The sequence below is a fragment of the Cnephaeus nilssonii genome, assembly GCF_951640355.1.
Source record: "Cnephaeus nilssonii genome assembly, chromosome: 21".
Classification (NCBI taxonomy): domain Eukaryota; kingdom Metazoa; phylum Chordata; class Mammalia; order Chiroptera; family Vespertilionidae; genus Cnephaeus; species Cnephaeus nilssonii.
The window spans coordinates 18859053-18993694 of record NC_137092.1 but is presented as its reverse complement, the minus strand read 5'-3'; the positions used below and the strand labels follow the sequence as shown (position 1 = coordinate 18993694).

General features: G+C 42.2%; 3 protein-coding genes across 4 annotated transcripts; 1 reads left to right on the top strand and 2 right to left on the bottom strand.

Annotated features, from left to right (window-relative positions):
- Nucleotides 1–2235: 2235 nt before the first annotated feature.
- TEX50 (testis expressed 50) lies at nucleotides 2236–9348 on the bottom strand (the record flags this gene model as incomplete). 2 transcript variants are annotated; one of them, XM_079761649.1, is made up of 2 exons in its annotated part: nucleotides 2236–2707; nucleotides 3625–3948. In XM_079761649.1, the coding sequence occupies 2 exons, from the start codon at nucleotides 3946–3948 to the stop codon at nucleotides 2450–2452; spliced, it is 582 nt and encodes a 193-aa protein (XP_079617775.1). In that variant the 3' UTR covers nucleotides 2236–2449. The 2 variants fall into 2 exon arrangements, 1 of the variants encoding a protein (XP_079617775.1); XR_013812975.1 differs by lacking the exon at nucleotides 3625–3948 and adding an exon at nucleotides 9103–9348 and having other exon boundaries at nucleotides 2572–2707.
- Nucleotides 9349–13389: 4041 nt separating this feature from the next.
- On the top strand, nucleotides 13390–64343 carry SLC9C2 (solute carrier family 9 member C2 (putative); the record flags this gene model as incomplete). The annotated part of the gene is made up of 25 exons (XM_079762049.1): nucleotides 13390–13453; nucleotides 19293–19393; nucleotides 20545–20673; nucleotides 24928–25093; nucleotides 26863–26979; nucleotides 28378–28539; nucleotides 31223–31322; nucleotides 33290–33433; nucleotides 35220–35388; nucleotides 37055–37136; nucleotides 38556–38722; nucleotides 39225–39335; nucleotides 42293–42390; nucleotides 43465–43584; nucleotides 45802–46000; nucleotides 46690–46878; nucleotides 47650–47799; nucleotides 48895–48946; nucleotides 51281–51429; nucleotides 53435–53560; nucleotides 56044–56142; nucleotides 58846–59013; nucleotides 60020–60151; nucleotides 62034–62219; nucleotides 63606–64343. The coding sequence occupies 25 exons, from the start codon at nucleotides 13390–13392 to the stop codon at nucleotides 63738–63740; spliced, it is 3315 nt and encodes a 1104-aa protein (XP_079618175.1). The 3' UTR covers nucleotides 63741–64343.
- A 6968-nt stretch (nucleotides 64344–71311) lies between these two features.
- PRDX6 (peroxiredoxin 6) lies at nucleotides 71312–79385 on the bottom strand. Its single transcript, XM_079761333.1, has 5 exons — nucleotides 79209–79385; nucleotides 74594–74750; nucleotides 73477–73623; nucleotides 72504–72650; nucleotides 71312–71583 (listed from the first exon to the last, which is right to left on the bottom strand). The coding sequence occupies exons 1-5, from the start codon at nucleotides 79301–79303 to the stop codon at nucleotides 71455–71457; spliced, it is 675 nt and encodes a 224-aa protein (XP_079617459.1). The 5' UTR covers nucleotides 79304–79385; the 3' UTR covers nucleotides 71312–71454.
- Between the last annotated feature and the right edge of the window lie 55257 nt (nucleotides 79386–134642).

The following is a 134642-nucleotide window of genomic DNA, read 5'->3' as shown; positions in this document are numbered from 1 at the left end:
CCATCAAAGGTCAAAAAGCCATACTAATATTTTGTATATGTCATTTCCACAGCCCTGTAGAATATGGCTTAGAGATTTGAATGCATACAAACATTGGTTGAACAATTAGTAAATATGAAGTTCATGGCATTCATTTTATGTAGTAATTTGCACTCATGTTTTTAGCAAGCATTTAATAAATGCTCACTGAGTATTGTTGTAGGTACAATTGGTTGTTCCTGCCCTCTGGACATCTGTTAGGTGGGGGATGATAAACGGTAGGTACGTATCAGTAATAATATCAGAGAGACTATGATGAAGGGTTAAAATCAGCAGAACAGATCATCATACATGCTTTGAAGTGGACGGAGGTCGTGAAGTCAGAGCATGTTGGAGTTGAGCTGGGCCTTGAAGAATGGGTGGGATTTGAAAATACAATAGAAGGAAATGGGCGTGAGCTAACTCTAAGAGCTGGGAGTGAAAGTAAGGGGCATGTTTGAAGGACAGTGACAAGATTGCTTTACTGGAACACAAGTCCTAGTTTGCACAGGTAAGCTGCAGAGTAATAAAAGCATAAGTACATGGGCTCTTGCCTCAGATTGCTTGAGTTTACGTAGGGGTTATCTCCACTTGAAACCTATGTGACCTTGGACAACCTCCCCCCCCAAAAAAAAACCCCACAACACCCCACCCATTTCTGAAGTATGACCCATAGTACTTAAGAAACACAATCCAGGGACAAATTTTGCTGTTACTTTTCTGAAAAGAAACAGTTTGAGGCATATGGGTGTGGAGTTTTATTGTTTTCCTCTCCCTAATATCCATCTGTTTTGTTTGGGTCCTTACATTCTCAGGGGAATGAGACCTAACATTTTCTAGTGATGAAGATGAAAGGTGCTAATACTATCAACTATTATTCTGTTTCCAGACCAGAGATAGAATTGTAAGGATTGGAGCTTCAAGTGCACGTAGCTCTGGAATGTCAGAAACACAAACTATTCAACATTTCACGTTTGTTTAATTCAGACTTCCCAAGTGTATAAGTCACTTCCATTCCCTGTTCTAGTGATTAGAGTAGGAGGCATCTGGAGAGGTTTAAGGGGTTGAGGATTCCCTACCCCAAAGAGTCCTGTCCATACTTCTGAAAATTCCACTGTTAGAAAGAAATTTCTTTGGATTTTCAAGGTTTGGACACTTTTTAAGTGTTCAAGAGTCCTCCATTAAAAGAAAAATACATCAGCATTCTCTGAGCGGCAATTAGTTGATAGTTCAAAATGCCAAAGGGATGGAACAAACATCTGTGGAAATGTGGGTAGAGTTGTGCTAAGGAAGCATGGAAGGAAGGAGGAAAGTCTGGAAAGTGGAACCATAAATAAACTTGAAAAAATAGTTTTATTGATTTCAGAGAAGAAGGGAGAGGGAGAGAAGATAGAAACATCATTGATTGGCTGCCTCCTGTACGCCCCCTACTGGGGATTGAGCCTGCAACCTGAGCATGTGCCCTTGACTGGAATTGAACCCAGGACTCTTCAGTCCCGAGGCCAACGCTCTATCCACTGAGCCAAATCAGCTAGGGCCAAGGATTGTTTTTTAAATGTTATTGTAGACAGTATTACAGATGCCCCTCCCTCCTTAAGCTCTCTCTACCCAGCCTTAGATCTTGCATACATTTCTGGGAATTTTCATGTTTTTAATCAAACTTTCTGTCCTAGTCTCAGATCAGTGTCCCAGTATTTGTTGGAAGATATGGTAACCATATTGTTAAAAAATTGAGATAGCTGAGCAACAAAACTCAGAAATGTTAAAAAAAATGTTGGCCCTGACCGGTTTGGCTCAGTGGCTGGAGCGTTGGCCTGCGGACTCAAGGGTCCCGGGTTCGATTCTGGTCAAGGGCATGTGCTTTGGTTGCGGGCACATACCCAGTGGGGAGTGTGCGGGAGGCGGCTGATCAATGTTTCTAACTCTCTATCCCTCTCCCTTCCTCTCTGTAAAAAATCAATTAAAAAAATGTTGATACTCAATTCATCATTTATTATACTAAAAATGGAAACAATAATATTAAAAAATTAATCTGTTACTTGATACTTCCATACTATTCTAGCAAAGGGCATCTGAGATGAGAAATTAAGTCTTCTTGTGGCCATAACATTTGCTCAGGAAAGCAAGGAAAGTCACAAATATTATTTAAATCAGAGATTTATTAAAACACTAAAGATTCTAATTTACAGATCGATTAATGATTTGTAATGTGATGCATTAAAAGAACAAAATACTTAAATCTGAATAGTGGCTGTGGCCCGTCTTTTCCCCAGTACTTTAGTAAGTACAGATGCCTTTTCAGCTGAATAGAAATATCGTCAACCTGGGCTTCTTTGCAAAGTTTCAGTAAAGAATGTGGCAAAAAATAAAAATAAAAAAAAAATTAGAAAGGCTCACAGAGAACCATTTTGAACCTTACACGAGTTCTCTCCTAGGCGCTTTGTGTGGTCTCCATTTTGGACGGATCTTCATGCACGTGTTTTTGGTGTCCTCTGGTTCCTCCTCGGTTCTTATACTTGAGCTTTCCGTGCTTGAATTTCTTAGACGAAGGACGCTGGGCCTTCCGGTCCAGGTACTCGCTCATCATGGACGTCGTGGCCAACAGTTTGAAGAGTAGTTGGTCTATGTCATTGATGGACTGGCTTTCTGGTTCATTACCAACTGTATCTATGGAGGCTTGTTTTTTCAGCTAATGGGGGGGGGGGGGGCGGGAAAAGCAAATGAAATTATAGGTTGTGTTCTTACTGTAGTTCAAATGAAATGTTCTGGATAGCTATGCTGAAACACCACACATCACTTATTTATATGAAAGAAAGGTCATTACAGAAAACAGGTCCGAGGGCGGGAGAAATGCTCTTTTGTGTATCCCCTGTGAAAGATGATCATGATCATGATCATCAACAACAAACATTTAAAAGGTGCGTTTTATGGTTAGAGCACTCTGCTGGGAGAAGTTATGTGAATATTAGCAAAATATTTCCCTTCACTAAACAGCTTCAAAGTATAAGGCAGTAACATCAGGGTCATTTCATGGCAGTATGTTTATTGTAAAAGTCAATGAGCTTTTAAGATTGCCTCAAAATATGGTGTCATTGGCAAAGTGGGAAATTCAAGAGTGCCATTTCCCAGAAAGTTATCCAAACATTAGACATTAGTTTACAGTCCATTTAAAAAATACATGCCAACTTTTACATACGTAGCCTTCTTAGATAGATCTGGAAGGAATCTAACAGATATCTTATTCCACATCCTTCATTTTATTGGTGAGGCAGCTGAGAAGGATCAAATGACTTACCTCTGGGCCCAGACAGGTAACTTCATGTCCTGTACATTCTACTCATTTTAGCTCATTACTTTCTTGATGCATTTTGTAACTTGAAAGGGAGGGATTGTACTAGGTTATTTGAAGGACCTTCTAATTTAATACTGATTTGTTGAGCACCTACTATATGCCAGACACTGTGCTAGATGCTGGGGGTGAATGGCGGGGACTGTGGCAGATTGCAAAGAGGAAAAAGACATCGTACTTTCCTTCAAAGAAGCTGGTAATCTTGTCTTTTAAACTCTGATATCCTATGACTATTACTATTTGCATCACTAACTTACTTCTTTCTTGTGTCTCTTCCACTTCATCCACAGGTAATGCACAGATAAAGCAAGCAGGATTAGAGAGATAGCTTGTCCTAAAACACACACGAGATATACAAGACTCGCAATTACATCCATATTAATAAAATTGCACCATAGTTTGTCCATAGGGTAAGGCAGACAGTGAGATGGAGAAGGCTCAACTTTCAGATAAAGCATTTCTTCAGGAAATATCTCCCATCCAACCTTAGCCCAGATAGTTCCATCACAAATGCAGGAGTTTTCCTCCAATAAGCCGGCAAACAACAGAAGAAACATCAGGGGTAGTCCTTGAATGGACATCTTTCTCAATTGGGACATAAAAAAAAAATCTATGGCCAAAACTCTGGTCAGAGACAGAGCAGGAATGCCCTGAGTACTAGTTAAAAGAACACTGAAGGTTGTCTTGCTACTTGGCACAATAAACACTGCTGATCATTGTGACATCATCAGTCAGAGTGATTCATGGACAGAGTCAGTGACATCATAACCACATCGGAACTAAAAGGTGTTACTTAGCCAGTCACCCGGGGATACTTTTTCTTGCTTTATACTAGAATTATTTGAGCTACTTCAATTTTATGAAAAATGAAGACTTTACTAATGTCTTGCTAGTTAATTAATTAAAACTATAATCATATTAATGGAGTTTCATGGAAACAATTTACCTATATCCCTTCCAACCCTTCTCAAGTATGGCTGTTTTATATCTACTTTAAAAATATCTGTAGCTATGCCATTTTACACAACTTACAATCGCTTCTGTTTTTCACTCTTAAATATTCTTCCTTTCAAATGGTTAAGCAAAAAAAGTACCTCCCCTTTTTAACCTATGCCCCTTTGGTAGCAATGTAGTACTATTAAGTAGTGGGTGAGGGGTAGAAAATTTGGCATGGTATGTGAAAAAAAGATGAGATGGTGAGGGGGCATGGCATTTGCTAAAAAGACGAGACAGAGACCCTGCCCTTAAGGATCTTACAATCTAGAGGTAGAAGCAAAGAATAAGTTAATAAAAATTCCGAGATACTGTAGACTAAAATGAGAGCTAAATCAAATTATAATCATGTAACAGCTAATAGCACAATGAGTTTTACTTGAGACAATTAGGAGTTTCACTGACGTGTATTTAAGTCAGATTTGAAGAGTGAGTAGGATTTTGGTAGGTGGACAAGGCATCTTAGATTGAGAAAACATAATAAGCAAGAAATTCTGTGTAAACATTCATGACATATTTATTGAGCACCTCCTATGTGCTAAATACTGTTCTAGGAACTCAGAATGTATATAGAAGAAGGCACAAAACAAAATCTTTATGTTCACAGAGTTTCCTTTCTAGTGGGGAGACATAGAAAATATATCTATGGCGTGCTATGGAGAACAACAAAGTAGAGCTGTAAGTGGTTATGGCATGGCCAGTGAGTGGAGGAATGTGTGAGTGTGTGTTACTTTATCGAGGGCAATCAGGAAAGGCCTGTCCGATAAGATGATGCTTGAGCAGAGACCCGAGGAACTGAAGGAGTGAGTCGTGTTGACATCTGGGGACAGCGGGAACAGGAAGTAAATAATGGACAGACTCTCTGGGTGAATAAAGCGGGAAAGATAGCTTGTAGCTAGATAGACCTGGGAAGGCCCCGTGTTTTCTTCAGTAGCCAATAGGGAGTCATTTACAGAGTTTGAGGAGGAGCACGACACAGTAAACTTATTGAGTGCTTCACTGTATACCAAGCACTGTGCCAAGGTATTTGTATGCAGTATACTACATTTTGTCTAATCATTACAACTCCGCGAGGACTGTACTATATCACTTACATTTTATGGATGAGAAAACTGAGGTTAGAGGGGTTAAGGAATTGCTGTGATCTGAATGTTTGAGTCCCTAGAATTTCACAAGTTGAAATCCTAATGCCCAAATAATATTAGAAAGTGGAGTCTTGAGGCGGGGGGGGGAAGGGGGAAGAGTGGCGGGAATAAGGACATGTGGGTGGAGCCCCCATGAATGGGATTAGTGTTCTTTTAAAAGAGTCTCCACAGAGCTCCCTAGCCCCTTCCACCTGGTGAGGATGCATTAAGAAGGCCTTGGGGCTGTGAAGGAAGAGGGCTCTTACCTGACTGCAACCATTTTGCTGCCTGATCTTGGACTTCCCAGCCACCAGAACGGTGAGCAGTAAATTTCTGTTGCTTATAAGCTACCCAGTCTGTGGTGTTTTGCTGTGGCAGCCTGAGTGGACTAAGACAAGGCATGGTAGCATTAAGAGGATGCTTTCAATAAGCTCCTTTCTCTACCAAGACACCCAAAATAAATATGTTCTCTCAATAAAATCAGCGTGCTTCTTATACAAACGCAGTTTCATGATAAATCCCTTAGTTCCCTCTTTCAACTAGTCCCTTCCCTAAACTCCACCCTATATTGAAATTGTGAGAACACCACTGACTCCAGGTCTCCCAACTAGTGGAGCCAAAACGTAAACCTTGGTTTCCAGTTTAGGGAATTAGTTCTGTTTGCAACATAAATGATGGGTTTGAAGCTGTGAAGGGCCAGAAGCAAGAAAACCAGTCAGCTTGTCCATATACATTAATACTATTCCATGTGTGGGTCAGAATTGGACTCTGGAAGGTACTTTTATTATGTTTACTTTACACATAGGCAAATGAGGCTGAGAGAGATTGTTAGGTGCTATAGATGACCCAATTGAGCTTTATAGTGATTTCATCAAGCCTCTCAACAATTCCTATTTGGAATTACATATACAAGATTGTGTATACTGATTGTGGTAGGCTGGATAATGGCCCCCAGTTATCCAGGTCCTAATGTTACATGTCAAAAGGAACTTTGCAGATATAATTAACTTAAGGATCTTAACATTGGGGGAGTATCCAGTTGGGCCCTAAATATAATCACAAGTGTTTTTCGAAGAGGAAAGAAGAGGAGTCTTTGCTACGGAAGAAGAGAAGGAGTGTGGTGCTGCAAGCAGAGGGTGGGATGCTACTCTCTGAAGCTGACCTAGAAGCTGAAAAAGATAAGGAACAGGTTTCCCCCTTAGAGCCTCCAGAAGGAATCAGCCTTGCCTTCAGCCCAGGGAAACTGAGTTTGGACTTCTGGCCTCCACAGCTGTGAAAGAATAAACCAGAGTTGTATTAAGCCATCAGGTTGGTGGTAATTTGTTACAGTAGCTGTAGGAAACTGATACAGAAGTTGGTGCCTGGAAATGAGGTGCAGCTATAAGAAGTGCCTAAATGGGTGGAAGTGGCTTTGACATTGGGTAATGCGTAGATGGAAGAATTCTGAGATGCGTGGTGAAAAAAGCCTTGAGTAGACTGTTGGTAGAAGTATGGACGTTAAAGAAGGTGAGGGCTCAGAAGGAAATGAGCAAACTGGAGGAGAGGTGATCTTGTAGCATAGTGGCAGAAAGCTTAGCCGAATTATAAGTCAATGTGGGCATTTCGCTGAAGGGATTTCGAAGCCAAGTGCTGAAGACATGACCTGAATTCTTTCTGTTGCTTCTAGCAAAATGTGAGAGGAGTCAGATAAATTGAGGGAAGAACCTGCTATGCAAAAGGAAAACAGGACTTGATGTTTTGGGAACTTCTCAGCCTATCGGGATCGCAAAACTGCTAACACGAGGAGAATCACTGTCAGGAAGGTATGCTCTGGAGAGAAAGCCAGGGGTATGGCCACCCCGTGTTTTGCTGGTGCCGAAGAGCTCAGGCATGCTGCTTGAGGGTCCCCGCAGCCATCTCTGCAGAAGTCAGGCCAGAAAGGGGATTGTCCAGGAGGACCCGTGGAGGAGCCCCTTGTCCAATGGAATGAATCTGTGACATGCAGGGAGACTCAAGGTTTTTGTGGATGTTATACTAGCAGACACACTGCCAGTTTGGACAAAGGGATGAAGAAAGAACAAAATGAAAAAAAAAAAAAAAAAAAAGGCTGCCAGACTCCCCAAAGTCTACACGCAGGAACTGACCGATGAAACTATTCAGCTGCAAAATGTGCTACGGGTCATGAAGAGGGAAGGATGGCTCTGCTGGAGCTGCAGGCCGGGAGGGAGCCTTGCTCCGCACAGGGTTATTCCCAGGCCTTGATGCCTAACAGTTTGCTACGTGGGATTTTGAAATTACTTGGGACGAGTGACTCCTTTATTCCTTCTATTTTCTCCCGTTTCCAATGGCAGTGTCTACAACTGTTACTCGGTGCCTGTCCCACCCTGTATTTTGGGAGTCGAGAACTTGCTTTCTAGTTTCGCGGGTCTACAGATGGAGAGGAATTCTACCCCAGGGAGGAAGGGACATACTGAAGTGTCACCCATGTCGTCTAGATTATTTAGATCAGTGGTCAGCAAACTCATTAGTCAACAGAGCCAAATATCAACAGTACAGCGATTGAAATTTCTTTTGAGAGCCAAATTTTTTAAACTTAAACTTCTTCTAATGCCACTTCTTCAAAATAGACTCGCCCAGGCCGTGGTATTTTGTGGAAGAGCCACACTCAAGGGGCCAAAGAGCCGCATGTGGCTCTCGAGCCGCAGTTTGCCGACCACGGATTTAGATGATGAGATTTGAGACTTGTGAGCTGATGATATTTTCAATGAACATTAGGAAATAAATCGATGCTGTAATGGGTTGAGACTTTTGGATGCTGGGATGGGGTAAATGTAATTTGAATGTGGGATAGCTGTGAATTTTGGAAGGCCAGAGGGCCCCAAATGCTGTGCTGGTTGAGTTGTTATCTTTCTTGAAATTCAATGAAAACAAACACAAAAAAATCCCCTCCACACAGTCCCTTTCAAGCTCTGGCTATGTAATAGTCCATTACAAACAGATGAGCATATTTTTTGGTCTTTGTCTTATTTTTGTACACCTTACTGTCTATTCTTTCAGCTGCAAGGCTGGCTCTGAAAAGATATATTACAAAGGTCTCTACAACGGTTACAGAATCAGAGAAGGGACCAGGGAGACTCTTCAAAGAAGACAAGGTACTACGTTGTGATCATTGCTTGTTCTGAAGTCTTTTGAGATTTTCGCCTTATATCTTTAATTTTACACTAAAGCTCTAGAGGTAGGTGGCGGTCCTTACTGCTCTCTTCTCCTTCCATTTTCCTTCCCTCCTCCCCTTCTTTCCCTTCTTCCTTCAAGACTGATAAGAGACGGACTAATAAAAAGTAATGAAAGGCAGTGCCCTCGGCAGCCCCAGATCTGTCTCTTGCTTCAACAGTATTTGGACGGGACAGCCCCAAAGGTGCCCCTTCTTCCAGCCTCCGACCACCGTCCAGCATCTTATCCAGTCGCCACCTTCAGCACCACCTCCGGGACCAGCCAACACACCGGCTTCTTTTCTACCTTAACCCCTTATCGCCGAACAACCACGAGCTCCCAAATTCATCAGAATTACCCCACCGAAGTGGAGGCTGCCGTCAACCGTCAACCGCCTGGCCCCCTGCCTCTGCGGGCGCCCACACCTACCTCTCGCTGGGCTTCTATTTCCACCGAAGATGCGGCTCTCTAGGGCGTGGGCCAGTTCCTCTGTGAGTTGGTGGAGAAGAGGCGCGAGGGCTCCGAGTGTCTCTTAAAGACGCAAAACCAGTGCAGCGGCCACATTCTCTTCCAGGACAAGCTGAAGCCTCCCCAGGATGAGTGGGCAGAACTCAGGACGCCATGGAAACCACCCTGGCCTTGGAGAAGAACCGGACCCAGGTCCTTTTAGAGCTGCGTGCTCTGGGTTCTACCCGCAGGCCCTCAGCTCCGAGACTTCCTGCAGAACCACTTCCTGCAGAACCACTTCCTGCAGAACCACTTCCTGGAGGAGCAGATGACACTCATTAAGAGGATGGGCAACACCCGACTAACATCCACAAACTGCCAGCCCCCAGGCTGGGCTGGGCGAGTATCTCTTCGAAAGGCTCCCCCTCAAGCACGACTAGGAGCCTTTGGAGCCCAGAGGCCTTTGAGGGGCCCCTCTGCATCCCCTGGTGTCTGCCTCGTGCCTGAGCCTCTCCCCGAAACTACTAGCCATTCTTTTAACCACCCTGAAGCCCTCTCTCATGCATTGGACCAAATGAAACAATAAAGCTTTTTGCAGCAAAAAAAATATATAAAAAAATAATGACATCATATTAAAGAGTGACATAGAGATGTACTAAGTAAGTACCTCACCCAACAACATGAATGAATCTTAGAATTGTGTTGAGTGAAAAAAAGTCATCAAAGACTACATAGATTTTATAAAGCTCAAAAGCAAGCAATATCAAACTATATTGTTAGGGATGCCAACAGATGGGGTAAAACTATTTTAAAAGGAAAGCAAAGGTATAAGCCTCTTGGAGGTGGGCAGGGGATGGGGTCGGGAGGGCACAGAAGCAGGGTTAATAGTCCTGGAGGTGTCTGTCTGCATCTTCTACTGTTTGGAGAGGACCACTGATATTCATTATTTTGCTTCAAAACAGACCTGCATCATGTATTTGTGTATCTGAACATATCCACTACATACTTTTATTAATGTATCACAGTTTACATAATCGTATAAAAGATGCACAGCTATAAGGATAGCTTGCTATATTTGCTGCATACTGAGTACTGCATGTGGACTAGTGTACTGCGCTGGATGAGCGCGCGCGCGCGCACACACACACACACACACACACACACACACACACACGATATACTCAGGGTGTCAGGAATGTGTTTTGGTGTTTCCTGCATTTCTCTGCAGGATGTTCTGTGAATTTTCTTGTGACTTTCTGATGAAAAGAATTAGATATTGCTAAAGCATAGAGGTCACCAAGTCTGGGAACGTGCTAAGTTACACATTTCGCTCGTGGTTTGTAAAGCACTTTACAAGATCTCTTATGAAACCAACAAAACATAGGCAAAATGAAGCTCCCAGGCTAGAGTCATGAAGTAGCCACCACCTTTTTAGTACTCAGTGGCCATATATGTTACACATGTGGCTGTATTGGGCAATGCAGGCACAGATCATCATAGAAAGTTCTGGTAGGCAGTGCTGGTGTAGAGAGATACAGAGTTTTGTTTTTCAATAAATAAGTCAATTTTCTGGGTCTGTCTCTAGAATAACATCCTCATTGCGTGCCGTATAAGGAGTGAGTGGTTGGAAACCCATTTGGAAGCTTCGATCAATGAGATTTTTGAGCAGAAACAACAGTTGGAAGATATTGTGACTCCTATCTTCACAAAAATGGCTACCCCACGTAAGTTTGGGATAAAAAGTGTTTTGAATGTCAGAAATATGGTGACAGAAGGAGACTTGACTTTGGGTCAACAAATACAACATACAGATGATGTATTACAGAATTGTACACTTGAAGCCTATGCAGTTTTATTAACGAATGTCACCCCAATAAATTTAATAAAAATTTAAAAACTGTCTTCATTTGTGTTTTATATTGCAAACTGATTAAAAGGACCTTTAAAAATCTGCTTCCTTTCAGGTCAAGTGAGAAGTGCCAAATCTGTAGCCTAAGCCTTGGTCAGAAAAGAAGCCAAAACCATACCTTCTACTGAGCAGATATTTTATAAAAAGCCACATTTTCTTCGAGTATTTCTATTCATGACAACTGAAGCTGAGAAAACTGATGTGGGGTTTTATTAAAATGTTTAAGTATGAAATGGGATCAGCCCTGTTCTGTTTCACCCTCGTCAGCGTGCTCACGTCCGAACTCTGACCTTGACTGCTCCCCTGGGTGCAAGCCCCTGTGAGCTCCACCTGCTCCTTCCAGAGCGCGCTTGGGTGTGAATCACTCACACAAACCATATGGAGGCTTTAAAAGCTGGTTAGAGAACCTAATAACCTTCTGTATAATGGAGGCAGGAAGTTTCCGTTCAATTCAAGAATTCCTTTAAGAGAAGACATAGTGTCTATTTCCAGAGGCAAATTTTTTCTCCCTCTCTCCAAAGAAAAGCTATGGGATGTCATTCTGGAGCAAGGCAGTATTAAGAGGAGTTTGGATCAGGATCCTCAGCTCATACAACTATTACTTTTTATGTTCAAATTAAGATTTACCTGTAAGGTGGGGTATAGTCTCTTAGTACACCTTCTTATTTGTCTTTAGCCCCGTTCTGTCTTTGAATTAATAAACACAAATCTCTTTACTTTTATATTTAAATGTCTTCTATTCTGTAGGGTTGGTAATGCAGCTATTATACCTGGACTCCATGTCAATTTTCCTTCTGTTTTGTTTTATATTTTCTAGGTTTTAAATATCATAGTTGGTTTCATATTAGTGATTTGGAATATTTGGATTTTTTTTCTAGTTTATCCGAAAGCCCCTGATCTACTACTCTATGACTTTCTGGAAAAGTTTTACGGAAAGAAAATATTTTTTAAAAACCACATTTATTTGTTTTTTCTTATGACTTTCTCTTCTTTGTCTCACCCTGAAAGCTAGTTTATATTATAGAGGCGAAGGAAAAGAAATAAGCAATTCCATCGCAGCTGTGGTTTTGAGGTAACACTATTTTAAACTTATCTGTCAAATGGTAAAGTTTTGAGATATTTTTTTATATATGAGCAATTCTGTTGTCTTAAGCAAAAGGACAGGCAGTACCCCTCTCTCCTGTCTTCAGTAGATGCCGCGGGCGTTTGGGGAGGAGTACAGAGAAGGAGCTCTGTGTTTGCTCTGTTCTCCACCTGTGTGTTGTGAGAAGCACTGCAATAATTTGGGACAAGGCCTGGTGCCGTGTTTGTTGTCGCTACTCTAATTCTCCGTTTTCTGAGCCTTGCTCTTGAGTATGATGTTGCTCTCCAGGCCTGTGGTCTCCGTGACGAGGAAGGACTCCCGAGCCTCACTGCAGAGCATCCGCGGTGAGACCGAGGCACTTCTGGAGACCCCAGCATAAAATTCGCCTCCCTCTCCTTTATTCAACTTTTAGTCATTATCCTCAGATATTGTGTAGCTTTCGATCTATTTGCTAATGCTGACTTCCTGAAACTCTTTGTATTGGCACCTTTTGCCCTTATGGTTTCTTTACATCAAGCATGTCAAACTCAAAGACTGACACGGGCCCAATAAACAAGGCTTAAGTTTATGTGGGCCGCAAAAAAACCCCAAAAGCTTCAATTTTCATAGAAATGTAGGTTTGCCCTAGCCGGCTTGTCTCAGTGGATAAAGTGTCAGCCTGCGGACTGAAGGGTCCCAGTTTCAATTCCGGCCAAGGGCACGTGCCTGGGTTGCGGGCTCGATCCCCAGTAGGGAGCATGCAGGAGGCAGCTGATCAATGATTCTCTCTCATCATTGATGTTTCTATCGCTCTCTCCTTCTCCCTTCCTCTCTGAAATCAATAAAGAAATATATTTTTTTTAAAAAGAAAAAGCTTTAAAAAAAAAGAAATGTAGGTTTATTTCAATAGAGACATGCTGAATACAAAGGGCTGAAATAAATGAGTAATTGTTAACATAAAATAGAACATTTTAATAAAAATTAATATTTTTTTCTTGAACATTAACTTATCAGACACTGAATAACTGCACAATTAATAAGCGTAACGCAAATAAACCTATTTTTCTTGTTCTCCGAAATCGAAACATTTCCTGTTGCGCACACCAAACAAGTCAGTCCAAAACTAATGACGTGCCAACCGGCTGCTAAAATATTCGCTGCTGGTATTAGTGGAGAGGCGCATAAGGGAAATGAATGCAACACGATTATAGTAATCAGTCATTAGCGAACATTGTAGTTATTAATAATCTATAATAATAAAAGCATAATATGCTAATTAGACTGGATGTCCTCCCGGATGTCCTTCCAGATGACCTTCCAGAAGGATGAAGCCAGTGCTGCCAGGGAAGCCCGGGTCCCAGGTGCTGGAGGGAAGCCGCTGCCGGCAGTTGGGGGAAGGAAGGCCTATTCTTGCCCGAATTTCGTGCATCAGGCCTCTAGTTATGTATAACAGGATATTGTAAAGATTAAGTTACAACATTTTTATTGAAACATTTCTTACATACTGTTATATTGGCTGGGCTGCAAAAATATTCGCGGTGGGCTGCATGAGACCCGTGGGCCGCGAGTTTGACATGCTTGCTGTACATTCTTACAAACTTTTCCCCTCTTTCACCAGCTGCTGTGTTTGTGTTTCCCCCACATTCATATGTTGAAATGTAATGCCAATACGATAGGTTAGGAGGGGGGGCCTTTGGGAGGTGGTGAGGTCATGCGGGCAGAGCCCTCACGAATGGGATTAGGTCGCCCCGGTACCGTGTGAGGTTATGGCCATCTGGGAAGCAGGCTCTCGCCCGACACCGGATCTGGTGGCACCACGATCTTGGACTTCCCAGCCTCCAGAACAGAAAGAAAGAAATGTTTTTTTTTTGCTTATAAGTTACCTGGTTTATAGTTTTTTGGTTACAGCAGCCCAAGCAGACTAAGACACCACCTCCTCTTTTCCATCTTGCCTCCAGCTTGACTTCTCCAAAGTCAATCCTGTCTTATAATTTTACATGTCAATTATACCTCAACTACTGGAAGCAAGAAAGTCAATCCTTACCCCTGGTAGAGCACTCTGTAACCCTCCACCCATGACCTTCTGTATCCCTAACGTTAGGAAGAAGGAATCCCGAGTGCTTTGGGGGCAACCATAATGCTAATAGCGTCATCCTGTGTTCTATGTAACCTTTCACATGTTTGTCTCCCCTTGTGAATCGTGCGCTTTTTGTGGGTAGGGGCTTGGTCCTGTTTCTCTTCGTACCTAAAGAGCCAATAAGATAGTAAATAAGAGTTGAATGAATTCTCGTTGGGTGCTACCTGATTCATAGAACTCACTGGTCTTCATTTATCAATAGAGCTTGGTCACCTTTATAAAAATGAGCCCTGAATCCCACTCTCCATACTGTGCTGTGCCAGTGCCCCGTCCCACTCCCATCCCTCCAGCAGACAAGCTGCACACACCCAGCATCAGGACAGCATATCTAGTTTCGTCTGGGACATTCACCTTGGATGCCACGTGACTGCTTAAGCATGTGAACACGGGAGGGTTTGATTAGGTGTGACACAGGAATGAGAGAGTAGGATTTCATTATGACAAAGTAACTTCCTTGAAAGCAAACTACAAATTGATTAATGTTCATTGGATTAAATTTATACTGAATTTGTTTTTCGTGATTAGAGTTGAGGCAAAAATTATAAGTAAGGCATCACAGAACGTGGGGTGCATTTCTTCTCCGATGAAAGCAGGTGAGATTGTTTCTTCAAATTAAGGACCAAAAGCCGATGAAAAATAGGAGTCAATGAGGAAAATCGGAGTGAGAAACTCCCGTTGAAAAGAAGGAGTGATAGAAAAATAGAAAAGGATGAATGAAAAAGTCAGAGGGGAGACAAGGCAGTGTTGAAAAGAGTTTGGGTTGAAGAAAGAAAAACAGTGTATAAATTTTTAAAAATTTAGGAGGAGGTTCTGTCTACATGGTCAATGACCAGGTCAGCTATTATGTCAGGCAAGGAAAATCAGTTAAGACAGTTGTTGGTACAGACACAGCTTGAGCAGTAAGCAATACAAGCTTCCCTGGAATTGGATCACTTAGCTGCTTCTGGATTGGGGGTGGGGATGGTGTATGTAGCCAATCAGAATGAAAGTGAGTTGGCAAGAAACCAATAGGAATTGGGCATGGAAATGGCTTTCAGGGTGATAACAGTTGGCAGTACTGACCCTGGCAAACAGACGCAGAGCTGAGTGAGCATTGTTCTTGGTGGTTTTTGACAGCCTTCATCTGGATTTCAGTTCAGAACCGCTGAGCCTTGGAAGAAGATACCACTGGTCTTGGTAGTTTTGGAGAACTTGATTTGAGAGTGATGCTGGAGACACAGGATGTGAAGATGCCAAGGACCTAAAGACAGGTGAAGTGATTTGAAGACGTAACATTTTAACTATCATTTCTGGCCCACCCTCTGCTTCCAACTGGCATCACTGTGCTCTACCAGGGGTAAGGATTGACTCTCTTGCTTCCAGTAGTTGAGGTATAATTGACATGTAAAATTATAAGACAGGATTGACTTTGGAGAAGTCAAGCTGGAGACAAGATGGAAAAGAGGAGGTGGTGTCTTAGTCTGCTTGGGCTGCTGTAACAAAAAAACTATAAACAGCTCTAAACATTATTGGGGATACTTCTTCAGGAACCTCTAGGAATTTTCAGGTTAAGACCAGCCACAAGGAAAAATAAAAGAGATTGAGTCCTTCTCAGGACCGCCATACAGGCTATGTGCCCACACAAGGGAACCAGCACACGGGGGTGTGGAGGCTGAAACCCAGGCTGTTGTTCACATGCCAAGCCATGTGCCCTGTGGTCAGGAGAGGGGACCTTTTCTAATTCACTCACAGATACCACATACTTTAGTTTTTTCTTTTTTTTTTTTTCGGGCTATTCATAGACCTCACCATCCCCACCTAACTGGTGTAACTCAACTTTGACCTTGTTTCCCGTTTGCCATTTTGGTTTGGGAGGGTCCTGGAGAGGAAAGGGGGCCATGGGGCTGCAGGAGGAGAAGGGAATTCCAGAATGATTTCTCAGAGCTCAGTTCATCACATGTTCAGGGAGAGCCTATTGTGTGCCATGCGCTGTCCACAGCCTTCAGAAAAATTAATATCCAGCCCAAGCCCTTGTGAAACTCGCTGTCCAGAGGGAAAGGCAAACAATTACCATATCAAACAGTGGGAAGTGCAGAAATCCACACAAGCCCTCCCCGAGGGGCATGTAGCATCTGAGAAGCACTAATACTGCTGTCTGTTTCCTGCACAAAGTCCCGGAGCACAAACTGCAACAGGAGGTCTGAGCGAGTGCCCCGTGGTGAGCAATGAGCTGGGATCTGAGTGAGGTCCAATCCTTGGTGGAAAGAAAGGATGTGTGTGCGTGGGCTCCTGGCGAGTCTCACTTCCTCCTTTTTGCATATTACCACAGGTTGGTCTGTAGTCGTGCAAGTATCAGTAATAACTCACCTATGAATTTCTCAAGGAAGGACTGAAAACGCAGTGGCAAAAATGAATACTACCTTCTGGGGGACAAGAAGTGGTAACACGGCAGATTTGCTCTGTGGAAGGTCGGCTGACTACACTTTCGTGCATGGGTATTTTACAATGCTTGTATGTTTCATTACTGTTCTGGGAGGTAGGTAACGGCTTTTATTTTTTATTTTTTTAAACATATCTCTTTATTGATTTCAGAGAGGAAGGGAGAGGGAGAGAGAGAGAAACATCAATGATAAGAGAGAATCATTGATCTGCTGCCTCCTGGAGGCCCCCTACTGGGGATCGAGTCTGCAACCTGGGCATGTGCCCCTGACTAGAATCAAACCTGGGACCTTTCAGTTCACAGGCCGACGCTCTATCCACCAAGCCAAGCCAGCTAGGGCTACATGGTGGCTTTTAAATCTCATCTTTCCTCTGCCCTTTCAGCCTTTGTCAGTGCAGAAAGCAAGCACAACTACATCAAAAGAAGGGTCGCATGCACTCATAAGATGTGAGTGAATGCTGTCCCTCTAGCTCCCTTTAATTATAAGTAGCATCTACACTGTGTTTCTTTAGTCAGTGACATTGGCTGAGCACAGTAGTGGGGTAGGCATAGGAGAATAAGACAGCCCTTAACCTTCAGGAGCTCTCTCCTGGGGGCAGTGGGCAAGCAGATCATTATGATGCCGTGTGGTTAGTGTAATAAAAGGCATGGCCGGCCATCTCTATGCAGGAGGCCTTACACTGCCTGCCTACACCTGACCAAAATAGTTGGGATGAGGGGAGGGAAATTGGGGCAAATAGAACCTAGACATTCAGTTCACAGTTTGCATAGATGGAGTGGGAAGATGAACCACCCATCCCAACCCCTGCTGAGGAATTAGGAGAGGCCTCCCGAGGAAGGGCCTCTGAAACAGCGATGAGGAGTTCAGCATGTATGGTGAACGATATTCATGCACATAAAACAGCATTCAAAAACGCAGGTGCTTGGCTCCACCATTCAATGCTAGTGAGTAGAGAAGTGTCCAGTTCCCTTTAAAAATGTTTATTTGGGGAAAATGCCAGCCACTTTAAAATCCTTTCTGGATGGATGGAACTAAGAGAGCATTATGCTAAGTGAAATAAGCCAGTCGGAGAAAGATAAATATCACATGATCTCACTCATTTGTGGAATGTAATGGACAACATAAACTGATGGAACAAAAATAGAACCAGAGACATAGAAGCATTGAACAGACTGTACAACCCATGAGGGAAGGCGGGGGGGATGGGAGAGGAGGTTTGAGGGGGTAAGAGATCAACCAAAGGACTTGTATGCATGCATATAAGCAAAACCCAGACAATAGGGGGTGGGGGGGGGGTGAGGGCTTGTGCTTGGGGGAGGGGGTGGCAGGGGAGAGGTCAATGGGGGGAAAAAGGAGATTCATGTAATACTTTAACCAATAAAGAAGTTTAAAAAATCTTTTCTGGAACTAGGAAGACTATAAAGAAGCAAACAATGAAGCAAACACACCTAAAAAACTTCCATTTTACTCATTGTATTAGGTCTTTAAGATACTCACTAATGACCCGGTTCCCTGTTGCTACCAGGAGGTCTGGTGACCATGAACTTCATTAGTTCTAGATCTTTGATGAATCCAAAAGAGATAAGTGCTCCAGCAGTAAAGGGCATTGCAGAAATAGTTCGAGGAACATACCTTTGTCTGGTCTCACAAATAAGAAGTAGCCAATACATATTTACTGATTTGGCTAGACCTGCAGTTGGATGTCAATAAATGCAGGATCTGTGATGCCAATGAATGTTGCCTGGGGCACACATTAATGGGATTATAGTCTATATATTACTTCTGGAGGCAGTGAACCTTAGAGCAAAGTTTCAAGGCACGAAAATGCACATAGACAGAGTTAACAAGTATCTTTTGTTACTTACCCGGTGAAGGCAGTTTTCACTGTGGTTAGAACTCAGTTTAAAAGTACTTCTGGCTTTTAGGAAAATTATAGCATCTATGCGGCTTTAGCTCAGGATGAGTAATTATTAATATATAGTGTACTGTGTAGCTATGGAGTTTGACTTTCCATAATTTCTCATCAGTAGATCCATAGGTAAGTGACACTGGGTGGGCAAACGGGAGGTTTTTGGCACTTCAGTATTTTCCAAATTCACCTGTAAGAGATACCTCATTATGTGTATCTTATATTTAAGAGGCAGCATTTGTAATGAAATGACATTCAGCCGAAACCAGTTTGGCTCAATGGATAGAGCATCTGCCTTTGGACTGAAGGGTCCCAAGTTCGATTCCGGTCAAGGGCACGTACATTGGTTGAGGGCACATCCCCAGTAAGGGGCGTGCAGGAGGCAGCTGATCGATGTTTCTCTCTCATCGATGTTTCTAACTCTGTCTCTCTCCCTTCCTCTCTGTAAAAAATCAATAAAATATATCAAAAAGAAAGAAAGAAAAGAAAGAAAAGAAAGAAGGAAAGAAGGAAAGAAAGAAAGAAAGAAAGAAAGAAAGAAAGAAAGAAAGAAAGAAAGAAAGAAAGAAAGAAATGACATTCAGAGGAAGTTTTTTCCCCCCCTGTTAACTTATTTATTCATAATTATATGACACTCAGAGTAACTTTAAACTTAAATAACTAGAGCGAGGGGTTATGAAACCATTTTGAAACTATACATGATGTCTAAATAACACATACATTTATTTCTTTAGGATTTCTGAAGTCCTTTATAAAGAATTCTGAAGTCATTGTCTTGGCAGTTCTCTCTCTAGCAGGATTTGTGATAGGACACCTGGCCTACAGTTTTATTCAGGTGATGTATGTACCAAAAGCTAGAGAGTAAATAAAAGAACAAGGACACAAAACAAGGTCCACTCCCACTCATCCTGAACATATGGAATTTTTTTTTTTATGTGAACAAGCTGCTGAAAAACAATCATCTGGTAGTAACGTTTTTGAAAATGAAAAACCATTCGGTAAAGGAGACATAAATTAGAGATGCTTAAGAAAAAGCACCGATTTGTAAGTGTGGACAATGTGATTGCATTCTTGCGTTTTTCATTGTCTTCCTTTGGAGCCCTGCCCTGGTTTCCTGCCCCTGGACATAGATTGGCTTCTTCCGGGCTGTTGTCTTCAACACCTGTGGAGACGCTGGTTATAAAAAGCAGCTTCATAGTAAAATAGAAATATACACTGAGTGGCCAGATTATTATGATCTCTGAACACATAATAATTTGGCCACTCAGTGTGTGTGTGTGTGTGTGTGTGTGTGTGTGTGTTGTGTGTGTGTGTGTATTTTTTTTTAGAGGCCCGGTGCATGAATTCGTGCATGGGTGGAGTGATGTATGTACCAGCCAGCCTGGCCAGGGGGAGGGGACATGGGTGATTGGCCGGCAGGCAGGCAGCTGGTCGAACTCCTGGTTGAGGGGACAGTTTGCATATTAGCCTTTTATTATATAGGCTATACACTGAGTGGCCAGATTATTATGCGTTCAGAGATCATAATAATCTGGCCATTCAGTGTATATAACACACATCGTATATAATATAAATACACTAAAAGATTTTTAAATCCTAAGCAAATGTCTGTGCAAGGGTTTTTCCCCCCTCTTAATGCAAATTAGAATAAATATCTAATAAAAAATACTTATCTGTAAACCACCTAAAATCATCTCAGAGATCTCCAATGGTAGGGGTTTCACTTTTGAAAACACTGTTTGCTTACACAAGCAATATGCATGCAGCCCAAGCCCACACAATTCTCTGCTGAATAGGCTAACACATATAACTCAACGGGACAGTTAGATCAAGAAATCTCCCTTGGGCCCCCAGGACTGGCCTTGCAGATAATCCCTCAGAAATTGCAAATTGGATTATTCTAAAATGTTGATTGACAGACCTTCAACCCAATTTCTAATACTTCAAAATGGCAGCAAACTAATTTGTTTGCTTTTGTTGATTTAGGTGCACCAAATTATCTATACTCTTCTAAGAACTCCAAGTTTTTCACTTTATTGTTATGTTTCACCTTTAATTATATTTATGGCTGCCTTGGATGTGGACTTTTATATCCTCAAGAATGTGCTTTGGCAGGTAAGAACACATTTTTAAAAGAAATTATGGTTGTACACATAAGGAACTGTTGGACATTGAAATTGGGTCTCTAAAGAACTGTTGGCCCAGAAAAAAAAACTCACTACACACTGATTCATTTGCCTGTCACCATAACCATTATTGCTTGTCTCATTTTCGGTTCTTATAAGTGTATTTCTAATAGCACATGATCTCACTCATCTAGGGGAAATAATGAACAACATAGACTGATGAACAAGAACAGACCCAGAAACAAGGAGGCATGGATCAGACTGTCGGGCCTCAGGGGGAGGGTAGGGAAGGGTGGGGGTAAAGGGGGAGACCAACCAAAGGACTTGCGTGCAGGCATATGAGCCTAACCAGCGGTTAAGGACAACAGGGGGGTGGGGGCATGTGTGGGGAGGGGTGTGGGATGGGAATGGGGGGATGAGGACAAATATGTGATACCTTCATCAATAAAGAAATAAACCCCCCCCCCAAAAAAAAAATAAAAATAAAAATAAAAAAAAATAAAAGAAATTATGGTTGCCCAGCCAGCGTGGCTCAGTGGTTGAGCGTTGACCTATGAACCAGGAGGTCACGGTTCAATTCCCCGTCAAGTCACATGCCCGGGTTGTGGACTCCATCCCATGTGGGGCGTGTAGGAGGCAGCCAATCAGTGATTCTCTCTCATAATTGATGTTTTTATCTCTCTCCCCCTCTCCCTTCCTCTCTGAAATCAATAAAAATATATTTTAAAAAATAAAAATAAAATAAAATTATGGTTAATTCTTATTCATGTTGACAGAGAATATGATTGTCTGTAAAGAAAGGTACTAAGTCACAAATCCCACACTTTCAGTTGTCGTGCCTTCCTCATTCTGCAGAATCAGTAATCAGAGAGAGTTAAGGGGAGGGAGAAGGGATGACTATTTGCCGAGTGACCACTGTGATTGAGGAAATACCATCTCTCTTTGACGTATAAACAGACTGCGGTTCAGAGGTCACAAACCAGGCTGATAAATGGCAGAACCTGGATTCTAATTTCACAGCTGACTTAATCTCAACTGTATCTGTAGATACAGCTTTTGTTGCTAAGATTGTTTTTGGTGGTTTTTTTTTGTGCCTTCTCTTTTTTCTTAACCATACTTGCCAGACTAATTTAGTTTTCCTTTCAAAGAACATTTTATTTTCTTTGGTTTGGTTTTGATCCCCTCCCCTAACATCTTGAGTTAGATATTAGTTGTTTGATTTTTAGCTTACTTATTTTTTGTACTTTGTACATTTAAGGTTTTAAATTTTCCTGTAACTACTCTTTTAGTGTAATCCTACATGATTTGATTATTAGTGTTTTTATTATCATACAAATCCTACCTAAGTTTTATTATACTTTTTCCTTAACCTGTTAATCATTTTGAAATTACTTAAAAATTTCCAAATATGGCTTTTTATTATTATTTCTTTCCCCACAGTACAACCAGAGAATGTGCTTTGTATATCAACTCTTGTGATTTGTGGAGATTTGCTTTGCGGCCTAGTACGTGATCAGTTTTCCAAATGTTCTGTGTTTGTTTTCCAAAAATGTATATTCTCTAATTGTTGAGTACAGGGCCTGAATTTTTTCAGTAGATTGTTTTCTTACTTATGAAGTTTGGTATGGTAATAGAATATCACTCAGCAACAACAAACAACAACAACTGACAGGAACAACATGGAAAAATTTCAAATGCTAGAGAAAGAAACCCAGACTCAAAGGCCACATGTTGTACAATTCCATTCATACGCCTTCCTTCTAGTAACGGCAAAACTGTAAGTGTGGAGGCCGAAACTGGTTTGGCTCAGTGGATAGAGCGTCAGCCTGTGGACTGAAGGGTCCCAGGTTCGATTCTGGTCAAGGGCATGTACCTTGGTTGTGGGCACATCCCCAGTGGGGGGTGTGCAAGAGGCAGCTGATTGATGTTTCTCTCTCATCGATGTTTCTAACACTCTATCCCTCTCCCTTCCTCTCTGTAAAAAATCAATAAAAAATATATATTTTTTTAAAAAATAAAAATAACAATAAATAAAAAAACTATAGGTGTGGAGAACAGATCATTGGTTTCCAGGGACTGGGAATGAGGGAAGAAATTGACTACAAAGCAGCATAGGACGTGGATCTGGTTTATTTTTAAAAAGATTTTTAAAAATTGATTGTAGAGAGAGGAAGAGGGAGAGAGAGAGAAACATTAATCGGTTGCCTCTTGCACATGCTTCGACTGGGGACCAAACCTGCAACCTAGGTATGTGCCTTGACCAGGAACTGAACCCGCCACCTTTTCAAGGTGCACAGGACGATGCTCCAACCAATTGTGCCACCTGGCCAGGGCTCTGCTTTGTTTTTAACTGAGGTCATGGCTAAATGACTGTATGCATTTGTCAAAACTCATGTAACAGTACTCCCAAAAGAATGAATTTTACTGTTTTTGAATTAAGGATAAAATTTTAAAAATCAAAGGAAACAGATTTGGCTTTATTTCTCCCATATAGTTTTGGACTCTGTAGTTAGCATGCTTTCCCTTTGCTTTTTCTCACGCTTTCTTCTCTTCTCAATCAAGTTGATTCACTTTTCTTTATATATTTTTTGTCTCTTCTATTTCCATTCTACTTCTATCTCTGAGGCAGCCATTGCCGATTGCCTATTTGATATGCATTATCCCTTTCCCCTCACTAACAGGAACTTACTATTGTTTGTTTGGTCTGGTGTTGGAAGCTGCCCATTGCCTTCACTAGCAGAGAGGTGTGGACAAGGAAGTCCGAAAGGCTGGTCAACCTTGAGGCTTGGCAAGGGTCAGAGCCATACACCCACTGTCTGGTTGAGACAAAGGTAGCTGAAGCAACTTCCACCTTTTAGTCTTATGTAAATCCTTAGGATAAGATAGTTTGCCTGTTACTGGAAATTGCCTGCCTAAGGGCTATGGGTGGATCCCAAACCTGAATAAAAGGGATCGAAAGGCAGGAGCAAAGCAGAGTCCTCTCTTGGGCTTCCGCCTGGCCCCCAGTTCCCAAGTTAGTATTTTCTTGTCTAGTCTCTTTCATTTGCGTGTGGCCTCCTCCAGAGCCCAAACCCTGAACCTGAACTCTGAACCACGCAGGATGTGGGGGGTACACCAGCAGTATGGTAGTGGGCCCACTGTAAAATACCACGTTATCTAACATCTCTGATATATGTGGTAGCCTTAGAAAAGTCTGGCCATTGAAATGTACTATACAGAAGTTTGCTAAATAAGGTTTCTTTAGAATGCCCTTAATCAGGGCCCCAGTCAGCTGGCATGTACTTTTGCCCTTTGCTGTCCTTCTCTTTCTACCTGGAGCCCAGCAGATGGCGACACTGAGGAAACCAGGAAATGTTTTACAAAGCCACGGGAAAAGTTTGCATTCTATTTTAAGATCATCATTTTGATCTTGAGAACTCTTGAGCTGGAAGAACAACAAGAAATCTTGGGGAATCGGTCTTTTAACAATAAGATAGAATCTCACTTGTTTGGAAGGGATGGTTTCTTTGTGGGAGGTAAACTAGAATACCTTTTGAAGTAATCTTCCAGAGGAATTGTATAAAATACTAGTGGCCTGGTGCACAAATTCGTGAATGAATGGGATCCCTTGGCCTGGCTGGCGATCAGGACCAATTGGGGCTGTCTTGCCCTGTCCCAACTAATGAAGGCTGGCCAGCCGGGGAGGGACTGCAGGAGGGCTCCAGGGTGTGTCTGGCCCTCTTGTCCAGTCCCAATTGGCCGGACCCCAGCAGCAAACTAACCTACCCATCAGAGCATCTGCCCCTGATGGTCAGTGCACGTCAGAGCAACTGGTTGAGCAGTCCACTGAATGGTCAACTGATCAGTCGGACACTTAGCACTTTTCTTATATAGGATGTAACCAGCCCTAGCCAGTTTGCTCAATGGTTAGAGTGTTGGCCCGTGGACTGAGGGGCTGGGCGTTTGATTCCAGTCAAAGGCATGTGCCCTGGTTGCAGGTTCGATCCCCGGCCCCGGTCAGGGTGTGTGCAGGAGGTAGCTGGTAGATATGTCTCTCTCATGTCAATGTCTCTCTTTCTCTCTCTCTCTGTCTCTCCTGCTCCCTTCCACTCTCTCTAGAAATCAATGGAAAAAATATCATCTGGTGAGAATTAACAATAACAACAAAAAATATGTAACCAAGATCTGATTCTTATGTAAGAACATGAAGTCATGCCATTTTTAGATGTTGAAACTAATACTGTGTAATGAATTGGTTCCACAGGTCTTATTAACTGGATTCATTAGCTTCTCTACGGCATTCGTCATAGTTGGATACGTGGTTATAAAATTCAGTAAGGCTGAGTGGGATCTGCAATGCTGCCTGCTCTTCAGCATGACCCTTGGCATCATAGATCCTATTCACTCAGTGAATACACTGAAAACAATCGGTATGTCGGATGTGTTACTCTCTGATATCTTGAAGATATGATGACAAATTATCTGCTTCTGATTATATTTTTCTTGACAAATTGTGCACCCAGCGGAGTAGATGTTTGTGCTGCTATTCTTGGAGATGGGGCCTTGATTGACTTGAAGGGCACAATGCAAATAAGGCCACTCAGGATCCGGGTTAAATAACACCAATTCTAATCTCAAAGGATTTTTTTTTTTTCAAAAAGAAGGTGATAAAAATTAGCATTCTTATTCCATTCCACTGAATTCTAAGCTATAGAGACTGTGCTTTACTCCAATGAAACGTTTTCAAGGCCTCACTACCTCTTGTTGGAACTCCATTTTGGATGAGCTAGCCTTGGGCAGGTGGTTGTGGTTGATTTAAAGGAAATGGGATAAGAGTATAGTCTGGTAACTATGTTATTCAATACAAGCATCCCATCTTATCTTATTTGGTAAAAGATGATTTCACGCTGAAATATCCTCCTTTTGTCACATTTTATTAACTCAGCAATACAAACATGAAGTGGTTAGATGCTATGTTTCTGGTTTTGGACTCAGAAATATGTCCCTAACCAATTTTCAGGTACTGGTTCTATTTTGTGGAAATATATTGCCTTAAGATTGGAGTGGGAGGCCTCCAAGCTTTCTAGCAAGTGATATTCCCATTTTTACACCCATTTATCCCTACAGTTGGGAAAACATAGGAGGTTTTAAGACACTTGTGATGGTAATAATCTAAATTCTCAAAGAATCTGGTCCTGTCCTCTTTTCTTTCTCTTTATTTTCTAAGTACAACTTTTTTCTATCTTTCCTTCATCTGTCCTTCTCTTTTAGTCGTTGGTATTTCCCCCTTGTTTTACTCACCTCCTTCTCTTCCTGCTCCCTTTTATGTAGTCTCTTTACTCTAAGTGGCTATAATAAACTATATACTCTAATTAGTTAATGCAGCTTCCATATTAGGAAATGTTTTCAGCAAAGGAGTAGAACAGAAGGCCTTCTATTTCTTGAAAAGAAAACTAGCAAAGGTATTTGGCTCTTAGTTGGTATTTTCTTTGTGTCAAAAATGCTCAGGTGGTACATGGGTTCTGGATCCAAGAACCTTTTTCCCTAGTAAGACAAATTTGCCTATTCTGGCCATTTCATATAAATCAAACCATACAATGTGTGATTTTTGTGTCTGGCTTCTTTCCCTTAATGTAATGTTTGTAAGGTTCATCCATAACTGTAACATGTATCAGTCAGAACTTCATTCCTTTTGGTGGCTGAATGATATTCCATTGTAGGGAGAGACCACAGATGTTTATCCACTCATCAGCTGATGGACTGTGGGTTGTTTCACCTTTTTTATTATTATGAGTAATGCTGCTGTGAACATTCATGTACAGATTTTTGTGTGGACACATGCTTTCAAGTCTCTTCGATGCACGCCTAAGAGTGTAATAGCTGGGTTGCATTTTATACTTATTTCTAAGACGTGATTCTTTTGAGTCTAATTATTCATGTTTAGAAGTGTCTTGTCTCAGTCTGAAGCTCAAACCTGGCTTGAGTCCATGGACACTTCAAGGAGCGCCATGGCTGTGTCCCTTTGCCATTAGAGATAGAGAAGGCACAGTGGAGGAATTAAAACCTGGTGACTGCGACCGTCTTACAGACCTATCCCAGGCATGGCTGCCTTCTTTTGTTTCTAGCATATTCTTTCTCTTCTGTCTTTTTGTTTCCTGTGCAAGAGCATCATTTTCATGTACCATATTTCCTTTTCCAGGCATTTCCAAAATGTATACTGATATCATCCGAGGAGAATCCATGATCATCTGTGGCGTCACAAGCATTTTTTTTGGAATTCTTCGGAACAACTTAGTTCACACGTTCGTGTTTAGGGGTAGGAACATTTTTTTTTTTTTGTCTGTATATTTTCTTAAAATTGTGCTTACCGGGTGCATTTCAGTTCATACTGAAATTAAAACACATTTGAGATGTCTTTACCTCTTTTTCTTTTTCTTTTTTTAAATATGTTTTATTGATTTTTTTTATAGAGAGGAAGGGAGAGGGATAGAGAGTTAGAAACATCGATCAGCTGCCTCCTGCACACCCCCTACTGGGGATGTGCCTGCAACCAAGGTACATGCCCTTGGCCAGAATCAAACCTGGGACCCTTGAGTCCACAGGCCGACGCTCTATCCACTGAGCCAAACCAGTTAGGGCTTTACCTCTTTTTCTATACTTACTCTTGGACCAATTAAAACAGCATATCAGGCAACAAGAAAATAACTACAGGCCATCTAGGTCTTTTCTTGGACACTAAGGGGGAAAGAATGTTAAATTCTTTCATCTCCCTCAATATGCATGTGCACATGTACGTGTGTGGGTGCACACCCACACACAAACACACACATTTTCCCAACTGGCTCAGATTTCCTTCTTTCCTGGATCAACCTGGATCCCAGAAGCTGGATGTGAAGACCTGGCGTGGTGCTGGTGAAAGCAGAATGGCTCAGGGCGGTACTGGAGTGTCAGGTCCTTAAAGTGCTAATAGTCAGATTCGTGTGATTCACGTTCACTGGGCTGTGGAACACATGGTCTCGCTATGTTTCCAGATATGGTAACAGCAGAGTAGAAAGGGAAAACAATCACAGTATGAAGAAGCAAAAGGCATCCATCCTCCTGAAATGTGGGAAGAGAGAAGGCTGGGAGGAGAAAGAAATGTTGGGGTTACAGAGATGTTTGTAGTGCTTCTTGACAGGTATTTAGGATGGGGCAATCTTTGTTATGTAGAACTGCCCATGGCATTGCCTGAAACCTGCTCACTAATTGTCACTACAGCCCCCAGTTATTGGGACTTTAGAAAATTTCCCTCTCTAGTTCTCAAATGCCACCCGGGCTGGGGGCAGGGGCCACAAAGGGACTGCAGGTTGGTGAGGATCCTGGACAAGGTTTGCTTGGCCCTGACGTAGTTTGTAAAATATTTGAATTTGGATGGATAGTCAGGTATCTTTTGGATGGACATTCACTTTCCAGCTTGTCACGGGCTTTTCACAGAATTCTCCCAGACCGGCTCCTGGGGGCTGTCCTTGGATGAACAAACCTCAGGCTGCAGAGGGTGAGGGAAATCTCCAAAGAGTCTCTCTTGTCAGCCTTTCATGGGAAACTCCCATCTGCTGAAGATCAAGGCCTCCACTCAAAAAATGAGCAAACCAAAGTGGGTAGACCCAAATACCATCAACAAAAGAAACAAAAGTTATAGTTCAACTATTTTTTTTTCTTCTCAATTTCTTTTTAGAGTTCCATGTACTCCTGGACTTTGTCATTCACATTTTGGGGAGCATAATAGTTGGATATTGGAGTGCAAGAATCATTCAATTCATACTGACCGACCTATTTAGCAACACGCTGACTAGCATCATTCTTTGCATTTCAATGGTGTACATGACTTTCTACATTGGTAAGGCAGAACCAAAGACAAAAAGTGCTGTCCTCAGTGTGAACTTCTCTATTTTCCCTTGACCTTGAATCCAGTTGCCTTTACCCAGCCGCTTCCCTTCTGTTATGGCCCTTCTGTGCATCTTGTCATCTTATCTTCCTGCCACCTCCAGCTCTTCCCTGGTCTCTCTTAATATCCCCTTAATTTCAACTCCACGTCCCTTCCCTCCACATTCTCTGTGTAGTGACTCTCTTATTCTTTCTGAGCTCCACCGTTGGACCTTACACCTAGTCATCGGCAGGCCCTGCAGTAGAATCAGCTCTGCGTGATTCCTGCTCTGACCCTCAGCAACCCACCTCTCAAAGGAGGAGATGGGGGAGATGCTCAAGTCTTTAATTCAACAAGCACCAGACCGAGGGGACTGTAGAAACGGCAGCCCTCGCCTGAAGCGAGAGGGCAGGAAAGGAGGAGGAGGAATCAGGCACGTGCGTGTCTGACAGGGAAGCAGGAGAGGGGAGTAATTGCATGGGCACGCCTCCCACCATCACCTGTCAGTCTAGTCCTGTGAGAGTGGGAGAGTTTATACTGGCCTCACTCAGGCCACCAGTCCCGGAGAGCCATAGCAACTATGGTGACACAGGCAAATTCGGCTGCCCTCACACACTTCACACAGTGGGACAGATTCTATGCACAAAAGGCCTCGGTATTAAGAGGATAATTAGTATTGTGTTACCTAAACATGACTTCCTCTACACAGAACAAGTGCCCCTGGGTGTTGCTCACTGTCCTGAATCAGTCAGTAAAACTTAGAGAAAACATTAATTGAAGGGTCATTTCCTTCAACTTTCTTCATATTTTCCCTCCCCTGTGAATCTTTTATGGATGCCTTAAATGTCTGAAGAAAGTGTTTTTAATTTAATATATCCAGTGTTTCCACTAGACCAGGAGTTGAGGTGGAGGCTGTCTCTCATTCCTCTTTATTCATTCTCTTTTCTATGTTCCCCCAGCCAAGCCCCGTGCTTGCCATATGTCCATTAGTAATTTAACACATGTTGGTTGAATACACAAATGCTAGTCTGTGAAGAGCTTTGGAGTTAGGCAGATTGGCGTTCGAATCCCAGCTTCACGATTTATTAGCTCGTGACTTTGGTATTTTTCTTAACCTCTCTAAACTTGAGTTAATACCCTCATCTATAAAAGTGATACAGTCACACTACCTTTATAGGCGTATTGCAGGCAGGAATGCGATCATGTGTGCCATGTGGCTCGCTCATGCTGGTGTGTTGGAGATAGCTCTGGCCTGTTTGAGAGCTGAGTGCTGCACCTCAGCCTTTAAAATATATTTAATAAATGTACATACACATATTAATGTAGGCATTCATGCCATGTATATTCCTATAGCAATGGGATTATACTAAATACGATGACATCAGTTTTAAGATAAAGTTGTTCAGGGGTTCCCTCATTGCAGATGTTGTCTCTAAGCAGTGACTGTTACTGAAAAAGACTATGTTGAGTTTCAAAATCTAGAAATACTAATTATAGGAAATTGGAAATAAGAATTTGAGAGACATTTTTCCCTATCATCACAGTTCCCAGCACAACTGGTTTTACTGCTGTTGTTACTTATATTAAATTCCGTTAAAAAGTATGTAAAAAGAAATCCAAAGCAGATTTAAGGGATGAGATAAACCAAAGGAAAAATAAAATCCTGTTCAAATTAGTAAATGGTGTTGATTTACTAAGTAGTACAGCCAGACTGTAAAAACAGATAGCATAATAACAATAATGATGATCGTTGATTCATTCTCTTAAAAGTGCGCCGAGCACTTTTCACATTAGCTAACTTAATTCTCACGGCAGGTCTATGGGGTACGGTTCTCTTACAGATGCAGGATGGAGAAAGTGGGGCGGTCACCTTCCCAGAGCAACCAGCTCTGCCCTGCTCCAAAGCGCTTCCTTTTCTTCCTTTCTGTCTGATGTCTCTAAGGTTCCAGTTGAAGGCTCTGCAGCCTAGAACTGCTATCATTTATGGTATTCAAACGGCCTTCGTAGTTGCTTTTCTTCTCTAGACTATACTTACACAACTGTTTACAGAGCCCAAGGAATGGCAGTTACAGGGGAGTCTGTATCATGCAAAAGAACAGCAGGCTTCAGGACCTGTAGTCACTTGGACCACAACCCCTAGGCCACCCCTGAGGTGCTGGGCAAGCTGTTCCGTTTCTATTAGCCATATCCTCAACGACCATCTACAGCAGGGGTGGGCACTACAGCTCGTAGACCAAATATTCCTCTTTTTGCACAGCCCATGAGTCAAGAATAGTTTTTACATTTTACAATGGTTTAAAAAAACTCCAAAGAAAAACATATTGTGGCATGCAAATATTATTTGAAATTCAAGTTCCTGTGTCATTATTTATTGGACACTCACTCGTTTACAAGTTCCCTGTGGCAGTTTATGTACTACAACAGCTGAGTTGAGTAGTTTCAACAGGGACCACGTGACCCGCCAAGACTGCTTATCATCTGGTCCTTTACAGAAGGGATTTGCGGACCCTTGAGCTACAGGATTAGGCCAATCCCTTGAAGCAACTTTCCAAGAACTAGTACTCTTACGTTCCCCACCAATCCTTTACTCGAGATAACGTACCTCAGTGTGCAGATCTGAATGCAACTAATTTTATTCATTTTTTTTTCTCCCTAGTGGAATTTTTAAAATTGTCAGGTATGGTCGCCTTAATCACTGTAGGACTGAATTTAGATTCCTTAAGCTTTAAACCGAGGATGGAGTTAATAATAACTAAGTAAGTCTCCTATTGTATGCTTGGTATACATCTCATAGAAATTTAGAGCTTAAGTGGTCCTGCACTTCCTGGATACTAGTAAAACTCCCTTTTCATAACTTTTTTTTTCTGCTTTTTCATTAAAAAAAAAAAATCCTCACCAGAGGATATGTTCGCGTGATTTTTAGAAAGAGATGAAGAGAGAGCGAGAGAGAGAGAGAAAGAGAGAGAGAGAGAGAGAAACATTGATGTGAGAGAGAAACATCTATCGGTTGTCTCCCCTATGTGCCCCAACTGGTGATTGAACCCACATCCCGGGCATGTGCCCTGATCCAGAATCGAACCGTGACCTCCTGATTCATAGGTTGATGCTCAACCACTAAGCCATGCCAGATGGGCAAGATTTATTTCTTTAATGTAAAGACTATCCATTGTTCTGAAATTATAGCCTTCCTACTTTTTTTTGTATTTAAAATGTTCTTTTATGAAAGTCCTGTGATAAAAGATTGTACTTTTTTAATAGCTCTAGTTGGCAAACATTTTTAAATTGGCTTTTAAAGTCCAGAAGTTTGGGAATAACTAATTCATAAAACATATACTTTTTGTCTGAATTTGGACAGTTTCTGAGTTCAGTTGTGCTGTCTGTCGGCATCATTATAAATTATTCTTTTTATTTAATTGTTTATTCTTTTACCTATTCAACCAATCATCGTTTAATGTCTGCTATGAGCTGAACGTTGTATCTTAGGTTTGGGCTATGAAAATAAGTCCCTCTCAGAAGACACTCATTGGTAAGTGGTGGGTGTGTTGATGTAAGAAACTAATAAGTGAAAATAATTAGATGTTTATTGGGATCCTACTATATATAAGGTATATATATTTTAAGGTCCTGTAGAGACATTTTAAAAAGTATTCTACACAGTTATTCCTTCATTTCTAAATTTTCAGAAAATTAAGCATTGGGATTTGCAGTCCCACTCATACCCTTCCTTTCTAGTTCTTTTAAAAAATATACATTTTTTTATTTCAGAGAGGAAGGAAGAGGGAGAGCGATAGAAACATCAATGCTGAGAGAGACACATTGTGATTGGTTGCCTTCTGCATGCACCCCAACCAGGGCCGGTATCAAGCCTGCAACCTCGGTACTTAGATAGGTCTCACCCAGTCAGCTGAAGGGGAAAGTCCCAACAGAGGGTCCAAGAGGAGATGAGATTTGAGATCTGCCTGTAGAGGTCAGACCTGGCCCTGACCCCAGGCGTGTCACCACAGGGACACAGCCCAGTCCCAGGCCCTAACTTCTGTGCTCTGGTCTACTCAGTAAGAGTCTTTGAAGGTGGGTGGGGCCCGCATGTAAATTTTTGGGAAGCAATCTGGGTGATCCTTAATGCTCTTCTCTGCTTACAAATGGTGTAGGTAATGGGCACTGCCTGGAGGGATTCAGAGGAGGATCACCTCCAGAGACAGTGCTTGGCATGGTTTTGTGAAGAACACAGAAGTAGAGTTAGCCGTGCAGGATGTTAGGAATTCAGTAGGAGCAGACAGGAGAGACTCCTTGCAGATCGAAAAGGAAGAAGTTATGCACTGGGCATCGAGGTGGGTCCAGTCAGCTTTCACAAAGTCAAGGTGACCCAGGTGTAGCTGTGGCAGGCCCACAGTTGATATGCTGCCAGCTGATCTCAGCAAAACTGCCACATCACTAACCTGAGGGTGCAGGGTAGGGGGTAGGTATCCTTATTTTCCTGCCTTGCTTTTATTATTTTGCCGAGAGGCCCACAGCCGTTGGTGTGATGAGGGCCATGGGGAATATGGAACTGGGTGTATTCTAGTTCCCACAGAATACTTTGGAATGCTGATTGTGACAGTGAGCGAGGCAAGGACCTCTTCTAAGGCAAGCGTGGCAGATACATGATACATGCTTCTTTGTGAAAAGGAAACTATTAAAAAAAACCCACATTACTTAAACATGATTTCCTTTCCATTCATCCTAGGTTCTTAGTAATGTTTTCATCTGTGTTCCAACAATTAATATACACGTTCTTTGGCATTTTAATTGGATGTGGAGAAAACAACTATTTTAAATTTCACACACTAGCTTTCATGTTGGTCTTGTATGTAACAGTGAATTTTGTAAGGTAAGAATTATATTTTAAAGTTCACTTCCTGGTCTTGGGTTCCCAAGCTCATAATTACAGTTGGGAAGCAGTGGGTTCCGGCACAAAAAAGCTCTGGCTGTGCAGTCAGGGAGCCTATATTGTTGTCAAGGTCCTGGCCAGAGCTGGCTGTGCCATGAGGGGTGTGGGTGTCTATTTACTGGTCAAGATTCCACCTGTAATATGAGAAGGGGCAGGGCAGAACAGCAGCATCCACATAACCCAGGAGCTTGAAAGAAATGCAAATGGATGGGCCCATCCCAATTTATTGAGTTGAACTTCTGAAGATGAGATTCAGGAAACTGTTTCAACATGCTTGTTCAAGTTTGAGCATCACTGGACCAGATTAATGGCTCCTAACATTTTTGTTGACTTTCACCATCACCAATTATCATCCTAGCTATGATAAAGCCATTTATTAAGCAGTTACCAGGTACATTAGGACACTCATTTGAATACAATCCAATGAGGTACGTGTTATTTCATCATTTTACAGATGACACAGAGAGGTTAAAAACTTGCTTAGCGTCACCCAACTTGTAAAGGCAGAGTTGGGATTTAAACTTGACCCCCAACAAGCATGATTTTTCTAGACTGCCATGGCCTACTCGTGGTAGTCCTGTCTACCATAAGAATTTATGACAGTGTCTTTGAAACAGCGTTATTTCCATTCAGGATAGGCCTGGCCAAGGGTACTCACTTTACAGGATGTTCTTTTGGAATGTGGCTTCTTCATGCCACTCAGATAGTCACTGTCACTCAGAAGGTAGTGGATACAGCTCACCTTTCTCTCCACCACAGGAGCTCAAGTGCAAGTTGAGAGTGGTCAGAGAGTTGAGGAAAGACACATGGCTTTTTGCACACTGTTTGTCTCAGCTACATACCCGTGATCTCATTTCGTCTTCCTTACACTAGGAGATAGGAATTATTATCTCTATTTTATAGATGAAGACACTGGCTAAAGAAAGGCAAAGTACCTTGCCCAAGGTCGATGGTTAGTGAGTATCAGAGATACCATGGGAACTTAACGGTTCTACCTTGGAAGAAAGCCTTTAATGGAGAGAGTCATCGGAAGGGGGCCTCAGTATATGGGTGGGCTTTCCATAAGAGACTTGTTGAGAAGCACATTTCAGAGAGAATGAGTCAAACTAAGGCCAAGACATAATAATCATTGCTAACGCACTGAGCGCTGGCCACATTCAAGACATCATTCTAAGCGCTATGAATGCTGTCTGTCTCATTTAATTGATCCTTCATAACAATCCTTTGAGGCAACTACAATTATCATCACCATCATCTCCATTTTACAGAAGGAGAAACTGAGGCCCAGAGTGGTTAACAACACGCTGAAGTTTGTGTAGTTAGTGAAAGAAGCCTAAGTTCGAGCCCAGGTAGACCTACTCCAGAGCCTTTGCTATGCTGCCTCTCGGTGTCTGTTACCAGGACATAGCACACGTTGTTCTATCTAGTCTGGACTCACTGGGATTTTAGAGAAAGATTATTTAGTAAGACTGGGAAGAATTACCTTGCAGCCCTAACCGGTTTGGCTCAGTGGATAGAGCGTCGACTTGCGGACTGAAGGGTCCCAGGTTTGATTCCGGTCAAGGACATGTACCTTGGTTGCGGGCACATCCCCAGTAGGGCGTGTGCAGGAGGCAGCTGATCGATGTTTCTCTCTCATCGATGTTTCTAACTCTCTATCCCTCTCCCTTCCTCTCTGTAAAAAATAAAATATATATATTTTTAAAAATGTGTTTTCTCTCCCCAGATTGTTTACTATTGTGTTAGTGAGCCCTATTCTGATGCGTGCAAGTTATGAATATAATTGGAGATGGGGAGTTGTGATAGCATGGTCTGGTATCAAAGGTGTTTTTAACTTGCTCTTGGCTCCTGATATTTATAATCTGGCTGAACACAAAGCGGAGTCACCAGAATTGGTAAGAAAACCATGTCTCACGATTATGCATATTTATTCATTTTGTAGCACTTGTCATTGTACCCAATAACACAGTTGACCCTCTTAAAAATGAGATTTAAAAAATGCATTATTTTAAGTAGAAAGGAACCTGCAGAGGAAGCTTGACTGATGTTGGCAATGTGAAAGGGACGAACAGTCAAATACAGATTATGGGCATGGGAGACAGATGGACTCGGGATCGAATCCTGGCCCGCCATTCACAGACTGAGTGACCTGGGGCAAGTTCCCTAAACTCGTGGAGCCTCCATTTCCAGTTGAGGATGTTTAGTAAAAGCTCAATAAATGTTAATGGGCCTATAAATGCTATTGTTTAATAGCTGTCAGAAAGCATAAAAAAATACCCTGTCTAGAGCAGTCCAATCCCTATAGCCATTAGAGCAAAACCTGAAATGTTACTTAAATATATACTAGGAGAAGGAAGATTTTAAAAAGTTTGAATTAAGAATCTAATTACATTTATGTCTTTATGGCTGATTTTTAAAAGTTAATTTCTTAAAAAATTTTTGGCTGAAGAGCACATTATGTGTATTGGCAAACAAAACTTGGTTTCCTTTTCACTCTCTCTCAAAGCCCGTCCCCGAGGGGCTGGCCAATGGGCAACCTGGTGGTGGCAGCATCTGTGCGGAGATCCAAAGATCCTAGTGCATCTGCTGACCACGTAAGGGCACCTCGTCATTTGTGACAGTACTGAGGTTCGCACTGCAGATCTGCGGGAACGGTCTGGGAATTAATTTGGAGTTCAAACTAGCCTGTGGTTTTGCCAAGACTTTGATCCCTTCCACCATCCAAAGGAAAAGTATAATAACCAATACCTGAAATCCTTCAGTTTTCTTTTGTGCAAAAAATTGGCCTCAGAGCAAGTCAATGACATGTTAACTCACATTTGATTATCATTTCACAGTGTTTCCCAAATCTGTCTGATGTTAAGAATCCCTTTTGCAGCCCCCCCCACCTCTCCCCAGACCTACAGAATAGAGTCTGCATGGAAGAAGGGGAGTTGGTGTCTATAACCAGCATGCCAGGCGCTCTGTTGTTACCAGTCAAGCTTGGGAAATGCTCCCTGAAGGACATATTGCTATTAACTCCATTTTTCAGTGAAGGACACTGAGGCTCAGAGTGCTTAACTGGCCCCAAAGTACATGGGGGGAAATAGCAGAGCCAAGAACTCCAAATGTGGTTGTGTTTCTGCTCCGGAATGGCCCCTCTCCACACCCTGGCACAGCTCCTGCGTCCTGCAGAGCCTCCGGTCCAGTTGCAGGAAATGCTGGTGGTAGGCACACTTCCCTGTCCCGCCTGTGGTCCCCACTGCCTGCTGTTGCTGGGGTCTCTCCCCCACCCCTTCTGTGCTGGTTTCGTGGCTGCTGCCTCCCAGGGTTCTTCTCTCTCCCAGAAACTACGAAATCTTTGTTTTCTCCTTCAGATTGAAAACTGATTTCTGCCCTAGTATATTGTACTCATGCAGTGCTCACAAAAGAACCTTTGGCCTCAATTTACTTATCAGAGGCAGGGTTAAAAAATGTGGATTAAGACAGAATTTTGTTGGTGGTTAACTGAACAATGTTTCCCTTTGAAGAACTTATTAATGTTTTGGCTCTAACTATTTGTGTGTTTTGTTTGTTTTTTAGTTTATATTTTATGTACAAGTACTATCATTAATGACTATGGGAATAAATTCATACATGATGATTCATTTAGCCAGGACATTAGGTAACGTATATCTATATTTCATTAACTAATTGGGGGAAATAATGTAAACAGATTATTGTTGGGGGTTGTAGGGACAGGTTTTTGTTGTTGTTGTTAATCCTTACCCGAGGATATTTTTCCACTGAGTTTTTAGAGAGAGTGGAAGGGAGGGGGAGAGAGAGAGAGAAATATCGATGTGAGTGGTTGCCTCCTGCATGTGCCCCCACCAGGGCCAGGAATTGAGCCTGCAACTGAGGTACCTGCCCTTGACTGGAGGAATCGAACCCAGGATGCTTTAGTCTGTGGGCCCGATGTTCTATCCACTGAGTCAAACTGGCTAGGGCTTATAATACCAATTTCCCTTGATAAACCAAGTTAGTAAGCATATGGTTTCTTAGAAAGCATGGAACCAGTGATAGAGATCATCTTCAACATGTTCATTCATTCAAACGTATTGCTCCCCCGTATACTCATGTTTCCCCAGAGCAACTTTCCCAGATGGGGCTGTGGCGCCATCACATGGGTAGGATGTAATTAGGCACATGAATAAATTCTTCCAGTGTGGTCTCAGCCAGAGGTATTTTAAATCCAAAGCTTCTAACTATAGTCAAACGCATCTTTGTTGGGACCATAGGGGACCACAGAGAACCGACAAGGATATGCCTCCAGACCTTTTTGAATCCCCAGAATTTCAAACACTACCGTTGAACACAGTGCCCATAGAGAAGGCATCAAGTTAAACAGAAACATTGTGAAACCACTTATGAGGCATTTCATGTGCAATCAGGAAGAAAGAATTGTTTTACTGAGATGGACCTTCGAGCAAGAGCAAGTAGGCTCAGCTCACTAATTACATTCATGGTTTTGGTAAGTGAGCCTCGTACCTATAACTTTACATTCATACCTCAAGCAAATACAAGCTGCTACAAGTTTTGGACATGTAGATTTGCTGGCCAAGGAAACAGAGATGTTAAATTTGAGAGAGGTCTATTGCAGTGGCCTTTAAACTTTATTACGTAGAGGAATCAGTGGGAAAACTTGTTAAAATGCAAATTCCCAGGCCAGCCTGCTTCTGCTGGCGCAGAAGGGAGCCCAGGAACTTGCAGTTGAAGCAGCCCTTCTCCCTACAGAAGACACGCGGAGTTCTCCACGCCTGGAGAAATACCCAGCGGTGCCTTGAAACAGCGAGTCAGGTCTATAGCTAGAGGGAAGGAAAGGAAACTAATAAAACATTCTTTTGCATTTGAGTCAGATAAAGGTAAGCTATACAGCTAAAAGGAAACAAATAGTTGGGTGATTTTCTGGAAAGTTCTGGACAAAATGTTGTCTTTGCCCGAAGCTATGCAGGCGATGCCAAGCTTTCACTACATCGCGCAATGTTCTTGCTTCCCCTCGCAGTCGTCAGTGCATTCTATAGAGCTCTTGCTTTCTCTGTTACAGGTTTGTGTGTTATTTCTCTTCCAAGACAGATGGCCATGCAAAATGCCATTAACCACATCCAGGAGATAATACAGAACACAATAACTTTATTTAAAACGGAGAAAATTTTGACAAATGTTAATTGGACCTTAGTAGAAGAAAAAACGAAGATTAAATACAGAATTTCTGTGAGTTGATGCCTGGCTTCTTTCCCTTCCCGGGTCTGCCTCTCTTGCTTTAGTTTATTATGAAAAACTTAATTCTGCTAATAAAATGTCAGAAAACTTGGGAGGGGGTATGTTTGCTAGCTTTGCTATCTTGGTGAAAAGACTTCTTTGAATTTTGTCTTGGTGATCTAACCCATTTGGCAAATATGGGAGAATTAGTGTTTTCACCAATTGGCTGATTGAATAATCATAAATGGACTTTCAAGCTGATGCTTCCAACCAGTTCAGGAACTGAGAGATCTCTCTCCAGATTAGTATTATAAAAAGCAAAAGAGCAGTCAAGCATAGACCATTTGGGGGAAGAATTTCACTTCTAAATCTCCCCAAATAAATAGTTACTTTGCCACAATATGTAGGAGGTTATCCACATGTACATGGTCCTTCATTTGAGCAATTCCGAATGAGTATTGAAATCTCTGAGTGACTAATCATTTTCACTTATTTTAACTTAATCTATACACAGTCTAATGCTGTTCAGTTTCACCACATTTCAACTGGTGTCAAAGAGCAGGAGTCCCCTACTGATGAAGTTTTAATAGAAGAAGCCAGATTGCATGTAGCCATCATACAAATGGTTAGTATTGTTCACATAATCTGCTTTTAAGTTTGTTTTTATTCTTGCAATGCTTTTAATTTTTACTTATGGTTTACAGGTGACTAGAAAAACATTTTTTCTCATCATTTGATAGTCTATTGGTTGTTAAATTTATGCTTTATTTATGAAAGTTAAAAATAAAAATTAAAAATCTCTTTAGGCTTTAAAGTTCAAGTAACAAATCTCATTCTGTTTTTAAGTCTAGTGGATTTTTATAGTTCACTTTTTGGGGGTCTGAATGATGCGTGATTTCATTTACATATTTAGTAAAGTAAATATCCTCAAATATTTGAGTTCCTTTTATAGAAAATTCTCTCAAGTAATCATTTAATTCTTATAAATCTAATAAGTTAAAATAAATCTAGTGAATAAAAAATTCTCTTAAAATATTTCTAACTTAATATTTAAATGTTCTACTATAAACATAGGAAGATTAGTAGGTAAAATCAAGTTAAATCAACTTACCAAATTGCACATTTTAAATTGGGGCTACATTCTAAATAAGACAAATGTTACTCAATACTACAAGTATTTAAAATACTCATTATTTACAGAGTCTTTTTTTACTTTTATTTTAAAACGTATTATTATGAAAAATTTCTAACATATACAAAAGTAGGTATGATAGTGTCATGAACCTCCATGTACCCATCTTTAGAAACCCATCCACACAGGACCAACCCTACCCCATTCCCACCTTCATTCACTCCCCCACCTTCCATAGTATTTTGATATCATATCATTTCATCTGTAAATATTTTAGTATGTATCTCTAAATTTTAAAATCTTTTTAAAAAGTATAGTAAAAAATAATATATTGACCTAAAATTAGTAATATCTTAATAGCATCAAATATCAAGTCAATGATCAAATTTCCAATTGTCTGATAAATGTGACCAATGTGTATTTTTAGTTTATATTTTTAAATTGGATTCCAATAAAGTTCACACATTGCAAGTAATGGATATGTCCTTCTCAGAGTTGGGAAGTCTCTTATCCAGTGACTTCCCCCCATTGAATTTGGGCTGCTCTTGTCACTTGTTTCGATTAATAAAATGCGGGAAAAATGATTTGGGGAATGTTCTAAAGCCTAGGCCTTGGGAATATTTGCAGCTTCTACAATGAATACATTATGAACAATGAGTAGAAGCAATGGGTACATTTATAAGGCAAGAGTACATGATCAGCATATGAGGAAGTTTAGTGAGGAAGGAAGTAGTCCCAGGAGGTAACTTTAACCTCCAAGTTTAATATATCCATGGCAACTAAAAGGTAGGACTTCTCTCTTGACATTTTTTGGGGGTGAGGAGTGACATAAGAATACAGTCTAGTATATCTATTTTTTAGGTAAGCCTCAGGGTAGTCACACAGAAAAAAATGTAGAGTACGTAAAGGGAAAGGAATGGAAAAAACCACTACAAAAATCAATAACAAAGGGAGACAGCTTGAGAAGACAAAAGGGCTGGGCAGGAGGCTCAGTTGGTTGGAGTGTCCTCCGTAAACCGAAAGGGTTGCAGATTTGATTCCCGGGTGGGGCACATCCTACATTGCAGGTTCAATTCCTGGTCAGAGCACATACAGGAGGCAGCCAATGGATGCTTTTCTCTCTCTCCCTAAAGTTAATAAACATGCCCTCGGTAAGGATTAAGAAAAAGAAAAAAAGAGAAGATACATTTTATAATTATCTATCAATAATAACTTTACATGTAAAAGACAGAGTGGCTGAATGGATTTAAAAACAAAACAAAAAATAAGATCCAACTATGTGCTGCTTTTAAGAGACTCTTTAAGCTTTAAATGCACACATAGGCTGAAAGTGAAGGATTGGAAAAAGATAATTCATGTAATGGTAACCAAAAGGGAGCAGGAGAGGCTATACGTACATCAGACTTTAAGTCAAAATTGGTCACAAGAGAAAAAGAAGGTCACTACCATGGGAAGATATTGGTCAAAGTGGAAACTTCTCATTATAAAATGAGTAAGTTCTGGGGAGCCTAATGTACAGTATAGTGACTACAGTTAAAAAATACTGCATCATAGCCCTAGCCGGTTTGGCTCAATGGATAGAGCGTCAGTCTGCGGACTGAAAGGTCCCAGGTTTGATTCCGGCCAAGGGCACATGCCTGGGTTGCGGGCTTGATCCCCAGTAGGGGGCATGCAAGAGGCAGCCAATCAATGATTCTCTCTCATCATTGATGTTGGGGCTTGATCCCCAGTAGGGGGCATGCAAGAGGCAGCCAATCAATGATTCTCTCTCATCATTGATGTTTCTATCCCTCTCTCCCTCTCCCTTCCTCTCTAAAAAATCAATAAAATATATTTTAAAAAAAATACTGCATCATATACTTGAAAGGTGCCAAGAGAGTGGACCTTAAATATTCTCACCACACACAAAAAGTTGTGATTAAGTAAGGTGATAAATGTGTTCTAATCTTATTGTGGTAATTACCTTGTAATATATATGTGTTTCAAATCATCATGTACATTTAAAACTTACATAATAGTATATGTCAATTATATCTCAATAAGCCTGGGGGAAAAAAGTTTTTAAAAAAGGACTGTTTACTTTTATCTATTGGTAGTTCTTTGTGGGGTAGTTACCCTTGTATCATCTATGCTGCTGTAGAAAGATGATGCTACTAATCCTGTTTGTATTACTAAAGTAAACTCTTCGAATAGTACAAATTTTGAGTTTCCTGAAGCTAGGAACCTTTGTATCTTTTAAAACATCCCAAACAGTACTTTGCAAAAACGGAATATTTAGTAAATACTTAAACTGAATAAAAAGTATTTCCTGCTATAGCATTTTTTGGTAAAAGAATACTTTCATTGTAATGAGTTCAATAATAATAGTGAGGGCTATATAAAGATTAAGCAGAATTCACTGCACTTATGTTTTGATCCTTTGTAATTTTTATTTAAAATTGTATGTTTAGAGTAGCTTTGAAAAACAATGTCAGGATGGAATCCTTGATACAGAGGCAGCCCGAATATTAATTGGTGCAACCAAAAGCTATTGTCCCATCCAAGGAAAGTAAGTATAGTATTTACTTAATTGATATTTCTAAAATTGAATGGATTTGTGATAAGGAATGAATGAACTGAGAGTTAAATGTCCTGATTGATCAATCTAATTATCTCATCCATCTACCTGTCCATCCATCCATCCATCCATCCATCCATCCATCAATGTGTCTATTTCCTATTTGAGTTGTTTACAGTTCCCTCTCTGAAGATTGGTGACATTAGGAGATTTGGAAGGAAGATCTGACTACAATGTAATTAAATAACAGACTAGGAGAGTCATGAAAGAGCACCCAGATAGTTTCAATTACTATTATAATTATTTTGTCTTTATATCAAATTCACTAAATTGCTGGCTAGGAGAGGTAGGGAAGCCTGGAGCCTGCTATTAGACACTCCAGGAGGTGGAGCAGACTCTGGAGGAATTGACCCAGCTGATAGATGCAATTAAACCTGGTGGGAAAGGCTCAGAATCTCAGAGCTACATTGATCCTGGTCACAGTACTGGCAAACAGGAGCTAATGGATGGTTCAAGACATAGCTGCAGGGCAACAATGATAGGGTATTCCATCTGGGTGACAGCTGACAGTCTAGCAGCCTGGAAATCTATCTGGGAGATCTGGAATCAGTTCCTAGATAAAGTTTGGGAAAGCTAGGGCCTGCAGGACCTGGAGAGGTTTGGGCTAGCAAGGCATGACAAAGGGAAGCTTGATTCCGAACCCCAAAGAATTGGTCTGGAGAAGTCTTAATTATGTTGTACTCAGGTCAGGAATGGTTCCAGGAACAGACACAGAGGGAGTCTGATGCTAAGTATGTTCCTGTCCCATGACCATGACCATGAGTGGTCGGTGGTTGATACAGAGGCTCGGCCCTCAGCATGCTTAATAAACCCACATTACATGGAGTATAACTTTTCCTTTTAGATTACCCCAAGGCAGTGGTCAGCAAACTCATTAGTCAACAGAGCGGCAAACCGCGGCTCGTGAGCTGCATGTGGCTCTCGAGCCGCAGTTTGCCTACCACTGCCCCAAGGACAGCTAGTGCTTACTCTTTCTTTTAACATATGCATATGTTTCTCTCTTAGATTCATGAGTATTTATGATGTTTCAACTTATGTAAAAGCTAGAAGTTGGCTTATAAAGTTTAAAAAAATTTTAACTATCTTGGAATATCATAAAGATACGACACTTTTTATTCCATATGGGTAAGTATTGTGAACCGTTCATAGCAATATACTTGACAATCTGACCTTTTTACATCATCAGAATACATTACTTTGGTTTTTCTTATTTAAAAAACACACTGACATTATGGTCAACTGCTACTGGCTGAGTGGCGACCGAGCAGAGTGCTTGCTTGCCTTTCGCCATTGTGTTTCAGCAGATCCTGACTTCTCCAGGAGAGAGGGGCAGGAAGAAGCAGAGGGTCAGGTTTGGCTTCTTCTAGTTTTATCTGCCATGTCTTAGAGTCATACTTCATACCGAGTTTGCTCACATATTCTTCTGGTATTTTCCTGGGCTTAACACCAAGCTGGGGTGAGAAATACCAGACATGTGGACTAAAGCTCTCTACTTAATTTCATCTGTGCCGTAGGGTGGCTCTCTTGATGTCTGTAATTAGGAAAAACACCACGTGGCACTAATCATCCTATAACCAACTTTCCAAAGTATCACAAGATACAGATTTTACTTAACTTGGGTAGACTCTTACATAAGCTGTGAACTGGTAGATTTGTCAGAGCAGGAAGACAAGGTTTTTCTACTAATAGACAATGTCAAAACAAGAAGATACTGGGAACACTGACACTACTAAATTTTGTTTGTTTGTTAATCTCACCTGAGGATATGTTTTTCTCATTGATTTTTTTAGAGAGAGTAGAAGTGGCGGGGGGGGGGGGGGGGAGAGACACGAGAGGAGGGGAGACTGGTTGCCTCCCAAAAGCTGGAAACAAACCTGCAACCCAGGCATGTGCCCTTGACGGGGAATTGAACCTGCGACCCTGCAGTGCACAGGCCGACGCTCTACCACTGAACCACACCGGCCTGGGTGGTGACACTACGAAATTTAAGTGGATAACATACCTTTCATAACAAATTTGGACAATGTTTTTCATTTATTAAGTTTAAAGAGAAATACAAAAAATTAAACCCTAACGTCTTGACACATACACAGTTAACCTCTTTTTGTTAGGCTCCACTTTAGATGGACTGAAAAAATTTTTTTTAAATACGTAATGTTAATTATTGAATAGAATATGTTTTCCTGTTCTTAATTTAATTTTTTAAAATATATTTTATTGATTTTTTACAGAGAGGAAGGGAGAGGGATAGAGAGTTAGAAACATCGATGAGAGAGAAACATCGATCAGCTGCCTCCTGCACACCCCCTACTGGGGATGTGCCCGCAACCAAGGTACATGCCCCTGACCGGAATCGAACCTGGGACCCTTCAGTCCGCAGGCCGACGCTCTATCCACTGAGCCAAAGCGGCTTCAGCTTAATTTAATTTTTATATTTTTCTATATATATACTAGAGACCTGGTGCACGAAATTTGGGCACTTGGGGTGAGGGTGGGGGTTCCCCTCAACCCAGCCTGCACCCTCTCCCAGTCCAGGAGCCCTCAGGGGATGTCCCTTAGGAGCGGACCTAAGCTGTCAGTCAGACATCCTTAGCACTGCCATGGAGGTGGGAGAGGCTCCCGCCACGGCCGCTGTGCTCGCCAGCCATGAGCCCAGCTTCTGGCTGAGCGGCGCTCCCCCTGTGAGAGCGCACTGACCACCAGGGGGCAACTCCTGCGTTGAGCCTCTGGAGGTCAGTGCACATCATAGTGACTGGTTGTTCTGTAGTTGGGTCGATTTGCATATTAGCCTTTTATTATATAGAATATTTATTGATTTCAGAGAGGGAGGGAGAGGGAGAGAGAGATAAAAACATTAACGATGAGAGAGAATCATTGATCGGCTGCCTCCTGCAAACCCCACACTGGGGATTGAGCCTGCAATCTGGGCATGTGCCCTGATAGGGAATCAAACCGTGACCTCCTGGTTCATAGGCCAATGCTCAACCACTGAGTCACCTCAACTGGACCCTGTCCTTAATTTTAAACAATGCTACTTTCTTCTCTAATTTTGTTTCTTGTTTTCAATGTATAAATCTTTGCACTGTTTCCTATGTACATTCACCTTGATTTTAAAAAATACTTTCTATGACTGAGATAGATTAACAAGAGCTAAAGTTTTATTTCTCCACTATGATTTTTATATATAGAAAGTATGTTTTAGATTTTTGCTTATCTATTATTTTATGTTGCTTATACTTTCTTCAAACTACTGTTCATGATTTGTTTAAATAAATGTTGAACTTTACATCTTGTTATACTTTGAAAGTGATCTAACATTTTACTTGATCTCTCTTTTTTCAGGAATAATAAATTTCTGTTATTTATATATCACATTGTATTTTCAGAAGAATTTGACTATGCAGGACATATTATATCATTAATGTACATTTATCCTATGATAATTCATTTATGTTCAGTGGCAAGAAAGTTAAATGAGACGTCTCTGATGTTAGTAAACTACTATTTTGTATTTTTATATGTATTACAGTCAGCATTGAAGGTAATGCTTTAAATAGAAATATATCCTATAAAAAGAACAATTCAGATATTGTGAATTTACTTTTGAAATAACTTGATACTAGAAGCCACTTGCTCGTATAGTTGATAGAATCCTAGAATTTTAGTAATCTTTTGTAATTTTCTGGGTTTAATAATGAAATCAGTATAATAGCCACAGTTTTGGATAGCAAATATGGCAACTGTCATAAAGTGAACAGACTCTCAAAGGTCAAGTGCCAAGAATTGAAAGTTCAGACAGGATGTTTCCCTCAATTTTTCTCTGTAATGATGCAAAAAATAAATGAGTAAATACAAACAAACTGGTTTGCTAGGTCCTCATCAGGAGAACTATGTTTTACTTCAAAAGATAAGATTGTTTTCATACTTTAATCAAAAGTATCACTATTGGTAATATCGATGAATCTGTTTATTGATATTTTTCATGGTTTGTTCTGGGCACTTCAGATTAATTAGAGAATTATATAGTTTGAATTAAATTATGATTTTTTATGTTGAAAATTAAAAATAATTTTTTTGGAATTCAAAGTGAATAACTTAAAACCCAACTTGGGGAATATAACTCATTTGTTGAGAATGTAACTGTTAATTTTTAAGACTCCCTCCTACCCCCACATACATCATTGTATAGGTACTATGAAATGACATATGTTCTATTTGTTTTCTAAACAGATAATAATTTTGAAAAGGAAGTATTTTCGTCAACATTGGAATACTCTGGAATTTTGTATCTTGCTAATCGGAATTACTGATATGTTTTGTGTATACTTTGTCAAATTGAGATCGGACAACTTGGTTCTTATTCAGTTTACAATAATATTAGGGTATATAAGAATAATTAGATTTATTCCTCTGATCAAGGTAAAACTTCACATTTTAAAATATTGGGTCTTTTTTTCCTACACTTTTTGCTAAATGTGTTCAGAAACCTCGCTGATATATATATATATATATATATATATATATATATATATATATATATATATATATATATATATTTTTTTTTTTTTTTAATTGATTTCAGAGAGGAAGTGAGAGGGAGAGATAGAAACATCAATGATAAGAGAGAATCATTGCACACCCCCTACTGGGGATTGAGCCCCAAACCCAGGCATGTGTCTTCACTGGGAATCAAGCCGTGACCTCCTGGTTCATAGGGCGATACTCAACCACTGAGTAACACCGGCCGGGCAGAAACCTCCCTGTTTTGAAATAAATGAGGGAAGGAGCTGTCTCTTCCCCTGGAACACTCTATGGGTATCAGATTGGTTCACAGTTTCACCTCCTTCAAGTCATTGCTCAAATCTCTCCTTCTTACACAGAAGGTCTTCCCTGGCCACCAACATAAAATGGCAACGTGCCCCACCCCCTCCTTGTACTCACAGCCTCCCACCCCATCTTCCTGATCCCTCTCTACCTGCTTAAGTTTATTTTTCCCTCACAGCATTATCACCTTTTCCTGTATGTTCAATGTACTCTCGGCTAGGTAGCAGTCTTTGTTTTTGTCATTGATATAACCTTACAATTCTTGAATGAAGCCTAGCATATGCACATAGTAAGTACTGAATAAAGATTTGTGGAGCATGCTTTTCCTTGTCACGTTTTCAGGTCTCCCCCCCTCCATTATTGCAGATATTAATCCCACCGCTGATCAACATCGCGGATGTGCAGATCAAGAGGCGCCTCAGCTTGATGTACAGTATCACCAAAGGCTATGTCAAAAGTCAAGAGGATGCCAAATTTTTGATAAAACAGATTTCTGGCCGAGAATCAATATATCAGGTAAGAGACTAGCACTGGTCCTATGAAAAAAAAACACACGCCAAAAACCAAACAACGAAACCTAACTGCTTATGTGTTCAAGAAACCAGGCAGTGGCCACTCACCGTTAGAGAAGTCACACTGTGTCCAGGCTTTCACGATCATATTCTCTTTGTAGGCAGAATTGGTTCCGACACGCTCTTCGTCAGGGTCGTTCTGCAGCCATCTTACAGTTGGCTGTGGGCCCTGTTTGGTGTGAAGGGGGCTGGACCACAGTATATGGCTGCCCAGTAGTTTGACATCTTCCCAATATTGATTCAATGTTATCAGGAGAGGAGAAAAACCTAATAAAAATTGTACACCTTACTCTTATATTCAAAATGAGGGATTTATTACATGTGTTTTTCTAAAACCAACACAATAACAGCATATTCTCATGATTGACACTGATTAAACTCGAGATAACCAACAGCTGTGCTCCGTAACTAGCACCATGCCAGCATTGCGTGGGTGCAGAATTTCAGTCACCTGTGCCTGGCAGTCTGAGGAAACTTCAGTTGTTAGGTCACAGGGGTTTGGGTGTAGCCAAGTGCAAGCTCCAGAAAGACACAAAGCCAGGGAGTAGTCCCATGAAGAGTGCTGGCTGGGACATTTGACAAACACCTATTGTATGACTGAACAGAGATCGGTGACCCCAGAGTGGAGCTACGTCAGGAATTATCAGTAGGAAGCATGAACTAATTGACAGCATATTCTTCTCATTATTGACAGCATATTCTTCTCTATTTTGTGCTCCCAATAGACTGGCTCCCCAAATAACTGCTCAGTTGACTCTCCCCTAGTGAGGGTCTATCTCAGAATTCTCCTGGGTGCGTGTGCGGTGCACAATAGTCTTTGCTGAGAAATACTAGTTAGGCAAGCACAACATTCATTGTAACATGAGCGTGAGCGAGGGGAAGGCAGCAGAATCGCACAGAGGGCAGAATTGAGCCAAATATCTCCCCCAAATCATAAACCGAATGAGATTTTGACTACTGTACTTCCCCCCTCAGATTTTAAAGTTAGAAATGCACTTGGTATAATAAGAAATTAATGTTTTTTCCTAACTTCTTACAGAAATTATATGAAATTTTAGAAACGAACAAACGAGATGCTGTCAAAGAACTAGGTAGGTCGTTGGAGTATCTGATTTATTGTGTGTTATGTGCCATTGAGTTGGCTTCAACTCCTGGTGACCCTACAAATGAGTGATGTCCATAATGTCCCATCCTCAACAGCCCTGCTTATCTCCTGTAGATTCATGCCTATGGTTTCTTTTATGGAGTCAATCTACCTCGTATTTGGTCTTCCTCCTTTCCTGCTGCCTTCTGTTTTTCCCAGCATTACTGTCTTTCCCAAAGAACCCTGCCTTCTCATGATGTGCCCGAAGTAGGACAGCTTCAGTTTTGTTATTTTTGCCTCCAGCGATGTTTCAGGCTTAATTTGCTCTAGGACCCACCATCCCATAATTTAACCAAATGAAGACAAATTCATGCTTTCATTCAATTCTGCAATCACCCATTTACTTATCCAACAACACTTACTGAACACATGTAATGGGCCAGGTATGCAAGCAGTGCAGATATGCATGTATGAGTTGATAACTGCAGAAAGTTAGAGGAGTTCTATTATTTGCTGTGGGAGCCTAGAGGAAAGAATCAGATTAAGGATCAGATTCCTTAAGGTTGTAAGAAAAGGGCATTTGAAAATTACCTTTGTTCGACAGAGGGTGTTTTCCTTAGTTTTACTTTGTTTGCAAGGCTACTCAGGAGTGTGAGACCGCCCGGGGTGCCACTTCTTGAGCATCTGTGGTCACGCTGCTTGAATGGAAGCACACGGCGAGGATTCTATACAAAGCTTCCTGGGTCTGCTTTCCTCCTGAGAGGGCTGTGGACCAGGCTTCCGGTGTGTGAAAAGTAGAGAGCTGGTAGCCTGGAAAATTGTAGGCCCCTAATACATGGAAGTTATTATAAAAGAAATCAAGTAAAACCACTTTGCATTTATAATCACAGTGTAAGATGCCATGTGGACTTATAAGGATCAGACTTTCCAAATCAAAATAGAAAGAACATGGTCTAATGACTGAAATTTGAACTTCGGAGACAATAGGTCAGAATATTTGGGCACTGTCTCAGCAAATCCATGGCCCATTGTTGCCATTTACATGTAGATAGATTTTTACTTCTGTGCTTTGAAAGATTAGGGACCTAGGAGCTGCTGTCTTACATTATGTTTTAGGTTAGTACGGAATATTACAAAGTTTCCTTGATTCAGTCCTATAAAAGGGAGTGCCTGTTCCCATATGATTACTGCAATGGATTGTTGAATACTAATTATGCCAGGAACTGTGTTCACAGCTTTATATACATTATCTCATTTGACGCTTATAATTATTCTATGAGGCAAATACTATTGTCATCTTCATGGATAGCTGTTGAAACTGAGGCTTAGAAAAGTTAACTTGCCTGGTAAGTGGTGAGCTAGACCTCAGGCCCAGGTGTGTCTGACACCAGAACCTGCTCTTGATCATCGTATCCTTCATTTAACTGCTCTTCTCATTTTAGTTAGAAAAATGACTCGAGTACCTCCCAGGTGTCAGGCATTGCACTGGATCTTAGGATTACAAAGATGGAGCAGATACAGTTTTAACCTTGACTCCCAGTCCCGTCCATACTTCCTCATGTTCATGAAAGAAGAAGAAAAAAAAAGGGATTTGATCTCAGAAAGACTCACCAGCCAAAGTCCAGGGGCTCTTTGATCTCAAGTCATTTATTCAGCTAGCCAACAAATGTGTAATTTATATAAAATTATCCATGAGACAGGTGAAAATAATAATACTGCAATGGAACGAGTTTCATAATGGACCAGGTAGGAGTGCCATGGGGATAGGCAGCGTGAGTGACTTTTCTCCTCGCCAGTGGGGGAAGCCGTTTTCAGTTTTCTCACCCATAAAATGGAGATGAAAATAACTCTGGTTCTACCAGCATCACCAGTTCTGTCTGAGACAGGAACAAAAAGGCTATTGTGTAAATACGTTGGAAATCACAAACTATTTTACAAATACTAGAGGACCATTGCACGAAGATTCCTGCAATAGGCCTTCCTTCCCCTGGCTGCCGGCACCAGTTTTCCTCTGGCACCCGGGACCCACGCCTTTGCTCTGGCCGCCACCTTCAGTCTTCACTCCAGCCGGAGCGCCACTCCTGTAGCTCCCTCCGCCCCCCATCCTCCCCCTCATAGCAGGCGTCTCGTCCCGCTCGGCTGCTCCGGGCCTGCATGCATGCTATCCAGAGGCCTGGAGCGCCTGGGGGGTGGGGTCGCCTCCATCTTTGTTGGGTTAATTTGCATACTCCTGATTGCCGTCGCAAAGTGACGGTCAATTTGCATATTTCTCTTTTATTAGTATATATTAGTCCTTGCAGTTATTGCATTGTTTGCTTACTGAGAGGTTTATTCGCATCAGGACTCATAGAGCATGAGGGTCGTGATGTGGTCATCGCTTTGAAGACCAGGCAGGCAATCCGGACCGTGATTGCCAAATCTCTGAAACACCTCACCTTCCTTTGCTCCAGAGGCATTATCGATAAGCACGAGGGCATCGAGATGAATAAGGTAACAAAGTAATTTTTATGTTGCTTGATTCAATTAGCCTGACACCTCTGTAACTTCATTTACTTATTTGTTTGTTTGTTTGTTTGTTTTCAATCCTCACCCAAGGATATTTTTCTATTGATTTTTTAGAGAGAGTGGAAGGGCTACTTTAGAGTATTCTTCAAATTACACCTCTACACGCATTGGGTTTTATATTTTTTTCATTTATCACTTTGAAGGCTATATAGGATTCAATTGAATGCTTGATACCCATAGATAAATGCTAACCCTTATGAGGAGACAGACTTATTTTTTCCTGTCAATTTATTTAGAAAGGTAATGGGTAGACAATCATTCCATAGTTACTAACTGAATGCCTGCTAATTGTCAAATTGTCAGCCAAAGAGATATAATTTTCAATCCTAGGTCATAAGGAGGTAGGTCAGTCTATTCAATTTAATTAAGTAAATATATATTGGATACTTACTATGTGTTATGGACTCTTGAGGAGATGGGGATAATTAATGGATACAACACTGTCTCCTAAGGTCCATGGGCTCTTCCACATTCTTTCACTTAGTCACTTGTTCATCCAATCAACAAAAGTGACATAATATGGAGGGCGAAACACGTAAGTACAAATACTACGACTACAATGCAATGAGTTCCATAAGGGAGACCTGTAGATGCCTTGAGAATAAGACAGATAAATGGTTATCTCTTATCTGGTGGGGGAAGCCAGAGAGGGCTTCTCAGGGTCCACAAAACTGGAGTGATATCCTCTCAAATTAGAAGGGTTTAGAGAAGCAAATCATACACATGAAAATAATGGAGAGAACATGGCATTAAGTCATACAGTAATCAACCCTGAAGTTTAGATAATTTAAGATTAAGGCAGGGTAGAATATAAGTGTTAACTGGATTACAAGAATGATAAATTGAATATGAGATAATATGTCAGTGAAAATAATAATGAGGGGAGAATAGGGACAAAAAGTTAGAGGACAATTTAAATATGGCGAGAAAAGCTCTGAGTCAAAAATCAAGGTTAAATTTACATAACAGTTGTTTGTTTAGATTTCCTCAGTTTTAACCTAATGTATCTTTTCTTTTCTTTTTTTTAAAATTTCTTTATTGATTAAGGTGTCACATATTTGTCCTCATCCCCCCATTCCCATCCCCCACCCCTCCCCACAGATGCCCCCACCCCCCTGTTGTCCTTAACCATTGGTTAGGCTTGTATGCATGCACACAAGTCCTTTGGTTGATCTCTCCCCCATACCCCTACCCCCACCCTCCCCTACCCTCCCTCTGAGGCCTGACAGTCCGATCGATGCCTCCTTGTTTCTGGGTCTGTTCTTGTTCATCAGTCTATATTGTTCATCATTTCCCCTAGATGAGTGAGATTATGTGTTACTAGAAATATACTTATAAGAACTGAATGTAAGACGAGCAATAATAGTTATGCTGACAGGCAAATGAATCAGTCTGTAGTAAGTTTCTTTCTGGACCAACAGTTCTTTTGAGACCCAATTTCAATGTCCACAGTTCCTTATGTGTACATGTCGGCACTGACTTTTCAGCTCTGGATGGTGGACAAATGGTGGTAATGCAGGTCCAACTCCCTCTGGTTTGGTCTCGCCTGGACCCAGGGGCGCGGCTTCACCTGGACCCAGGTGCGCGCGGCCTCACCCGGTCCCAGGATCCAGCCTCACCCGGATCCAGGGGCACACAGCCTCACCCGGACTCAGGGGCGCGCGGCCTCACCCGGACCCGGGACCCAGCCTCACCTGGATCCAGGGGCACATGGCCTCACCCGGACCCGGGATTCAGCTATACCTGGACCCAGAGGCGCATGGCCTCTCCCAGACTCAGGGGCGCGGCCTCACCCGGACCCGGGACCCAGCCTCACCCGGATCCAGGGGCGCACGGCCTCACCTGGGCCCGGGATCCAGCTTCACCTGGACCTAATGTATCTTTTCTGTTATAGGATCTGATCACCCTTGTTCTGTTTGTTTGTTTTTAGGTACTTCTTTCAAAAATAAAAGCACTGAATAACTTTCCAATGGCAATCCCGCCCCCTACTCCTGACAAATACCTTCATAATATTGTTTGGCTGGAAAATAAAGATGTTCTCATTGAGTTCTTCAAGGTAAAGATTCTGTCTTCTATTCTGGCTCAGGTTTGATAATTATTTTTAGTTTTTCCCACTCCCTAATATAAGATTAACAACTACAAAATTTAAAGCAAGACTCCTGTAATGGCCAATAAAGGGTAAGTCAAATGGAGGCCCAGCAAATCCTAGAAGAGTAATTTCATTTTAAGCATAAAAAGCAATGATTGTTTTCTCACAATGGATTATCTGCTCAGGATGAGCTCTGTTACCTGATTGTTACCAATCCCATCTTATTTTACGTTGTAGAGTCTGGACTTCCAGATGACCACTCTGGAAAAGACTTTTTAGAGCAAGGTCCTCAAATTTAAATGACTATACAGGTCAGGAAGATAATATAAAAATAAAACTAGCCCAGCCAGTATGGCTCAGTGGTTGAGTGTTGACCTATGAACGGTCACGGTTCAATTCCCAGTCAGGGCATATGTCCATCCCCAGTAGGGGGCATGCAGGAGGCAGCTGATCAATGATTCTCTCTCATCCTTGATATTTCTATCTCTCTCTCCTCCCTTCCTCTCTGAAATAATTAAAAATTAAAAAAGAAAGAAAGAAAGAAAACCAGCTGGGCGTAGTGTAATAGGGAATAGTGAGGACTGTGGTATATTCCAGAGTTCGTGTGTTGTCTAAAGTCAACTGAATGTTGCTATAGGAATTGGGGCTCTTCCAACTAATATTTATCAAATATCCTCTATGTGCCAGAATAAATTCTAGGTTTGGGGATATGGCAGTGAACAAAATAAATGAAGTCCCTGCTTTTATGGAACCTTCGTTTTTCAAAAATCCAATTTTAAGATAAAGTTAGAATTTGGTTCTTTATAGATAATAATTTTCACAAGTATAATTATAACTGATATCCAACAGTGAATGGGGGAGCAATGGGGAAAACGGTGAGAAGAAAATTCCATAAATTAATGATTCACAGACACTGAGGTGAATCTATGAGCAGGACACAATCTTCCTCTCCCCCAGCCTAGGCAAAGCTGTTGGGCTTTCTCTATCCCCTTCAGATACCTCTCACTCTTTAATAGGTCCTTTTCCTTAGTGTGCTGGCTCTTGATAGCCACTTAAATCTGATTTCAACAGGATAAAAATGGTAATGAGTTGGGAGCACAGGGGTGTTATTCTCATTAAAAACAGCCCAGGGATTGTGTGGATGACTGACAACCACAGAGAAAACAAACACAAACACCCCTTAATGAAGACTCTAAATTCAATCTTGGTCTCCATCACAGTCCCGATAGTTAATTTTCACCACTCCTCCCTTCTTTCATCCTCCAGCAGGTGTGGTTTACTAAAAGCCCATACTCTATAAAGGTAATCCAGAAGACAGTGGTAGAAAAACAAGGTCTGAATAATCCATACTCTGGGTAATTGGCTTTAGGTGAACTTAAAAAAAAAATCGTTAAGTCATCCATGCTTATTTTCAGATAATCCAGAAGTAAACTGAAAAGAGAGGACTGTTCACTCTTCCATCCCACACTTAGTGATAACCACTATGAATGACTTGGAAATATTTTCTCACACATCTTTGTAAAATGCAAATCTGTCACCATAATTCTCCTGTTACAAACCCTTCAGTGGTTTCCCCCTGATTTTGGAAAAAAACAGACTCTTTAATGGGCCTTCCAGATCCTGCAAGACCTGGCTCTGGCCCAGCTCCCAGTCCTGCCTCCCCCAGGCTGCATCATGATTTTCCATGGGCCCTGCACTCCTTTGCCTCAGTGGGTCTCTTCCTCCATAAAAAAGTTACAAAAATTATACTTTCTGACTATATTCAGATGAAGATGACTGTATTAGTACTAACTAGTACTAACTGTTTTAGTATTAAAACATTCTCTTCTACCTAAAAGTTCTTTCATTCCTTCTGATTTTAAAAGAAACTAAAATATTGCTGAGTCCCTAAAATGATTGTGAACCCTAGTCTCTGTGCCTCTTGAGGCCTAATGGATACTGAGTCTAGGTGTCCACCGCGCCCTGCCTGAGACATTCCGTTTGCTTCTGGTCTCTGCGTATACTGAACCCTCTGCCCGAATGGTCTTCGGCTCGCCGAATCTTGGCCCTGTGTAACTCTTCCATCAGGTCTCAGCTTAGCTGTTCTTTCCTCTGTAAAGTCTTCCCTGGACACTCAAAGACACAGTCCTGTGGCCTTTCTGGATTTTTTCAGGATGTCCTGTCTCTGTCTTCTTATCACACTTTATTGTAAACGTCTACCCAACCTCGAATTTATTGGGTGTTAATATCAGTCACTGTGCTGATTATTAATCACAAAGTCTATGATTTGCTTGCTTCTCTTTTTCTAAAGGTTAATGAATGTCAGCACATTATAATTCATTAACAAACCAAATAATACAGTTAGTGGTTTTATGCTACTTGAAAGCCATTTTTGCTTTAAAATATTTCTACTTAGGAAAGTAGACTGTGAAGCTTTTGTGTTGACTTTTTCTTTTCTTTTTTTACTTCAGGAACGAGCCAAACTTGCCTATTTTGACTATGGAGATGTCATTTGTAAAGAAGGTGAAATGCCACAAGGAATCTATCTAATTATTTCAGGAATGGCAATTGTAAGGGACTACTTCTTTTTTTTATTTAAAATGTATTTGAAATAATGTAATTATAGCATATGGAGAAATTTAGGAATCAAGAAAGTTTCAAAATTTTAACATAATCTCTTTTCCAAATGAAACCATTTCTCCCAGTGTGAGTACCACAACTGAGAGATGATACTAATGCCTAACATCTGAAAGGTGCTTCTCATTTTACAAATTGTTTTCATAGCCGTTACTTATTCATCACAACAATCCTGGGAGGAAGCAGTCTTTTCCATGATGTTCGATTAAGGAACCCAGTACTCGGAGTGGTTGAGTTACTCACCTAAAGAAAATGAGAGTCAGGATTAAGGAAATGGACCACAATGTCACATCCCCTCAGAGGTCAAATAGGACGAGAATAGAAAATAAAATTTTTCATCTGGCCAATAGGAGGCTTTGGTGACCAAAGAAAAAGAAAGATGTCAGTGGAGTGATGGGGATAGGAATGCTTTAGAATCCAAATACTACTACCTGAATGCATGGGTGAGCCCTAGCTCCTGACCCCAACAATTCCCAGATCCTAGATGACAGTCACATCTCTTTGAATGACTCTACTTCCTTTTCTACTTTTGTGGGCTTATGTGATTACTAGAGGCCCGGTGCACGAAATTCGTGCATGGAGGGGGGTTGTCTCTCAGCCCAGCCTGTACCCTCTCCAATATGGGATCCCTCTCACAATCCAGGACTGCTGGCTCCCAACTGCTTGCCTGCCTGCCTTCCTGATTGCCCCTAACCGCTTCTGCCTGCCAGCCTGATCACCCCCTAACCACTCTGCTGCCAGCCTGTTTGCCCCCAACTTCCCTCCTCTGCCGGCCTGGTCACCCCTAACTGCCCTCTCCTGCAGGGTTGATCACCTCCAACTGCCCTCCCTTGCAGGCTTGGTCCCTCTCAACTGCCCTCCCTTGCAGGCAGGGTGCCTCCCAACTGCCCTCTCCTGCTGGCCATCTTGTGGTGGCCATCTTGTGTCCACATGGGGGCAGGATCTTTGACCACATGGGGGCAGCTATATTGTGTGTTGCAGTGATGATCAATCTGCATGTTACTCTTTTATTAGATAGGATAGAGGCCTGGTACAGGGGTGGGGGCCGGCTGGTTTGCCCTGAAGGGTGTCCTGGATCAGGTGGGGGTTCCCTTGGGGTGTGGGGTGGCCTGAGCGAGGGGCCTGTGGTGGTTTGCAGACCGGCCACGCCCCCTGGCAACCCAAGCAGAGGCCCTGGTATCTGGAATTTATTTTCCTTCTACAATTGAAACTTTGTAGCCTGGAGCGGAGCCAAGCCTGGGGCTCCCTCTGAGGCCGGCAGCCATTTGTGTTGGGGTTATAATTGAAACTTTGTTGCCTTAAGCGGGTGGGCCCGGCCAGGGTGTGCGGAAAGCTTTGCTTCCCCTGTTGCCGGCGGCAACCCTGGCCTGCTCTCTCAAGCTCCATCCTGCTGCCATTTGTTTGAATTTGTTTACCTTCTATAATTGAAACTTTGTAGCTTGAGTGGAGGCTTAGGCCTGGCAAGGGCAGGCGGAAAGCTTGGCTTCCTCTGTTACCTAGGAAACCTTGCTCTCTGTGGCTGTAGCCATCTTGGTTTGGGTTAATTTGCATACTCGCTCTGATTGGATGGTGGGCGTGGTTTGTGGGTGTGTCGGAGGTATGGTCAATTTGCATATTTGTCTATTATTAGATAGGATAGGATGCTGGGCTCACCAGGACAATCCAAAATCATCTCTATGATCAGGTGGTTAGTCATCTTAACTCCATTTCCAAAATCCCTTCACAGCGATACCTAGATTCAAGTATAATTGGCTTTTCAGAATTCTGCCTGCCACAGATGCTATCTTCTTTTCTTGGTTTGCAAAGAGCAGGGACATTCCTCATTGCTCAAATGGCCTTTGAACTGCACTCAAAATTAAGTTTAAAAAATGTCCAAGTCCTTTGGAAGCATGAATGCCTCCAAAGTCTGAATGGGGATCACGAGGAGAGGGTACAGTTGTCACAGCAACCTCTTTAGTGACCCTTGGTTTCCTATTTTCTGTGTCCGGAACAATAACCTTTGTCTTTGATATTTACAGCTAAACTTTCTGGGAAATTCTGTAAACCTTCTGGTTGATTCCTGCAGCTTCCTCCCGAAGTCTGATGCCTTTCTTCTTCCCCCATTCGTGGCTACCAGTTCTTTTTGTGGGGGGAACTCAACCATCTTGTGTTCACCCTAAAAACGTCTTCTTCTGCTGTTTCCTGGTAGCTATTCTTAAGCACCTTAAAGGGAGGCAGGCTTTTACTGAACTTGTGGCTTGGTTCGGAGGTGAATTAATTCAGATGTCCGATTTATGCATTTATGGAATCAAAAGATGTGCTTGTTTGGGTTTTTTTCACTTGAGGCACTGGCTTATTCCAATAAGAATATCTAATGGACTCAGAGGGAATGACATTAGTTGCAGATGGCAATAACTACTTCGTGTAAGATCTTACATAAGGAAGGTTTATAAGGAGAAAGTTGTAAAGCTAAAGATTGGAAACAATCCATGCCTCAGAGAGTTGAAATGTGAAAGAAACCGTGATTTTTGTGAAGCCCAATTCACACCTGAGAGGATTCATGTAAAGCACCTTTACCTTCCATCGTAATGAATGCAAGAAAGTGGGAACCCCTATGGTCTGGCCAAGGGTTTCTAACTTGAGATCTCCCTTTGCAGCTGCATAGTTCACCTCCTACCTTTGGAATCGACAGTGACCATAGGATTAATAGAGGGTCCCAAACCCTATTTACAGAGTACTGTACTTGTGGGGACATAATTGGAGAGTTGAGCTGTCTGCTTAAGCGTGAAATTGAATATACCGCCATCTGTGAAACTATTTTACAGGTAAGGCCCTGGTTCTGTCTACATTGTGGGTTATTCATGAATTCTTTCTCAAGTAAATGACGAATGCCAGCGTGTTTGCTTCCTTGGCATTCTGATATATTATTTAGTTCCTCAACCAGCAACTGGGAAGGCACATTTACCATCTGAACTCCTGGCTGCGGCATCTGGAGCGCGGTATTTTTAACCTCTGTGAGTCTTTGTGTCCTCGTTCATTAAAAGAGAGAATATCTAACTTTTGATATTACGAAGATTGGGAAAACACCTATGTGAAGTGCCTGGCATGTATAGGCCATCATACGAAAGCAATGTTTTCAAAGAATGCTTGTTCTGACTCTCCCTTTCTTTCATTTTTCACTTGCTATGTAGGAAGTTATCTATTCAACAAATAAGTAGCCTGGGATTCTACTAGCTGCGGGGGGTGGCGGGGGGAGGGCAAATAGAAGAGAGCCAAAGTTTCTGCTTACACAGAATTCTCAAGCTTTTGGGACTCTTCGATGCAACCGAGAGGGACCAGTCTCAGGGGTGTGTGGCACAGAGGGAGCGTTGCTGTATCAGTTTCATACCATTTCATTTCTGGAAGGGGATAGGAGGCATGAATTTAGTCACAAAGCTGAATTGAACTCATTGAAGTTCATGTAGCATGAATTCTGGAAGCGTAGTCTTCCTTATGCAGGTAAGCATTTCGCCTCTGGAAACAAAGATTGTACATGAGCCCACTTTATCTACTGTGGCAATAAAAATAGGTAACTTATGTGGCTTAGTTCCTGAATCCTGGGCTCATAAGCCATATCCTTATCTTAGCTATTGACTGGTATGGATTTTCCTGGCCTACTAGTAGGTCTATAGCTTTAATTGGACTGTAAATTGTACTGCCTTATACATAAAGAACCACCTCTCCGACAATACAGTGCTTTTAAATGGCAGAGTTTGATGAAAGTGACAGGCATATTGTTTTCTGATGGTCTTGTACATATTGAGCTTGCTGCATGACACCTTGTCATTTCAGGCCTGCTTTATCTCCCTGGAGGATTTATATGAGGGCTTTGATGTCTTCTGGCCATCCCTGGAATACAAAATATGGTTAAAGCTTGCTCTCAGCACTGCCTATCAGTATTTTGAATCAGCTCTTGTCGATGAGGTAAGTGACACGATTAAAACATAAGTGAACTTGCATTTACTGTATTTTTTACAAAATGTGCTTCATATTTTTGTGACAAAGGCAGAAAGGGCAATTGTCTCTGATCTTCTAAAGAAAAATCTCTTCTGGAGATTCCGGAATTTATTTATTTTAATTAAATGTACTGGGGTGACATTCATTAATAAAATTTTGTAAGTTTCAAGAGTACAAGTTTAGATTCCAGAATTTTAACAATTCTCAGGTTGCAAAAGTCCAGATATTTGTTAATTTTCTTGTTTTTGGTGCCTCAGCGATTAAGGGTTTAAGTGTTTGTCTCCTTCTGATAGTTCATTATTGGTGTATAAAAATGCCATCGATTTCTGGATATTGATTTTGTATCCTGTTACTTTGCTGAATTCATTTATTAGATCTAGTAGTTTTTGGGTGGAGTCTTTAATGTTTTCTATGTACAATATCATGTCATCTGTGAATAATGAATTTTACTTCTTCTTTCCAATTTGGATGCCTTTGATTTGTCTGATCACTGTGACTAGAACTTCCAGAACTGTGTTGAATAAGAGTGGTGAAAGTGGACATCCCTGTCTAGTTCCTGATATTCAGGGAAATGCTTTTAGTTTTTGTCCATTGAGTATGATGTTGGCAGAAGTTTTTTCATTTATGGCCTTTAGTATGTTGAGGTATGATCCCTCTACTCTCACTTTTCTGAGAGTTTTAATCATCAATCAGTGCTGGATTTTATTGTGTTGTTAAAAGAGCCTGGAAGTCTTGGCTCCTCTTGCATTTTTGGAAGTTTAAGGATATGTGTCCTTTGAATATTTGGCAAAATTTGCCTGTGAATCTATCTGGTCTAAGACTTTTGTTTGCTGGAAGTCTTTTTATTACTGCTTCGATTTCATTGTTTTTGGTCTATTCAGGTTTTCTGTTTCTTCCTGATTCAGTTTTGCAAGATTGTATGTTTCTAGAAATGTGTCCATTTCACCCAGGTTGTCCAATTTGTTGGCCTATAATTATTCACAATATTTCCTTGCAATCCTTTGTATTTATGTGATGTCAGTTGTTACTTATCCTTCTTCATTTCTGAATTTATTTGGGTCTTCTTTGTTTCTGGATGAGTCTGGTAAAAGGTTCATTAATCTTGTTTATTTTTTCAAAGAGCCATTCTTGGTTTCATTGATCTTTTATATTGTTTTTTAGTTTCTATGACATTTATTTCTGCTTTGATATCGTTATTATTTCATTCCTTCTATTTACTCTGGGCTTTTTCCTGTTGTGCTGTTTCTAGTTCTTTTAGTTGTAGGGTTATTGTTTTTTTTTTTTGAGATTTTTCTTGTTTCTTGAAGTAGACCTGTAATGCTATAATTTTGGGTTGCTGTTTGTTCATTTTCATTTGTTTCCAGGTAGTTTTTGCTTTCTTCCTGATCTCATTGGTAACACATTCATTGTTTAATAGCATGCTATTTAGCTTCCATGTTTGAATGTTTTTGAGATTTCTTTTTATTGTGGTTGATTTTTAGTTTCATGCCATTGTGATCTGAGAAGATGCTTGGTATGATTTCAATCTTGAACTTGTTAAGACTTATTTTGTGTCCTAATATGTGATCTAGCTTTTAGAATATCCCATGTGCACTTGAGAAGAATGTATATCCTGCAGCTTTGGGATGAAATATTCTATAAATATCAAATACATCTGATCTACTGTGTTGTTTAAGACTGCGGTCTCCTTTTTGATTTTTTGTGTGGAAGATCTATCCATTGATGACAGTGGGGTGTTAAAGTCCCATATTATGACTGTATTGCTGTTGAATTTTCTTTCTTTTTGATACGTTGTGTCATTGTGTATGACCTTGGGTATGACTTATAGAAAATTGTAATTTTATTGTAGGACATAACGTTCGAGAGGTGTGTGGCATTCAATGTGGCATATGTGGAGACTTTATCAAGCTGTAATGAGATGACTATTGACTGGGCGACCATGAAGTTGGTGATTGTCGTTTATGGCAGTGTGATTGATACAAAGACAGAGGCACCATACCTTGCACCTTGCATCTTATCTAAAACCTGTGAGCAGGTAAGGAGGATCATTTCTAGAGTCATTTACATTACACAATGCTGCATAAGTGGCTTTAATACTCAACTGACCACCTTAAAAATAAATTTAACCTGGAAAGATTCTGCAGGTCTCACCTGCCCTTAACAAAATAGTCAAAACATACCCAGGATTTCTGTGTACTGCATGCAGGTTGTGCCCTGCACAAGGGTGTGATTGAGGGGCAGGTAAGAGCTGGGGTCAGCCTACTCTCTGCTCACCATGCTGTTTGCCCTGGTGTGGGACTGTACCTCCCCAGAGAAAGGAATAGGGTGGGGCAGGGTTTCAGGGAAACACCAGGGCTGAGCAAACAGAAATGGCTGCCAGTCATCCCTGCAACCAGGGAGGTCCCAGCACAGGAACAATGACCCCTGCAAGCACCTGTCTGGAAGAAAGCCGCCCCCGAGTTCCTGCCCCAATGCCAGACAGTCCAGTTTCTCCTAGTATGTGTCTGGGTCCCCCAGAGCCTCACCCAGCACTGGAGCTCAGAGGAAGTGGGAGCTTTTAAGTTAAGTTCATGGTGCTGGCCTTTTAAGAGGAGCAGCTGGGTCTCCAGCAGCCTCTGTGTCACTGAGCCCCAATCCCCACTGGATTCTACAACCCATAGTTCTTACTGTTCATAGGACTTCTTTCCCCAGCTCTGGGACCCTGGGCTGGACATCTGGTGTGGAGCTGGGACCCCTTGCTCCTCATGGGCGGCCTCCACAGAGGCTATCTCCCTCCCAATTAAAAAAGTGGCATGTGGGTGCTGGACCTGCCTGTTCCAGGCCTCTGCACCTCCTACCAGTCTCAGTGTGCTTTCTTCTCTAGTTGTAGGCCTTCCATTCAGCCAGCTTTCCGGCAGTTCTGGATGATGGTTGTTCTGTATTTTAGTTGTAATTTTGATGTGGTTGTGGGAGGCAGCGAGTATAGGCATTTGCCTATGCCGCCATCTTGGTTCTCCCTAGAAATGATAGTTGTTACTTTTCCACTACTTGCATTCTGGGAGGGCATATTTTGTGGGCAAAAACTAAGACCATCCTGCCACGTGGGAAGGCTGGGTCCTGAGCCCTTGAATTTCAAAGGGGGAGTAAAAGTAACTCAGTGGATTATGGATTTTCTGTTTTAAGCTGAGTATTTCCAGTCCAGTTACAAGTAACGTGCAGAAAATTCCTTTTGGATGTCTATAAATATGCAAAAAATAATTTGCTGGTACAAGGCTTTTTGAAGCAACATTAAAGAGGATTTAAAATGAGAAAGATAGAGTGTAGGTTGGAGGCCCTGTTCTAGGTTTTGGCTTATTTCTAATATTCTTGGGAAAGTTTAGGAAGCAGCCAGCTTAGAAATCAAAGAATGCTCCTTTGACTAATTTGCACTTTTCTCTTTTAGGTTCAGGGAACTTCAGATTTAAGCAAGCTACTGATTATCCAAGCAACTGAGCCTGACAAAATTTCCAGTGATGCCAAGGTCACAGGTAAGGGGTATGCCTTTAGTGGTAGGACAACCATTGGGAAGGAATTTTGATAAAACCAATTGAATTGGAAGGAAATGATTTGAGGGTATTGTGTGGGATTATCATCAACGCCCATTCTTGGGCCCACCCTGACAGCCACATTGCTTCTGGGAGGGCACGTATCAGAGACTTCTAGATGCTGAAATCAGGTGGCTCCTTCTGCTCTATGACCTTCCCTTCAAACCCTTGCTAGGTGTGGGGAGCAGCTTTTATGTTTTACCCTCTGCCCTGGGAAGCTGGAGCCACACAGCACCGTTGGGCAAGAGTGGGCATGGGGAGGGTTTCAGACACTCAGTGGGCCCTGGTGTGGCGAGCTGGTTTCCTCCCAACAATCTAAAGGAATCTGGAACCCTATCCATCCCCATTGAGAATTCCAAACCATGGTCACTGCCACAACTCAGATGACTTGCTTTGAGGTGTACTTTGGTAGTCACTAAGTAACCATAGTCACTAAATGTATACTAGCACCCAATTTTATGTATCCTGGTGCTAAGCCGTAAACAAAGACTAGATAGGAAGGCCTTGCTCTAGAGAAAATACATTCAAGGTATTTCATTCAATGCTCAGCAACCCCCCTTACAGAGCCCCATAATCATTCTCCCAGCTGCCCCAGCTTGAAAAGAGTCCTCCTTAATTTACTCCTCTACTTAGCACCATTTCCAGTGTTCACAATTCATGTGACCTGCTAACTTAGACATGATGCAATTGTTAATGAATTGTTAATTGGGGGGTGGGTGGTATATATGACTTCAAATTGTGTGCCTAAAGTGACATTTTATTAGTTTATATCTCATTATTTTTAATTTGCAAAATTCTTATAAAATGCAACCCCAATGTGTGCTGGTCACTGTGCCAGGCGCTAGTCGGTGTGTGGGCCAAACAAGGCGTCTACCCCTGTGGGGAGGGGAGACAGACATTCAATATGTAATTTCACTTTTCCTCTAGAAGCAAGTTCAACTCAGACATTCTTAGGGTTCACCTTCTATGCCCTGTTCTGGGGTTTTATGCAGCATCTGATTTTGGGAGCTCCCTCTGCTCCTGGGCCTCCTGCCCGTGCTGGCTAACACCGAGATGACCATTACTGCACCCTTCAGTCTCTTTAGCTCAGCTGCTCCACATTACTCGTGGGACACAGCAGTGTGTGGCAAGCCTCAGGACACCCTGAGGGCTGTTGAGTCAGAGATCCGACGTGGAAGTAGGTCCCTATCCTTCCGTGGCCTGCAGGCCTCTCTCCTTCCTTGAATGATTCCAGAGATACTGAGGGAAATATATCACTCTGTATTCCCCAATGAGTTTGGGACAGAAGTCACATATGCTAGGCCCGTGGACTGATGCAGCCAGTACACTGGATTTGACCCGCACACGTTTTCTTTTACAATTTTAAAATTAGTTGCCAAGTATAAAAATCCAGGAATTTCACATTAAAAAAAAATTCAGATTTTGAGCTTCTCTTGAAAATATCAGAACACCTCCCAACACTCAGTCCTCATTCCTGTATGTGGCAACAATGAGATAGAGCTGAGTACCAGCTGGCTCCCATTGGGGAAGCAGGTGTTGTCCACACCGCTCCCTCTTGTCTTATATCCAGCCCACTTTAATCACATGTATGACCTGCCTGCTATCATTTGAGTTTCTCAGTCCCCTATTGGACTTTTGGGAGCCTATTAACAAATCTCCCCATGGGAAGAAAGTTAAGGGCCCATTTAAAAGGGAAGGGAAAGGGAGACCTACAGGGAGAAAGCAAATAGATATTTTAAAATATTCTTCTGCTACTTTGATTCTTAAACTCCTACTAATTTTTTTTTGATGCATGTGTTTGAATAGGCCTAGTCAACACTGGTCCTCAAGTGACCAGCAGAGATCAGACTTGGAAGAGAAAAGATGAGGTAATAAACTTGGTACTTGAATCAGACTTTTCTTAGTGTGAATATGAAACTACACAGCTGAAATACACTGTGAAGTCAAATAGCAAAATATAGGTGGTGAAAAGAGACTTAGTGGAAACTCACTGAATTGGAAAATACAGGATCAAACTCACCTGAGTTACTTAATAATTAAAATTATAGAATATTTTTAGAAGATGCCATTTTGCCCCATCTCCCTCCTTTCCCACTTCCCAACCTCCACCCCTTCCCCCTGATGTTTAGTTCAAAAGTAGGCGTCTCTGGGATTAGGGGTGGGAAGGGTCATTAACATCTAAGTATTGATGCTTCTCCCTTTGGAGTTTGCCTTTCCCATGGCTGTGTGGGTGCTGTGCGGGGGACACATGGGGCCACAGGCTGATCATGGGTACCTTCCTAGAGTGTCAATTTTATTGATCTTTTAAATGAAAAAGTTAACTCATTTCACTGTTAGGTTATTTAAAACATTTTTATATGAAAACAAACATATTCTAGAGTAGGATGACCAATTTGCATGAATTTTTAAGATAAAACAAGAAACCCCAAAACATTTTATTATAGAGTCACTTATGTTTGGCCCCAGTATCTTTTCCTACTTTCCTCAGCAATCAGGGCTAATTTAGAAAAGTTCAAGATGTGCTAGAAGTCTTGCCTAGAGTTGGAGAAGGAGAGGGCACGTATCAGAGACTTCTAGTTGGGGAGGGAGAGGGCACGTATCAGAGACTTCTAGGGCTGCTCACATTGGGCCAGGACAGACAGAGGCCAGTCTGGTGGGGAGGAGGGTAGCCACATTACTCAAGGGGTCTCTGTTAGGCACCTAACGAAGCTCATTTGGGCAAGAGCCCACTGTTGAGTGGAGTGGAAGGCTGCTCTGACAAAATAGGGCGCTCGGCCAATGCAGAAATCAGCCAGGTAGCAGTAATGGTGTCAAGGATGGTGCCAAATAAACATACCCTTAAATACGGTGAACTGTGTAAGTGCAGCTTCAAGCCCACCGTATCCCAACCGGACAGCTACCCTAAGGCCCTTCTAATAGAAGTTCTGGTCCTGCCATTGTCATTTCTGACAACTCAGGTGGTTTGTAGTGTGTTTGTTTGGGGACAGAAAGTTGCATTGACAAAAATTATGGTTAATAGTCCTTTTAAACAAAGCAACGTAGTTCTTTTTAGGCAGTCAATCTAGCGTCATCCTCTCCTCTTTCTTATAGAAACGCTATTTCACAAAAGGGAAACCTATCTGGGAGTCAAGTAATTGGGTTCCTCATTTGTCACTGTTTTGATTATTTTAAAAAATTCTCATTCCGATTTAGGAAAGAAGTTTCCTGTTACCCTATAATCAGTTGCAAAGTTAATTGGAATTCAATGCTCCTAATATTTCTCTTTTCCTTAAGAGATAGACTACTCTAATTGAATTAATGTAGTCTCTCTTTATAAGCTGACCTTGGATGGTATAAAGATGTACGTGTATTTACTGACAATGTATCACTCAAAGTCCTTGAAGGGAAGGTTCCAGATAATAAAATGGAAACTTTTCCTAAGTTTTCTGGTTGTGCTTTTAAGTTGATTAGTTTTTTCCTGAAATGCACACAGCCTAATGTTTTACTTTTGACTTTCTTTTATAGTTGGACACTGGATCTCATTATAGAAAAGGACACTAATGGCACTAACACGATATGAGAAGTGAGGTTTCAGACTGAGCCAATATCCTGGCTCAGGTGCTGAAGGATCATCTGATGAGAAGTTTACTAAGAAGTTGCTGAAACAATTCACTGCTGCATTTATTTTCTAAGCGATTGATGGGCTGTTGCAAAAGCACCAGTTTTAAGTAGTTGCATTATACCTGAGCGGCTCAAAAATTTTTCAGTAGTTGCATTATACCTGAGCGGCTCAAAAATTTTTTAAGTAGTTGCATTATACCTGAGCGGCTCAAAAATTGTCTCAAGACTCATGGCCCACAAACAGAAACCTGCTCCAGCTGAGAGCAAGTTACAGTGTTTGCAAGTTATTACAAGTATTGTACAATATATTACTGTCTGAAGCACAGAATCTAAACTCTGATTTGTGATATTGCTATAAGTAGTGCTCCCCTAACATTTTCCAAAGTTATTGTCCCCTCCCCAATTTAGTAACTCTTGAAAAATGGGTCTATGTTCCATAATCTTAGTTATGAAAGCAAAATTGAGAAGTTAACAATCTTACCTTGCATAGTACTGTTTGATGCTATTTTCATTTTATTTTTAAAAGTCAAATAAAGTTGATTTTCATGATGTATTTATAAGATTCCATTGTCCTTTTCATTTCAACAAAACTTTGAAAGAATGCAAGAATCTCGACTCTAGGGAAAAATCACAATAGAAGGAAACACAAGAGAAAAAGTCAAGCATAACTATTTATGAAGAACCTTCTGGATACCGAGCATGTATGGCAGTATTTCCGAGTGGCCGTGGAACACTCGTGTCAGCAAATATCAGTGTAGCCGCACATTATAGAAACCCACGTGGCTTCATTTTTCTGATGTAACCAGATACCTGGAAACAGGAAGAACAGGGCTGGTGCTGCGACTTGAGGAATAAGCACGGACCCAGGCTCCTTGTAGCCTTCTCCTCCATCCTTGGCCAGTAACTTTGATTCTCAGATGGCAAATCATGGGTAACTCCAGGCCTCCGGTTGGCGTCAGTCGGACAAGGAGCTTTCTCTGTAGGAGGCCTTGCCTTTTAGTCAGGAAGGGACTCCACTGAGGGAAGCACGGTCACATGCCCACACCTATTCTCTTAAGTGAACTTGAACTGGCACCTCACCTCGCCAGCCCTAACACAACCTAGTGTTTATAGCAAAGAATGGGAAATGGATATTGGGTGCCGTGTCTGCTGTCCTCGGCATCAGTCACCTGGGTTGTTACAAATGAAGAACTTCTGGTCACCTATAGAATCAGTGTCGGGGTGGGCCCTGGATTTTAACATGTTCCTCATGTGACTTAATGCATTCTGAAGCCTGAGATCTGCAGTGCAGGGAATAAACTAGCAGAAAACAAATGCCTGCCCTTCAGCTCACTTAGGAGGCACCTCACCATGCACACCCATTAGGCTTAAACACTACAGAAATATTTATGGAAGTCCAGAGGTAGCATGGTTTGTGGGCAGTAGACTCGGTGATGATCAGACTTTTTCTTTCTCTTCACTCTATTGACCTTTTGTCTTATTCCATGGCTGGTTCCCCCTCCCAGCAGCAACCCAGGCTTCAATGTTTTCTTTTTCATATTCAATACGAGACCAAAAAGAATGGCTTCCAATAGTGAGAAAGAATTCTTCTAGAAATTCTAATGATCCTGTATTTGTCTCCTCCCCAAGAACTGAGTCACATGCCCATTTTTGGACAATCACTGACAAGAAGGTGGTAATGACCTTTTACCAGTCCATACACCATTTAAGCTAGAATCAGTTATATTCCCTCAATTTGCATTGCCCCAAAGGGGCATGGTCTAATGGAGTAAATCACTAATGCCAGTTCACTGCACCCAAATTGGTATCTTGAGCTGGCCATTTAGGCACAGCCACTCTGGCTCCTTAACCCTTCACTGAGCTTCTCAATGCAAATTCCTACCCTTAGGGTGGAGGTTGGAGGTGAAATCAGATTTGTGGCAAGACCACACAGGAGCCACACGTTGATCATTTTACTAATCTTAGATTAGTCTGTGCTTATTCTTTGAAGTCGTATAGACTTTCAAATTCCTTATGCTTCATAGCCACCATGGTCATACATTCACTTTCAATTAAGAAATCTTTGGATGCATAATGCAATTTATTCTGTTCTTCTAATGAAAATTGAGGGCAACAATTCTTTATAGGGGAACTCTACTCTTCATGCCTAAAAGTGTTAAAAATATGCTTAGGATCACTTCTACCTAGAAATGCATATTTATTATGTAATATTTAGTTGGAAAGGAACTTGTTCCATTTCATGGCTTCATGGTTGCTTAGTGGTAGAGCCAGAACTAAATTTGACAGCACATGAGCCCCTTTCCTTTAAGCTTTTAAAGTGTTTTTATACTGATGTCATCATTACGGGTAGAGTAGATGTACCAGATAGTATTAGTTCTTTGAAGGCAAAATATATCGTGACTTGGAGAAGAGATGAGAACAGGATGTCAACCCTCGTAGGTCTCCTTCAGACCAGCATGCCTCAGGATACTGTGAAAACCTGGAATTTTTCGCCGAAACCGGTTTGGCTCAGTGGATAGAGCGTCGGCCTGCGGACTCAAGGGTCCCAGGTTCGATTCCCGTCAAGGGCATGTACCTTGGTTGCGGGCACATCCCCAGTAGGGAGTGTGCAAGAGGCAGCTGATCGATGTTTCTCTCTCATCGATGTTTCCAACTCTCTATCCCTCTCTCTTCCTCTCTGTAAAAATCAATAAAATATATTAAAAAAAAAACAACCTGGAATTTTTACCTTCATTCTCAACCTTCTTAGTGTCACCCACCTTCTAAAGGAAACTAAAAGGCCTAACGACTTCTCTGACACATGGCACCAGGGATCATATTTTACTCAGTAAAAATATAGAGGGCTACATGCAAGAGACTGTACCAGGTGTGATACTTCTTTCCAAACTGAGGCCTTATTAGCACAGCATAAGTCCAAGAGACCGTGAGTTCAGAGTAATTAGTATACTTTCCAGAAAAGCATACCTATGTGCACCATTATCCTCAAGATTCAAATTCTTAAGCTCAGCAATCCCATTAAGGCATTAGGTGAGCGTGTTACATCAGGGGTCACAAACTCAAGGGACTATAGGACCCAGGCAGGTACCACGAAGGAGCAAAGTGGGCCAGGCGCACCTCCATGTTCATTAGAAATTTTATATATCTGTCTCTGGAGAGAAGCATCAATGCCAATCCCAGTGAGGAAACATCTGCCCTCAGGACACGGGTCTAACAGAGTATTTTAAAACGTGACAACAGAATTCTCTGATCTAGTTTTAACAACGGATTTATTTGCTAGATCCCCAAAAAGCAAAATTCAGAAAGTACCGACCCACCCCCAGCAAGAATAGTCCTATAAACAATTTCAGTCATCCTCTCCCGCCTCCCCAAGGCCAGCCCTTTGTCATCACGGCGGAGCACTGACACGGAAATACCTGCTGTGAAAGGCAGGTGGCACTGTTGTCTGCTCACACTCTGCTACAGCTTCAGCAGGTAAGTGGAGCCTTTTCTCCCTCTTTTGATAGAAATGTATTGAAAATTTTTCTTAGTAAAATATTTAAAGATCCCTCTCCCCGCTCATCACACTTCAGTTCTCTCCTGTAAAAGTACAGAATTGAAGTCTTTTCCCTTAGTTGTGATCAAAACACTGAGTATTGAAGAATATCCGGTTACTTTAACTGCTAGGGTTATATACTTACAGATTGACAGAGGAAACTGAACCTCAAGTTCTGCTGCTCCCCAAAATGTGTAATGGAAGAGAGGATTTGATTAGAACAGCTAAAAAACCTGATGGTCATTCCAGGCTGGAGCAAAGCAGCTTTTCAACCATCAGTGGATCCTACGTTGTTGATTACAAACCTGCAGAGATCCAATATGATTTGAGTCTCAAATACAGACTATATTTCAGAGAGCCAGGAGAGAGGGCCGAGACACGGGAACAGAACAGAATGCTGGTGAAGGCACGAAGCAAAGAATCCCACGGGTGTTTAGTGCCATTTTCATTTAATAAGCCAGTAGTACAGCAACCTAGAGACCGTGGCTATGATCATAGTGGGATGTGTCTATGGAATCCCTGCAGGACACGTGACTGGCAGCTGGCACCTGCTGGCTCACTGTGCAGGGTGAGACCTACGGCTGGGGCGTGTAGCGCAGGTATTTCTTGCCAGATGGGAGCTCTTTGGTGAAGACTCCTTTAGGGAAGAGTTTCTTGGCTTCCTCTTCAGGGATTGTTGGGAGGACCATCACACTATCTCCAACCTGTGGACAGACATTGAGAATGGTGAAATCCAATGGCAAAGCCTGGAGGCAGGAATGAACTTTAGAGTCCCCAGGCTCTCTGACTTCCCTCTGGTCCTCTAACATGCCACGCTCACCCTCAGGTAAAACTTCCTGCACTAGGCCTCCCCGACAGCCAGGCAGAAAGCCAGCCTTCCCACCTCTGAACTCCCCTTTTCCCCTCCTCTCTCCATTACTAGTATTCTGCGTACCTAACATACTATTAACTAGTTTATTGTCTGTCTCTACCACTGGAATGTGAGTCTAAGAGGTCTGGAACTTTATTGTTCACGGCTATATCTGGGCTCAATAAATGTATGTTCAGTGAATGAACACAGCATTTTAATTGATATACTTATCAGAAAAACAAAAACTGGTACTCAGGTTAGCATATTTAAAAAAATGTAGCGACATTAAAATATTCTTGTGATATTAACCATGTCTTACATATTGCAGAAATCCTAGAGATTATAAGCTTAAAAACAAGTATCAGAATTCTACACAGATTTAATGAAGCTTAAGAGAAGAAAATACTTCAGGACAGTAAGACACCAAAAAGTTTTACAGCCAGGACTTAAGTGGCCAAAGTTTTATTGTAAATATTTTGCCATCAGGGAAGGATTAAAGTTAAAAAAAAAATCCTTTTATTAGGAAGGGAATCATTCTGACCAATTAATTTGTACATATAAGCTAAAAGCTAGAAAGCAATATAGGGAGTTTGTGTTTTATATAAAAGTTTAAATTAATTAAAGACCTTAAATAGCAAATCTAAAACTCAGCCATGAGGAAAAATCCTCCCAGTGGACTTGTGTGCTGGAAACAGAGAGCCCGAGGGTGGCCATTGGACATTAGCCACGCAGGCCTTTCAGGCGCGCGGGGGACCTGCCCTTTAGCATCTTTACCTTCCAATCAACCGGGGTGGCGACCCTCTTTTCTGCTGTCAGCTGGAGAGAGATAACTACTCTGAGAATCTCGTCAAAGTTCCTGCCGGTGGTCGCGGGGTAGAGGAGGGACAGCTTCAGTTTCTTATCAGGGCCAAAAACAAACACCTGTAAACACACAGACACGTAAATAGGACGAGTTCTTTGATATGAAAGCCTCTTGGAATGCTTGCCCGTCATTACAAATGTTCAAGGGTACAAACACAAAACGAACAAAAAAATTCCCCAGTATCTAACATGGCACACCAAACTTCACTGGGGGGCAGGAACCCAGACACTTTTCTTCTCCATGTCATTTCCCTTTTTATAAAAAAATTTTTAAAAAACTTTTCGATTACAGTGACCCAGAGTATTGTATTAGCTTCAGGTATACTAGTACATCAGTGCTCATATTATTTTTCTGCACTTAAAAGGAGATTATATTTGGTTCTGGCTATCCCAGTAAGAAAAACTGATATGCAAACTGAATCCAGGAAAGGGCTCCGGAAGGTACTATGTTAAGCAGGGATGATTATCACAAAAATAATACTAATGGGAGTGGATACTGGCCCTCACGTAGTTGTACTTTTTGCAGATGAGGGACTAAGTTTGTTCTCAGGTCAGCACTAACCAGAATTCAAAACCAGAGCTGCCCGAGGAAGAAGGACATGATCCATCCCATTAAAGAGGGGTTGTCAGGAGAGAGATAGGAAAGATTACTCAGTTCTAGAAGTAGGTTTCCAAAAGCTATGAATTATTCAGTTTAAAATTTTAGCTGAAAATTCAGCATGAGCATTACACATAATCAGTGAGATTGCTACCAGCAGTTATTTCCTTGAGGAAATATGTAGATATTAACATATATTCGCCTGTTTCCTCTAGGTGCTCCAAGCATTTACATGGACATACAGCCTGGCCAGTCATGAGGACTCCAGAATGGACTTCGGTAACTCACCACACGCGCCGTCACAGGCATGCCCTTCTCGTCCTTCTCTGCTGGGTCCAGCATGCCCAACAGGATGGCGAGGTCCCGATTCCGGTCATCGATGATGGGAAAAGGTAACTTTTCTGTGGGCTCCTCACAGTTGTAAGCATTAATATCCTAAAATGCAGATGAAAGAGGAAAGAGAAATCTAAACCAGGCACATCCTCTGAATTCAATCTGTTAATAGCCATACCGTAATCATAGCAATTTCTCTAAGCAATTTTAATAAGTAAATGAATGAATGCACACACCCCATCCCAATTATTCATTGACAGGAAGAGCAATAGGGTACTATATTTAGGTTATAAGCATAGACCCCTTTCTTTCTTCTTCTTTTTAAATCCTCACCAGAGGATATGTTTATTGATTTTAGAGAGAGAGAGGAGGCGGGGGGAGTCGGGGGGAGAGAAACTCTTCTGTGAGAAACATCAATCGTTTACTTTCTGCATAAGCCCTGACTGGGTATTGAACCTGCAATCTAGGTATGTGCCCTGACCAGGAATCAAATTCGCAACCTTTCAGTATATGGGATGACGCCCAATCAAATGAGCCACTAGGCCACGGCTAAGCATAGACCCTTTTCATGCCCAAGTCTGTTAAAATGCAGCTTGTTTTCACTGCTTTAAGAAAGCAGCAGCAACCTCTTTAAAAGCCGAATAGTATAGTATCAGATATCAATCCAAGGTACCTCTGGGCTAGTATCCATTTATATGTAAAAACCATCAGAAATAATGGGTTCCTTAAGTCCATCACATCTGGAAACAATGCCACATGCAAAGATAATTTTATAGATCTGACCCCTGCCTCAAAAACACCCTGACTTAGACATTAAGCTACTGGAAGAGAGATATTAAAAAAAAAAATACACAAAACTCAAAGGAAATTAAGAATGGAGAGTTGAACATAGACTTCAAGGACAAGTCAAAGGTAAATCACTAGAGTGAAATCTACATAGAAAACAAAGCATTTCAAGTCTGAATTAAAGGAAGGATGTACTTGCCTCTTCTCTTTCACCCGCTCCAGTAAAACTTCATTTATTTCTACTCTACAATTTATAACCTCAAAGCACATGCCGTAGAAATGTTACCTTGCTCCAGGCAAGATGGTCTTCAACACTGTCTATTGAAAGGGCAATCAGCTTAACGTTCCTCTTGGCAAATTCTGGTGCCAGCTTTGCAGCTCTGCCAAGCTCTGTGGTACACACAGGGGTAAAGTCCCGAGGGTGGGAGAAGAGAATGCCCCATCTGCAATGGAGGCAAAGAAGGTCACAACTGAACGACAAGGTTATCACCAACAGCATGCAGAATGGGAAGTCACAAATGGGATAAAAAAATGATGTTCTTTTAAAAAATGAATGCTTATGAAGACAATTACTTTTAAACTTTTGTGTTGGGGAATGCTTTTTGATCTCCTTACCTCCAGCAAAACCAATGTTTAAAGCCCAGTTCAATCAAAGATATGACAATCAAGATGACAAATACTTTAAAAGACTAATTTAAGGGTGCTGCCTCTTTTGAGCCACCCTGACTCCTTTTCAACTAATAAAATCTGTGCTACTCAAACCAACTAGCTTATTAAAATAACTTATTTTCTTCTTGCCCTCTTCTTTATTTTTTTCCTAGCTACACAGACCAACATTCAGGTCCAATAATGGGTGTCCCCAAAGTCTCTGACTCCAAACAAATGGCTGACTGCAAGAATAAACAGATTATGTAATCTAAAATAGAGAGGCTGGTATCCTCTATTTATATGTAAAATTAAAGTTGACACGTGGCTTCTTTGAAGTGAATGGCTATAAAACCTTTTATAAGACAGCTTTACAGGACACCCAATATTTGCACCTTGACAAAACAGCACTCTCAGAGTTTTACCTATCCCTCTCTCTCTCTTTAGCTGTCACAGCTTTAAAAAAAACCACGTTATTGTTGAAAGTATTACATAAGTCCCCTTTCCCCCCCATTGACCCCTTCTAATCCTCCCCCAGGCCTTCTCCACCCTATTGCCTGTGTCCATGGGTTATGCGTATATGCCTACAAGTTCTTTGGTTAATCTCTTCCTACCCCACCCGTCTTCCCTCTGAGACTCGACAGTCTGTTCCAAGCTTCTATGTCTCTGGATCTATTTCATTCATTAGATTCCACATATGAAGTGAGATGACATGATACTTTCTCTGACTGGCTTATTTCGCTTAGCATGATACTCTCCAGGTCCCTCCATGCTGTCTCAAAGAGAGTTTTATCTATCTCTTCATTTGTGGTTTCTTTTTCTTCTTGCTTCAGACCAAGTAGGTAGAAACCTGATAAGCTACAATGTAGATTCTAAAACTACAGATTTTTAGGTAAATACTACCCAAATCATCATTGCCTGCAGTTAAACTTGTAGAGATTTTAAGCACGCTTTAAGCTGAGCCACCAAGAACCTTTGGAGTCTCAGTTCTTCTCCTTGGTGACCATGGAAACTACTCTCTACTGAAAAGGGAAATTTAACTCTTGGTTTTCCACACTCCCAGGGGCTTACAACATTGATGCAGGACCCTAACCTAGATGACCAGACCTAGCTGAGATGCCAGGCTGAGCTCACCAAGTTTGCCAAGTTCCCCGAAGCACAAAGAACAAAGCAGAAATGAGGGTACCCCCTTCCACTCACATCTGTCACTCAACTCCAAGGCTTCAGGGAAGGAAAAGACCTTCTTACAAAAAGGATGGAGGGTGCTATGGAAAGTCTGGGAAGAAAGAGGTAATATCTTCAATACTGTGTGGTAGGTCTACTTTTTTTAAAGGGCAACAAGGGTGACATATTATCTTTTTGTAATAATAATGTAGCTCTGAGTAAAATGTAGGCCTTAGATTCTATGGGAAAGGATCTGTTTAGGGCTCAGACGAGACTTTTGAGAAGAAATGTTGACGGGGTGATTAATTGGGCAAGTAAGGCATTTTCCTTCCATTTCCAGTCAAGAGACCATTTCTCTGAATCACTTCACACCCTCTCCTTCCGGAGAAGCCAAGCTCCAGTTTACCACTCAGCTAGGAATAGCAATAAACTCGGGCATGTCTCACTGTGGCCTGTCTTCCTCTGAGCCTCCCCACTGCTGCTCCTGAGAGTAAGTTAATTACATGGTCCCATTTCCTTCCTTCCTTCCTCATTTTCAAAAGACAATAGGTTTCCTCCTTTAAGGGAACAGTCCGGCCTCACTAACCCCCCAGAAACTCCAGGAAAACACACGTTTTTGTTTAGTGAAAATGTTCTGTAAAGCTGCTGCTTACACCACATTCATAAAGAAACAGTGATTAAGACTCAATAAACTCACCAAACAGTCCCCAAACCTCTTAGTTGTATCTCATTGTCTGGGGGAGTGGATAAGGGGGTAGAGTAGGTGCCTATGAAATTTATGGTTATTTTAATTTTTTTCTCCGACTTAAAATACCCAAATCAAAAATTGGCAGTCTGAATTGAGATCGCATACAGAATGGAGTTTGGAAAATATTGTATTAGGCAAAAGTCCATGTACTATAATGACATAAAGAGCTCAAATGTCATTTGGGGGTGGGGCCAACTTGTGCAGCCTTTTATTTTTAAGAAATATATTTTCTTGATTTTTTTTTTTTTTTTTTTACAGAGAGGAAGGGAGAGGTAGAATTAGAAACATCGATGAGAGAGAAACATCAATCAGCTGCCTCCTGCACAGCCCCTACTGGGAATGTGCCCGCAACCAAGGTACATGCCCTTGACCAGAATCGAACCCGGGACCCTTGAGTCCGCAGGCAGACGCTCTATCCACTGAGCCAAATCGGGTAGGGCTTGTGCAGCCTTTTAAATAAATAATTTTTATTGATTTTAGAGAGAGAGGAAGATGGAGAGAGACATCAATGTGAGAAATACTGATCAGTTGCCTTCAGAATGCACCCTGACCTCAAATCTGCAACCCAGGTATGTACCATGACTGGGAATCGAACCAGCAATCTTTCAGTGCATGGGATGATGCTCAACCAAATGAGCCATACTGGCCAGGGCTTGTATAGTCTTTTATAGATGTGGGTATTTTTCTCATCTTTCCACTGGTGGTTCCCAGAGATGGTACCGTTTTTAATCAAATCAACAGAGATCTAGAAGCCAATAAACTATGGCGACGACAACAACAACAAAAAACCAAGAAAGTGGAGTTAGCTGAGATAGTGACAGCATTTATAATTATTGCTATAGTAATTATACTTTGTTAACATTTATCTTTAATTCACACAGCCTAGGAGTTCTGGTAAGATTCCTATGTTGTGTGGGGGTGAGGACTGAGAGTGGAAATGGGAAGGAACATACTCTGAAAAATACCATGGGGTTTTGGAGAAATAGTAATACCTCGATTCCGAGTATAGACTGGACTCGGTCTGTGTTTCTGAAGCCCTTTCCTGCCTTCAGGGCCTGAATGTTCCAAGTCTCATCATTTTCTAGTTGAGCCCTCTCTTTCACAAACGTTAGCTATTCCCTTGATGGGAGGCGGGAAATGGACTTTAAAGAGTTGTAAGGGGTTGGGTAGGGCTAAGGTATAGAATCTCTCCCAGGTTCTCTGAACACCCCTGTCCAATCGTTGGTTAATCTCATAAACTTCCTTCTCTCTCTCTCTATATACCGCATATAAAAGGATTCAAACCCAGGGAGGAAGTGTTCCGCCTCAGAAGACCACAGGGCTCCTGAACTCCAGAACCAGAATGTAACTAGACATGTCTGGGATGTTTCTGATTGAAACTGAGCAACTTAAAGTCTGCAGATTCAGGAGCTATAAAACCAGGGTGACAGCAATTTACTCCTAGTCACAATGGTATGATTGCCAGGCCAGATAACAGGTCACCAATTTTTATCGCACCAGCCAGGCCACGTGCTGCTGGAAGCAAGGCAGGGGGGGAGGGGCACACCACTGGGAAACAAAGGGTGGTCTCGGGGAGCAGAGGTACACGTGTCCTGGCAAGAACAGGTCACTGCAACCGGACAGCCTCAGAAAGCCCTTCCCTCAGTGCTGCAAGTTCTGGAACGAAGGGCACACCTATGCACAGAATGTTCTTGGTTCCTCCCAAAGTTCTTATCAAATCTTCTCCTGGCCACTAAAGGAGGCTGTGGCCAAAAAGTCTTCCGGCCACTTAACAGGCAGTTGGTGGCTTTAAACTTTACATTTTGCGCCGAGAAGCCTGCAAATCCCAGGCAGCAAGCAGAGCCCTCCTGCCAGCAGCAGAGTCCCGGGACTCTGGCCTTAGACACCCACCGTCCCCCGGGAGCAAGTTCCAGAACAGAGGGAGGGAGGGGGCCCGAGTCCGGGCAGGAGTCCCAGGAGGTGACCGCCGAGGCCGCCGGCTTCTGTCCCCACCGGGCCCGGCTGGACGTGCTACTTGCACAATTTACAAACCGAGTTAAACAGCAACAAACCCTGCTCCGCACGGCGCTCCGGGTCCCGGGACCTGCGGAAACCCAGTTTCTTTCCCCTCCCCCTCCCCCGCCTGGAGCCAGCCTGGCCACGCGGGGGCGGGACGCGGGAGGGAACCCAGGGGCCGCCGCGGGGCAGGGGACGCACAGTGAGAGGCACGTGCAGGAACCGGTGCGGGGAGGTGGCGGCGGGCAGGCGCCGAGCGGCCGGAGGACGAAGGGAGAAGGCGCAGGGGAGACACCCTCAGATGGGAGCGTAGCCCGAGGCCAGGGCAGGGCGCCGGGTGGCCACTTACGAGTCTCCCAGATAGTCGTGGAAACGGATGCGGCCGACGGTCGTATTGGCCTCGAAATTGGGAGCCTCGTCCCCGAGAAGGAGACCTCCGGGCATGGCGGCAGCGGTGACGGAGGATGAGAAGGCGCAGCAGCGACACAGATCCGCCGGCGGGTTCGGGAGGAGGTGCTACTGCGGAATGATCTGGGCCCGGAGGGGCGGGGCCTGGTCGTTGGCGGGGTGGGCGGGGCCTCAGTCGGCGGGGGCGGGGCCAGGCCAAGGCCAGCCAGTGGGCGCTAGTGTGCTCGTCCCTTTAGGTGAGGTCGCCCCAGGCAGGCTCGGGGGTGCGCTCAGCATTTGACCCTGCAGTGTGTGTGCGCTTTGGAGGTGAAAAGGCGCAGCACAGTAGGAATGGGCCCCCAACCCGGGGAATCCCACAGCCGCCCCAGGACCCCGGAGCCGCAGAATCCGCGCAGACCCTCCTGCCCACCCACCACGGGCGACCTTGCACTCCCGGCTCTAACAGTGTGAGTGTCTGGCATTGGGCTGCTTCAGCCCGCCTAGCCATCATGAATAGTGTCATATCGGAGGATGTGGCAAGATCCAGATGTGTGGAGGACCTTACGCCAGAGGAAGTGGCTTTCTTATTGCAGCAGAAATTCTCGCACCAATGTTAGTCAGTGCTTGGGGGAATGTGACTAAAGTTTTCATTTGTATTCCACTCCCCGTTCCCAGAGCTCATTATGAACTATAAAATAATACAATTATTCTGAAATCTAAATGTAAATTTTAAAACATACTTATTGTGATCCTCGGTCCAAGCACGACTTAGACAAGATGACTGTTCTCTTGGAGCTTTCATTCTAGTGGGGGAGACATAATTAAATAAAAATATATTAGGTAGCAGACATCCTATTCAGAGGAATAAAATAAGGTGTGCTAGTGGTGACTGGTGCTGCTTTGGATTGGATAGTCTGATCTGGGAAACCTCCAGGATCATGTAGGTGAACTACTTAGCACATAGGAAGTGGTCTGGAAATGATAGCTATTATCTGGATGATGATAATTTATACAATAACTCTTGCTTTGCCAGCTATAGGCTAGGCACTGTGCCAGGCCTGGTGTTGCAATGGAAATACAACCCCTGCTCTTACAGGGAAGGGGCATGCATACAATAATGATAAAAATGCAGAATAACTGCTGATAGGGGGAGGGCGCCACATGGTCTGAGTTCAGAACTGAGGAAAATTCTCAGGCTTAAGGAAGGTACATGGCAGTGTTAGGAGAAGTGACTCACTGATTTCAGTTTTCAGCACAGTGATGTTTTCATGTGTGTGGGTGCATACTAATCAGTTCTCCTCTGAGCAAGGACTTGCAGTAAGATTCTTGCTAAAATTTCTAACCACTCAAGAAAACTGTAACGCCACTATAACTTAATCTCTAAATTAATTTGACTCCAATCTTTGGTTCTAAAAACTCCATGTCTTAGCTCCTTTTGTAGGGGAGAAAGAGAAGAAAGGGAGAGTAATTTGACCTTGAGGCACTATTAGTAGCACTGTGGAGCCAGACTAGAAGACAAAGCTATTACCACAAATATGGAGAATGAATACAGGAACAGGTTACTGTCTCTGTAAAGGGTATAATTATGGAACCGACTGTTGTAAATTGAGCAAGTACAGTAAAATAAGAAAGAGCCTGTTAGAATTTACAGTGCCAGGGACTGCACCCCGCAATCCTCTTGCTGCTTGCAAAACGTGTCTACTTTAATCTTTGAAACGTTTTCAATTCTTTTGAACTAGCCGTCAATATTTTTAAAAAAACATGATTTTTCACAAAAATCTGGATATCTGTCTCCTAAAATGTCAGAAGTTCTAGCCACGCTGGGCCCATGTTCCATTTGGCAAATGCTGGCTGGGGAGTAGCCACCTTGGAATTGTCTGTCCTTGTTTGTTCAGAAAGTTCTCCAACATCTACTGACATTGTCTATTGTCATTTTAGCACCGCTCTCACACTGCTACTTTTATTAGAGGGGAATTAGGAGGAAAATGAATCCTACCCTAATATATCCCTATCTCTGTCAACACTGTGAAGATGAAAGGTTGCCTGAGAGCCATGTGTTTCCAGGAGGAACAAGATAGAGCATATTTCTTCATAAAAGACAAGTGATCCTGTGTACTTAATATGCAAACAGAGTTGGAAGAAACCATCTGTACTTCTTGGCCCCTGTAGGTAGTTGGGTCTAACCTCTGCACTCCACCGAAGGTGGGTGCTCTGTGCACAGAACCCCATTTCTAGAGGGGAAAAGATAAGCTGCTCTCCCAAGAGCTTGCAGGAAGTGCCATGGGAAAGGAGGAAAGGAGAAGGGCGGAGGGAGGGACCAGAATGTGGAAAAGGGAAAGCTGGGCTGAGGAAAATATTTACTTTGCAGAGTGGGTGGAGGCTCTGGGACCAGAAAAAAAAAGTTTCCATGCCGCTGACCTTAGAACCACCTCCTGGGTGACAGAAGGAAGGAGTGCAGGACCTTCAGAGGGACATGACTCCTGGCTGACTGAGTCTCTTCTGTCCTTACTGCTTTGGACAGATGAAAGGAAAAGGTGAAAGGATGGGCAGTGGCCATTTGGGAACTCCTAAAGGTTTGGCCCTACTTTAGTGATAAGCATTTGTGACCTGTTAGAGTGGGCATGGGGCTAGATTGCACAAAGGACCAGAGAAGCATTTGGCTACCTTCCTGCAGCCACCATAGCAGTTTCCTGTCTGCCTGCAGCTGCGAATAAAAGAGCAATGTGTCCCTGGTTAGAATTGTAGCTAGGCAAACATTCTTATGCATGTGGGAGGAGATAAATGAAAGCTGAAATTAATCTTAGGGAGGTGGGGTTGTTTTAAAACCAATTCTTATAAGCTTTCTTGTTAAATTTGATGGTCTTTTCAGAAAAAAAAATAGGAGGAGGGCTGGAACATATACTGATCAAGGCAGTGCCATCTACCTGCTATGTGAGAAGGGCTGACCATCTCCCCACTGCTCTTCTTTATTGTGTTTAATGAATATGGTCTCTCGTCCCTCCTGTATCTGCTGTGGGACATCCACAACCTGGAGAGAAATCAGAATAGAAAATGGGGGAGCAAAAATGAAAAGACAACAGTTGTTAAAATGTTAGATGATTAACTCACAGAGGGGCTTTGAGTAGCAAATTCCAACACTTCTTGCCCCAATTTCAGCACCCTGCAAATTTACTGTGTACCCTGAAAGTTACTGTTTAGTAAGTTTCACAAATAATGACTTTTGGGGAAGAGAGCAGAAAGTTTTTCATAAATGGTTATAGGATTAGATTTAAAAACATGATATAATAATTGGATAGCTAGACACCAAAAGCCAACCTGGAATGAATGGTTTGAAAGATGGCAAGTTAGGTTAACCAATTCTCTCACCTGCTTTTAGTTAAGCCTAAGAGGCCCCATCCTATCAAGAAAAGAATTTATTATGTGTACAGAGTGAGCGGTGAATATACATTTCTGAAGCTTCATATCTATTTATACAGAGACTGCCAGAGAGATGAAAAAGGGGAACGGGAAAGAGGGAGAGAAAGCAAAGAAGTCACAGGAACTGGGAAAGGGAAGAAAAAAGAAACATGAGAAAGGGAAGTGTTTTTGAGAGGAACCAATTTGCATGCCCACCTGGCCCAGGCTCCCTCCCTCCTTTCCCCCAAGAAAAGCTGAGCAAATGGCCCTGCCACTTGCTGGCCTTTGGAGATTGCACAGGACTGGAGACTGGCACCGCAGCAATGAACCTACAGATTGGCTAACAGCCTGTGATGGGGCCTGGCACAAAGTGCTTTATTATTGGGTCCTCTCTTGGTGACTGGAAGGCAAGACAATGGATTCAGTCAGTGGTTCACAGTAGGGGTAGAATCTGAAAGATGGTCAGGTTAGGTAAGCAGAAGCCAGGAGAGTGGAGTGGCAGGGACTGTAGAAGCAAAGGAGCCTGATGCTGAAGGGTGCAAGATAACCCAACAAGTCCTTAATGCTAAGTAACCTGTGAGCTTCCAAACTCAAACTCTTTGAGACCCAGTGCCAGGGGAGAACTAAAGGTGAGTGGTGGGAGAAGTCCTCCCCATGTACAGGAAATTAAGCTATGCATTTTATGAAAATAGAAAGATAATGGAAATAATAATATTAGTCTATTTGTTATTATCACAAAGATCACTAAGCAAAATTAGTGATGAAATACTCCCCCCAGAAAAATCTTTATGTTGATCTAAATTCTGAACCATTGCTGCAGTTACTGTTGAGTTTTAATGACATGCACATATGCTCCAGATGAGCACATTTTAATTATTCTTTAGTTTTAAAAAAGTATTCTACATAGAAGTTGATTTGGAGAATTCTCCACTTATTCTCTATATATGCAGAGCTCATTTATATTGGGAGTGAATTGGAAGAAATTCCAAATCACTTTGGTTGTGGTTCAAGTTGTCTTCTAGAGCGCTTTCTGTCTCCAACTCTTGAGGAATAATCCAGGCATTTAAACAGTAGATTCAAAGTAAATAACAATAGCTCAGTGATTATAAAGTTAAAGTAACAGAACTTAAGTTATTTTATTGTGAGTGACCACTTGGAATTTTTGTGTTTAAAATTTAAAACATGTTCACACTTAATACTATAAAACATTACTAAAGACGCAAAGTAATGGAAAGATATCCCATGTTCATGGATTGGAAGACTTATTAGTAAGATGTCAGTACTACCCAAAGTAATCTACAGATTCAATGCAATCCCTATCAACATTCCAATTATTATTTTTTTACTGAAATAGAAAAATCCATCTTAAAATCCATTTGGAATGTCAAAGGACCCTTAACAGGCAAAATAATCTTGAAAAGAAGAAGAGCAAAGTTAGAAGTCGTATATTTTTCTGATTTCAAAACATATTACAAAGCTTCAGCTATTAAAATGGTGTGCCACTGGCATAGAGATAGACATATAGACCAATGGAACAAAATAGGCCAGAAATAAACCCTTCTGAATATGGTCAAATAATCTTTGACAAGGGTGCCAAGGCCACACAAGGAGAAGAAAACTGTTGTGTGTTACCGAATCAATAGGAACTGAATGTTGTAGATAAAAAATGGCAGAGCAGTAGAAAGAAACAAGAGGATGCCAGACTCATCCTGGAATAACTAGGGTTAGAAGAGTCCGGCGGGTTGTAACAGTGTCAGATATTTGCATGTACAGCATGTTGTTGATTAGAAAAGAAGCTCTTTGTTCTGAAATGTCTTCATCAGCGAAAGTCCAGGAGATGAGCTCAGAGGGGACACAGTGAACTCAAGTCTCCTCCTCCGCATGGACAGGGTCTCAGGGCTGGTCTGCAGAACTCAAATTCACCTTCTGTACCAGCTTCTCCTGGCTGTATGTCTACACGCTCTCCTCTGACCCCAAGTTCCTAGTCCGTCAGCTCAGTGTGTTCTGATGGTGGGAGCAGTCTCAAATTGTTTTATAGGTGCAAGTGTTTGACTCTATTAGGGCAGGAATTGTGTTTTACATCTTCCTCATGACCCCATTTATTTGTTAAATAGTAGGTACACAAACATACATGCTAAATGGAAATAGTGCAAAGAGCTGTGAACTTGAAGGCAGATGACCTGAACTTGAATCTGGTTTCATACTTGTAAGCCCCATGAGTTTGGGAAAAATGATGACTTTTCAGCTTTCTCATCTGTACAGAGAATAGTGATCTCTGCTCTGCCCACTTCACTGGGTTTAATGGAAAATGTGAATCTCCTTTTGTGAGCTGAAATTTACTGTAGAGATGTAACACCCATCCTTCAGGTCTTTATTCAGCTGGGATAAAGGAACTGATGGGCGGAGGGAACTGATATGTGAGAAGACCCTGGAGGCTAAGCAAGTCTTCTAAGCAAGGAACTAGAAGGTGACAAAGAACTGGAAGGTGGCAGATGAGCCTGGAGACTGGGAAGAGAGGAAGAGAATGGCCCAGGATGATTGGGGAGGGTGGGCTAGGGGCAGTCACGAGTGAGTGTGTTTTTCTATTTTTAATCCTTACCGAGGATATTTTTCCATTGATTTTTTTATAGAGAGTGGAAGGGAGGGGGAAAGCCAGAGAAAGAGAGAGAGAAACATCAATGTGAGACACATCGATTGGTTGCCTCCCACACGCCCCCACATGAGCCCTGACCAGGACCAGGGATCGAGCCTTGACTGGAATTGAACCCGGGACCCTTCAGTCCTTGGGCTGACACTCTATCCACTGAGACAAACCAGCTAGGGCATGAGTGAGTGTGTTTTAAAATCACCTCACTGTCTGAGGCCAGGATAGTCTCTCTGTCTCCATGTCAAGCTGAAAACATTGCCTTTGGTGCTCACACTTACATACCCACCAAATCTGGGATATATCCTTATCTCTCCCCTCTACCTGACCACTTCATCCCACACCTAGACCTGGTCCTGGGTTTTTGTCAAGAATTCTGGACCAAAACATGAATCCACAACCAAATCTCAGTCCTGAGCCTTGGACTGAATGACCTCAGCATCCTGGAAACGGGAAATGGTGCCTTTAGTTTGATAAAGGACTTTTGAACTCTGGGAAGGTGCACACGTAAGTATAATGATGGTGAAGTAAATAAAACCCATGGTATAATACTTTTGTACAAAATCAGGAATAACTTGGTAATCTCTGTGGTCCTGTTTTGTTGATTATTTAAGATGCTTAAAAAGTTTTTCATTATTATCAGATGTATTTCATATTGGCTTCAAAGTGTTTTATATTAGACTTATTAACTAGAAATATATAAAAAAACTCCCTCCCTTGTCCAGTCCTAACACTGTCCCTGGGTGGAAGCGTAGTCCATGCTGGTGAATACCCTCTGGCCTGTGGCTTATGTTGGACCATTATGGACTGCATGAGCCTGGTGCAGTGGAAAGTTGAAACAAAAATGTAACAGGGGCCCGGCTGGTGTAGCTCACCTATGAACCAGAAGGTCACAGTTCAATTCCCGGTCAGGGCACATGCCTGGGTTGCAAGCTCCATCCACAGTAGGGGGCGTGCAGGAGGCAGCCAATCAATGATCCTCTCTCATCATTGATATTTCTATCTCTCGCTTCTTCTCCCTTCTCTGAAATCAATGAAAAAATATTTTTAAAAAAGTGATGATAGTGCTCACCCATCTCTATCTTGCTGGCCTGTCTTTCAGTACTTGACACGTGGTAGGTGCTCTGTAAATGTTACTTCTCTTTTTCCTCCCTAGATGCAGTGCTAAATTTCTTAGAGGCTAATGTACATGTCCACCCTGGGAAGTGCTGCAGACAGGAAACATGTGTGTGGTTCAGAAGGGTGTGTGGGCCTAGACAGTGCTCCTCCAGGATGGGTCGGCCAGATCAGTACAGCCGGCACCACCTTTTCATCCATTGCAAGAAGAGTAGAATATTATAAGTTCAAGCATAAGCTCATTAATCACTACCAATATTTGACCAGTGCTTTATAGTTTACACAGGACATTCTCATGGATTTTCTCATTTCGTTCTTTAATTTTTTTTTCTTTATTGATTAAGGTATTACATATATGTTCTTATCCCCCCAGTAACCCCGCCCCCCCCACCCATTTAGTTCTTGCAACAAACCTTTGAGGTCACCAATTTTAGAAGAGGAAACAAACTCATTACCCAAGGTCGAACCACTGGTGATGGAGGAAGGACTAAACCAGGTGTTCAGACATTCAAGTTGATGTTCTCTATGTGGTTCCATACTTGTTGGGGGAGGGTTTTTTCCTGCTCATTGGCTTTGCTGTGTAGACAGTAGGTTGCTGGAAATCTTGGATCAGGTCAGCTGTGTAGACAGTAGGTTGCTGGAAATCTTGGGTCAGGTCGTCTGACTTCTCAGAGGTCATGCTTTCCTTTGGTCGAGCAGCTTTCCTGTACGAATGCTAAGCTCTTGGACAAACCTTCTGTGCACCCTAGGGGGATTGACCTTTCCAGGGAGTTGTAGCAACACGCCTTTATAGATGCTGCTGGTAAAACAATTTGTTCAACTCTTTGCAGCCCTTCAAAGAACTCACAGAAGCCCCAGGGGACAGCCACTGGCTGCTGAAGGATAGTTAATGTTCTTTACTCTGAAATATACCTGGTCAGAGACACCAGTAAGAAGGCTTCGGCTGTAATTGCTTGAATTCCTTTCATAATGAGAACATATTATTACTCCACTGAAGATGGTGTGCCAAGAAATTCTGTACTTAAAAATTACTAAGGGAACCAAATTGCTTGGACACAGAATAAGTTCGAAAACGAAGATGGCCATGATTCACTATACAGACTCAAACAAAGCCAACCCTTAAAACTCAAAGCACAACCCAATCTTCACTTTACTTGGACCATAAATTGATACAAATCCAATGCGAATTAGGGACTTAAAATTTAAACGTGAGATATAAAACAAATAGAACATGTAAATGACTAGAAGAAAATACACACAATTACTGTATGATCTTTGAATTGGAAGACTTCCCAAGCGTAAATGAAGAAACCATAAGGAATAGATTTGCATAGATGGAAAACTTTTAAATTCCATATATCAGAACACGTAGTAAGCAAAATTAAGAAGCAAATGAAATGCTGGGAAAAACACTTCCACTTAGTAAGTTAAAGTGTTATTATTCTTAATATAGAAAATAGGCAAAAAATACAGTTGACAAAGAAATAAATATTACTAGCCAGTAAATATATGTGGAATCATTCAAATTCATGGAAAGTCAAAGAAGTGCATGTTCAATTCATAAGTACTGTTTTACCAGCTCAGATTGGCAAGGGGACATTTTCAGTTTTATGTGATTCTGGTAAAACTGGAAAATTTCTAGAGATAATATAGCAATGTGCATTAAGGACCATAGAATTTCTTATTTCCTTGAGGTCATCAAGAAAGTTGCTGGACCTGTAGGAAGAACACTAACTTTAAAAATTCTATGTAGCGGAGAAACCAAGATGGTGGCATAGGTAAACACCTATACTACTGCCTCGCACAACAATTTCAAAACTGCAACTGGAAGACAGAGCAGACATCGTCCAGAACCACCGGAAAGCTGGCTGAGTGGAAATTCTACAACTAGAAGGAAAGATAAAAGGACACTGAGACCCAGAGGAACTGTGGAGGACAGGTGCGGAGACATGCACACGTGTGCGGAAATGGCAGGCGGCAGACTCGCGGCGCTCGGAGACTTGCGGCGCTCAGAGACGGCGGGCAGCAAGCGCACGGCTAGATTTCTCGTTTAGGAGGGAAACAAAACCTCCCGACTGCACTGAAATCCAGCTCCGGTACCCAGACTCATTCGGGCAGAAACTCGAGAGCAGCCTTCTCCCAGAGGTGCGTGCAGCCATTGCCGAGGAACACTGAGTCTCAGGGGCCTCTTAGGGCAGGGCTGATGGGAAACCAAGGCTGTCTGCTCCACCCTGAGACTCCGCCCCATCCAAGCTGAGCACAGAAGCCCTCCCAGCAGAGACACAGCTGATCCTCACAGCCAATTGGCCTGGAGGTCAACTCCCCCCAGTGATACCAACAACAATCAAGGCTTAACTACAACAAGACTGTGCACACAGCCCACAAAGGGGTGCACCAAGAGTATCCACCTAAGGTAACTGGGGAGGCTGAGCTACTGGGCCCTTCTAGGACACCTAGCACACAAAGCCACTCCATCAACTCAGGGAAGCAGCTAAAATGCAGAGACAAAGAGGCAGGCCACAAATGAAGGAAATGGAGTAAAGTAAAAGACTGGATATAGAGTTTAAAACCACGGTTATAAGGTTTTTCAAGACTTTCCTATAAAAGGCCAATAAATTTAATGAGACCCTCGAAGATACGAAAAAGGATCAACTAGAAATTAAGCATACACTGACTGAAATAAAAAATATTATACAGAGACCTAAAAGCAGACTAGAGGATCGCAAGAATCAAGTCAAAGATTTGGAATACAAAGAAGCAAAAAACACTTCTCTGGAAAAGCAAAAAGAAAAAAGAATCCAAAAAGTTGAAGATAGTGTAAGAAGCCTTTGAGACAACTTCAAGCGTACCAACATCAGAATTATGGGGGTGCCAGAAGAAGAGAGAGAGCAAGATACTGAAAACCTATTTGAAGAAATAATGACTGAAAACTTCCCCCACCTGATGAAAGAAATAGACTTACAAGTCCAGGAAGTGCAGAGAACCCCAAACAAAAGGAATCCAAAGAGGACCACACCAAGACACATCATAATTAAAATGCCAAGAGCAAAAGACAAAGAGAGAATATTAAAAGCAGCAAGAGAAAACAGTTAGTTACCTACAAGGGAGCATCCATACGATTGTCAGCTGATTTCTCAACAGAAACTATGCAGGCCAGACGGGAATGGCAAGAAATATTCAAAGTAATGAATAGCAAGAACCTACAACCAAGATTACTCTACCCAGCAAAGCTATCATTCAGAATGGAAGGTCAGATAAAGAGCTTGACAGATAAGAAAAAGCCAAAGGAGTTCATCACCACCAAACCAGAATTATATGAAATGCTGAATGGTATTCTTTAAGAAGATGAAGAAGAAGAAAAAAGTAAAGATAAAAATTATGAACAACAAATACGTATCAATCAACAAGTGAATCTAAAAACCAAGGGAATAAAAAATCTGATGAACAGTGTTAACTGGTGAATATAATATAATCAGGGGTATAGAAAGGGAGTGGACTGACAATTCTCCGGGGGAAAAGGGGAGTGGGGGGTGCAGAAAGAGACTGAACAAAAAGCGTACACCTATGGATGAGGACAGTGTGTTGGGGGGGAGGGTAAGGGCAGATGGTGGGGTAGGAACCTGGTGGAGGGGAGTTATGGGGGAAAAAAAGAGGAACAATTGTAATAACCTGAACAATAAAGATTTATTAAAAAAAAATTCTATGTAGCCATAAACATGCTCATCTCCTCCCAAAGTTTCCTCTCACCCTATCTGTGTGTGTGTGCGTTTTATAGGAACACTTAGTTAGCATAACGCCGAGGCTGCACAAGTGATCTGTAAGCTGCAAGGTGGGGAGGCAGGAAGGGGCTTGGGTTTGACTCAACAGCTGTGGGCGAGGCCCTCCACACTCTGACTTGAGGGCTGTGATGAAGGTTAAAAGTAACCTGTAGCACTTGAGTGGGCTCGTGAGGAGTAGCTATCCTATCTAATAAAGAGGGAATATGCTAATTGACCATCACTCCATCACAAAGATGGCTGCACCCACAGCGGAGGCCAAGTTCCCTTAATCAGCAGGGACCTGAGGCTACACCCTCCCCTGCCCCCGTGGGGCTTGACAGGGGACCTCAGGCCATGCCCCTTGCCCTGGCGTCAGGCTGGGGGACCTCAGGCTGCAGCTCCTGCCTTGGCACCAGGTCGGGGGACCTCAGGCCACGCCCCCTACCCGGCGGGGCTTGATGGGGACCTCAGGCCATGCCCCCCACCCAGCGGGGCTTGACAGGGGCTCTCAGGCCATGTCCCCCACCTGGCGGGGCTTGACGGGGGACCTCAAGGCATGCCCCCCGCCCCATCTGGGGGACCTCAGGCCATGCCCCCTGTCCTGGCGCTGGGCCAGGGGACCTGAGGCTAGCCCCCTGCCTGGTGGGGCTTGACAAGGGTGGGACTGGCTGGGTCTGGATCTAGCCCAATGGAGGGGGGGCGGCCTGGTCTGGGTCTTACGTGATTTTGAGGTGCATGTGGGTGGGTGGGGACTTGACTTTGGGTCCCCCTTTTAATGTGCACAAATTTCATGCACCGGGCCACTAGTTTAAGTATAAGATTTCTTTGGCAAAGCAGCAGCCGACAGCTTCGGCCCAGAACCTGCCTGAAAGTTCTTGCTAATTCAGGATGCCCCTTCCTCTGCCTTGGTGATGTGGTGATGTCATTTTTTAGTTGTGGCGGATCTGCAACAAAGCTATCTGAGGAGGACTGGAAAACATTGCTAAAGCTCTGTAAGACATTTCATTCAGTTTCTTTAAAAATCTAAACCTACTACATCAACCTCCTCCCAGCCTTCAAAACATTGGTAGACTACCCACTATTTGCTGGGCACAGTGCCAGGTGCTGGGGATTCAAAGGTCAGTGAGCCATGTGTTCTCTTTCTCATGGGTGGCAGAGGTGATGGCTCCCCCTGTGCCTAGTACTAGGTCAGACTTTGGAGGATCAATTCCTCCTTGGGCTACGTTACCCAGGGCCCCTCCAGCTACTCTCTCTTCACAAGCAAAGGGGTGGTTTCTATTTATTTAGCAAATAGCAACTGGTGAGTGAATTCTGGGTATGTTTTATTTTCTGTTTTGACGGGGCTCACATTTCTAAGCATGTCAAATGTGAGCAGGTCATTTGGAGAGATGAGGGACTATAGGAAAGGGGAGAAGGCCATTTTCTCTCTTTCTGAAAATATAAAATTCTCATAGAAACAGAATTTGCATATTTCTTTAAAAAATGTTTTAGTATGGAAGAATTTAAACATGCATAAAAGGAGAGAGAATAATAACCCCCCATATGCCCTCTGTCCAGCTTCAACAATGATCAATTCATGGCCTAATCTGGTTTCACACACAGTTCCTCACCTGTATCATTCTGAAGCAAATTTGACATGTTATTTCATCTGTGAACATTTCAACATGTACAGTAGTTCTAACAGATAAGGACTACTTCTAAAATAGTAATTGCAAGACAATTCACCAAATTAGCAACACTTCTTTAATATCATGACGCATCTAGTCTGTATATACATTTCTAGAGGCTTGGTCAAATTCAGGTTTCATTTTCTGTTAAAATGACTTCCTAAGTGGTGGGATAAGCTTTCTTCTTTTCATCAGGGCACCTTTATAAGGTCACTGCGGTTCCTGAACTTGGTCGGAGGAGCCTGTAAGGCAGGTTTCTCAACCCCACATGACTGGAATGTGGGACTGGGTGATTCTCTGTTGCACAGGCTCTGCACCCTTCAAGGCTGACACGTATTTAAAAAGTGGTTGTTGAATGAAGGCAGGGACTTCGTCCTTTCTCTCTCAGGCCCTTTTCCCTCTGGGCACCACCATTCTTTCTCTTTCTGCATTGTTTATGGTTTCTTAGTTATAAAACCGATTCCTGATCTTACCATCAATACAATCCTCAGGAATTGAAAATAATGGTAACTCTAGCTCACACCCGCTGAGTGCTTAATACTCGCCTGGCACCAATTGAAGCACTTTAAGTGCTCCTTTGTGGCAAACTTTTTTTTGGCTAGAGATGACCTTTGACCTCATGGAGGTGTACAGTCTGGTTGCAGTCCCACCCTAGCTGGTAAACCCAGCAGTGAAACACCAGTTGCTTAAATCTATTATTCAAATACTGGGAGATATGACTAGAAAAAACAATAACAAAAAGAAATACTAAGCCGAAACCGGTTTGGCTCAGTGGATAGAGCGTCGGCCTGCGGACTCAAGGGTCCCGGGTTCGATTCCTGTCAGGGGCATGTACCTTGGTTGCGGGCGCATCCCCAGTAGGGGGTGTGCAGGAGGCAGCTGATCGATGTTTCTCTCTCATCGATGTTTCTGACTCTCTGTCCCTCTCTCTTCCTCTCTGTGAAAAATCAATAAAAAAAAAAAAAAAGAAAGAAATACTAAGTGTGATATCCTTTTAGCTTAGACATGACAATTTTTTTTCTTCCTCTTTACATTTAGGTTGAAATTACTATATTACCTTTCAGGTAATTTAAGCCTGAAGAACAATGTGGGATGGGCTATTGTTTTTTTGTTTTCTTTTTCAATTAGCAATAATTGCGCCTCAGATAGACCTCATTGGCTAAGATACTGCTACTGCGCAAAGCTGCGCTATTGTATTTAAATGTTGGTTACTTAGGGGCAGCCTTGAAAGAGTTACAGAAACATGAATACCAGGGGGAAAATCACACACAAACAATGAGGGAGGTTTTAATTGTTTTTCAAAAAAGAGGTAAACTTGCAAGGAAGACAGACTTGGTAAACTTAGTCGAGGGGGTTCCCCTTTCAGGGGATCCTTGGCTAGGCAGGAAAGGTTTTCTCCTGGGTAGGTGGGATGGTGACAAGGGTTATCTTACCAGACGATGGAAGCAGCTGGCAGGTGACGAAAACTTCCAGGACAGACAAGGAGGGGGCAACATAATATGAGGAAATGGGGTTCAGTGGGCCTCGGGTTCAGAGCTCAGCAACACTGCTTACCAGGTGTTAGCTTTGGTCAAGTTACTTATCTTCCTGGAGGCTCATTTTCCTTATCCATGAACATAGGGGTCAGGTAGCCAATTTTATCAAATAAAAATAAGGACCCGGTTTACAGTTTTACAAGTAAAAAGTACCAAATAAAAATTCTTAGTTAAATTTGAATTTCAGATAAACAACAGGCTTTTAATATAAATGTGCCCCATGAAATATTTGTGTCCCATGCAAGAAGGATGCCTTGAATATTGTGTGGACAAGCTCACAGTAAATATCTGAAGTTCAAATTTAACTGGACATCCTATATTTTATCTGGCAACCCTGAGTGGGGGTGAGGGGGGTGACATACATAATTATCTTTTAGGTATGTTGTGGGGATAAAATTATATACCACATTTAAGTCTTAACCCAATAACTGGTGATTAGTCAAAATCTGAACAAATGGATATTACTAGAATAGTTAATATTAATAAAGGCATTTATTTTAATTTTAATTTTTTTTCTGCTTTATTGTGGTATAACTGACAAATAAAATTGTAAGATATTTAAAGTTACATCCTGGTGATTTGATAGATCTAACTAGAAAGGACCCCCACCCCCATCCCGTCTAGTTAATTAACACCTCACATATTTATCTTCCCTCCCATTTTTGTGAGAACCTTTAAGTTTTACTGTGTTAGGGAATTTTAATTATACAATACAGTGTTATCATGTTTTACATTAGATCCTCAGATCTTATTCCTCCGAGAGCTAAAAGTATGTACACTTTTGCCAACCTCTCTTCCTCTCCCCCTTTCTCCTCCACCCTTCCACACCCCTTCCCACTTGGTACTCTCTGTTTCTATGAGTTACACTTAAAAAACTCCACATCTAAATGATGCCATGCAGTATTTGTCTGTCTACCTCTGGCTTACTTCACTTAGCATAATGCCCTCAAGGTCCATCCATGTAGTTGCAAATGGCAGGATTTCTTTCTTTTCTCATGGTGGAATAATATTCCATTGTGTTTATACACCACCTCTTATTTATCTGTTCAACATTGGTTGTTTTCATATCCTGGCTATTGTGAATAATGCTGCAATGAACATGAACATAGAAGTGTAGACATCTTGTTAGTATCCTGTTTCCATTTCCTTTGGATAAACACACAAAAACTTATGGCCCAGCATAAAATAAATGTGACTAAAAGTAAAAGCAGGAGAGAAAAAAAAAAAAAAAGAAAGAAAGAAAATTCTCTGAGGAAATATCAGGGTTAAGGAAGGTGCTGGTGAAATTGACCTAATGGGATTCTTGCTGAAGACAAGCCAGGGTGATTGTGTTAGGGGCAGAAATAGAATGTTGGTGATCAGCTATAATTATAAGAAATATTAATATGCTCTGTCAACCGTGATTGCTTTGTTCTGATTAAAGAAAGCACAGTCTATCTAGCCCTAGCCGGTTTGGCTCAGTGGATAGAACATCGGCCTGCGAACTGAAAGGTCCCAGGTTTGATTCCGGTCAAGGGCACATGCCCGGGTTGTGGGCTCGATCCCCAATGGGGGGCGTGCAGAAGGCATCCGGTTGATGATTATCTCTCATCATTGAAGTTTCTACCTCTCTCTCCCTCTCCCTTCCTCTCTGAAATCAATAAAAATATATTTAAAAGAAAGAAAGGAAGGAAGGAAGGAAGGAAGGAAGGAAGGAAGGAAGGAAGGAAGGAAGGAAGGAAGAAAGGAAGAAAGGAAGAAAAAAGGAAGGAAAGAAAGAAAGCACAGTCAACCTGGCTGGGAGTTGCATGGGGGACCTGGGAGGAAATGCGGCCCATCCTCCACATCCAGGAGCTGCCTATTATCATGGAAAGATTAGCAACCCTGTTGCGGAAACCAGAGGCGCCAGCCCTTTGAAGACCTCCATGCCTTTGCAAACCCCCAGCCCGCATTACCTGTAAACTGCCCATTTTGTATACCCACTCTTATCCCTTTTGCCTACTTCCCATGTAATCTTCATCCTTCTACCCAAAACAGGAGGCTGGCTTATGGTGGGGGGCAGAGCAGATTTTTGTGGAAGCCCTGCTGCTCTCCCATACTGCCTGCAGTATTGGAATAAACGCTCATATATGATTCAACCCTATCTCTGCTAAATTGGCTTGAGTAGTGACAGGTCGCCCGGACCCATGGATTGTCTGGCTACAATTGGACATCACCCGAGAGATGCTGGAGCGTGAGGAAGCTGAGCAGGTATCAAAGGCGATTAGATATTGAGTGTGTGTGGGGGTTCTGGTTAAACTGACTTAGCAGGGTTCTTGCTAAAACTAGAATTTATAAAGACGTGCACAGGTGGCCTAGGAGATGGAGGGTTCAGGGACCTGACTAACGTTTGGTTAAGCAAAGGATGTAGTAATAACACCGTTTGGTTTAAAAATTATATTTAGCTTATGTTAGTCAAGCTAATGTGTTTGTGGTTTTAGGTATTCCTTTTACTTTATTTCATTGGGAAAGCATATTTAGCTTTATCTTAAGGAAATAGTCTGGCCACGTTAAACCTGGTAGGCTCTTTTGGCAAGGAAAAAAAAGGCCTTACTGCCACCTGGTGGCCACATCCTCTTACTGCAATGTGCTTAAGAGCTGCCCTAAAGTCATCATTTGACCTTTGCCAAATCCTGAGGACATTAAGGCAGTGTCATGACATTAAGAGCCACAAACAACTTTGTCCTTCCCCCAGATGTCCTCTTTCCCAAGGCTTGAGGTTGAGAATGATTGGTTGAATAAGGGAGGCGGAGCAGGGAAAATGTGAAGTCCGTGACCCTCCCCTTGGCACTGTGGTTTCAAGCCCGAAGTGAAAGGCCACTGAGGGAAACTGCGTTGAGAACTGGAAAACTGGGTCGGCCTTTTAAAGACCAAGACAAAGGGCCTCTTCGTTTCATAGCTGAGAGTGGCTAGAAAGTCCATGATATTGCTCAGCTTTCACCCAAAGGGCAGAGAAAGCGCAAATGCAGATAGGAGCGTTGAAGAGACAGAGAAAAAAGAAAAAAAAAAGTGCATTTTATTTGCATCCTGTTGCATGCCGCTCATTCAATACACAGGTCTCAATGCATAAAAGTAGCGTGAGGAGAAAAACAGTGGGGCCCCCAAAGATCTGGCCTCTCATCTTACACAGGAATAAACCGAACAAACTGAGGTCAAAATTAGTAGAGGCGCAATCCAGGGTAAAGTGATCAGGAGAGTCAGCTCCAGGATTCATAGTAAATGTATTTAAAAAAAATCTTTAAAAATCCCCCAGTCCACGCTAGCAGGGACATGAGTGGCGTGACTCCCGGCCTCTGAGCCTCACCCAGCCCCGGCAAGAAGAGCTGGTTCCTTTTGTTCTCTCTTCTGCCCAACGCTCGTTTGCAGGCACTGCAGAGAGGGCTGGAGCTGGTGTGAACAGCGTCTCTTCCCTCAGCTTTCGCCTTCCTTTCCTCTCTCTGAACCCCCTGTCTTCCACCTGTGTACCCCCCAATAATGCCTAACCTTTGGCTTCTGCCTGACAGTCAGCCCAGGCTTTCTCACACACTAACTCAGACCACCTATCCTGCCTCCCGGAGGCACTAATATCTCTGTTTGCATGTGAGGGTCCTGAGAGCAGGTGGACTTGCCCAAGGCCATCACACATCTGTAAGTGGCAGGGCAAGCTGGCTCTCTGACCTAAGTTCAGACTTCTCTCCATTATATTTGCTGCCTTAGCGTCCCCACCTTCCATTTCTGGCTTCCCATTTTGGTCTCTCTCTCTCTCTCTCTCTCTCTCTCTCTCTCTCTCTCTCTCTCTCTCTCTCTAATGTGAGTTTTCAAGACGCCCACGAGTGGAAAATGCACTCCCCCCCAGCCAAATCGAGCTTTGCCAGATTCCTTCCAGCTGTGCACATCGAAATGACTAATGAAAGAGCCCTCTGCTGCTGGTGGAACTTTCCCACCTGGCACTGTTGCTACTGCTTGTGGGGACCTGGCCTGTGCATTTACATACTGGATGTCACCCCAAAAGCCCCCCAACCAGGGGATTTCCTGGATGTAGTAATAACACCGCTCTGAGCCTTGGAAGGGGCACTATCTGAGCGCCCACCCTACAGGGCAGGGGGTAGCATTTCTGCCTTGCCAAGCACTCTTTTCCTGGGAAGAGGTCCAGATTGAATCATCTATCCATTGGTGCCAGGGCACTGCCTGCGGCTAGGAACTGAGGTGCTGGGAATACCTGGATGAGAAAGCCAGGGCCCCTGCAGGCCTGGTGCTTCATGCCTGGTTAAGGCAAGGGACACAAACGCTTGGGTAATTTCAGTGCATCTGGTGCGTCCTGAAGCATGGTGGGAGGCGGAGCTCAGAACAGGGGCGTCTAATTGGGATGGTCAGGGAAGACTTTCTGGAGATCATAATGACTAAGATGAGTCTTCAACATTTTTCTAAAGTGCTTTAAAAAGAGAGTTACAAAGGTAATACATCACATTGCAAATAATTTATAGCTTATGAAAATAGGTTCATTTAGGAGAAGTTTAGGGAGTGAAGAGGAAGAAAGAACACTTGATTAGTAGGATTTCTACTCAGTTGAGCTTGTGACTTTCTTCCTGAAAGGGAACAGTGTGTGAGCGTGTGCACCTGTGCGTGTGTAAGGGGTGGAATAGTGCCGAAAAGAGGGAGGTGAAGACCAGAGGAGACCCTGTCCTCTGGCCAGAACCTCTTTGCAATAATGCCAGCCGGGGTGAGAAATCAGCCAGCCACTTACTGGGTACCCAGCCCTATGGGACTCTGGTTTCTCCAACTTGATTTTTCTAGGTTTTGATCTAGGCTTTTGCTGTCTTATAACTTCAGAATCTCATTTCTGCCCACTCCTCCCACTGGTCTATTAAGGTGTTTTGCTAAAGGAAATTGATCTCTTCCTCTGTCGCGACCCACAGGTTGAGAACCGCTAGCAGGGTCACCCAAGACCATCAGAAAACACAGATATTTACATTATGATTCATAACAGTAGCAAAATTACAGTTATGAAGTAGCAACAAAAATAATTTTATGGTTGGGGGTCACCACAACATGAGGAACTGTATTAAAGGGTCGCGACATTAGAAAGGTTGAGAACCACTGCTCTAAAGAATGACAGGATGAGGTTTAAGATGTTAACAATATTTAACCAAAACAACTCACATTTACCGAGGACTTTCTTTGCACCAGGAATGTGCTGAGAGCTTTGTTACTTATAACGTGAATTTTCGCAACAACCTGGTTAAGTAGGTGTTTCATCATTCCCATTTTACAGATTACACAACTAAGGTTATTACTTGCTCAAACCACACAGCTAAAACTGATGAACAAAAACAGATCCAGAGACAGAGAAGCATCGATCAGACTGTCAAACCTCAGAGGGAAGGTAGGGGAGGGTGGGGGTAAGGGGGAGAGATCAACCAAAGTACTTGTATGCATGCATATAAGCATAACCAATGGACACAGACACTAGGGGGGTGAGGGCATGAGTGGGGAGGGGGTGGGGGGGCAATGGGGGGATAAGGACATATATGTAATACCTTAATCAACAAATAAAATAAAATGGAACAAACAAACAAAAAACAACAACACACACAGCTAATAGCTGGCAGAGCCTGGCCTCAAACCCAGGTCTCTGACTCCTATCTGGGCTCAGGAACGTGATCCTCTGCTGCAATATTTCTGAAACATATCTGGTGACAGAATTGTTTTTTAACTGTGTGACCCTTGTGTCTCAGCATGACTCTTATCATTCCATGGAACACTATTTGGGAAATGCTGCCCCAGAAAACACTTTTCCCTGTCCGTAAAATAGAGATACTGACACAATCTTAGTGTTGTGATGATTAAAGCACATTTTTCAAAATGTGTGCTGAGATTACATACTTTCTACCAGGAACCTGTGTGGTTTAAAAATAGCATTTGTGCCCTGGTTGGTTTTGCTCAGTGGATAGAGGGTCAGCCTGCAGACTGAAGGGTCCCAGGTTGAATTCCGGTCAAGGCCACATGCCTGGGTTGTGGGCTCCATCCCCAGCAGGGGGCGTGCAGGAGACAGCCAATCAATGATTCTCTCTTGTCATTGATATTTCTCTCTCTCTCTCCCTCTCCCTTCCTCTCTGAAATCAATAAAAATATATATTAAAAAAATAGCATTTGTAATGTCCTTGATAAAATGAAGTAGTACTTTGGAGGAGTTGACAATAAAGATGATGGTTTGATCAGCTCATCAACTCCCAAAGGGGCCATTCTTCTAATCTGGTTAGTTCCCTACCTGCTCCCAAGATGTCCTGGCAGCCAAAGCATCGCATTCCTTTTATCCTCTTCACCGGTTTTGCACAGCTGTCATTTTTCTGTTATAATTGCAGCAGTCCAGTGGATGTGTGCATTGGGATAACACATACTAAAAACAAAGCAAAGACAGGCACTCAGCCCAGCGCCTTGATTCCCCCTGGAAACAGCATTTGCATTCTTTTCAATAAATATCAAGTGTTACTAAAAAAGGGGGGAAATCACATAGTTCTCTCCTTGTTCCTGAGAGGGAGGCTTGTTAATCTCATTTCACACATGGAGAGACTAAGCTCCAGAAAGTTCGATCTCATACAACTAAGAGCAGCAGAGCCAGGGCCAGAACGATCAATCATCCAGAGTTTGTCCCTCTGCCAAATGCTGCCTCTTGGACCTGGAACCCTCAGGAGACATTGGGACCATCAAGGTTGGGGCCCTTTGCTCCTGGAGTGGTCCTCAGCAGGCCAAGGGAGGCCTGGTGGACAAGAGAGGTCTAAGGAGGCTGACTCAAGTTTGGTCTAGGAGGGGGTTTTGCCAGCACTAACAAAGTATTGTAGAGTCAGGACCTGAATGTGAGACCCCGGAATGCGGAGAGTCAGGCTGGGCAGTGTGCCAGCCATGGTGGTTCCAATTGACTTTGACACGTGGACAAGCCTCCCCCTCTTTTTTCCTTTGCTGTACAGCATCCTTCTGTTCCAAGGTTGAGCCCACCTGCTACTCTTCATAGGCATCAGGTACATTTGGCTTTCCCCTGTAGCTAGTCCTTGGGGTTCGCTGCTGTCACTCAACCACCCACCTACTCACTCGCCTCTTGACAAAGTACCAGCTGAAGCACATGCTAAGTGTTGTGGAGACATGGAAAGAGAAATGTCAGATGTGGGTCTTGCCTCTACTAAGCTGAAAAATTATTCTGACACTTGTTAAAAATGGCAAGGAAGACTATTCAAAATTACTGCAGTAGGTGAGAAAATAGAACTCGACTCTTAATGCAACAGTGGGGATTTATAGCCAACGGGTAGGGTGAGGGAGTGGATGGAAAATTACTAAGACGAACATGGCTAAGTATCAGGGTACAGAGAGAGGAGCTTGATTGGCTGTCAAGGGTTGGGGGGATTCTCAATTGGCGGGCTTGCAGGATTCTTTGCTAAAAATGGGCTCAGCAGGGCAAGGGAGGCCTGGTGGACAAGAGAGGTCTAAGGAGGCTGACTAAAGTTTGGTCTAGGAGGGGGTTTTGCCAGCACTCACAAAGTATTGTAGAGTCAGGACCTGAATGTGAGACCCCGGAATGCGGAGAGTCAGGCTGGGCAGTGTGCCAGCCATGGACACAGCTGGACTTCAGCGAGGCACCAGTGGGTGTCTCTGGGATATTCCAGCCACAGGCTCAGGGCTGACAGTCATGCTGGCTTCATCCCATGTTTTCATTTCTTACTGCTCTGTGACATCCACATGCTTCTCGGCTGGTGCTCTGCAAGCTAGTATTGCTTGGATTTGATCCTTTCCACCACAAGCAGGCCTGGAAAGTACAAAGGCTTTAAGTAGACCTTGGGTTTTAACCTCGTGCTCCTCTTTCCAGTTCTGGGAAGATATCTGTTATGGACTGAATTCTGTCCTCTACAATTCATGTATTGATGCCCTAACCCCCAGTGTGACTCTATTTGGAGGTAGAGCCTCTAAGGAGGTAATTAAGGTTAAGTGAGGTCATAAGGAGGAAGCCCTGACCTGATAGGCCTGGTGACCTATAAGAAGAGGAAGTGACACCAGGGATTTCTCTCTCTTGCATACACAGAGGAAAGGCCATGCGCGGACACAGCAGGAAGGTGGCTGGCTGTATGCCAGGAAGAGAGATTTCACCAGAAACCACATTTTACAGCACCTTGATCTTGGACTTATTGCCTCCAGAGCTGCGAGTTTCCACTGTTTAAGCCACCCAGTGTCTGGTATTTTGTTATAGCAGCCCTAGCAAACTAATACAACCTCATCTCATGAGTAATTAACATCTTAGTGAGCTTATTCCCTTTTCCTCCTGCCATGTGATTTGTGGGGTGGTAAAGGGCTTGTTTACCACTAAATACCTTCCTTGTGACCGAATGACAGCATGGGAACCACTTCTTTCGATTCAGGCTTGGTTTCTCCATGTGGCAAGCAAACCGGTATTAATCATAAAAGGGGACTTTTCTGGAAGTATGCTGTTATCAGGTAGGGATCCTGGTTTCAAGCAGCATAAACAAACTCTGGTTGACTTAGGCCCAAAAGAAACTATTGAAAGGATATTGAATCAGGCATAAACTTGTCAGGAAGGCCTTGAGGCAGGGATGGTCAGAACAGGCCATTCTGAGCTTCCCAGGAGCTGTCCACTGTGGTTGTGGCTGAAATCAACAGCTGTCCACTGAGGGTGTGGCAGGGCAACTGACCTCTGAAAATTATTCTTTTAAGTATTCCTCAATAAAGTATTGACGGAGTGCTTATTCTGTAGCCTGATACTCTCATGGAGCTTATACATGAGAGGATTTTGGAAATTATTATAAAAACACTTTCTTATGTTCCAGATTAGGAAACCCAAGGTGAGGACATGGTAATCTTCTTGTCATCATAGCTAGGGCAGAACCACAACTACTCCAGAGCCACAGCTAAAACCCAGGCGTCCTTGATTGAACCCTCTCTCAGTCTAGTGAAGTAGGGCCTGCGGGGTGACCATGCCCTCTGCCTCAGGCTTAGGGTAGACTGAGCCCATTTCCGGAGGGTGAAGGTTTTGATCCCCCTGGTCTGCAGTGGCAGAGGTTTCAGGAAGCCAACACTAGTCGAGGGGCTAACTCCGACCAGTATCAGCAGGGGGAAGTCAGAGGGACTTCCCCAGGTCCTTCCTGTCACAGACAGAAGCATTAACGACCTTCACGAAGGAAAAAACAACACCTCAAGGACTAGTCCAGGCTGGGTACGTGTCTCTCTCCTGGTTCCACTACTCCTTGGGTTCTACCCCAGGACACCAGGCTCCATTCTGCCATGGTCAGTCCCAGGAACCTGGGGTTCAATGCTGGACTCACACAGCTCCAGGAGCACCAGGGTCTTCTCGTTGGCCACAGGTGGGATATGATGGGCATTTGGACAGTGAAGGGCATGAAGACGGTGACTCTGGGAGGCCTTTCTGACCTCCTCTTCCTGCCTCCCACTTTCACCACACCACGTGGCTCTTTTAGACATGCTCAGCACCGTTCATTAGGGTCTTTATGCTGATCACGTCTGTTTACAATAAACATCGTTTGATGTTCCCTCACATGATTAGCAGAAGGCGACACATTGGGGCAGTGATTCCTAAATTCAGACGGGTGCTCAGGGGCCGGGTGGGTAAGAATAACTCCGGTGGGTCTTGACTCAGGCCTGGGAATCTGTGATATTAACAAGCCCTTCAGGTGATTATAATAAAACAGATGGTTCTGAAACTCATTTTGCTATTTAGAGGTCAGGCTGTGACAGACCTGGATTTCAGTTCTGGCCATGTTTTACCAACATATCAACTGTATTTTCTTCCATGCAAAGATCCTCTTGAGCCATCAGTTTTCTTGTCTGTAAAATGGGGGATAATAGCAATACCCGCCTCACAGAGTTATCATGCAGAATGAGTGAGGTAGTATGAAGTGTCAGCATGGAGAACTGAAGGACAGGGCTTGTCACCCAGTGAGTCATAATAATATTCACTGCTATTGTTGTTGTTGTTATTGTCATTATTATTAATTATTATGCTGCCTGTATATCTTTTTACCTCCCCTCTCCATTGTGACTTCTTTTTATGCCCTAACTACGCATTAACATTGCTTATATAAAACTGTCCAGACTCAATTTTACTTAATACCAATAGGATAAAGTATATGTTACTATTTTGAATTTATAGTTGAGTAGATAGGCCCAAATCACAGAACTTGTAAGTGCCAGAGCCCAGGTCTAGATGTGGGTTGTGGGATTCTGCATCCAAGAAGGGCAAAGTGGAGAGAACCATTCACCCACAGCAGTGGGAGGAGACACTACTCACGTCTTCTCTCAGGCTTCATGGCTTATGTTTTGAGAGTGTCTGTGTCATTGTAAAGAAGCTCAATGACTTCACTGGTCCATGTAAAGGTTTGCCAGCTCACCCCTTCCCTGCCCCGGGAAGCAGATGGAGGAAATGAGGCTGACTGGCTGCACTCGAGTGGAAGCCCAACTCCAGTCTGAACCCACGTTTTTAACAAAGTCACCGGATTTCAAACTGAGAAGCATTCAGAGGCAGAACCATGCACGTTGTTGCACATGGTAAGATTTCATTCCTTTTTGTGGCTGAGTATATTCCATTGTATATATGTACCGCATCTTCTTTATCTAGTTGTCTATTCATGGACACTTAGGTTGCTTCCATATCTTGACTATTGTAAATAATGCTTCAATGAACATAGGGGTGCACATATCTTTTCAAATTAGTGTTTTTAGATTTCTTTGGAAAATATCCAGAAGTGGACAACATGGATGGACCTAGAGGGTATTATACTAAGTGAAATAAGTCAGACAGAGAAAGACAAATACCATATGCTTTCACTAATTTGTGGAATCTAAAAAACAAAATAAATGAACAAGCAAAACAGAAACTGACTCATAGACACAGAACAAATTGATGGTTGCCAAAGGGGAGGAGGGCCGGGGGACTGGGTGAAAGAGCTGGAGGGATTAAGAAGTACAAATTGTTAGTTACAGAATAGTCACAGGAATGTAAAATACAGCCTAGGGAATACAGCCAATAATATTGTAGTAACTATGATGTTAGGTGGATACTAGACTCATTGGGACAATCACTTTGTAAATTATATAAACGTCTAACCACTATGCTGTATACCTGTAACTAATATAATATTGAATGTCAACTGTAATTGAAAAAAAAAGAAAAAAAAAAAAGGGCAGAACCATGGTGTGGAGTAAGAGCCTGACCTGAGGAGCAGGGTCTGAGTGCTTGCACAGTTGTAGTGTTTTCTGATGGTTGTAGTGTTTTCTGATTGTGAGACTTGAAATTTGTAGGTAAGAATTACTCATGCTGAGGAGAAAAAGGGCTGGTACACTTAGACAGATGTTGACAGAGAAGGTACATCCCTATTTCAACCAGCACTTGGAAGAAGGGCTCCTTATTTCTACCCACACGCTTTGGCGTACTGCCACCAGCTCTGGGGGCTCACTTAGACATGCTCATAACTGTTAAGGCGTCACACTGACTAAGTCCCTTTACAATAAACATCTGTGACTGTTTCTTCACCTTACTCGAGGAAGGCAGTAACAACCTGGGAGTAAAATAGCATCTTGGCATCCATCTACCACTTTTGCATAAGGTGACATGGAGAGCTGGTGAGTGGATTTTATGACTCTTCTGGGCCCCAGTGACCTTCTGCCTTGAATCCCATTGAATCGGAGCTTCATTGTGCGTTCGTTTTATGGTTCATTGTTGATTTGTGAGTGTTGGACATGCAGTTCTGACAAAGCTGTCATCATCTAGTATTTTTGGTGCATCCCAGAATTTTTAAGATTAGGGATTATGTAGTTTTTAATTTTATTGAAGCATGACATGCATTCAGAAAAGAGCATAAACCTTACATGTGCAGCTTGAGGGAATACAAAAAGGATACACACCCACGTTCCAGAACCTAGAACAGGAAAGTTAATGCTATAGTTGCAGACGCTCCTCCCCCCTGTCTTCTACTCATTGCTTCCCCTTTATTCTCCCACCAGGGTAACCAGAAGCCTTGCTTCTCATTCTATAGATGAATTGTGCAGTTGGGAGCCATATTTTTATGTCAGGAAAAAAAAACTTGATTTAAATCTGCTGACAGTTGTATGGGCATTCCCTTGTAGGTAACTAACTGCTTTTCTCTTGCTGCTTTTAATATTCTCTCTTTGTCTTTTGCCCTTGGCATTTTAATTATGATGTGTCTTGGTGTGGTCCTCTTTCTATTCCTCTTGTTTGGGGTTCTCTGTGCTTCCTGGACTTGTAAGTCTATTTCTTTCACCAGGTAGGGAAAGTTTTCTGTCATTATTTCTTCTAATAGATTTTCAATATTTTGCTCTCTCTCTTCTTCTGGCACCCCCATGATTTGGGTGTTGGTATGCTTGAAGTTGTCCCAGAGGCTTCTTACACTCTCTTCATATTTTTGGATTCTTTTTTCTTTTTGTCTTTCTAGTTGGGTGTTTTTTGCTTCCTCATATTTCAAATCTTTGGTTTGATTCTTGGGGTCCTCTAGTCTACTGTTGAATTTCTGTATATTACTCTTTATTTCAGACAGTGTATGCTTAATTTCTGACTGGTCCTTTTCCTTTTTTTGGCAATCTCATTAAGATCCTTGAAGGTCTCACTAAGTTTCTCGGAGGTTTCTAGAAGATTCTTGAGTAACCTTATAACTGTGGTTTTGAACTCTATATCCAGTAGTTTGCTTTCCTCCATTTCTTTCATTCGTGACATGTTTCTTTGTCTCTGCATTTTGGCTGCTTCCCTGTGTTGATGGAGTGGCTTTGTGTGGTAGGTGACCTATAGGGCCCAGTGGCTCAGCCTTCCCAATCACCTGAGGTGGACACTCTTGGTGCACCCCTTTGTGGGCTGTGTGCACAGTCTTGTTGTAGTTAAGCCTTGATTGTTGTTGATACACTGGGAGGAATTGACCTCCAGGCCAATTGGCTGTGAGGATCAGTTGTGTCTATAATGGAAGAACTGCTGTGCTTGAGACGCCCTTATGGGGCAGGACTTGCTTCAGTGGGGCTTTGGTGCTCACCGAATCTGCCTCTTGAGTGTGTCACTTATGGATGTGAGGAGTTGAAATCTGGTGTCATCTCACACTGACCACTAGGTACACTGGCTCCTAGATCTCCCAGGAGGGGCAAGTCAGCTATTGCCTGAGGCCACCCAGCAGGAGCTACAGGGAGATCTGCAGATTTCTCCTCTTTGTTTGGGGTTTGGAAGTTTTGGAGCTGTCTGACCCAGCTGCAGTTTGTTAGATTAAGCTGCAAAAGGGCAGGCCATTCATATGCAAAAGCCGTTGCACACAGCTCTGGTGGGTTTGTAAATTGGGCGGGGCGGGGTCTCAGGGAATCACTAGGGAGTGGCAAACAGTGATGGCTGCCAGTCAGCCCTCTCTGCGTCTCTGTGTTTCCGCGTCCCCATGCCCTGCGTCCCAGCGCAGTAAACAATGATTCCTGCGCGCACCTCTGCAAAAAAGCCACCCTCACTTTCCAGCCTGATGCCATATGAGTCTGGGTCCCCAGAGTCTCGCTGGAAACTGGAGTTCAGAGCAGCAGGGAACTTGTATCTCTTTCCTAATTGAAAAAAAACAGTGCACCCAGTTGCCAGCCCGATTCGTGCGCCTCTCTACCTTTGCTTTTCCGTGCCTCTACACGTCCTAACCGGTCTCAATGTGCTTTTTTCTTTCCTTCTAGTTGTAGAACTTCTACTTAGCCAGCTTTCCCGTGGTTCTGGATGATAGTCATTTTGTCTTTTAGTTGTAGTTTTGGTGTGGTTGTGAGAGGCAGCACATACAGGTAGGTGTATACCTTATGCTGCTATCTTGGTTTCTCCTTGTTTTCTTATTTTAAAATAATTTCAAACTTAAAGAAAACTGGCAAGAATGGTATAATAACTTTTTCTTTTTCTGAACCATTGAAGATGAAGTTGCCAGTATTGATGCTTTGTCACCAACTGCACCACCTGTCCTGCCCTATCTTACCCCAGAGATATTCTAATGAGTGATTTCCCTCACATGGACATCCTTCTACATAACGATAATACAACCATAAAAAAAAAATAGCACTGGTACATTATTACCGAGTAATCTGCAAACACCATTTGAGTTTCGCCAAGTCCAGAATCACATATTCCATTTAGTTGTCATGTCTCTCTAGTCTTCACAGTAGGAGAGTTTCTCAGTCTTTTCTTGACATTCAGGACATTGACACCATATACAATTACAGGGCATAGGTATTTTGTGGAATGGGCCTCAACTTGATTTGTCTGATGTTTCCTCATAATTAGATTTAGGTAATGCTTTTAAAATTTTATTTTTGGCAGGGGTATCACAGAAGTGATGGTCTTCTCACTGCCTCCAGTAGGTGGTGCACAATTTCAATTTTTTTATTAATGGTGACATTCACTTGGATCACTTGATTAGGAATATGGGTCAGGCTTCTTTACTGTAAAAGCCTTCTTTTTCCCTTTAAAATGTCTATTTTGTGGGAGGTACTTTGAGTCTATTTAAATATCCCATTCTGCATCAAATGTTCACCCATTAGTTTTAGCATCCATTGATTAGTCTTGTCTGAATCAATAGTATTATGATGGTGGCCAGATAGTGATTTTATAATTTAATTTAATCATTCATTCTTCATTTACAATTTGGCATTCTGTTGTAAGAAAAAATGTTCTCTAATCTCTATTTGTAAATTAATTAATTAACTAATTCATTCATTTATATAAATATAGACTCATGGATTCCTATTTGATTCATTGGGTTCTAATCTGATATCAACAATACTTATAAATCTGTCTTCAAATCGCCCTGATTTGGCAGTGTCCCTATCTTCCTTGAATGCCTAGGTTAAATTTATTTAAATATTTATTACTATTCATCTTTTCTATTTAATTTTGTTTCATTTTGATATTTTGCATTTTTCTAAGACCTAAGCATTTCATCCAAATTTTCTTTTCTTTTAAAAAATATATATATTTTATTGATTTTTTACAGAGAGGAAGGGAGAGGGATAGAGAGTTAGAAACATCGATCAGCTGCCTCCTGCATACCTCCTACTAGGGATGTGCCCGCAACCAAGGTATGTGCCCTTGACCGGAATCGAACCTGGGACCCTTCAGTACGCAGGCCGATGCTCTATCCACTGAGCCAAACCGGATTCGGCCATTTCATCCAAATTTTCAAATTTATTGGCAAAAAGTTGTTCCTAACATTTTTTAATGATCTTAATATTTGTAATGCTGACCCTTTTTACATGCTTGATACTAATAATTTGTGCATTTTTTTTATTATTCTTGCTAGGGGTATCTAAATTTTATTAATTTTTTTCAAAGAATAGGTTTTGGCTTTGTTGGTTTTTCTCTATTGTATGCTTATTTATATTTTGTTGATCTTTGCTTTTATTTTTACTACTTTTTCTTATATTTGATTTGGGTTAGATATTCTCTCTCTCTCTCTCTCTCTCTCTTTAGCTTTTTGAAATAAATAGGTACTTAGATTATTGATCTTCTGTCTTTCTTCTTTTCCATGCATTTAAAGCTATGTTTTGTTCTAAGTACTGCCTTAGCTTACTATTCCAGAAATTTGAGAATCACTGTCTTTAGATTCACTCCCAAGGTTATTATACCTTAGACCAGTGACAAGTGATTTTCAACTAGGGGTGATTTTAACCCCACCCACCCACCTTGTCCCCCAGGGACACTCAGCAATGTCTGGAGACATTTTTGGGAAGGGAACTATTAGCATTTAGTTAGTAGATGCTAGGGATGCTGCTAAATATTCTACAGTGCACAGGACAACTCTTCACAGCAAAGAATTATCTGGCTCAAAATGCCAATAGTGCTGAGGCTGAGAAACCTTGTGGGCCTAGACCTACCAGTAAACGTATCCACCACCTTCATGATGCCCTCCACATGGCCTGTTTTAAAGGTGAGAGCCAGTGGCCTGAGCTCCATTACTTGGAACAGACGGAGGGAAAGTGGCTCCTTTGGAATCCACCACAATTTCTAGCCTCTGACGTGATGAAGGGTGCTTGGATTTCCCATTAATCCATGAGGGCCCCCAGGAGGAAATTGTTTTGGGTTGTTTTGAATGGGATTCCACCCAAGAGGACTGAACACAATAGAGGGATGGGCCACAAGAAACCAGTAGCTACAAGGAAAGTTGGAAGTGACCCACTGGAGGAGGCATAGCATATATCAAAGGATCGGTAGGTGAGAGATCCTCAGTGATGGAAGTTGTGTCTGAAAAAGTCACAAAACCACTCCAAGAAAGAACAAATTGGCAGGAGAAACCAAGATGGCAGCATAGGTAAACACCTAAACTGCTGCCTTGCACAACAATTTCAAAACTACAACTAAAAGACAGAAGGGACATCATTCAGAACCACAGGAAAGCTGGCTGAGAGGAAATTCTACAATTAGAAGGAAAGAGGAAAACACATGGAGAATCAGAGGAGCTGCAAAGGACTGAGGTATGGAGACACGCGCGGAGAGGAAGGGCGGCTGAGTGCCTGGCTGGCTTTCTCTGGCGGGAGAGGGAAGGAAGCCCCCGACTGCACTGAACCCCAGTTCCGGGTGAAACCCCGTGGACCCAGGCTCATACGGGGGGAGTCTGTACTGTCAGGTAGAGAGAAAGGCACACGGAGACTTGGAGACTTGGGGAAGCCCACGGCAGGCAGGGGTCTGGAGGCTCTCTCGCGCGCGCAGAGAAAACTAACTGCTGAGGTTGCCACTAGCTCTCCCTAGTGGAAGGGACTCGGAAGCTCCTGACTGCACCGAACCCCAGTTCTGACTGCACTGAACTCCAGTTCCGGGCGAGCCTGGGGGAATCTGGACTGTCAGGTGTAAACTCAGGGGAGCCGCGAAAGGTAGAGGTCTGGAGGCGCGTGTGCAAGGGCAGGGCTGATGGGAAGCCAAGACTGTCTGCTCAGCCCTGAGACTCTGCCCCATCCAAGCTGAGCACACAGGCTTTTGCAATTTTGCAAGTCTTGTCCTATAAGGCTGTCTCCAGTACAGGTCTCCCGGCATAGACACAGCTGATACACATAGCCAATTGGCATGGAGGTCAATTCCTCCCAGTGATACCAACAACAATCAAGACTTAACTACAACAAGGCTGTACACACAATCCACAAAGGGGTGCACCTCAGGTGACTGGGGAGGCTGACCCACTGGACCATATAGGAAACCTAGCACACAAAGCTACCCTACCAACTCAGGGAAGCAGCAAAAAAGTGGAGACAAAGTAACAGATCACAAACGAGAGAAATGGAGGAAAACAAACAACTGGATATAGAATTCAAAACCATGGTTATAAGGTTTTTCAAGAATTTCCTAGAAAAGGCCGATAAATTTAGCTAGACCCTCGAGGATATGAAAAGGGACCAACTAGAAATTAAACATACACTGACTGAAATAAAAAATATTGTACAGAGACCCAACAGCAGACTAGAGAACGCAAGAATCAAGTCAAAGATTTGGAATACAAAGAAGCAAAAAACACTCAACTGAAAAAGCAAAAAGCAAAAAGAATCCAAAAAGTTGAAGATAGTGTAAATAGCCTCTGGGACAACTTCAAACGTACCAACATCAGAATTATGGGGGTGCCAGAAGAAGAGAGAGAGCAAGATACTGAAAACCTATTTGAAGAAATAATGACTGAAAACTTCACCCACCTGATGAAAGAAATAGACTTACAAGTCCAGGAAGTGCACAGAACCCCAAGCAAAAGGAATCCAAAGAGGACCACACCAAGACACATCATAATTAAAATGCCAAGAGCAAAAGACAAGGAGAGAATATTAAAAGCAGCAAGAGAAAAACAGTTAGTTACCTACAAGGGAGCACCCATACGATTGTCAGCTGATTTCTCAATAGAGACTATGCAGGCCAGACGGGAGTGGCAAGAAATATTCAAAGTGATGAATAGCAAGAACCTACAACCAAGATTATTCTACCTAGCAAAGTTATCATTCAGAATGGAAGGTCAGATAAAGAGCTTCACAGACAAGAAAAAGCTAAAGGAGTTCATCACCGCCAAACCAGTATTATATGAAATGCTGGAAGGTATTCTTTAAGAAGAGTAAGAAGAAAAAAGTAAAGATAAAAATTATGAACAACAAATATATATCTATCAACAAGTGAACCCAAAAATCAAGTGAATTAAAAATCTGATGAACAGAATAAACTGGTGAATATAATAGAATCAGGGGCATAGAAAGGGAGTGGACTGATAATTCTCAGGGGGAAAGGGATATGGGGGGTGCGGGAAGAGACTGGACAAAAATTGTACACCTATGGATGAGGACAGTGGGGGGGGAGGTAAGGGCAGAGGGTCGGGTGGGAACCAGGTGGAGGGGAGCTATGGGCGGGGGCGGGGGGGAAGGAGAAACTATTGTAATAATCTGAACAATAAAGATTTATTAAAATAAAAAAAGAAAGAACAAATTGACATTTCCTTCCCCATCCCCCAAATTGACATTTAGAACATCCCTCACAGAGAAAATACCTATACCAGAACATAATTGTACTGTGAAAGAATACTTTCATTTACCCTATTTCTTTTCACTCACCTCCAATCCCTAAAAGGTCCCAAAGCATCAGCTGGGGAATAAAGGAGAAGGAGGAATAAGAGCTGGAGAGGAATCTAACCACCCCATTTTCTCTCACTATAAACTTCTAAGCCTGAAGTAGGCCAGAGCTCAGAGAAGCGAGAAGTTTTATATTTGGATTACTACACTAGATTAGATTTTTAAATATATGAAGAAAGAGATTACTAAATTTCATTGAATATAAGATGCTATTGATTATAAGATGCTCCATTTTTTAATATACTACTAAGAAAGGAATTAAAAAACCTTTCCAGTTTTGATTATTAGATGATGTTGAGATTCAGAGGTGATATGTTAAATTGGAAAAATAAGTTCATCTTAGAGTAGGTGGAATAGAGTAATATTTTATTATCTGAGAGTGATTGGAAAATCTATGAGAGCTGCTTGAGATTTTATCAAGGGGAGGGTAAATGAAGTAATTATAGATCATTTAAAGGGGGGCAGTGGTGATAAAAGTAAAATTTATTCCTGCCTGTACCATAGAGTGTCCAACTGGTTCAATAAATTGGTCAAATAATGCATTTCTCAATCTGATACCGCCCCCTCTCCCTCCCCCTCCACACATGAGGGAATCCTGCCTTTCACAAAAGCCTGAGCAGCAAAGAGGATCCAGGTGCTCAAAGATTCATTTTAAGGTTCACTTTTTCCAACTGAAATGTGTCTAATCCTGTCAAGAGGCCACAGAACATACTCCCTGAATGCTAATAAGGTGCCAGTTTTTTGTTGTTGTTGGGATTAAAAATTGGGATACATGGAAATAATAAAATACTTGGGATGTTCCCATAACTTATGAAGACTAAAATGAAAGGATTAGATCTCATTAACACATTTGCTTACATGTAGAGGTTAACAATATAACAAAAATATCATCTGGTCTCCCTGCTTCTCAGATGTCTAGATAAACTAATCCTCCCAATTCTATGGTCTGTGAAGGTCTGAAGAGCTCCCTTTGGCTTTTGTGAATTCCTGGAGAACTTTGTCTCCCAGTCCCCCATACCCTCTGCCCCCAACGTGCATCAATCTGGATTTGACACTAGACTCCAGTGATGGTTTTGAAATATGTCCACAAATTCTTTGACACTCTTCAAGAGATGGCATTTACTTCCTCTCCCTTTGAATGTGGGATGGACTGACCGACTTACTTCCAATGAAATGAATATGTGGACATGACATTGTGTGACCCCTGAGACTAGGTCCTAACGCCTCTGCCTCCTCCTTGCCCTCTCTTGAATTGCCTACTCTGGAGGAAGCTAGCCTCCAAGTCATGAAGACACTCAAGCATCTCTCTAGAGAGAGGCCCATGTGGTGAGGACTGAGGTCATATAATGAAACCACCTTGGAAGTGGAGGCAGATTCTTTGGCAATTTATTGAGGAGAAGGGACAGTTAGAAGAAGAGGTCAGAATTTGTATTTGTACTTCCATCAGCAGTGATTACATCAAGGCCCAGAGTCAGTTTGCTCCCAAAATACCTTAATAAGGTAATACCTTTAAAAAGTAAGGTAAAGTATTACTAAGGTATAATACTTAATACCTTACTAAGGCCTTTTCATTTATAAGCAACTGGATCCCATTGCCCCTGGATTTTCCCCATTCTAAGCCATTATCTTCAGCCACTGAGATTTTCCTATGCCATTTATTTGATCCTGCTATCAAATGCATCCATGCCCCACCAACTCCCATTGCCTTTAGGAGAAAATCCAAACTCCTTTACTTGGTGTATTAGAACTCTGCCATGAAGTAAGATTGTGGTCACTTCTCTGGCCATGGGATATTGATTTTGAATGTCGTGCAATAAAATTTTTATTTTTCACAAGTTCTGTGTGAAGCAGAAGATACCATAACCTTTACCTTGACACTTCTTTTGTTCTAGAAATGAATGCTTATTTCATATCAATATTTCTCACATACACAGAATTAGTGGACCAGTGATCAGAGATTATGGGAAAGAAAGAAATGACTGTTTTCACACCTACATGGTGGGAACAACTAAAACTCTATGGGCAGTTGAAACTGGACAGGAGAATGAAAAGTTGGTCGAGCAATAGATCTTTATTCTGAAAAGAGTACTGAATTAGATCCTTAAAGAAAAGGAAAATAGTAATTATAGTATACCCACTGTTCAGCTATTGAAAAGAAAAAGGTAGATCTACCTTACTGACCTGGAACATTTCTACTGCAGTGATTTTCAGCCAGTGTGCTGCAAGAATTTTTTAAACATGCAATACCTGACTATTTAGTCAGGGGCACTGACCTCCTTTCCCTTATATTGTCAAATAAAAAAATGACAATAGTCAATACAACAATAGTCATCCAGAGTGAATGAATCAAAATTATACCTATATTTTTTTGTGGGGGTCAGATTGGATATATATATATACCACAGAATCTTAAGGTAGTTGATGTGTGCCATAGGATAAAAAAAATTGAAACTCACTAGTCTACTGTATGAAGTGGAAAAAATGGTTAGAGAACAGTATGTAGACAATGATCACATGTAAGTAAAAGTAGATATATGCATAAACAAATACAGTAGAGAAGGCACTATATCAAATTTTTTTTAAATTAAAAAATGTAAACAGTTTCTGTTTAATGATCAAAATTGATATTATATATAGTTCTATTGGAAAAGCACTTCCAGGATAAAATAAACCACAAGTGCAACTCTGTTCCAGTGTACATTCAAATTGTTAACAATGATTGTCTCTGGGGAAGGGGCTATGAGGGGAGTTGTGGGGGTACTTTCTACATTAATCACTTCTGAATTTTAAAAAATATGTAAAATATATACCCTTTTATGATTTAAAAAGATAGCTCCATTTAAAGAAGATCAAGGATCACAACTAGGAACTTTAAATTAATATGCATCCCTTTGTTTTCACACAGACTCTCATTCGAACCCTCCTGGAATGATGGAACCTTTGATGTCAGGGTTTAATCACAACTTGAACCATATTCTGATGGTGTCCTTCAAACCTCATAAGTGGTGAAGACTCTGAATCTCTTACTAAATCCTTCCTCAAAGCTTATCCTAATCCTCATGTTAACCTACATACATTTCCCCCCAGATTCAGTTAAATCTGTGAAAAAGAGTTTTGCTTAAAAAATGATTGATTTTAGCCATAGCTGGTTTGCTCAGTGGATAGAAGGTCAACCTGTGGATTGAAGGGTCCCAGATTCAATTCCGGTTAAGGGCACATACCTCAGTTGCAGGCTCCTCCCCAACCCGGGCCCTGGTTGGGGCTCATACAGGAGGCAACCAATCAATGTGTTTCTTTCACATCGATATTTCTCTCTATCTTTCCCTCTCTCTTCTACTCTCTCTCAAAATCAATGGGAAAATATCCTTGAGTAAGGATTAAAAAAAAAAAAGATTGATTTTAATATTCTTTTTGTAGCATGTTTCTCTCCTGACTTCCTTGGTCTTTGATCACTTCTTGGAAGCAATATGCTGAAAATGAAGAGCCTGAGGCTTGTTGTCTTCATTTACCAGTAGGCTACCTGTGGGTAAGCCACTACCTTAAATTCTCTGTTTTCTCATCAATAAAATGGATGACAGTGCCTGAGAGGATCACAGGAGCTAATGAAAATGTGAGTGTGATCAACAATAGTGTTTTGCAAATATGCTGCTTGACCCTTCTCTTCCTTCTTTCTCTCTTTTCCTTGCTTCTTTTCTTACCAGAGTCAGAAGAACTCTGCACATTAGTGTCTTCTTCTGTAAAACAGAATGGAAATAGCCTCTACCCTTCTGTCCTTCAAAGCGTCCCTTTCGTAAGACTCAGCTGGGTAAATGCAAGTTCAAGCATGTGGTAAAGCTTAGGGTGCTGGCGTTAGCTGCATTTGCATTTTGCCACATGGTAGCCCTACAAGTGGGTTTGTCATCCATCCCATTGTACAGACAAAGACATGGTTGGAGAGGCTGTGACTTGACCATAGTCTCACAGCACTAGAACCCAGGTTTCTAGATTAATAAACATTATTTTGAAATTTTATTTCTCTTCTGTATATTCAATAATTTCAACTTTTTAAGCTTTTCTTCATAAATTCCACACCTCAACATAACCCACAAAGAGAAGCAAATTAACTGTTCCAATTGGTAGGGGAAAGGCACATAATAGGAATAGAACCACAGTTGTTTAATGATTATTCACCTCACTAAATATAGACAAGAGGTTTTCTTATAGACCCTGGGATACTGGAGGATGTGTTGCAAGAAGAAAAACAGAGCTATAAAGATAAGACCGTCTCTAAGCCTGGATGGGCCCATTACTCAGAAAAGAAAATACATTTTGAGAGCAGACTCAGGACAGGACATGCTTTAACTTGGTTGCTGTGCCTGGACCCTGACCCCCTCCAGGAGTTTGCCTCAGGAACGCTGACCATTCTCTCTGGTCCTAGGAATGGGCTGGGCTGTTTATAACATCATAAAAGATTAGCCACCTTGTTATGGGACTTCGAGTTCCTGGAGGCAGACACACACACTGCGGACCCTAAAACCCTGAAATGCCCCTGCTACACTGCACACAGCTATTTTCCCTTTCCCCTATATAATCATCCAGCTGGCAGGAGAAGGGGGGAGCATGAAGCCCGCTGCTCATTCCATATTGCTGGCGATATGAAATAAACGCTCCTAAATGATTCCACCTTGTCTCTGCTTATGGCTCAGTAGTGTGACAGGCAGTAACGGACTTGATTTTTGGGGGTCCAGTTTCACAATGATTTTCTTCTCTGAAATTTTACTATTCAAGTTGGGTTGGATCAGTGAGCACTGAGTATAAGCTCATTGCTCACAGATTTAATTCATCAAAATGCTGGGAAATGAGTGTTCTGATTCACTGAATTTCTATCAAAACATATTAAAGTTCTATGTAAAATAATAGTTTCTCTATCTGCTTTGTTCATATACTAGGTATAATTGAATCAGAAAATCTGAGTTGAAAGCAATGGTATAATTCAACTAATCCAACAGTACTGTTTCATATATATCAAGACTTAGACATCAAGTAATTAAATGAACCTTTTTTTTTTCCCTTTAAAGGCTGGATTTTGGAGTATATGGAGTAAAACTCTCATAACAACAATGGCTGTCATTTGTTAAGCCCACGGATCATGTGTTTTGCAAACAGTTTATCTGCTCTTTATAAGAACTGCATCGATATAGGCATTAGAACCTCTGCTTTACTGATAAAGCATCTGAGGCTCAGGGACCTAAGTAACTTGTTCAAGGCCAGACTGACAGTAATTGGCAGACCTGGGATTCAAGGTCAAATATTCTCTCCAATACACCATGCTGCTACTGTAAAAAGAGGATCAACTCATAGTAAAAATATTTTGGAGATTGATCACAGAAGTTATAGCAGTTTGGATGGAGTGCTTACTCATTCCAGGACACTGGAAATTATGTTGATTTTATTTTTTTGAGGATGGGGGAGCAAACTTCTCTCCACCTGAAAGTAAAGGTTAGTGAAAAATTAATTCCACTTGCTTTAGTTCATGCACATAGCATTGCACATCCAATGATCCACAAAGTCCAGTTCATTTGGACAGTGAGACAGTTGGCTCTCGCAACTACAGAGAGAGAAACTTGACTGAGACTCTTGGGGAAATCCCTACACTAAGAAAATGCCTCCAAGACAACCAAGTGCCCCAGAGACCTTTGAGGTTCTCTAAGGGCTGATAAATTGCAATCTTCACACCTGTGGCAGATACTATCTTTCTTGTCTTCCCATGAATGACTGAGGTTTTCTGCCTTTATTCTTCTTCTCTCCTCTTTCTCATAGGAAGTTCCTGGTTGAAGAAACCTTTAATATGGGTGGACTCTGGGTCTACTTGGTCTTCCCCAGGGGGTTTAAAGATCAACATCAGTTTTTATTTTATCTGTCTGTCTGTCTGTCATCATTGTCATCTATTTTGGAAAAGGTTGGGGGTTATAATAAGCAGCCACCAATAACCTATTGAGCCTGGGAATTTTTTGATCTCATAAAACAGATCAGTAAAACACGCCTTCCTGTGAACAGAGAAACAGCCTAATAGTAATTTTAGCCATTTGAGGATGGGTTTAAACATCACTTAGTGCTTGTAGTTGAGGAAACCCTCAGCTATGACACTATACCCTTCTACCCCCATCCCCACACCCCTGCTCACTTTGGGGAGATGCTGCAATTCCAATTAATCTAGTCATCACAAGTTCTGAGAACACAGATGAACTCTGCATTCATGATTATAAATTTAGATTATTTTTGCAAAATCATTGTTAAGCATTGTCCCAGAAAAAGCCTTAATTCCAGGCTCATACAGCAGTCAATACAAAAAGCATTTATGAGAGAAGCAAATTAATTTTTCCAATTGATAGGGGAAAGGCACGTAATAGAAATAGAACCACAGTGGTTTAATGATTATTCACCTCACTAAATATAGATAAGAGGTTTGCTTATTTGTGTGAATCTTCTAATAAAACATGGTGAAATTTAGGAAGTAGGCAGTAGAAAAATATTTTAAGGAAATAGGCAGAAAAATCCTCAGTTCCCTGAAATCATGTAAATGTCAAGCCTCGATCCTGTCCAGCTAAGTCCTTTGGCATTTTCTTTTCAATATCTGCACAACATTCCTCTCCCAAATGGACTTCTATAACCATCAAAATCAGTGTAATGAGACAAAGATATCTACATTTTAAAAATATCAGAATTTACCCTCTCCCCATCCCAGTTCTTCCCCAGGATATGTGGCTCCATTGTGGATTTAACACCCTATTCTGTAACCACTCCTTTGCTTCTTTGCCTCCCTCACTAGGCCAAGTCCTTCAAAGGCAGCTAAGAGTGCCTGCCTCACTGTGCTTGTCTTAGATAGGATTTCACTGGAAAACTCCCACAGGAGATAGGATATTCTCACGAGAATATCTACAGGGGAATGAAGGCAGAAGGATCATGCAGAGGGAAGAGTTGAAATGTGAAACAGCTACAACAAAGGCCAAATAAGAGCCAATAGACACTTTGGATAACTCCAAAGCTGGGATGACTCCTTTAGAATCCTTCCACCTTGAGGCAAGAGGGTTTTTATTGCTCATCCCCCTAGTTGTTGGATAAAGGTTGGCCCTTCCAGTGAGGCAAGACCTCAGGCAAAGCAGCTTTCACAGGCCCGGGCAGTTTGCAGAGAATGACTCAACCAAGAGCTGTCCACTGCTCCCTACTCCCAATGCTGGGGGAACACTGAGTGTGCTTCAGTTCTGAATGCAGGGATCTGGGTGGCACCCCACAGCATGCACTACAATACTCGGGAAACTCTTACTAAATAAGCGGTATTAGAGTCCAGCCATTTCACCAAGTATTGGTGTTTCTGATTTCACATATGTAAAGTGGAATATGTTAACCTGGGGATGTATCATGTCTCGTTATTAGTTTGGAAGCATCAGTTTTAGGTACTAGTGCTATAGCTGCTAGGTTTCAGCGTGAATTTGATTCGACATAAAATTCATTTCATTTATTCAGTGTGACCTGCTTGAAGAAACTCAGACTTGAGCTTAAGACATGGGTTCTTTTCAGAACTCTGCCCCTTCCTCTCGGACAAGTCATTTTGTTTCTTTGTTTTAGTTTTCTCATCCGTAAGACAGCAAAAAATTACATTTGGGGCAACTCTTTCACATGGTAGTAGCGAACAATGACAAAAATGATGCTTATCAAAGCCCTTCATAAATGGCCGGTTTGGGCTGAAGAGTCCTGGTTAGCAGGAGGAGCCTGACTTTGAGGCTAGTGTAGATACAAGTGTGGACGGTTCACACGGAGAAAGGAGGGAGGAGATTGCAAAGGAAAGGGTGAGGAAGGAAGGTAGAGTTTTCTAGAGATGCTCCAAACCATCTCTTCTTATACCCCAAACCATCTCTTCCTACTTCACCCAGGCTAGTTCAACTGACGTGAATTCTTCAACAAAACAGAACCAAACAGAAGAGACAGGCCAATCACTCGACTGAATTATATGCATTAAGTAAATCCTTATGCATCTTAGAACTTGTTTCTCTCTCCTGTCCTCACCAGGTAGAGGCTGCAGCAATCAAATTATTAGGAGGAGAAGAAAACCACTGTATTTGTTTAGTTCTGTGGATTCTTGGCTACCCTATAGGATCTATCACCTCAACACCACTTTGACTCAACTTGTTCATCCGAAAGCAAGTGGGTGTTCATTTCTAAGTTTGTCTTTGTCTCTCTCTCTTTTTGTTGTGGTCGTGATTGCTTTGGTCTCATTTTTAGTCTTTTTCTCTTAGTCCCTGTCCTGAAAGTGAGTGATCATCCTTCAGGTCAGGGTAGAGTTAGCATGGACTTCCCCAGACTCTATCCACAGCAGCAGAAATGTTTCCTTTGAGTTTTAAGCTTTTTCAACCCTGATTGGCACAACCATGGTTTTGGTTAAAAACTAGAGAAAAATTTCATGTGGTCCTCCAGGGAGGTGTAATTGACTTATTTATAACCAGAGGCATTTCCCAACTGGTTGCACACATGTGGCTAGTTTTCCCTTCTACCCCAGATGTTTTCTGTCACATTTCTGTATTCTCTCCCTCTTCTTCCTTCTCCCAATCCATCTATTCATCCAGCTCCCTCCCTCCCTTCTGGTAAAGGAGCAATTTAGGTTGCATTGCATATTTCATATTCTCTTCTGCAGCCTCCTTGCTTGGGCCAGATAAGGATGGACCCTGTCTTCAATTTCAATACCTTGCTCCTGGGACCCACATTTTTTCTGCTTTGGCTCTGTCCCTGTGAGCTGGTGATTGGCCAGGATAAGATATTGGAAACTTTGACTTTAATCAAACGACACATAATGAAACCCATTTTGCCAGAGGTTACATGGTGTAAACAAGATTTAAGTTCCTACATTATATTTCTGGCCACCAAACATCTAAATAAAATACCCCAAACACTTCTGATATTAATAAATGTGAAATAAATATGAGTTATCTATCTATATAAAAGCCTAAGCAACCATTGCAACCAAACAGACGACCGAACAGACTGCTGTGTGGGGCGGCCAGACTGGCAGAGGGGTTAGTGAGGGGCCACCAAATGACTGAGAAGCAGGCTGCGTGGGGCAACCAGGCCGGCGGGAGGGGGGGGGCAGTGAGGGGCGATCAGGCAGGCAGGCAGGTGAGCGGTTAGGAGCCAGCGGTCCAGGATTGTGAGAGGGATGTCTGACTGCCAGTTTAGGCCCAATCCCGGGGATCGGGCCTAAACTGTCAGTCAGACATCCTCGAGGGGTCCTGGATTGGAGAGGGTGCAGGCTGGGCTGAGGGGGCCTCCCTCCCCCCATGCACGAATTTCATTTACCAGGCCTCTACTACAGACATAAGAAAGATGAATAAAAATGAGTTCGATCATTATTTTCCAACCCATTGATTTCAGTTTAGTGGTGGCCAGAGCTTCTCCCAGCAACTCAGGGTGTCCTACCATCACAGGATGACCAGGGTAATTTCAACAAAGCATCAGGGTAGATTGGGGTCAGACCTATTTTGCATTTCCTGTTATTTCCAGATTTATGGGTTGGATGAATCTGGCACTCAACCCTGGCCTTGTCACCAACTTAACAAAAAAGAAATCTGTGTTACCTTAGAAGGGGACCACACCAAGTCTGGGTAACCTGACTTGGACTGTGACCAATCTGGCCTCCATACCAATGCTCTTTTTCCTGTGTAGGCAGATAACCAGCACCTCCCCTGCTTCCTTTATTTTCTTAAAGGAAACAAGATATAGCATGTCATGAGACAGTGTATAATATAAGGGAAACATTTTTCTCATGAAAATCAGCTCTCACACCACCCACTCCTAAAGGATAGACCAGGTACCCTTCTTATGCACTCTATTGTACTTTCTCTTGCATTTTTTGTTGTTGTTGTTGTTGTTAATCCTCACCTGAGTATATTTTCTCAAGGGAGGGGGAGAGACAGAGAGAAACATCTATGTGAGAGAAACACATTGAGTGGTTGCCTCCAGCACGTGCCCCAACTGGGGTTGGGGAACCAGCTTGTGACCGAGTAATGTACCCTTGACTGGAATTGAACCCTCAACCCTTCAGTCCATCGGCCAATGCTCTAACCACTGAGTAAACTGGCTAGGGCCTTTCTCATGCATTTTCTGAATCTTTCTCTTCTATTAGATATGAATACCAAAAAGATAAAAAACAACACACACACACACACACACACAAACACACACACACAATCTCTTGGTCATCATTGTGTCTCCAGAGCCTGGAACACAGAGTGTCCATGTGTCTGTTTACTAATTAACTGGACTTTGAAACATGTGGATCCTCTTCCAGTTTCCTAAGAAGGAACAGAAGTAGCAATATCTGCTTTTCTGGGTGCCATCTACACAGGGCTCTGTGGCCGCCGGAGAGGCAGGGCTAATAGCAAGTGAATGCTGGGTTCTCAAATGTGACTTTGCCTCTCCATCACTTTAAAAAAATATATTTTTATTGATTTCAGAGAGGAAGGGAGAGAGATAGAAACATCAATGATGAGAGAGAATCATTGATCAGCTGCCCCCTACTGGTAAATAACATATTTTTCTGGTGTCTCCTCATGTCTATTAACATGGGGGAAAAAAAATGTTGCTTAGCAGTATGTGTCCATGCTGTCAAGATTCCTCCCAAGCTTTTATTTTTTCCTTCTTCTGTCCCCCTACTTCACGCTAAGCCCCATTCCAGTCTTCTCTCCTGCTATTAAAAAGGCCACCACATCAGACATAACTTAGAGTAAATGACCACTAGGGTGTGGTTTAGGTAGCTTATCCATTTATTTGTATTTTTTAAAATATATTTTATTTATTTTTTACAGAGAGGAAGGGAGAGGGGTAGAGTTAGAAACATCGATGAGAGAGAAACATTGATTAGCTGCCTCCTGCACACCTCCTACTGGGGATGTGCCTGCAACCAAGGTACATGTCCTTGACTGGAATCAAACCTGGGACCTTTCAGTTCCCAGGCCGACGCTCTATTCACTGAGCCAAACCGGTTAGGGCTCCCTCCCTCCCTCTCTCCCTCCCTCCCTCCCTCCCTTCCTTCCTTCCTTTTCTTCCTTTCTTTTCTTTTCTTTTTTTTCTTTCTTTCTTTCTTTCTTTCTTTCTTTCTTTCTTTCTTTCTTTCTTTCTTTCTTTCTTTCTCTCTCTCTCTCTCTCTCTCTCTCTCTCTCTCTCTCTCTCTCTCTCTCTCCTCTCTCTTTCCTTCCTTCCTTCCTTCCTTCCTTCCTTCCTTCCTTCCTTCCTTCCTTCCTTCCTTCCTTCCTTCCTTCCTTCCTTCCTTCCTTCCTTCCTTCCTTTCTTTCCTTTCTTTTTTAAAAAAAATATATTTTATTGATTTTTTTTTTTTTTATAGAGAGGAAGGGAGAGGGATAGAGAGTTAGAAACATCCATGATGAGAGAGAAACATCCATCAGCTGCCTCCTGCACACCCCCTACTGGGGATGTGCCTGCAACCAAGGTACATGCCCTTGACCGGAATCGAACCTGGGACCCTTGAGTCTGCAGGCCGATGCTCTATCCACTGAGCCAAACCGGCTAGGGCTATTTCTTGATTAATGTTTGGGTTGTTTTCAGCTTTTGGCTATTATGAATCAAGCTAAGAACATACATATACAGGTCTTGGTGTGGAGATAGGTTTTCATTTTTCTTGGGTCATTACTTAGGTGTGGAATTATTAGGTATTATGGTGAATGTAAATTTAACTTTATAATAAATGACCCAAGTATTTTTTTTTAATGGTTGTGTTTTTTCAATTTCTACCAGTAAAATATGAGGGTTTCAGTTTCTCACACATCCTCATTAATACTTTTTATTGTCAGTCTTTTAAATCTGAGCCATTCTAGTAGGTGTGTAGTGGTATATAGCTGTGGTTTTATGTTATATTTCCCAGATGACTAATGATGTGGAATATCTTTTCATGTGCTCATCAGACATTTGTGTAATTTTTGTGAGATGTGTATTCAAATATTTCAGTCATTTAAAAAATTAGGTTGATAAATCTTTTCAGTATTCAGTTGTAAGAGTTCTTTATGTGTTCTGGATACAAAAGTTTGTATCAGTAGTATGTATTGCAAATTTTCTCCTTGTCTTTGGCTTTTCTCCCCACCTGCTCTTTTGAAGAAGTTTTTAATTTAAATTAAATTAATCAACGTGTATTTTATGGGTCTTGCTTTCTATGCAAGAAATATTTGTCTACCCTAAAGTCACAAAGATGTTTTCATCTAGAAGTCTTGTACTTTTAGCTTTTATGTTTAGGTCTATGATCCATTTTGAGTTATTTTTTGTGTATGGTATGAAAAGGTCAAAGTTTATTTTTTTACAAATGGATATGTGTTGTTCCAACACCATTGATTGGATTTCCTTTCCCCAATAAATTATCATGGCACCTTTGTTGGAAATAATTGGCCTCATATATGTAGGTAACAGAATAGGTCTATCTCTGTGTTGTCTATTCTGCTTATGGTTTATTAAGGTTCTTGGGTCTGTTTTTTTTTTTTTAATTATCGTTTTGAAGTAATCCAGTGTGTGAATATTTTTCTATTCTATTATTGATAATCATTTAGGGCATTTCCATTTTGTAGGCATAAGGAATCATCCTTTTATGAACATTCTTGTACATGACTTTGGTGGAAGGAATAAGCATTCACATCCTATTAATAAAAGCCTATGTGGTCTTCACACCCTCACACCGTGATGCCCTCACATCGCAACAAGCAATCACCAGGAGGCTGTGTGCGCAGTGGGCATTGGCAGGTGGGCAGGGCTGCGTGCACACGTGGGTGGGCGGGGGCTTGACGCTGCGTGTGCGGCGCAGAGGCGGGTCCCGCGGCTCCGTGTGGTGAGGCTTGGGGGTCCCGTGGCTCCACGAGGCGTGGAGGTGGGACCCTCCACTCCGGCCTACCTCTTTGGGGCAATTAATCGAGGAGCCCCGGATGGTTGGGTGGGGCCTACCTCTTTGGGGCGATCGATCGTGGGGCTCCCATACTGTGAGAGGGCACAGGCCAGGCTGGGGAACCTCCCCCCAACCCCAGTGCACGAATTACATGCACCGGGATTCTAGTGTATTGATACGTGCCCAAGAGTAGAATTGATAAGTTATAGAGTAAGTATATGTTCACCTTAGTAGATACTGCCAAACAGTATCTCCTAATAAAAATAATTGTAACAATTGATTCTCCTACCCATGCCATACTGTAGAAGAATTCTAGATGCTTTATATCCTTGCAAATACTTGGGATTGTTTGTATATTAATTTTGGTAATTCTGGTGGGTGTATAGTAGTATTTCATTGTGGACTTTAAATTTGCATTTCCCTGATAACTAATGATGTTGAGCATAGTTTCATATGTCTATTGGCCATTTGGATGTGTTTTATTTCCTTATTAAGTAACTATTTGAATTTTGGCTAATATTCCCCCAACCCCCTTTTGGTTGCCTACTTTTTTTCCTTATTGATTTATAGAATTAAAAAAATATATTCTAGATAACTCTTTGTCAGATGTGTGATTAAAAAAAGATAGCTCTCTGTGTGGTTTGCCTTTTCATTATTTTAAGAGTGTCTTTTAATGAACAAAAATTATTGATGTGAAGAGAGTCCAATATATCACTCTTAGCTTTTCTGGTTGTACTTTTTTTAAAAAAAATAAATCTTTATTGTTCAGATTATTACAATTGTTCCTCTTTTTTCCCCGCATAGCTCCCCTCCACCCGGTTCCCACCCCACCCTCTGCCCTTACACCCCCCCCCCCTACTGTCCTCATTCATAGGTGTACGCTTTTTGTCCAGTCTCTTCCCGCACCTCCCATACCCCTTTCCCCTGGAGAATTGTCAGTCCACTCCCTTTCTATGCCCCTGGTTCTATTATATTCACCAGTTTATTCTGTTCATCAGATTTTTTATTCACTTAATTTTTAGATTCACTTGTTGATAGATATGTATTTGTTGTTCATAATTTTTATCTTTACCTTTTTCTTCTTCTTCCTCTTCTTACAGAATACCTTCCAGCATTTCATATAATACTGGTTTGGTGGTGATGAACTCCTTTAGCTTTTTCTTATCAGTGAAGCTCTTTATCTGATCTTCAATTCTGAATGATAGTTTTGCTGGGTAGAGTAATCTTGTTTGTAGTTTCTTGCTATTCATCACTTGGAATATTTCTTGCACTCCCTTCTGGCCTGCATAGTTTCTGTTGAGAAATCAGCTGACAATCGTATGGGTGCTCCCTTGTAGGTAACTAACTGTTTTTCTCTAGCTTCTTTTAATATTCTCTCTTTGTCTTTTGTTCTTGGCATTTTAATTATGATGTGTCTTGGTGTGGTCCTCTTTGGATTCCTTTTGTTTGGGGTTCTCTGTGCTTCCTGGACTTGTAAGTCTATTTCTTTCACCAGGTGGGGAAGTTTTCTGTCATTATTTCTTCAAATAGGTTTTCAGTATCTTGCTCTCTCTCTTCTTTTGGGACCCCCATAATTCAGATGTTGGTACACTTGAAGTTGTCCCAGAGGCTCCTTACACTATCTTCATATTTTTGGATTATTTTTTCTTTTCCAGTTGGGTGTTTTTTACTTCTTTGTATTTCAAATCTTTGACTTGATTCTTGTGATCCTCTAGTCTGCTGTTGGATCTCTGTATATTATTTTTTATTTCAGTCAGTGTATGCTTAATTTCTAGTTGGTCCTTTTTCATATCCTTGAGGGTCTCGCTAAATTTATCAGCGGTTTCTAGAAAATTCTTGAAAAACCTTACAACCGTGGTTTTGAACCCTATATCCAGTCATTTGCTTTCCTCCACTTCTTTCATTTGTGACCTGTTTCTTTGTCTCTGCATTTTGGCTGCTTCCCTGAGTTGATAAAGTGGCTTTGTGTGCTAGGTGTCCTATAGGGCCCAGTGGCTCAGCCTCCCGAGTTACCTGAGGTGGACACTCTTGGTGCACCCCTTGTGGGCTGTGTGCACAGTCTTGTTGTAGTTAAGCCTTGATTGTTGTTAGTATCACTGGGAGGAATTGACCTCCAGGCCAATTGGCTGTGGGGATCAGCTGTGTCTATGATGGGAGAACTTCTGTGCTGGAGACACCCTTATGAGACAAGACTTGCTTCAGTGGGGCTTTGGTGCTCACTGAGTCTGCCCCCCGAGTGTGTCCCTTATGGAACTGAGGAGTTGTAATCTGGATGGTCCCACTGTGACCCCTGGGTACACTGGCTCTTAGATTTCCAAGGAGGTGCTAATTTAGCCTCTGCCTGAGGCCACCCAGCAGGAGCTACAGAGAGATCTGCAGATTCCTCTTCTTTGTTTGGGTTTTGGAGGTGCCCAGATTAGGCCCAGCTGTGAAGCAATGCAGGCTGCTGTGGGGCCTTGGGCCTTCTTTTGGATGTTCTGGGTCTCACTGACTCAGCTGCAGTTTGTTAGGTAAGTTTAGAATTCAAAGGACCAGGTCATTAATATGCAAAAGCCTCTGCGCTCAGATGGGGAAGAGTCTCAGGGTGGAGCGATCAGCAATGGCTTCGTGGGGCGGGATCTCAGGATGGAGCAAACAGCAATGGCTTCCCGTCAGCCCTGCCCTAAGAGGGCCCTGGGTCTCAGTGTCCCGTGGTAATCGCTGCAAGCACCTCTGAGAGAATGCCGCCCTCGAGTTTCACCCGCTGCCAGACAGTCCTGTTTCTCTCCATATGAGTCTGGGTCCCCAGAGTCTTGCCCAGAACTGGAGTTCAGAGCTATTGGGAGCTTTTGTCTCCCTCCTGCTTGAAAAAGACAGCCACGTACTCAGATGCCAACCATCTCAGCGCGTGTGCCTCCATACCTCCGCCTTCCACAGCTCCTGTGAGTCTCAGTGTGCTTTTCTCTTTCCTTCTAGTTGTAGAATTTCCACTCAGCCAGCCTTCCTGTGGTTCTGGATGATGTCCGTTTTGTCTTTTAGTTGTAGTTTTGAAATTGTTGTGCGAGGCAGAAGTTTAGGTGTTTACCTATGTCGCCATCTTGGTTTCTCCTCTGGTTGTACTTTTTGTATCCTATTTAAGAGATCACTGACCTCTCCAAGTTCAAGAAGATATTCTCCTATTTTGTTTTGCTAGAATCTTTATTGTTTTAGCTTTCATATTTAGATCTGTGATCCACTTGGAATAGGTTTTTGCATGTATGATAAAGTTGGAGTTAAGATTAATTTTAAAAATGGATATCCAATCAATACAGTACTATTTATTGAATTGTCTATCCTTTCCCCACTGAACTGGCATCTTTGACACAAATCAGGTGACTGTGTATATTACTGGTTCTCTATGTTTTACCACTGTTTTATTCTTGTGCCAATCTAAGAGTGTCTTAATTTCTTCAATTTCATGTCTTAATGCTAGATAGTGTAAGCCCTCAGCTTTATTTTTTATTCTGCAAGATTGCCTTGGCTACTCTACCTCCTTGACATTTCCATATAAATTCCATATAAATTTTAGAATTCGTTTGTTCAATTCCAAGCAAAACAAACAACAAAATATGTGCTGGGAGTTTAGATCAGCCTGAACTGAATCTATAGAATAATTTGCAGTGAAATATCTTAACAAGTTTCAGGATTATAAAACTGAACCAGGAGAAATAGTATACTCTTTTATTTTGTTGTCTTCTCTAATTTCTCTTGGCAATGTTTTGTTATTTTCTGGGACTACTTTGTTAGTGGCAAAGAAGTTAATTTTAAGAAATATCTTCTAGATCAATTGAATCTTTCAATCTTTCCATGCCTTTTTATTTTAGGTCAGTTATCAGCACAGGTTTTTTTTCTATAAAGTGCCAGTGTAAATATTTTCAGGTTTGCAGGCCATACATTCTCTGTTGCAATTACTCACTTTCTCTGTTGTTGCAGAGAGAAAGAGCCATAGATAGTATGTGAACAAATGGCATGCTTGTATTCCAATAAAGCTTTATTTATTAAAAATATAGATGATGAACCTAACTCAGCCTGTAGGCCATGGTTTGCCCACAGTCGTAGATGGTTCTCTTATAACTAGCCTATAATGGGATCTCTGTAAATGGGAGATAACTGAATTTTAAAAAAATGTATGTAAACAATATGTCTTTTAATTAACTTTAGTCCATCATATTTTAAAAATTATCATATATATATTTGATTTTCCCCCTACATCTTACTTTTGCTTTGTATTTCTTTCACCTTTTTATGTTTTTCCTTGTCTTTTCATTAATTGAATTTTTGTTTATTTTCTTCCAATTTCCCCTCTTTGTTTCTATTACTTTTAGGGATTATCTTTGAAATGTTACCATCATAATTGTCAAAGTCTACCTTCTACCTTTTCTGAATAAAAAGACCTAGAATATTTTAATTCTATCCATGTTCCTATTAACATATATACTACTACTATTATTTACTTAGAAATGCATCATTTTGAAGGATCAGAAAGACGAGTATAAGAGGTATAAAATTCATTCCTTCACTCAATCATTAGTTTCATAACTAACTGAATATCTGTTCTCTAGCAAGCACTGTGCAAGGTACTGGTGCCATAGTAAAAAGGACCCTATGTGATGGGACCCATGTGATGGGAGAACATAGGAACATATTCTGAATTCCAGGTTGTCTGGAAAGGCTAAAGAAAATGAAAAGGAGATGTGGGGTCTCCCACTTAAATTATCTGAGAGGGTTTCGATGAGTAAGTCTCATTGGGTACAGCATTTAGTTCTGATACAAGAAGGACTCCTGCATGGGATTTTTGGTGGTCATTCTTCCCCTAGTATAATCCTCCCTCTTTCACTCATCATGCTGTTTCTGCCAAGAACCTCTCTTAGAGCTCGATCATATAAACAACGGTTAAGAACATGAGTCTTGGAATCAGACTGACCAGGCTCAGTTCCAGTTTTGTCATTGATGAACTTTGTCATTGAAGAGGACTTAAGGTCCCCGAATGTCACTTTTCTCTCTGTTAAATGGGAGCATTAACAGTACTTTCCTCATAGGATTGTTGTGATGCTTTCAATGAAATGAAGACCAAAGATTTTAACATAGTGTCTGCTTAATTAGTTAGTATTAATCATTATTGAAATAACCATGGATTCATTTATAAAGTACTTAATAAAGTCTCCACTTTATGCCTAGTAGCTTACTCGTGAGGTGATGGTGTCTTCTCTTCCTTGTCACCTTTTACCCCTCATTTTTTGTTCCCAGAAACAGAGCCTTCCCTGGAAATGGGAGTATACTGGCTAGAAAGGTGACACTTGTCATGGCAGGACTTCAGCCTGTGACTGCCAGGTTTCAGACCACTTTCCCTCAGCTCTGCCTTTAGGCTCCTTTCTGATATTCTCATGGTCAGGACATCAGGAGCTGGTTGGCCAGAACACATCCGGAGCAGCTCCCTTTATGACAGATCACAACTGCTACGAATTCCCCTATGTTCACCCAGACAGGTTTCTGTGTCATCACTGTGGAAGGTGGCAGGGTGAAGACCATGAAACCAAGGGCTGCTTTCTTTCTTTCTTTTTTTTTTTTTTTACCACCGACAGTTTCACTCTGGTTGAATGAGTTCAAAGAGAATCTCTCGCTCTAACTGATGGCCTCACTACATCTGGACTGTTGGAAGCATAATTATTATTATGCTGACTTGTTCTGAACACCTAGGGCTCTTCTTCTTAGGGCCTGTAATTGTGTGTCCTTGTGTGAAAAGGAGGGAAATGCTGCCTTCAGGAGTTACCTCCTATCACAGCATCGTGGTCAGATGTCACCCTTCACACCCAGCTGCAGAAAATAAAGCAGGGAGCTCAGTGCTTGCAGAGGCCCAGGGACTCAGGAGCCTGGTTTTGATTCACCCAATGACCTTTTAAAATTTTTAATTATGGTTTACATTCAATATTATTCTGTATTAGTTCAGGTGTATAGCTTAGTGGTTAAACAATCATATACTTTACAGAACGGTTCCCCAATATTTCCAGGACCCGTCTGGCCCATACATACTCATTACAATATTATCGACTATATTCCCTAGGCTGCTATTTACCTCTCTGTAACTACTAATCTGGACTTCTTTCCCCTCATCTGTCATCCTCCCCACGGCCATCTGCCTAGTGGCCTGTTTTATTCTCCCTTTCTCAAAATGCTGGTGAGTGTCCTTTTTTCTTGTCAATACCACTTAGTAATTTTTTTTTTCTAAATTTAACATATAAAGTAGAAAATCTCTGCCAAGTTGAGTTCATAGATTAAGGATGGTCACATGTGCTAACCAGGGATGCAACTGTGCGAGTTATCAGCTCTTCTCCTGGGGCCTGGAGGCTCTGACTCATTGACCCCTCTTCCCTTTCTGCTCCTATTCTCTGCTGTTTCATTCACTTCCAGCTTCATTTGCTACTCTCCTGGGCAAGATTATGGGGATTGAATTGGCATCATGGTGTCTGAGAGTCTTTCCCATTCCTGGGAAACTGGACACTACTGTGTACACTCTGAGACTGCTAATGGTAGAGGTTAGGCGAGTTTGGAGAGAGTCTGGAGCCTGGAGCTCAGAGGTGTCTTCCTAAGGAAAATTTTCCTTCACTGGACATCAGAGTCATAGAGACAGGGTAGATTTGGATCTGTCTTTCTGTAAACCTGTGCAGTATCCACAGGGGCCAGGTTCTAGGTCTACCACTCCCCTGTGGATACCAAAATTCCTGGATGCTCAAGTCCCTTCTATAAAATGGTGCGGTTTTTGCATATAACTTATGCATACCCTCCATATACTTTAAATAATCTTTAGATTATTTGACTCAATTTAAAAACACATATAGTTAACTTTGGATACTGGTAAGAAGATAAAGAAAATAGGTACCTGGCACATAACTATTGTAGGGGTAAATTCTTACCATATTTATTTTTTATGTCAACATACATTTAGTGGCTCAAACCAGCACAAGTGTATTAGCTCACAGTGTCCATAGGTCTGAGGTCCAGGGACAGTATTGCTGCTTAGGATCTTACAGTGCTGAAATCAAAGTGCTTGCTGAGGCCACAATTCTTATCTTGGGCCCTTCTAGCTCACCGGTTGTTGGCAGAATTAGTTTTCTTTTCTTTTTGTGTTTTTAGGGAGAGAGAGATAGAAACATCAATGATGAGAGCGAATCAATCAGCTGCCTCCTGCATGCTCCCCACTGGGGATCGAGTCTACAACCCAGGCATGTACCCTTGACCGGAATCGAACCTGGGACCCTTCAGTCCACAGGCCAATGCTCTATCCACTGAGTCAAACCGGTTAGGGCAGAATTCATTTTCTTATAGTTGTAGAACTGAGGTTCCTATTTCCTTTCTGGGTGTCAGACACAGGCTACTCTCAGCAATCAGTAGATGTCCAGATTCCTTAAGTGACCTTCTCCATCTTTAAGCCAATAATGACACATCAAATTCTTCCTGTGCTTTGAATGAATCTCTGACTTCCTTTCCTGTGATCAGCTGGAGAAAACTCTCTGCTTTATAACAGACTAGAGGCCCAGTGCATGATTTAATCATGCACCTGGTGCACCAGCGGGCTGGCTGTCCGCCGGTGCCCCAGGCCTTCCGAAAGCCTCCGGCGCTGCGGAGGCTTTCGAAAGGCCTTGCGCCGGAGCAGACAGCCGGCCAGGTCCCCCGCTTTGGCCTTTGATTGCGGGGGACCTGGCCGGCTGTCCGCCGGTGCCCCAGGCCTTCCGAAAGCCTCCAGCAGCCATGGCACAGACGCTGAGCTCGCGGCGCCACTGGCGCCGCGAGCTCAGCATCCTGCTGGCCCAATCAGCTACCCCGGCCACCCTGAGTCCCGCCCCCTGCGCCTCCTGCTGGCCCAATCGTGGGCGTAGCGGAGTGATGGTAATTTACATATTACCATTTTATTATGTAGGATGAGAGTAGGCTGGGCCTTAATCCAATATGACTGGTGTCTTATAAGAAAAGGAAAATTTGGACACAAATACAGAGGGAAGAATGCCATTTGACAATGAAAGCAGAAATTAAGTAGGGGCCAGGAAGGATTCTACCGAGAGTCTTAGAGGGATCATGGTCTTCCTGACAACGTGGTTTCAGACTTCTGGTCTCCCAAACTGTGAGAGAACCAATTTCTGTTGTTATAAGCCACTTAGTGAGTGTTATCTTGCAGCAGTCTCAGGAAGAAACTAATGTAATGGGCTAATGTACACACCAAGGTAAGCCCCTCCCCCATCCCAAACCAAGGCATAGAAACCGGAATGAAATTGGAGGTCCTTCTTAACTGCAAACCACACGGAACCAATCCCATGTACTTGGTTTTATAACAGAGATGAGTACTAGACTTATTGGGGTGACCACTTCATAAGGTAGATAAATGTTGAATCACTATGTTGTATACCTGAAACTAATCTAAAATTGTAGGTCAACTATAATTAAAAAATAAATAAGTAAAGAGCTGATGTGATTAGGTCAGGCCCACCTGGATAAGTTCCCTATTTGAAGGTCATGGAACATAATTAGGGAATCTGCAATATTCAGAATACGGAAGATTAGTGCAGGGTAAGTACATGGTGAGGAGGGTGTGGTCATCTTAGAAATTCTGCCTACCGCAGTTGCTATAATTTGGGAAAGTAATCTGGCAATATCTTTTGCAATTAAGCATCCACATACCTCTTAATTCTGCATTCCTACTTCTAGAACTCCATTTTATAGAAACAAGCACATCAACATCCTATATAATAAAAATGTAATATGCAAGTTGACTGAACAGCGGAACGACCGGTCAGCAGGGGCGGGGCCGGTGAGCAGGTGGCACTAGGCCAGCCAAGGCGCATGCCAGTGGGTAGAGAGAGGGAATGACGATGCGGGGGGGGGGGGGTGCTATGGCAACCAGGGCAGGCACGGGGATGGGGCTAGTTGCTCCCTGGCCTGAGCCTTCCCCTGAACGGCCAGCCTGGTCGCCTGCCCAGAGTGAGGCCAGACTGCGGCTTAGACCCGCTCCCCAGGGGGAGCGGGCCTAAGCTGTCAGTTGGACATCCCCTGAGGGCTCCCTGACTGCGAGAGGGTGCAGGCTGGGCTGAGGGACCCCCCAAGTGCATGAGTTTTTGTGCACCAGGCCTCTAGTATAAGGATAAAAGTCCAAATATGCAGATTCTAAGTTCCCTAATTGGACACTCATTCTTCATGAAAAGGAGACTGCATGAATAAATTATGGTTTATCCACAGCATTCTTCATATGAATAACTTAGATTTTTACCTATTGATTTGGAAAGAGAAAGAAGCAAGTAGTTGAGTAATGTGTACTTAATAATGTGATACTATTTTGAAAAGAAAATTACAAAAACTATTTAAAGTGTATGTATATATGTACATCTGTACATATGTGTGAATATGAAAAGGATGAACAACCATGCTGTTAATTTTATTATCTCAAGGGGCTAGGAAATGAGTTAGGTGGGGTGATAAACAGGGACATTAGAAACTTTATCTTTACACATCTCTGCAGTTTTACCTTTGTTATAAGTAAACATCACTTCTTTAATTTAAAATAATAAGTATTACAAAAGCTAAGCAAAAGTAGGGACATTAGAAACTTTATCTTTACACATCTCTGCAGTTTTACCTTTGTTATAAGTAAACATCACTTCTTTAATTTAAAATAATAAGTATTACAAAAGCTAAGCAAAAGTAATACAGAACCTTGAAGAAAGTTTGCAAAATACGCTAAAGTTTCCAGAGGCAAATGC

What these genes read in the sequence shown, in the direction of transcription:
- PRDX6 (XM_079761333.1), bottom strand. Translation starts at nt 79,303, where the DNA reads ATGCCCGGAGGTCTCCTTCTCGGGGACGAGGCTCCCAATTTCGAGGCC. An exon ending in CACGACTATCTGGGAGACTC is followed by an intron (nt 74,751 to 79,208) that starts GTAAGTGGCCAC and finishes CCTCCATTGCAG; the next exon opens with ATGGGGCATTCTCTTCTCCC. An exon ending in ACCATCTTGCCTGGAGCAAG is followed by an intron (nt 73,624 to 74,593) that starts GTAACATTTCTA and finishes TCTGCATTTTAG; the next exon opens with GATATTAATGCTTACAACTG.